At 41.3% G+C, this 144179-nt stretch overlaps 2 protein-coding genes and 2 pseudogenes across 4 annotated transcripts; 2 read left to right on the forward strand and 2 right to left on the reverse strand.

Moving 5' to 3' along the window:
- The first annotated feature begins 2059 nt into the window (after positions 1-2059).
- LOC129034563 (translationally-controlled tumor protein-like) lies at positions 2060-2649 on the forward strand (annotated as a pseudogene).
- A 13337-nt stretch (positions 2650-15986) lies between these two features.
- LOC129034564 (aminomethyltransferase, mitochondrial-like) lies at positions 15987-17023 on the forward strand (annotated as a pseudogene).
- A 15656-nt stretch (positions 17024-32679) lies between these two features.
- On the reverse strand, positions 32680-53559 carry COQ2 (coenzyme Q2, polyprenyltransferase). Of its 2 annotated transcripts, none has more exons than XM_054485444.2 (7): positions 52936-53559; positions 47366-47532; positions 42355-42476; positions 40950-41035; positions 38723-38856; positions 36460-36648; positions 32680-33223 (listed from the first exon to the last, which is right to left on the reverse strand). In XM_054485444.2, the coding sequence occupies exons 1-7, from the start codon at positions 53336-53338 to the stop codon at positions 33059-33061; spliced, it is 1266 nt and encodes a 421-aa protein (XP_054341419.1). In that variant the 5' UTR covers positions 53339-53559; the 3' UTR covers positions 32680-33058. The 2 variants fall into 2 exon arrangements, with proteins under 2 accessions (XP_054341419.1, XP_063519873.1); XM_063663803.1 differs by lacking the exon at positions 32680-33223 and adding an exon at positions 35959-36082 and having other exon boundaries at positions 52936-53238.
- A 7303-nt stretch (positions 53560-60862) lies between these two features.
- HPSE (heparanase) lies at positions 60863-102933 on the reverse strand. 2 transcript variants are annotated; one of them, XM_054486022.2, is made up of 12 exons: positions 102589-102933; positions 90266-90411; positions 87390-87515; positions 81185-81358; positions 78832-79000; positions 78144-78191; positions 77512-77605; positions 76956-77062; positions 74350-74464; positions 70311-70429; positions 69120-69266; positions 60863-63923 (listed from the first exon to the last, which is right to left on the reverse strand). In XM_054486022.2, exons 1-12 carry the CDS (start codon positions 102813-102815, stop codon positions 63764-63766), a joined length of 1632 nt encoding a protein of 543 aa, XP_054341997.1. In that variant the 5' UTR covers positions 102816-102933; the 3' UTR covers positions 60863-63763. The 2 variants fall into 2 exon arrangements, with proteins under 2 accessions (XP_054341997.1, XP_054341998.1); XM_054486023.2 differs by lacking the exon at positions 81185-81358 and having other exon boundaries at positions 102589-102906.
- Between the last annotated feature and the right edge of the window lie 41246 nt (positions 102934-144179).

Genomic DNA, 144179 nt, shown 5'->3' on the forward strand with positions numbered 1-144179 from the left:
AAGATGAATTATCTTCAGACCAAATTATATAAGTCAATCTGCAATGGAACAAGCTGGAGGAGATTTAGATTCACTATCTAGAGAAAAGTGTTTGTTTGTTTAAAAGAAATACTTTAAACTGAGGGAATTCATCACCAGTAGACCAGTCCTACAAGAAATGTTTGAGAGTCCTTCATCTAGAAGTGAAAGTGTCAGGCCTCTGAGCCCAAGCTAAGCCACCATATCCCCTGTGACCTGCACATATACATCCAGATGGCCTGAAGCAACTGAAGATCCACAAAAGAAGTGAAAATGGCCTGTTCCTGCCTTAACTGATGACATTCCACCATTGTGATTTGCTCCTGCCCCACCTTAACTGAATGATTAACCTTGTGAAATTCCTCCTCCTGGCTCAGAACCTCCTGCACTGAGCACCTTGTCACCCCCGCCCCTGCCCATAAGAGAAAAACCCCCTTTGACTGTAATTTTCCACTACCCACCCAAATCCTATAAAACAGCCCCACCCCATCTCCCTTCGCTGACTCTTTTCGGACTCAGCCCGCCTGCACTCAGGTGAAATAAACAGCCTTGTTGATCACACAAAGCCTGTTTGGTGGTCTCTTCACACGGATGCACATGACAGAAAGGATGATGTCTACCATCAAGAAAACACATAGTGTAAAACTCACTGGCATAGCAGATACACAAATGAGATAGAGAAAGGAATCAAATGTTACCACTACAGAAAACCACCAAACCGCAATGATAAATAATGAAAGAGACAAAAGATCAATGAAACAAAAAGTTGGTTCTTTGCAAAGAAAAACAAAATTGATAAACTGCTAGCTAGAATAACCAAGAAAAGGAGAGAGAAGATCCAAATAAACATAATCAGAAATGAAAAAGGAGACATGACAACAGACATCAGAAATGCAAAACGTCATCAGCGAGAATTATGAACAACTATATGCTCAAAAACTAGGAAACCTAGAGGGAATTGATTAAATACCAGGAAACATACTACCTTCTAAGATTAAACCAGGAAGAAACAGAAAACCTCAACAGACCAATAATGAGATTACATCAGTAATAAAAAGTCTCCCCACAAAGAAAGGCCCAGAACTGGATCACTTTACTGCTGAATTCTATCAAGCTTATAAAGAACTAACACTAATTCTTCTCAAATCATTCCAAAAAATTAAAGAGGAGGGAAATCTTTCTAACTCAATCTGTAAGGCCAGCATTACCTGATACTAAAACCAGACAAAGACACAACAAAAAAAGAAAACTATGAGAGAAAAATATCTCTCAGGAACATAGATGTAAAAATCCTCATCAAAATACTAGCAAACTAAATCTAACAACACATCAAAAATATAATACACCATGATCAAGTGGGATTTATCCCAGGAATGCAAAAAATGGTTCCACATATGCGAATCAATAAATGTGATACATTAACCAAAGGAAGGACAAAAACCATATGATCATCTCAATAAACACAGAAAAAGCATTTGATAAAATTTAACATCCTTCATGATAAAAACTCTCAACAAGTTAGGCATAAAAGAAACATACCTCAAAATAACAAAAGCCATATATGACAAACCCACAACTAACATCATACCACCTGGGGAAAAGCTGAAAGCCTTTCCTCTAAGAACTGGAATAAGACAATGATGCTCACCTTTACTATTCTTATTTAACATAGTGCTGGAAGTCCTAGCCTGATCGATTGGGAAAGAGGAAGAAATAAAGGCATAATCCAAGTTGGAAAAGAAGTGAAAGTGTCTCTCTTTACAGATGACATGATCTTATACCTAGAAAAACCTAAAGACTACCAAAAAACTCTTACAAATGATAAATAAATCCAGTAAAGTTGAAGGATACAAAAACCAATGTACAAAAATCAGTAGTGTTTCTATATAACAAGGATGAACTAATTAAAAAGAAATCAAGAAAGTAATCCCACATTTCCACCCACTTCCCCACCCAGTGCCACTCTGGCTATCCTGCACTCGCTCTGAGCTCCAGGCTTCTGCTAAGTTAGCACCACTATGGTCTCCCTTTAGCCGCTCTCATGATTATCTACCCTGGCGTCATCAGCCACAATAGTTCTCCAACATGTATAAGATTTGGGAGATTGCAGACAAGCTTGCCTGGAGGTGGAGGGAAAGATGGTAAGTAGGACGCAGGGTAACACCGATGACTTGTTCATTGGTGGAAATGCCTCTGCTGAAGGCCCCTAGGGCAAAGGTACCTAAAGCACAGTAATCACTGGTGTTGATATTGTCAGGAACCTCACTTACAGGGAGCCAGCTTCACAAAAGAAGCCTACAAGAAGTACATCAAAGATTACATGAAATCAATCAAAGGCAAATTTGGAGACTAGAGACCAGAAAGAGTAAAATGTTCTGTGACAGAGGCTACAGAACCAATCAAGCACACTCTTGCTAATTTCAAAAACTCCAATTCTTTATTGGTGAAAACATGAATCCAGATGGCATGGTTGCCCTGCTGAACTACCATGAGAATGGTATGACTCCATATATAATTTTCTTTAAGGATGATTTAGAAATGGAAAAAACGGTAACAAAGTTGGCAATTACTTTGGCTCTATCACCTGTCGTCATAACTGGCTGCTGCTTGTCACCCATACAACACCAGTAATTAAGACGGATGGGACTGATATAATCTGGAGCTCTTCATTTATTTTGACTATGATTTATTTGAAGTGAAGGCAGTTTTTAAGAAAACTATGTCAGGTTGTCTAAAAATAAAATGTATTTAAACTAAAAAGAAAAGCAATTCCATTTATAATAGCTAAAGAAAGAAAGAAATAACATACCTAGGAATAAATTTAACTAAGGAGGTGAAAGACTTCTATAAGGAAAACTGTAAAATACTGATGAAATTGAAGAGGACACAAAAACAGAACAACATACCATGCTCATGGATCAGAAGAATTAATATTATTAAAATGACCATACTACCAAAGCAATCTACAGATTCAATGCAATTCCTATTGAAATACCACTGACAGTCTTTTCAGAAATAGAAAAAAAAATCCCTAAGATTGGTATGGAGCCACAAAAGACTCTGAATAGCCAAAGCAATACTGAACAAAAACCAAGCTGGAGGCATCACACTACCTGACTTCAAAACACACTACAAAGCTATGGCAGCCAAAACAACATGCTATTGGTATACACATAGACATATAGAGCAATGGATCAGAATAGAGAACCCAGAAATACGTCCATGTATTTACAGCAAACTGATTTTGACAAAGGCACCAAGGACACACACTGGGAAAGGGATACCCTCTTCGATAAACAATACTGAGAAAACTGGATAGTCATATGCATATGAATGAAACTAGACTCCTGTCTCTCACTACTTATAAAAATCAACTCAAAATGCAATAAAGACTTAAGCGTAAGATCTGAAACACAAAACTACTAGAATAAAACATAGGAAGAATGCTTTGGGACATTGGCCTAGGCAAAGATTTTATGGCTAAGACTTTAAAAACACAGGAAACAAAAACAAAAAATAGACAAATGAGACTATATTAAACTAAAAAGCTTCTGCATTGCAAATGAAACAATCAACAGAGTGAAAAGACAGAGTGAAGAGACAATCTGTAGAATGGGAGAAAATATCTGTGAACTATTCATATGACAAGGGACTAATATCCAGAATATATAAGGAACTCAAACAACTCAACAGCAAAAACAAAATAAAACAAAAATACCCTCAAATAATCCTGTTGAAAAGCGGGCATAGGATCTGAATGGACTTTATCAAAAGGAGACATCCAAGCTGGGCACAGTGGCTCACACCTATAATCCCAGCACTTTGGGAGGCCAAGGCAGGAGGATTGCTTGGGCCCAGGAGTTCAAGACCAGCCTGGACAACATAGTGAGACCCTGTCTCTACCAAAAAAAAAAAAAAAAAAAAAAGGCATGGTGGCATGGCCTGTGGTCCCAGCTATTTGGGAGGATGAGGTAGGAAGATCATTTGAGGTGGTGCATGCCTATGGTCCCAGCTACTTAGGAGGCTAACCCTGGGAGATCAAGGCTGCAATGAGCAGTGATCATGCCGCTGCACTCCAGTCTGAGTGACAGAGTGAGACCCTGTCTCAAAAAAAAAGAAGACATACAAATGGCCAACAGGTATTTGAAAAAAATGTTGAACATCACTAATCATCAGGGAAATGCAAATCAAAGCCATGAGATAACATCTCACCCCAATTAGAATGGCTATTATAAAAAAGCAAAAAAAAAAAAAAAAAAAAAAATGCTGGTAAGGATGTGGAGAACCAATCAAGCACACCCTTGCTAACTTCAAAAACTCCAATTCTTTATTGGTGAAAACATGAGAGGATGAATTATCTTCTCACTGTTGGTGAGAAGATAATTTGTTACAGCCATTATGTAAAACAGTATGGCGGTTTCTCAAAAAACTAAAACTAGAACTACTATTCGATACAGCAATCAGACTACTGGGTATTTATCCAAAGGAAAGGAAATCAGTATATACAAGGGATATCTGTACCCTTGTTTTTTTCCATCATTATTCACAATAGCCAAGATATGGAATCGACCTCACTATCCATCAATGGATAAATGGATAAGGAAAATGTGATATATATATATCACATATATATCACATGTATATATATATATATACACACACAATGAAATACTATTTGGTCATTAAAAAAAAAAAGAAATCCCATCATCCACAGCAAAATGAATAGAACTGAAGGTCATTATGTTAAATAAATTATAAGCCAAACACAGAAAGATAAATATCACATGTTCTCATTCATATGTGGGAATAAAAAAGGTGATCTCATGAAGGTAGACAGTAGAATGACAGTTACTGAAGGCAGGGGAGGGTAGTGGGTAGGGAGATGAAGAGGAGTTGGTTAATGGGTACAAACATACAGCTAGACAGAAGGAATAAGTTCTAGTATTTGACAGCAGAGTAAGGTTACTACAGTTAACGATAACTTATCATATATTTCAAAATATCTAGAAGAGAATATTTGAAATATTCCCAACACAAAGAAATGATAAATGTTTGAAGTGATGGATATCCTAATACCCTGATTTGATCATTATACATTGTATGCATGTATCAAATATCACGCATTTGTATAATTATGTATCAAGGACAAAATTCCTGAAATCCTAAAAAAAAAAAGTCCTTTAAAGAGCCAGTGAGGGTAAAGGATAAGACCAAGGTCCAATTCAAGCAACAGAAGATAGTTACAGAATTATTGTGCATCATTCTGGAGAAGAAGCCAAGTTGTTCCTAAGAGGGAAAAGAGGTGGAAAACGAGGGAAGAGAAAAAGTTGGATAAGAAGAAGAGAAGCAAGAGGATAGAATGCAGGGCCAGTCCAGTGGCTATGGTCTGAATGTGTGCCCCAAAATCATATGTTGAAACTTAGTCACCAATATATAATATCAAGGGGTGTGTTCTTCAGGAAGTGACTAAGTCATGAGAGCTATTTTCTTGTAAATGGGATTCATGCCTTATAAAAAAAGTTTCACACAGTATTTGCCCCTTTTGCCCTTCTGCCTTCCACCATGTGAAGACACATATTCAAGGCTCCATCTTGGAAGCTGAGACTGAACCCTCATTAGACACAGAACCTGCTGGTGCTTTGATCTTGGACTTCCCAGTTTCCAGAGCTGTCAGTATTGAATGCATGTTGTTATAAATTACCCAGTCTCAGGTGTTTTGTTAGCAGCAGGAACAGACTAAGACACCGGCCCCTAATATTTATGAGTTTTGGCCTGTTCATACTGGCTCAGGAGAGCCAATTGGGTCAATTCTACGTTCAATGACATCATGTGGATAGTGCGAAATCACCGATGGGTATTTATATCATGTAAATTGGCAAATGCTATAAATCAGGGCTCACCAATGCCATCTTTCCTCTGGGAGCCTGTTTCCCTCAACACCTGTAGGTCTGGGGCAAGAAGCCAACATAACATTGGTCGAATATTTATTTATTTATTTATTTAGAGACAGAGTCTTGCTTTGTCACCCAGGCTGGAGTGCAGTGGCGTGATCTTGGCTCACTACAGTAACCTCTGCCTCCTGGGTTCAAGTGATTCTCCTGCCTCAGCCTCCTAAGTAGCTAAGATTACAGGTGCCCACCACCATGCCCAGCTAATTTTTTTTTTTTTTTTGTATTTTTAGTAGAGACAGGGTTTCACTATGTTGGCCAGGCTGGTCTCCTGACCTTAAGTGACTTGTCTGTCTCGGCCTCCCAAAGTGCTGGGATTACAGCTGTGAGCTACCGTGCCTGGCCAGGTCTAAATATTTATAACAAACTGTTAAATAAAATATGTTCTACCCTCACATCTTGACAAATATACTTTTATAATGACCTGGAAGGGCAGGTTCCTATTTAGAATTCTCAGACTCCTTGGGGTCTCCAGATTATGCAGACAGCTGGGCTCCCTGGCTGCCCATCCCTGGTCTGAGGGCAGTTCCTCTTTTATTTCTACCTATGCCCCATCCTACACTACAAAGGGCTTTGTGGACACATGTGTGGGCACCTGATGCTGCATAGCTAAGCTCTAACCACACCCACTTCATAAAATGTGTGTCCCCTGGGCATCCTTAGCCACTAGGGTTGTGTACTCCAGCTGTGCAGTCTGCCCTTAGGAGGACTTAATCAGGAAAGAGGATGTACTGGCCCTGTAAATAGGCTCCAAGTGGTTTGGGCAGATAATTCTGCAGTCTAAGGTACCCAGACGTAGATGAATAGCATTCCATTGTATAGATCACTTTGGGTAATATGGACATTTTAACAACTTTAATCCTTCCAGTCCATGAGCATGAGCTATCTTTCCATTTATTTGTGTCTTCTTCTATTTTTCTAATGAATTTTTTACAGTTTTCAGTGTACTGATTTTTTGTGTGTTGATTTTGGATCCTACAACTTTACTATATTTGTTTATCTTAACAGTTTTTTGGTGGAGTCTCTGGGGTTTTCTACATATAAGGACATGTTATCTGCAAACAGGTGTAATTTAACTTCTCCCTTTCCTATTTGGGGGATGTCTTTTATTTCTTTCTCTTGCCTAGTTGCTGTAGCTAGGATTTCCAATACTATGTTGAATAGAGGTGTCAAGAATGGACATCTTTGTGTGGTTCTGATCTTAGACGAAAGGCTTTCCATTTTCACTGTAGTGTATAATATTAGCTGTGAACAAAATCTGCATTTTAAAACACCTGTTAGATTCTTACTGGGAGATGTTGAAGGCCTCTAAATGTAAGAGGTAGGGTAGGGCTTTGTGTTGTTGTTTCCCCCAAACTCACTAAATGTTGACATGTTACCCTGGTATCCAGCCCTAGATGGAACTCTGCTACCTCTGTCATCATTAGCAAGCAGGCATGCTCTTCTTACAAGCTCAGCTCAGTCCCTTAGGCACTGTATCGGCTGAGATAAGGAAAAGCTGCTGTAATAATAATACAGTGGTTTAAAGCAACAGTCCGAGGTGAATGTTCCAAGGTGGCAGGTGGTCTGCTTCATGAGGCACTCAGGGGCTCAGGTTCCTTCCAACATGATTCTGCACCACTCTCTGGGCCTTTTGTTTTCTGCATAGCGAAGTTCTAGCCAACCAAACGGCAAGAAGGGAACAAGAACTCAGAATAGGCATATTTACGTTCTTAAGGTGTAGGCCCAGAAATCTAGGTATACATTCTTCTACTCACATGCCATCAGGTGAAACTTGGCCACATGACTACAACTCTCTGTTAGGTGAGCTGGATGGGTGCTGTAGCCAAGAACCTACGAAGAAGAGAAGAATGGACTATTTGGTAGAAAACCGGTTGTCTCCACCATTGGCACACTGCCAAGTATCTTGCAGGGAACAATTAATCAAGGCGGATGCAATAATATTCTAGACACAAGTTAAGCTCACTTACTATTCAGAATAGGTAGCAGAATCTTCAGGTCCAAATCAGAGCCTGAGCCACAAAAACCACCCTGAAAGATATAGATAGGTTGCTGGGCTCATAAATTTTATGCACTTCTATACATATAAGGACACAGATTCTTCTACAGTATTGCTAATTAATCCACACGTTTTATTTTATTTTTTAATTTATTTATTTTGAGACAGAGTCTCGCTCTGTCGCCCAGGCTGGAGCGCAGTGGCGTGATCTCAGCTGATTGCAACCTCCGTCTCCCGGATTCATGCCATTCTCTTGTCTCAGCCTCCCGAGTAGCTGGGACTACAGGCACCTGCCACCACGTCCAGCTAATTTTTTGTATTTTTAGTAGAGATGGGGTTTCATCATGTTAGCCAGGATGGTCTCGATCTCCTGACCTCATGATCCGCCTGCCTTGGCCTCCCAAAGTGCTGGGATTACAAGTGTGAGCCACCACACCCAGCCTCACACATTTTATTTTTTAAATTTAAGTTTATTTTATTTTTTTAGAGATGGGGTCTTGCTATGTTGCCCAGGCAGGATTCAAACTTCTGGGCTTGGCTGGGCATGGTGGTTCATTCCTATAATCCCAGTGTTTTGGGAGGCCAAGGCAGGAGGATTGCTTGAGTCCAGGAGTTTGAGACCAGCCTGGGCAACATAGCAAGACACTTCTCTACAAAACAAAAACAAAAACAAACAGACAAAAACCTCCTGTGCTCAAGGAATCCTCCCACCTCAGACTCCTGAGTAGGATCACACACACATGCCACTGTGCCTGGCTAATCCACTATTTTAAACACCACACATTTTGCCAACTGAAAACTATTTCTATCATTTTAAAAGTATATTAACAACTAGTAAATTGAGATAGCAATAGTCAAACCACTTGTAATAGGTCCTCTGGAATGTGGAGACCTGAGAAAAACATTTCAAACCTATCCTGGAGAGTATATTCCTGATTAGGGCACTTCAAATGCTAAATTCCTATTTCTAGATTAAAAGTAACAAACATGCATATATCACATTGTCCAGGCCCTTGATGCATATTGAAAACATTCACACCACACACACACACAGACACACTCACATACACATGCACACACACAAACATGTGTGTGCACACACACACACACATGCACACAGGAAATACAGAAAACTATGCACCAAAACAGAGATGATTACTATTAGGTAGGGTCTATTTTGTGCAGGTATCAACATATAAATATTCCCAGAGGAATTTCATAATTCAGGAAGATGACAAAAGAAGTAAAGAATGACTGCATCTATTCTGAACTCTACCCAATTCTGGAGTCCTGAGGTCAGTCACTACTTCTTGCTTTCTAAGGCACTGATGGTAACAATTAACTTCTGTGGCCAAGGGACTATCTCCAGGATGGCCTGGATCCTCTTTTTGCCATCCCACACTGCTCTCACACCACACTGTTTGAGTTGTCTATTTCCTGCGTCTGGGCCCTTATTATAAATGAAAGTAGTTCTTCTTTGCTTTGGTCCTGGCTCAAAATATAGCCCTCAACTACTGAGTCTTTAGTAATTCCTTTGCATCTGATTGCAGATGCAATTGAAAATTGCAATATAACTGCAATTGCCTTGCCTGTGAAAAGGCAATATAACCGATGGTTGAAAGCAAAGATTCTTTCAGTTCCCTCATCTGAGTAATGAGTTGGCAGATGTAAAGTGCTTAGGACAGCACCTGGCATGTAGTAAGTAGCACTCTATGGGTGCCGGCTGTTATCATTTCTCTATTATCTGTTTCTCCTGACAGACCTGTAGATAGTGGGACTTTGAATCTTCTTCACTTTATTTTACTGTTTTAATTAATTAATTAAATAATTTTTTTTAAAAAAGACAGAGTCTCACTCTGTTGTCCAGGTTGGAGTATAGCGAAGCAATCATAGCTCACTTTAACCTCAAACACCTGAGCTCAACTGATCTTCCTGCCTCAGCCTCCTGAGTAGCTAGGACTACAGGCATGCATCACCTCACCCAGCTAATTTTTAAATTTTTGTAGAGATGAGGTCTTGCTATGTTGTCCAGGTTGGTTTTGAACCCCTGACCGCAACGGATCATTCTGCCTTGGCCTCCCAAAGCTCTGGCATTACAGGTGTGAGCCATTGTGCCTGGCCTCCACTTTATTTTAAGAAGGAAACCACAGGTAAATACTCTTAACACTTCATCACTCTTGACACTACCCTTCCACTAGGTAACTGCACGAACAGGGTCAGATGGCTGCTGGGGTTGTTTTGAAACTTGACATGATTAAGCCTGTGATGCCAGAATAAAAAAAAATTACTTTTCTCTTGCCCTTTATCTGTTGTCTGTCTTTTAGACATTTAACTATCAGTCTTCCTACATAAAGGAATAAATGGGGTAAAAAAAAAAAAAAGAGTTTTTCCCATTCCAGGATGGCCAAATAGCAACAGCTCTGGCCTGCAGCTCACAGTGTGATTGATGCAGAAGATGGGTGATTTCTGCATTTCCCAACTGAGCCTCCGATGGTGATACCCAGGGGAACAGGGTCTGGAGTGGACTCCAGCAAACTCCAACAGACCTGTAGCTGAGGGATCTGACTGTTAGAAGGAAAACTAACAAACAGAAAGGAATAGCATCAACATCAACAAAAAGGACATCCACACCAAAACACCATCTGTAGGTCACCAACACCAAAGACCAGAGGTAGATAAAACCACAAAGATGGGGAGAAACCAGAGCAGAAAAGCTGAAAATTCTAAAAACCAGAGCGCCTCTTCTCCTCCAAAGGATTGCAGCTCCTCACCAACAACGGAACAAAGCTGGACAGAGAATGACTTTGACGAGTTGACAGAAGTAGGCTTCAGAAGGTCAGTAATAAACTTCTCCGAGCTACAGGAGGATGTTTGAACTCATTGCAAGGAAGCTAAAAACCTTGAAAAAAGATTAGATGAATGGCTAAGTAGAATAAACAGTGCAGAGAAGAACTTAAATGACCTGATGGAGCTGAAAACCACGGCGTGAGAACTACGTGATGCATGAACAAGCTTCAGTAGCCAATTCAATCAAGTGGAAGAAAGGGTATCAGTGATTAAAGTTCAAATTAATGAAATAAAGTGAGAGGAGAAGTTTAGAGAAAAAAGAGTAAAAAGAAACGAACAAAGCCTCCAAGAAACATGGGACTATGTGAAAAGACCAAATCTACGTTTGATTGATGTACCTGAAAGTGACAGGGAGAATGGAACCAACTTGGAAAACACTCTTCAGGATATTATCCGGGAGAACTTCCCCAACCTAGCAAGGCAGGCCAACATTCAAATTCAGGAAATACAGACAACACCACAAAGATACTCCTTGAGAAGAGCAACCCCAAGACACATAATTGTCAGATTCACCAAGGTTGAAATGAAGGAAAAAATGTTAAGGGCAGTCAGAGAGAAAGGTCGAGTTACCCACAAAGGGAAGCCCATCAGACTAACAGCAGATCTCTTGGCAGAAACTCTACAAGCCAGAAGAGAGTGGGGGCCAATATTCAACATTCTTAAAGAAACGACTTTTCAACCCAGAATTTCATATCCAGCCAAACTGAGCTTCATAAGTGAAGGAGAAATAAAATCCTTTACAGACAAGCAAATGCTGAGAGATTTTGTCACCACCAGGCCTGCCTTACAAGAGCCCCTGAAGGAAGCACTAAACATGGAAAGGAACAACCAGTACCAGCCACTGCAAAAACATGCCAAATTGTAAAGACCATCGAAGCTAGGAAGAAACTGCATCAACTAACGGGCAAAATAACCAGCTAACATCATAATGACAGGATCAAATTCACACATAACAATATTAACCTTAAATGTAAATGGGCTAAATGCCCCAATTAAAAGACACAGACTGGCAAATTGGATAAAGAGTTAAGACCCATCAGTGTGCTGTATTCAGGAGACCCATCTCAAGTGCAGAGACACACATAGGCTCAAAATAAAGGGATGGAGGAAGATCTACCAAGCAAATGGAAAGCAAAAAAAAGCAGGGGTTGCAATCCTAGTCTCTGATAAAAGAGACTTTAAACCAACAAATATCTAACGAGACAAAGAAGGCCATTACATAATGGTAAAGGGATCAATTCAACAAGAAGAGCTAACTATCCTAAATATACATGCACCCAATACAGGAGCACCCAGATTCATAAAGCAAGTCCTTAAAGACCTGCAAAGAGACTTAGACTCCCACACAATAATAATGGGAGACTTTAACACCCCACTGTCAATATTAGACAGATCAGAGAGACAGAAAGTTAACAAGGATATCCAGGACTTAAACTCAGCTCTGCACCAAGTGGACCTAATAGACATCTACAGAACTCTCCATCCCAAATCAACAGAATATACATTCTTCTCAGCACCACATTGCACTTATTCCAAAATTGACCACATAGTTGGAAGCAGTCCTCAGCAAATATAAAAGAACAGAAATCACAACAAACTGTCTCTCAGACCACAGTGTAATCAAATTAGAACTCAGTATTAAGAAACTCACTCAAAACCGCACAACTACATGGAAACAGAACAACTTGCTCCTGAATGACTACTGGGTAAATAACGAAATGAAGGCAGAAATAAAGATGTTCTTTGAAACCAATGAGAACAAAGACACAACATACCAGAATCTCTGGGACACATTTAAAGCAGTGTGTAGAGGGACATTTATAGCACCAAATGCCCACAAGAGAGAGCAGGAAAGATCTAAAATCAACACCCTAACATCACAATTAAAAGAACTAGAGAAGCAAGAGCAAACAAATTCAAAAGCTAGCACAAGGCAAGAAATAACTAAGATCAGAGCAGAATTGAAGGAGACAGAGACACAAAAATCCTTCAAAAAATCAATGAATCCAGAAGATGGTTTTCAGAAAAGATCAACAAAATTGATAGACCACTAGCAAGACTAATAAAGAAGAAAAGAGAGAAGAATCAAACAGATGCAATAAAAAATGATAAAGGGGATATCACCACCAATCCCACAGAAATACAAACTACCATTGGAGAATACTATAAACACCTCTATGCAAATAAACTAGAAAATCTAGACGAAATGGATAAATTCCTGGACACATACACCCTCCCAAGACTAAACTAGGAGGAAGTTGAATCTCTGAACAGACAAATAACAGGCTCTGAAATTGAGGCAATAATTAATAGCCTACCAACAAAAAAAAGTCCAGGACCAGACAGATTCACAGCCGAATTCTACCAGAGGTACAACGAGGAGGTGGTACTATTCCTTCTGAAACTATTCCAATCAATAGAAAAAGAGGGAATCCTCTCTAACTCATTTTATGAGACCAGCATCATCCTGATACCAAAGCCTGGCAGAGACACAACTAAAAAAGAGAATTTTAGACCCATATTCCTGATTAACATTGATGTGAAAATCCTCAATAAAATACTGGCAAAGTGAATCCAGCAGCACCTCAAAAAGCTTATCCACCACGATCAAGTTGGCTTCATCCCTGGGATGCAAGGCTAGTTCAACATATGCAAATCAATAAATGTAATCCATCACATAAACAAAACAAACGACAAAAACCATGTGATTTTCTCAACAGATGCAGAAAAGCCTTTGACAAAATTCAACAGCCCTTCATGCTAAAAACTCTCAATAAACTAGGTATTGATGGAAGGTATCTGAAAATAGTAAGAGCTATTTATGACAAACCCACAGCCAATATCTTACTGAATGGGCAAAAACTGGAAGCATTCCCTTTGAAAACTGGCATAAGACAAGGATGCCCTCTCTCACCACTCCTATTCAACATAGTGTTGGAAGTTCTGTCCAGGGCAATCAGGCAAGAGAAAGAAAGAAAGGGTATTCAATTAGGAAAAGAGGAAGTCAAATTGTCCCTGTTTGCAGATGACATGATTGTATAATTAGAAAACCCCATCCTCTCAGCCCAGAATCTCCTTATGCTGATAAGCAACTTCAGCAAAGTCTCAGGATACAAAATCAATGTGCAAATATCACAAGCATTCCTATACACCAATAACAAACAGCCAAATCATGAGTGAACTCCCATTCACAAATGCTACAAAGAGAATAAAATTCCTAGGAATCCAACTTACAAGAGATGTGAAGGACCTCTTCAAGGAGAACTACAAGCCACTGCTCAATGAAATATAGGAGGACACAAACAAATAGAAAAACATTCCATGCTCATGGATAGGAAGAATCAATATTGTGAAAATGGCCATACTGCCGAAGGTAATTTATGGATTCAATGCCATTTTCATCAAGCTATCAATGACTTTCTTCACAGAATTGGAAAAACCACTTTAAAATGGATGTGGAACCAAAAAAAGAGCCCTCATTGCCACGACAATCCTAAGCAAAAAGAACAAAGCTGGAGACATCACACCGCCTGACTTCAAACTATACTACAAGGCTATGGTAGCCAAAACAGCATGGTACTGGTAGCAAAACAGAGATATAGACCAATGGAACACAACACAGGCCTCAGAAATAACACCACACATCTACAACCATCTGAACTTTGACAAACCTGACAAAAACAAGAAATGGGGAAAGGGTTCTCTATTTAATAAATGGTGCTGGGAAAACTGACTAGTCATATGTAGAAAGCTGAAACTGGATCTCTTCCTTACACCTTATATAAAAAGTTATTCAAGATGGATTAAAGACTTAAATGTTAGACCTAAAACCATAAAAACCCTAGAAGAAAACCTAGGCAATACCATTCAGGACATAGACATGGGCAAGGACTTCATGACTAAAACACCAAAAGCAATGGCAACAAAAGCCAAAATAGACAAATGGGATCTAAATAAACTAAAGAGCTTCTGCACAGCAAAAGAAACTACCATCAGAGTGAACAGGCAACCTACAGAATGGGAGAAAATTTTTGCAATCTACCCATCTGACAGAGGGCTAATATCCAGAATCTACAAAGAACTTACACAAACTTACAAAAAAAAAATCCCATCAAAAAGTGGGCAAAGGATATGAACAGACATTTCTCAAAAGAAGACATTTATGCAGCCAACAGACACATGAAAAAATGCTCATCATCACCGGTCATCAGAGAAATGCAAATCAAAACCACAATGAGATACCATCTCACACCAGTTAGAATGGCGATCATTAAAAAGTCAGGAAACAACAGATGCTGGAGAGGATGTGGAGAAATAGGAACACTTTTACACTGTTGGTGGGACTGTAAACTAGTTCAACCATTGTGGAAGTCAGTGTGGCAATTCCTCGAGGATCTAGAACTAGAAATACCATTTGACCCAGCGATCCCGTTACTGGGTATATACCCAAAGGATTATAAATCATGCTACTATAAAGACACATGCACACGTATGTTTATTGTGGCACTACTCACAGTAGCAAAGACTTGGAACCAACCCAAATGTCCATCAATGATAGACTGGATTAAGAAAATGTGGCTCATATACACCATGGAATACTAAGCAGCCATAAAAAAGGATGAGTTCACGTCCTTTGCAGGGACATGGATGAAGCTGTAAACCATCATTCTGAGCAAACTATCACAAGGACAGGAAACCAAACACTGCATGTCCTCACTCATAGGTGGGAATTGAACAATGAGAACACTTGGACAGAGGGCAGGGAACGTGACACACCGGGGCCTGTTGTGGGGTGGAGGGCTGGGGGAGGGATAGCACTAGGAGAAATACCTAATGTAAATGATGAGTTAATGGGTGCAGCAAACCAACATGGCACATGTGTACCTATGTAACAAACCCGCATGTTGTACACATGTACCCTAGAACTTAAAGTATAATTAAAAAAAAAAAAGCAATATTTTTTAAAAGAAAAAAGTGCTCAGTGGGCAGCTTTTGAAAGAAAGTCTAAAAGAGAGTTCCCCACCTCCTGTGCATTAAGTTTATCTACATACTTACCTGTTCCCTTTAATAACTGTAGTTTTTGCTGGTGTTTAAATATTCTAAAAACTACATCTCCCAGCGTGTGTGGCAGAGTGGTGGCCTCTGTGCACCCTCTGCACCTGTCAGAGGTGACAATGCAGTGGGCTGTGAGCACGGTGGCCAATCGGGATTTTCTCCTGCAGGCATTCCCTCCTGCCTTGTGTCATCTGCTTAGTTGTGCACAGACCGAGATACGTGGTGGTGACCTGGTGAAGCTGATGCAGGGTCTAGTGGTTGGAGACATTGCAGAGCTAAGGCCAAACCAGAGGACACTGTTGCTGCTTACTCATGAGGCTAGAGGCACCTTAGATGACTTGATTGTGATCAGTACTTCTGAGGGGCACCTATATGTGATGTTCAACACTGGCTGCTGGGAAAAAGACTTGGCCTTCATGCAGGACAAGATCAGAGAACTTCAGAGGCAGGGCAGGGATGTGGGCCTGGAGGTGGTGAATACTGCCCTGCTAGCCCTGCAAGGGCCCCCTGTGGCCCAGGTGCTACAGGCTGGGGCAGCAGCTGACCTGAGGAAACTGCCTTCATGACTAGTGCTGTGATGGAGGTGTTTGATGTGTCTGGCCGCCACCTTACCCACTGTGGCTGCACAGGAGAGAATGGCGTGGACACCTTGGTGCCAGCAGCGGGGGCAGTTCACCCAGCATCAGCTCTTCTGGAAAACCCAGAGGCGAAGCTGGCAGTGCTGGCAGTGCTGGCAGCTTGCGCCTGGAGGCAGGCCTCTGGCTGTACAGGAGTGACACTGATGAACACACTACCCCTGTGGAGGGCAGCCTCAGTTGGACATTGGGGAAGTGCCACTGAGCTGCTCTCGACTTCCCTGGAGCCAAGGTCATTGTTCCCCAGCTGAAGGGAAAGTGCAGTGGAGGTGTGTGGGGTTGATGTGTGAGGGGGCCCTGATGCAGGCACACAGTCCCACCTGAGCATCGAGGGTCCATGATTCGTACTGTGACCAGTGGCTGTCCCTTGCCCTACCTGAAGAAGAATGTGGCAATGGGTTACATGCCCTGCCAGTAGTCAGCCAGGGGCAATGCTGCTGGTAGAGGTGCGGCGGAAGCAGCAGATGGGCGCAGTCAGCAAGATGCCCTTTGCGCCCATGAAGTGCTCTACCCTCGTGTGAGGATGGCTCAGGGCAGGACCATCCCCTCCAGAAGTCTTGCCCTAGAGGGTATTCTTCAAGGGCTTAGGCAGGAAGCTGAGGCAGAACTCACTGGGGGTGGGCAGCTAAGGGGGAGGTTGGTTTTAGTTGTCTGGTTAAGGGGGCCATACCACTTACTCTCTCCACCCAACCCATGGCCACTCCAGCTCCAGGACCCTGTTTCTGAGCGACAGACCAGCCATTCAATGTCTTCTTTCGGTCCATGATCCCACTGACCCACTCTAGCCTGATGGAGGGAAATGAGAAGCTCTCGCTCTGCTATCTCTCCCACTCTGCCAGGTGCTGGCTGTGGAACAAAGGCTCGCCTTTGTGGGGAGGATAAAACCTGCCCAACCTGCCTCACCTTGGTTATTCGCATTGCAAGGAGTCATTACCATGGGCAGTATGGGCTCAGGCCACCTCTTCCAGTTTGCTTTCCATAAATGCAAATTGTCCCTACCGTGAGTCAGGAATGAGTCCTGACTCGCAGTGGGGCTGCTGTAAACTTGGGGATGGTTGAGGGAACACAGACGCAGCCTTCCACGCTCCCCAGGTGGTCCAGCCTGCTGCCCAGAAGCAAACCATGGCAGGCTCACCACTGGTTCTATGCCACAGGGCTGTTGTAGGACAGGCTGGGCTTCCTCCTGGACTCACCTTACCCTGGGCTGACCTTTGCCCCTGGTATCCAATAATGGCCTCCACCAAATCCTGAAAAAAAAAATTAAACACACTTCCTTCTTAAAAATAAATATTCTAAAAATTCTGAGGAAATTATTATTATTATTATTTTGAGACAGGGTCTCACTGTCACCCAGGCTGGAGTGCAGCGGCACGATCATGGCTCACTGCAGCCTCCACCTCCCAGGCTCAAACGATCCTCCGGCCTCAGCCCTGAAAGTAGCTGGGACTACAGGCATGCACCACCACACCTGGCTAATTTTTGTATTTTTAATAGAGATGGGGGCTCATCATGTTGTCCAGGTTGGTCTTGAATTCCTGGGCTCAAGTGATCCTCCTGCCTCTGCTTCCCAAAGTGCTGGAACTATAGGCATGAGCCACTACACCCAGCCATAAAGTTATTTTTAACTCAGGTTTATTTACAAAGAAAATGTATGACAGACCTTACGTAGTTCTGGGCCGCGAGGCTGCCTCAATGAACTCTCCATCTATTGAGCTTATGGTAAATGTTCCACCATCTTCTAATTGGAATCCACACTAACGGCCAAATAATATGTAGACTCGAAAGTATGTATGCTTTTTTTTTTTTTTTTTTTTTGAGACAGAGTTTCACTCTTGTTGCCCAGGCTGGAGTGCAATGGCACGATCTCGGCTCACCGCAACCTCCGCCTCCCGGGTTCAAGCGATTCTCGTGCCTCAGCCTCTCAAGTAGCTAAGATTATAGGGAAGCACCACCACGCCCGGCTAATTTTGTATTTTTAGTAGAGACAGGGGTTCTCCTTGTTGGTCAGGCTGGTCTCAAACTCCCGACCTCAGGTGATCTGCCTGCCTCGGCCTCCCAAAGTGATGGGATTACAGGCGTGAGCCACCGTGCCCAGCAAAAGTATGTATGCTTTACAAAATATTACACTTACATTAACACACCTGATTCTATCCTGAAGTAGAGTCAAAAGTCTCTGTAATCTGTTTAATAGATTCAAAATAGTAGAGAGAAAATCTGAGCAAATCATCGTACTGTTTTGTTGTCCTCCCTCCCAAACAATGCAGCAGCTGAGTGGTGGCTGGATTGCGGGATTCTGGGGGTGCTGTTTGCCCAGTATTTTCATAGTTGAGTGCAGATACTCCCATGCCCTGGCAAACCAGGAGGTTTGCTCACCCTAGCTGGGGGATAAGCAGGCCTTACGTGCCCACCTAGGAAGGTCTGAGTTTATCAGTACAGTAGCATCATGAACAAACAGCCACCAGCTACAGCTTCCTAGAAGCCTCTTTTCTCAGCGAAGAAAAGACAAGATAATCATCCCCCCTAAAATGGCAGATTTGCCACTGGATCCAGTTGCCTTGTGTTTTCCTCATCACACACTGTGGTGGGCATCAGCTGGAGTTCCAGGCCCTCCACACCAGGGTTGAGGGTTTTTTCACCTTGTACCCCAAGGAGGTAAAATAGAGTAACAGTCAAGAGTGGAGGCTGCGACTCCTGACCACCTATGGTCAAATCGCTGCTCTGCGCCTTCCTTAGGAGTGGTGGCTTTATAATTGTCAACTTGGCTAGACTGAACTACATGTCCCACAATTCTCCTGCCTGCATGGCTCTGGTTAGGGTGGGCCACCAGAGACATTCTTCAATCAAGACCCTCTGCATCTGTAAATTTATTAAGTCTGAAAACTGGGTAAAAGGCTGTGACTGTCTACTATGACAATGCAAGCTACATTTTTGACTACCCATCCATTTTGTTCCTAGGAACACTATGATCAATTACCACCACAGATCTTTGTGAGCTAAGGCAACTGGTTAGCAATATGTTCCTGCTGCCCTGTATTGTAAATATGTTCACGCTTCTTGTCTTTGGTGGTTAAATGCAGTCACTTTGACTCTGCCTCTCTGGGATTCCATCATCCCCATTGAAATCAGGAAGCCTCTCTCAATGGTCGCATTCCTTACAGCCACACCTAGCCTGCAGAGGAGACACCCACAGAGCTTTTCCAGTCTGCAGGTGCCTTAGTGCAGGGAGTTGTCTCCTGACTCTTTTCCTGGAACATGCTGGGGGCTGGGCGTGCAGGTTGCACATGGTAAATCCAGTCCTATGTGCCTATCTCCCTAAACCTTTGGAGTCTCTCTTCCATATTGTGACAGAAAGCTGTCTAGTTAAAGTGCGCTCATATGAATGAATTTAGCCTGCTCTAGTGTTCTATCCCACTATTCTCGTTCGAACATCTTTAGGATGCACTTCCACACATGTTCCCCAGGTCTCTGAAGATACACATTAGAAAAGTGTGGCAATTCTTTTGGCGTATAAACTATTTCTTCCTGGGTCATGGTGGGTCCCTGTCCTACTGGAACTTGCTGAGATTTGGCAATAATCATGAGTCTAGTGGCAACAAGGGGTGGTTGTGGTAGATTTAGAGAAGAATGAGTAACTCCTTTTAAGGCATCTGTCCCCAGATGAGCTTATCACAGATATTTAAGTAGAGGAAGGCTAGTCTTCTACCAAGAGCAAGCTACTTCCACAGGAGAGGGAAGCTCAAAACTATACGTTCAACTATTGTTGTAAGTCAGCAACCCACAGTCTTAAATTTTATGTTTAATTTTTTAGCAATATCAGCCCTCTGGCTGTGAGCAATAAAGGATTCTTTTAGGGCTATCCTCAAAGCTCTGTGGTCCTCTAACAATGACTTCAGCTCAGAGTTAAAGGATTTGGGTTTGTCATTTTTCTGTTAGTACTCAAGTATGCTCAGAAAAATCTGTCTCACAGCATTCCTTACAGTCATCATGTACTGCCATAACAGTTAGTTGCAACTGCCATTTGGGCTCCTAAGACATTTGCTTCGGTTACAACTTCATTACAATTAGCCACAAATGCTAGCTTGATGTGTGATGTCCCTGCACGCCACAGGTCACTAGCTTCCCATTTCCCATTGCTAAGGATTTCAGCACTGTGCTGAACTCCAAGGACAGGGTCAGCCCTCAAATCCCATCTCCGCAGGTCTATCTCCTAGGACTACTCCCAGCACCATTTTGTGGCAGTTGGATTCTGTACTAGTCCAGAATTGGAGTATAATTTGAACATGGAAAGTTTAATAAAATAGAATTATTAACTAGAGGAGGGGAATAACTAAAAGGGGTAAGCAGAATGCTAAAGAATACTCTAGAGCTGAGAAAAATACTTGAGGAAGACGCAAACTTGGAAGGGATTCCTCTCGTCAAGCTGGAATTCAAGCTTTGCTGGAGAAGGTGTGGCTGCAGTCCACTGGAGGGTGGACAAGTTTGCTGGGTTGACCCATGCCAGAGCCAGTCTAAGTCACTGGACAGGCAGGTAATATTCTTCTAGGGAGCAGGGGGACGGAGGCTGGCCAGAAAACCACAGCTAGGACTAGCAAGTGGGAAACATGTCTCTGGGATGCACGTGAGAAGGTTGGCAAACCACTCCAAGGTGTAGGAGAGGGCTGAGGCTAGCGGATGGACCTGTGCAGGGATTGAGGGCATTAAGAACCCCTTTACTGACTGCTTGTCATGAGGCCTGGTGTTAGGAGGGCTGCAGCCAGGTGGTCACAGAGCTGGAGCTGGTGGCTTGCCAAGGGACTGTGCCCTCTCTGTGCACACTGGTATGCTAGTTTGCTAGGTCTCCCACAACAAAGTACCATAGACTGGGGGGCTTCAACAACAGAAATGTATTTCCTCACAATCTGCAGCCAGAAGTCCAAGATCAAGGTGTTGGCGGGGCTGGTTTCTTCTGGGGGCATCTTTCCTTGGCTTGTCTTCCCCCAGTGCCTTCACATGTTTCCTTTTGTGTGAGTCTGTGTCCTCATCTCCTCTTCTTGTAAGGACACCAGGCATATCAAATTAGGGCCCACACTAGTAACCTCATTTAACCTTCCTCTTTAAAGACCCTATCTCCAAAGACAGTCACATTCTGAGGTACTGCAGGTTAGGATGTCAACGTGAATTCAGGGGGACACAATTTAGCCTGTAATAGTTGGGGAGGAGCATTACTGGATGTCCCTGCCATATGTTGCTTACAGCCAGGAGCAGAAGCAAGAAGCAAAAGGAAACATGCCCGGCAAGGAAGAAGTCCCTTCCTCCTGCAGGGTCCCTCCAGCGCCCTCTACTGAAAAAGTCTGACATCCCGCTCACTGCAAAGGAGAAAAGTCTACAGGATTCAACTCCACTATTGCAGAATAGATAATGAAGGACGGATTTAGAGCTGAGAGGCAATAAATTAATAACAAGCACACTGGTTCTTCAGCTTTCCCAGCATTTCTGTGAGTTTTCTAATGTCCTCTAGAGAAAATGTGTGCCTAAACTGACCGGTTTACAACTGAGAACACTGGCAAATTTGTAGTTTCCAACTTTTTTTTTTTTGACAGTAGTTGTGCATTATGGTACCTTCAAGTTCTCATTTTGGGAGGAATAAACAAATTTTCCCTGGAATTTTACTATTATGATAAGTATAAATTAAAATTATCTCCATTTAACGTGGCATGGTAATGGGCTACGGAAGCAAGACCAGAAATCTAGCTTTCCTGTTGTTCCTTGTATCTGCCTGGTTCATCCCTGTTTCAAGGCTGATACACTTGCTTTTCCTCCTTCCTGGAACTCTCTTCCATCAGATATTCACATAGCTTCCTCCATCACATCAATTAAACTTCTGTTCAACTGTCACTCGGAAATCCTTCCTTAGTACTCTATCAAAAATAGCCTCCCTTCCCCATAACTCTCTTTCACCAGACTTTAGTTTTCTTTATAACAACTTACCACTACATTATATTATTTAAAGTAGCCTATGCACTTATTTACCTACAGAGTCACTCACCTATTATTAAAATGCAAGTTCTAGGAGGGTAGGGATATGTCTTGTTCACTGAGGTATCCCCAGAACCTAGAAGAGTGTATGGCATATAATAGGTACTTGATAAATATTGATTAAATGAAGGGCTGTAGGTTTCAGAAAAGAGTTGGTTTTTCCAGAACACAACTCCATATGCAGGCATATCTACAGCAATGAAAATTTAGCCCCTAAATTAATTAGGATGGCAACAATATAATTCTGTTTTGATTATTCTCACCCTAACTTGGTAAAAACGACTTTCGTTCAGTTTTTAAAAATTGTGGTATAGTTAGCACACAGCAAAATTCACCTTTTGTGTGTGGGTACAATCCTAAGAGTTTTGGCAAATGAGTATAACTATGTAAAACCATTGCAATCAAGATATAGAACAGTTCCATCATCCTCCAAAATCTCCTGCTTCCCTTTTGTAGTCAGATACTCCTCTGACCTCCAGTCCCTGGCAGCCACTGATCCGTTTTCTGTACTTATAGTTTTGCTTTTTGCAGATTATCACACAAATGGAATCATGTAGTATATAGTTTTTTGGGTCTGCCTTCCTTCACCTAGCATAATGCATTTGAGATTCATGCATTTTGCTACATATATCAGTTGTCTGTTCCTCTTTATTGCTGTATAGTATTTCATTATATATGTACCATAGTTTGTTTATTCTTTCACCAGCTGAAGGACATTAAAGTTATTTTTTTTTTCCAATTTGGGATTATAATGAATCAAGCTATTATTAACACTCATGGACAGGTTTTTGTGTGAACATAAGTTTTCTTTCCTCATGGGTAGATACCTAGGAGTGATTTTGCTGGGTCATATACTCAGTGCATAGTCAATGATAAGAAATTGCCAAACCAGGCTGGGCGTGGTGGCTCATGGCTGTAATCTCAGCACTTTGGGAGGCCGAGATGGTCAAATCACTTGAGGAGTTTGGGGTGGGTGGTCCCAGCTACTTGGGAGGCTGAGGCAGGAGAATTGCTTGAACCCGGGAGGCAGAGGTTACAGTGAGCCGAGATCACGCCACTACATTCAAGCCTGGGTGACAGAGTAAGACTCTGTCTTAAAAAAAAAAAAAAAAAAAAAAAGAAATTGCCAAACTGTTTTCCAAAGTGACAAAACCATTTTGCATTTCTACCAGCAATGTATAAGAGTTCCAGTTACTCTACATCTTCACTACCACTTGCTATAATGTGGGATAGCTATGGACTATGGAAACAAGACTAGAAATCTGGCCTTCTTGTTACCCGAATCTGCTTCATTCATCCCTATGTCAAGGCTTATGCACTTGCTGTTCCATCTTCTTGGAACACGTTCACATGTATTAGCGTAACTTCCATTCACATTTTATTTTAAAGGAGAGCCTATCTATGCACACATAAAGACCAGCTAAAAACAGAATGAAGAAAATCAGAAACATGAATACGTGAATGAGAAAAAATTATAAAATTGTATCCCTTTCCTTACATTCTTCCATGTTTCAGAGATCTTAACAATTTTCAATTAGTAATTAATCTGTGCTAAAAACTTTTTTATTTGTAACATGTTTTTAAGTGGATTTGTCTAAAATATTCAGTGTGTATTTTGGCCAGGCACGGCGGTTCATGCCTGTAATCCCAGCATTTTGGGAGGCCGAGGAAGGCAGGTCGCCTGAGGTCCGGAGTTCGAGACCAGCCTGGCCAACATGGTGAAACACTGCCTCTACTAAAAATAAAAAATTAGCCAGGCGTGGTTGCATGCGCCTGTAATCCCAGATACTTGGGAGGCTGAGACACGAGAATCGCTTGAACCCTGGAGGCAGAGGTTGCAGTGAGCTGAGATCATGCCACTGCACTCCAGCCTGGGTGACAGTGAGACTCTGTCTCAACAATAAAATAAAATAAATAAAATAAAATATAAAATAAAATAAAATAAAATAAAAAATAAAAAATAAAATAAAATAAAATAAAATAAAATATTTAGTGTGTATTTTTAGCAGTATTTAAAAAATACTGATCAGAGCCATAAACTTCCTCCAGATTCTAAAGTGTTAAAGTGTCTTTAACACTTTCCTCTCTTCAAGGAAATGATGTAAACTGAAAGCAATTTATGTTTATGAGGCATTCCTGCAACGGGACATAACCTCTGATCCCAAGAATTCCTTCACAGATGCTGTGTTGACATTTCTACTGCTTAAGTATAAAGCAAGTAACAGCCGTGATTATTTCAGTTTGTTACTATGCCAGTGCTGCCTACGAAAAAAATTACTAACTTGAATTTTCAAGATTGTTGAAGAGTTTTAAACGAGGTAAACAAATATAAATCTAGTTAACATTTGCATGCATTACTTTCCATTTCTTTACACTGAATTTGTACTTTATTAACGGGTAGGATATCCCTAGATATATATATATATTTTTAAATATTTTTTTTTTGAGACAGAGTCTTGCTCTGTCCCCTAGGCTGAAGTGCAGGGGCGTGACCTCGGCTCACTGCAACCTCTGCCTCCTGGGTTCAAGCGATTCTCCTGCCTCAGCCTCCCAAGTAGCTGGGATTATAGGCACCTGCCATCACACCAGGCTGTTTTGTATTTTTAGTAGAGACGGAGTTTCACCATGTTGGCCAGGCTGGTCTTGAACTCCTGACCTCAGGTGATCCACCCGCCTCGGCCTCCCAAAGTGCTGGGATTACAGGCCTGAGCCACCGTGCCTGGACTTATTTTTTTATTCTTTGACACAGGTCTGCGCCACTGTAGCCAGTGGGATATCCCTTTTAAAATTCATCTATAATTTTTACAAATTCTCCACTTTTTGTCCCCACCTTTCCCCCATCCCCCTAAACTGACACCATTTAAAAAACTCAGGCTTAGAAACTGAATGTTAAAATTGTTCTCCTGAAATAGTATCTAAAAATCAGCTTCCTCTTTTTTTTTTTTTTGAGACAGAGTCTGGCTCTGTCGCCCAGGCTGGAGTGCAGTGGCACCATCTCGGCTCACTGCAAGCTCCACCTCCCGGGTTCATGCCATTCTTCTGCCTCAGCCTCCTGAGTAGCTGGGACTACAGGACCCGCCACCACCCCCGGCTAATTTTTGTATTTTTAGTAGAGACAGGGTTTCATCATGTTAGCCAGGAATGGTCTCGATCTCCTGACCTCGTGATCCACCGGCCTCGGCCTCCCAAAGTGCTGGGATTACAGGCATGAGCCACCGCACCCAGTCTCAGCTTCCTCTTAAGTGAACAGTTCCTCATAGATGGTTTCTGGAAAGATAAATCCTTTGGAGAAGAAAAAGAGTGCTAAAAATGCCTGAAGGCAATGAATCACATACTGTGCTGTTAAAAGCTTTATATACGTGATTCATTCTACAAATATTTTTTAAGAACTTACTATGTGCTAGGCAGTATTCCAGATGCTGGAAATAAAGTATGATGATTCAAACAGAAAATATCTGTGCCCTCATGAAGTTAGGTCCTTGTTAGTGAGGATACACAACAAAGAAAATAAGTAAAACAAATTACAGTCATGTGCTACACAGCAACGTTATAGTCAATGATGGACCACATATAGGACAGTGGAGCCATAAGATTATATTGTATTTTCACTGTACTTTTTCTGTGTTTCTGTTTTTTTTTTTTTTTTAGACAAGTTCTCACTCTGTTGCCCAAACTGGAGTGCAGTGGCACGATCACTGCAGCCTCTACCTCGTGTTCAAGTAATCCTCCCAACTTCAGCCTCCCAAGTAGCTGGGACTACAGCCATGCGCGACCACAGCCGGCTAATTTTTGTATTTTTTGTAGAGATGGGGTTTAGTCATGTTGCCTGGGCTGGTCTTGAACTTCTGGGTTCAAGTGATCCTTCTGCCTTGGCCTCCCAAAGTAGTGGGATTACAGGTGTGAGCCACCACATCCAGCCCTTTTCTGTGTTCAAATATGTTTAGATTCACAAATACTTACCATTGTGTTACAATTACCTACAGCATGAAGTACAGTATGCTATGCAGGTTTGTAGCCTAGGGGCAATAGGCTATATACCACATAGCCTAGGTGTGTAGTAGGCTAGACAATCTAGGTTTGTGTACATGAACTCCATAATGTTTGTACAGGGATGAAATTGCCTAATGATGCATTTCTCAGAAAGTATCTCCATCTGTAAGTGACACATGACTGTATATCGTATGTTTTAATATGGAGAAAAATAAAGCAGTGAGAGAGAAAAAGAAGTTTGTGTAATTGTTGCGTGTTAAGTTTTAGAAAATGAAGACAATGGTTTCACTGAGTTAGTGACTTTTGGGCAAATACTGAAGGAGGTGAGGAAGTAGCCATGGCAACATCTGGGAAAGCATTCCAGGAACCCCAACGAGGCCAGAAGGCTGCAGCGGCAGAAGGCCTGCAGTGGCACTGGCGAGGGAGGGAGTGGAAGAAGAGCCAGAAAGCAGCAGGAGCCCGCTCACTGAGGGTCCTTCAGCCATGCTAAGGACTTTGGCTTTACACTGGGAGAAATGGGGAGGTATGGGGAGGTTCTGAGTGGAGGAATGACATACGCTGGCTTTGGTTGCAGCAGGATCAGCCTGGCTGCTATGGTGAGGACACATGAAAGGGGCAAGGGAGGAGGGAGACCAGTTAGGAAGCTAATGCGTTAATCCAGTGGGGAGAAGATAGAGTCTTGGGCCAGGGTGGCAGCTGTGGAGGTGGTAGGAAAAGATTAGATTCTGCATGTATTTTGAAGGTAGAACCAATAGGCTTTTCTAATGTCTTGAATATGGAATGTGGGAAAAAGGAGTCACGGTTGATTACAAGGTTCTGGTCAGAGCAAAAGGAAAAGTAGATGCCATTAATGAGATGGCAAGAAGGGTGGGAGGAGGAGGTTTGAGGCTGAGATCAGGAGTTCAGTTTTGAACATATTGAATTGGAGGTGCCTATTTGGCATTCATGTTGAAATATCAAGTAGTCAGTTCAATATTCAATTCTGCCAAGTGCAAGTTCAAAAGGGAAGTTTAGGCTGTAGGTACACATTTGGGAGTAATCAGTATACAGATGACATTTAAAGTCAGGAGTTTAGATGAGATCATTTTCTCATGCAATTCTTAAAACACCAGCATGAGGTAGATATTATTTTAATCCCCATTTTAGATATAAAGAGATAGGCTGGAGAGGTTTAAATAGTTCACTCTAAGTCATTCAGTTAGTAACTGTAGGGACTCCAATGTTCATTCTTATCTCTAAGAGATAGTTTTCAAATTGGGCTCTGTGACAATCCTAAAAGAAAGGAAGGTTCAGTTTAAGGGGACTGTCTCTGATTTCCATCTGTACGTATTTGTTGGGGTTTTATGTACGATTTTATTTGAAAAAAAAAAAAAAAGTATTTATGCTGAGTGAGGTGACTCACGTCTCTAATCCCAGCAACTTGGGAGGCTGAGACAGGAGGACTGCTTGAGCCTAGGAGTTCAAGACCAGCCTGGGCAACAAAGCAAGACCCTGTCTCTACAAAAAGAAAGAAAGAGAGAGAGGCCAGGAGCGGTGGCTCATGCCTGTAATCCCAGCACTTTGGGAGGCCAAGGTGGGCAGATCACTTGAGGTCAGGAGTTGGAGACCAGCCTGGCCAACATGGTGAAACCCCGTCTCTACTAAAAATACAAAAATTAGCCAGGCATGGTGGCACGTGCCTGTAATCCCAGCTACTGATTTTGAGCTTTTTGAAGATAGAAACTGTCTAATTCATCTCTGTGTTTGCAGCAACTAGCCTGTGCCTGCACATAGATGTTCAACAAATGTTTGATGACTGTCTGAGTAATACATATTAATTGGAACAACTATAAAAATGTTAAATGTTACCTTCTCCATGGAAGAGATAGTTCAGTATAAACCATGAAATCCAAAATCCCATCACAATGAATAACACGATAATCTTGTAAAATGAGAGCACAAGTCTAAGTATGTCAGATATCAGATCTTGGGGATATAATCAATGAACGAGGCAACGTACATCAACAACAATAACCAAATGGGCAAAGACATGAAGGCAACTCACACAGAAGAAATAAAAATGCTCTATAAACACTTTGAAAAAGATCAACTACTTTAGTAATCACAGAGTTGTGAGTGAAACCACATATTGTTCTTGCCTGTGTGTCAAAGTTTTAAAAATAGTATCTCTTCATATTGGCCAAGGTCTGAGAAAGAAGCTCTCATGCACTGCTATTAGCAATGTGTAGCTTTCTGTAGGGTAATTTGAGAAAATGAATCCAAAACCTTTAAAATGTGCATACCACCATACTCCACACTCCACACCTACACTCCAATCCCTGGAAATGTACATGCACATACACAAAGACATTCTGCTTCTAGGATTTTTCCTACAGAAATATTCACAGATATGCCCAATGATACAAATCTATTCATGGCCCTAGTGCTTGTGAGAAGGAAAAAATGCAAATATTGAAATCCTATGTGTTCCATGATAGGATTAAATTGCAGTGCATACATATGATAAAAACCTATGCAGCCAAAAAACACCAATATATTGAAAGAAGCATTAATGGCATGGGAAAATATTAAGTGAAAAAAGTAGATTTTACAAAAGAAGTATAGTATAACCTCTGCCTCCCAGGTTCAAGCAATTCTCATGCCTCACTCACCCTCCTGAGTAGCTGGGATTGATTACAGGTGCGTGCTACCAAGCCCGGCTAATTTTTTTTGTATTTTTAGTAGAGATGGGGTTTCATCATGTTGGCCAGGCTGGTCTCAAACTCCTGACCTCAAGTGATCCACCTGCCTTGGCCTCCCAAAGTGCTGGGATTACAGGCATGAGCCACCATTCCTGGCCTGATTAATTTCTAAAGTTAAAAATTAGTTACTGTATGCCAGCACCTATATTAAATGTGTTGCATAGTCTCTAAATTATACATTAACCCTAAGAAATAGGCGTCACCATTGATACCGGACAAATGAGCCCCAAAGTGGAGCTTAGTCCACGAGGGTTCTTGGCTTTGCCCAGGAAAGAAGGGCAAAGGGCAAGCCAGAGATAGAATAAAACAGCTTTATCGAAAAGACAGTGTTACGCTCCAGTGTTGTTAGCGTTGTGACTGCTCCTGCAGAGCAAGGCCACCTGGTGGGCAGAGAGTAGCATTACTTATATTCTTATATAGTTTTGATGATATGTACATGAAAATGTTTTTGTAATGTTACCTCATATAGTCAACTTTTTATGTTGTTGAACAGCATTAATAATTTCTCTGTTTTTTTTTTTTTTGAGACAGTCTTGGTCTGTCGCCCAGGCTGGAGTTCAGTGGCGCGATCTCGGCTCACTGCAAGCTCCACCTCCTGGGTTCACGCCATTCTCCTGCCTCAGCCCCCCAAGTAGCTGGGACTACAGACACCTGCCACCACGCCCGGCTAATTTTTTGTATTTTTAGTAGAGACTGGGTTTCGCAGTGTTAGCCAAGATGGTCTCGATCTCCTGACCTCATGATCCACCCGCCTCGGCCTCCCAAAGTGCTGGGATTACAGGTGTGAGCCACCGTGACCGGCCAGCATTAATAATTTCTAATGGTTGCACCTAACACCAGGTCTGACAAGTAACTCTAATGTTAGTTCACCTGATGTACAAAAATTACAAATGTTTACTGAGTGCTTACAGTGTGGTATATTGGGGACATTTCAATGAATAAGACAAACAAGATCCCACTTATTATGAAGTCTCCATTCTCGCAAGGGAAGACAGAGAATTTTTAAATCCATGAGAAAGGTATTAGGATTATACCTATTTGAGTATTTGAGCTACCGAGAGGTCAGGGAACTCTCCCAAGATCACCCAACTGGTAGGCAGGTGTTACAGCAGATTCCAACCCTGGCGAACTATCATCATGATAGTGTTCTTAGTTCCTGCTCCACTGGCAGTCAGAGGGTGGAGGGTGTACTTTGAGTTGGAGGAAACATTAGGGTGAGGCCAGATTATAAAAATCAGGTAGAGGCATTAAACAATTTAGCAAAGAAATCCGGGAAGAGGGAGAGGCAACCCTTGTGATATGGTATATCGGGGATATTTCAATGAATAAGACAAACAAGGTCCCACTTACCATGAAATCTCCATTTGCAGGGGAAGACAGAAAATTTTGAAATGCATGAGAAAGGTATTACGATAATCCCTGAGTGAGCCACAGAGAAGTCAGGGAACTTGCCCAAGATCACCCAACTGATAGGTGTTAAAGCAGATTCCAACCCTGGCAAGCTGTGGCTGTGACTGGCATTCACAGCTCCTGCTCCACTGGCACCCACCAAGTGCTCTGGGAATTCAGAGGACAGATCAGTTAGAGCTGGAATAGTTGTATTCATTTACTTTTTAGACCCTGTAGCTCCCATCCTATCTCCACCCCCATCATGAAATTGTGGTAGATAATTGTTCACAGTTTAAAAAGTTCTTTCACATGATTTCTATTGAAAAACTCAGTGACTTTGAAGCAGAAGAGTAGGGCAAGGGCCCTCCTCGCTGAATAGGCAATGCTGGTCATTTCAACTATCACAAACTCCTGGCAATGCTCCGTTCAGCTCTCCCAGGGACTGACACTCCTGATCTAGATGGATGACTGCTGTGTGTCTTTCCAACTTGAGTTGTAAGTCTGTGATTCTAGAGACTAATAATCTACTTCATCGTTTTTTCTTTTTTAAAAATCTGTTCCTTACCCATTTATACTATTTTTTCAGTGTTTTCTACTGGGAGAAGGGAGGAAAAATGAAAAAGAACTAAAATAATTCAATTATGTTTAAGCAGCTTTTTGAGAATAAGCTTTTTGAGCGTGTATGAATTAATGTTATGTTCTCTTGTCCCATGGATCACAAAAAAGTTGCAGGATTTTTAGTGATTTTAAAGTTTGTTCCATTTTTAACTTTCATAAACTAAGGAGAATGTTGTAAAATTGAAGTACATTGTACTCACCCTTCTTTAATTGGAACCAGTGCAATGGGTTAAGATGTTTTAAGCATTTTAAAATATAGGGTCGTATCTGTAAGAAAACAGAAATCAACATAGATTTAAACTCTGTCTATTCTGTTAAAATCAAAGCCAATCATATTTCCTCAAAAGTAGGGTACTATGTTCCTAATTCTTCTCCCGTTCAACTCACTGCTGCTATAGCAAAGTTACAGCTGCAACAGCTGACCCAAGTCATTTTCAGTGGCTCAGTATTTGCTGAGTAGTTAAATAATTTTTCCTATGCTTATCAGTGCCTGGCATATGTAAACACTGTTAGCTGCATCATCATCTTCATCATCATCGTCGTTGCCCTCATCACACAATTTTATATTTACTGCTGGCCACACCCGCATATACAAATGACTGTCTGCCCTATAGCCTACTGTCTATGAGAGCAATTTAAATCAAGTAAGGTATATTTTAGGTTGCTAATGTTAAGAGCTGAAGAGAGAAAAAAAAAAGCAAGGGGACAGGAAGTATGGGTGGTATTTGTATGTGAGATTTTTGAAGATGGCTAAGAAAAGCCTCTTAGAGAAGGTGACATTTAAGAAAGGTTCTGCAGTGGAGTAAGACATGATCTGGGGAGAACTTTCCAGACAAAGTGAACAGTAAATGCAAAGGCCCTGGGGTAGGAGTCTGCCCTACCTGTTTAAGGAACAGTGAGGCCAGTGGAGCTGCAGGTGTGAGTGTGAGAAGTCAGACATGAGGCCAGATCACAGAGGGCCTGGAAGGTGGTAGGACTTTTGTTTTGTACTGAGTGAGCTAGGCAGATCCTGGAGGGTTCTGGGGAGAGGAATGACATGACCTTACTCAGGTTTTAAGAGAATTACTCTGGCTACTGTGTTGAGAACATTGTGAAGGTGAGGGCAGGTAAAGGAAAAAACAGTAAACATTTAAATATCACTATCCTATAAACTATAATGGGATAAGATTAAAAAGATATAGACAGAAAATCAAGGTAGTCTCTGGTGACTGCCTACTTGTTTGTTCTGGTCACTGTGCACACAGAGACCAAATCTCCCAAATAAAAGTCAGGGTTGGTAAACAGTGGTACGTGTGACTATAATAGCTAAATACTTCTATTTGCTTATTTAAATTCTCCTAAAAAGTAAAAAAACAGAATTGGTTTCCTAAATTACAGTTTTTGGCAGTCACTAAAGGTCACAATAAAGAACAGTAAGCCCCAACTTTCCATAGCTGCTTTTATTTTTCCCTAAAAAAAGAGTCCATTTTCTTATACAGACAATCATTTATGTAAGACCCACATCAGGCTTTTTCTAAAGTGCCAAAACCCGTACAATCCCCATAACTTCAGGTGAGAATTATAATGGGCAGAAGAACGTATCAACTAAAATACTCAAGGCCATCTCAAATCCTGAAGAGTCCCTGGTTTCTGTGACAAGGGAGAATTTTGCTAGCAAATAATTGAATTAAAATCCAGGTAAATATGTTCTAAATCTCCATCTTCAGGTTCTTAATTCTTTAACATATTGTATCAGATTTTGTATTCAAATCTAATTATATTTTGTAAAAAATGTTTTAATAATTCCTAGATAAATTTCATTCATTAATTTTCTATTTTATTCCCTATACTCTTCTTTGTTTTGTCTGTCTTCTTTTCTTTCCACAAATTCCCAAGCACAATCCCTAAAAAAACTATTAGTCCCAGTGTTCGGTTGGAGATAAATTTATTCCAACAATCCTCAGGTCTGTGGATGTCTAGAGTGTAAATCTGCAAGAGAGGAATACAGAGTTGTATTAATACCTAGTCTGGACTTTGGGTCATAACAAATAAACATGTTAACACAGAGGAAACACAGAGAAAACAGCAAATACAAAAAATACAAATATAAAAAATGAAAAATTAGCTGGGCACGATGGCACATGCCTATAGTCCCAGCTACTCAAGAGGCTGAGGTGGGAGGATTGCTTGAGGCCAAGAGGTCAAGGCTGCAATAAGCCGTGATCACCCTACTGCACCCTCCTAGCCTGGGTGAGAGAGTGAGACTCTATCTCAAAAAAAAGAAAAAGAAAAAGAAAAATTTACCATATTTTTCACTTGGAATCATCCAAGCTGTTTCCTAAGAACTTTCGGTTAAGGGTTGCATGAATGTTTGTGAGGCAACCCATACTATTTTTAGTTCTAACTATTTAGAAAGTTCTTCCTTATACTGACTGATCTAAAATCTGTCTCCCTGCAACTCCTACCCTCCAGTTCTGGTTTTAGTGTCCGGAGCAAAGTTTCTCAATGGAGAACAAGTCCCATTTGGGCAGGACAACTCTCTATAATGCAGGACAATCTGGTGCAGCACAAGATATTGACTGTATCTGGCCATCATCCATATAGTCACCCCTCCTAGTTTATTATGATAACCAAAAATGTCCTCCCACATTTCTAAATCTCTCCTGTTCAGGCACCTACATTTAGGGAAGGGGAGTTAGAGACCTATATCTGTTGCTAGTAATCTAGAACAAGTGTACTCCTTTTTCCCCATGGTAGCCCTGCAAATACAGTAAGGAAGTCTCATGTATGTTCCTATCTTCCTTAGGCATGGGGGACTATTCTTTATTACGTGGTCTGCAGACTTACAATTATCATGATTTCCTTTCTCTTTAAATACTAAAAGGCTACATCCATCTTTAAACACTGTATGGAAAACTGGACAGGGAGGCTAGGCGTGGTGGCTCATGCCTGTAATCCCAGCACTTTGGGAGGCTGAGGCGGGCTGATCACTTAAGGCCAAGAGTTCGAGATCAGTCTGGCCAACATGGCGAAACCCCGTCTCTACTAAAAAAATACAAAAATGAGCTGGGCATGATGGCATGCGCCTGTGGTCCCAGCTACTAAGGAGGCTGAGGCACGAGAATCGCTTGAAACCAGGAGGCGGTGGAGGTTGTACTGAGCCAAGATCGTGCCACTTCACTCCAGCCTGGGTGACAGAGGGAAGACTCTGTTTCAGAACAAACAACAACAACAACAAAAAAACTGGACAGAGGACCATAAATGCGATTTAAAATATAAAGTGGGCTCCAAGTATTTCTTTTTCCTTCCTTTGTTTTTGAGTCACAGTTTCCTTCTGTCACCCAGGCTGGAGTGCAGTGACACCATCTTGGCTCACTGTAACCTCTACCTCCTGGGTTCAAGTGATTCTCCTGCCTCAGCCTCTCGAGTGGCTGGAATTACAGGTGCACACCACCATGCCCAGCTAATTTTTGTATTATTAGTAGAGACAGGGTTTATCCATGTTGGCCAGGCTGATCTTGAACTCCTGACCTCAAGTGATCTGCCCACCTTGGCCTTCCAAAGTGTTGGGATTACAGGCGTGAGCCACTGCGCCTGGCCGAGGATTCTTTATAATATTTGTGATTGTCTTAATAATTTTTGCCTTCCTGTACTATTTAATATTCAGGTGTTTAAATATTAACATATACCCATTATCCAGACCAGACAATCAAATGACAATGTCAGCCCTCATGGAGCTGAGCTACGACCAAAAAGGGATGCTGAGAAATTCTGAAGGGAAAAATGGTGACATCCTGGAGAGTCACCAATTCACATTTTAGTTTTCACAGTGAGGAAAACAGCGGAGGGGACACAGCATATGGTTTACTTTATAGACATCAGATTCTGATTTCCTTCATACCACGTTATGTGAGTCTTGCCTATACTGATAGTAATTGGCAATAATCTGTATAAAATCAGTCATCTAAATACAGCTTCATGAATACTTTCTTTTTTTTTTTTTTTTTGAGATGGAGTCTTGCTCTGTCGCCCAGGCTGAAGAGTGAAGTGCAGTGGCATGATCTTGGCTCACTGGAACCTCTGCCTCCTGGGTTCAAGTGATTCTCCTGCCTCGGCCTCTCGAGTAGCTGGGATTACAGGTGCCCACCACCATGCCCAGCTAACTTTTATATTTTTAGTACAGACGGGGTTTTGCCATGTTGGCCAAGTTGGTCAAACTCCTCACCTCAGGTGATCCACCATGAATACCTTTTTGATTCTGTTTAATGAAAATAACAATAACACTGACATAAAAATATAGTCAATTTATTAGCAAGTGATTTGATCAAAATTAGATTTAGTTCATTCATTTACAAGTCAACAATGTAGATTCTCAACATAAGTTTGTGACAGGTAGGGGATGTGGTGTGGGTGAATATCCTGAAATGACAGCTTCCTGTTCTCTACTGGCAGAACTTTGACATGTTCCGCATTTCATGTCTTATCTGGCCTTGGTCTTTATGCCAGCAGAAACCAAATTTATGAATAATTAGTCTACTAACCATCACTAGAAACCCAGATTTTTTTTTAAAAAGCTTTATCTGTCAGTTTGCTTTTAGAGTAATTCAACTCAAACCACAAGCTTCAGATATTACTGAAATTTTTCCAGACACGAATCAGAAGTAATTCCAGGAAAATCAGAGGGGAAAATTTGGATTTAGGCCTATATTATTTTTTAAAAATAATATACCTTGGCTGGGGTTGGTAGCTCACACTGGTAATCCCAGCACTTTTGGGAGATCAGGGCAGGAAGATTGCTTGAAGCCAGGAATTTGAGACCAGCCTGGGCAAAATCTCAAGACCCCATTTCTACAAAAAATAACAAAATTAGCCAGGCATAGTGGTGCATGACTGCAGTCCCAGCTACCCAGGATGCTGAGGTGGGAGGATTGCTTCAGCTCAGGAGTTAGAGGTTGCAGTGAGCTGTGATTGCACCACTGCACTCCAGCCTGGATGACAGGCCGGACAACCCTGTTTCAAAAAAAAGTTTAAAAATAAAATAAAATACTACAGCTAGCTTTCTTATAAGTTGAGGCTGGAGGGCAGGGGGGTCTGTTAAAGGCAGTGCAAGCCAAGTAGTTGTTTAAGAAGCTCCTTGCCAGGTAAACACAGAGGGCATACTGTTTAAATAATTTTTATAATTTATACCAAGGAAATATGAGGGACAGATAAGAAAAAGGTCAAACCTGGTGAGTCAGATGGGCTCCTACAGCACCCAGGGCAGCATAGTAGGGAGCAGTCTGTCCACTGTTCACACCCACTAGGCTCAGTGCCCCCAGCATTGCAACACTGAAGCCACTGAGCCACGGCTTGGTGTTTTCTCCGAACCGCAGAGCCGTTGACTTAAGACCAATCAAAACATCATCTCTTTTGTCCTAATATCAGAAAGAAAAATAAACTGTTTTTTGAGATTTAGTTCACACACCATAAAATTCACATTTTGAAGTATCAGATTTAGTGTTTTTTAGTATATTCACAAGGTTGCGCAACCAATTACCACTAACTACTTCCAGAAGAAATTGTCTTTAAAGAACATGCAGATATACCATAAGCGGTGAAAGATGACAGTAACTCAGAAACAGGCTGATCAGTAATGAATGTGTAGGCCAATCAAAGCTAAACACCACTGCTAAAATCACCATCCAGCTTCATTTCTATATACCATTATATTTGTTATAATCCTATAATGACTCAACTATATTTTTAGTGTTAGGATTAAATTCCAGCTAATTCTTCCCATAGCTCCTCTCTACCTCAGAGTTCTCAAATCTCAATAATCTATACATTTTAGTTTCAATCTTGCAAAAGTCACAGATGTAGAAAAATGCTTACTTACCACCTAACCACATCCACTCATTTTCCACTTCTAGCCCAACCTATCCCTTGCCTTTCCTATCAAATCCTGTTTAGGTAGAGCTAGGCCTTGATGATATAATCACATGTAGCTGCCTGGTGTCTCCCAGCAAGTTTACTTGTAAGCATCTCCATATACTGTTGTAAATAATGATGGTCACATGGTATCAGTGGCTGCATGCTGAACTCTCTGCACTGACCTATCGTCAGACAGCAACCTGACAGGTTCTCTTTTGGGGCCCAAATCCAAATAACAATGACTGTGGGTGTTTCTGTTTGTCCTTTCATACTAGAATCACCTTCAGGGTGCAAACTGTGTCTATAGTTATTATGTGAACCACAAAAATGCCAATGAGTATGTGGTGTTTTCCTGAAGTTGTTTAATCTAGTTGGAGTACTGGTATCCTAAGCACTCATTCCAGACCTTACTGCAAAAAGTACAGGCATCTCTTCTAATCTGTAAGTCAAGTTTCACTTTGGAAGTAAGACTGATTACAGATCTGCCTTTTCATGATACTACAAATGTAGCAGGGCATAGGGGGTTTAGTGGAAGAAAACAGAATGAAATCCAGACATATTCTTCAAGTAAATGATTGAGAATACATAATCATATTTCAGAAAAATGAGAAAAACATTTTTGAAAAGTTTATAAATGTATTCTCAGAACATGTACTATCAAATCATCACACTGTATACCTTGAATATGCATAATTTTATTTGTTAATTACTCCTCATTAAAGCTGGGGGAGAGTTTATAAATGTAAAAGAAAAAATGAGCTTTTAAAATGGAATTTATCAAAAAGGCAATATCAAAAGCTATAAAAATGCATATAATCCTTTAAGTCAATAATACCACTTCTAAAAATTTAACTGAAAAACTCCTATTCAAGAAGTATTAATGATTAGAACAATATTACTTATAATTGTGAAAACTCAGAAACAACTTAAGTAGCCAAAATAGAGAAACTGTTAAATTTTTTTCAATTATAGTACATCAAATTTATAGCATGTTAAATTGGGGCATGGACTATCTCATAGTCCATAGTCTTAAAGCGACAATGACAAAGAATTGGTAAAAATATGGGAAAATGTTCACTAACTATACCAAGTAAAAAAGTTGCATAATTCAGTGATTAGAGGGACAGGAGAATGTAGTGGTTAAAAGCAGTCACTGAATACTGGGTTTGAATCGCAGTTCTGCCACCCACTAACTGTGTGACATGGACAAATACTTCTTCACATATTTCCTCTTCTGTTAAATGAGGATAATGTAAGTACTTTCCTCAAAGGCTGTTGGGGGATTAAGTCTGTAAAGTACTTAAAACAGTGCCTGGCATATAGTAAATACTACTTTATTGCTTGTAAATAAAATAAATGAGTTGAATTTTGGTAAACACAAACATAAACAAAATTTTGTTGGAGCCATGGAACTGTGAATGACTTTCTTTTTAGAAAAAAAAATTCTTCCTCCTTAATTTGGTTCTTAAAGTTCTTAAAAAACAACAACAAATTTTAGAAAAAAATGCTTTCTCCTTAATTTGGTTCTTTAAAAACAGCAACAACTAAACCAAAGTTAAGAAAACATAATTTCTTTACCTGATGGGCATAAATAGTATCATATATTAGTGTCCACATAACTCCAGAAAAATAAAGAGGCAGGCAAACAGATGGATCACAGGAACCCTTGATAGCAGACCATCCAAGTAATGCTCCCCAATTAAATGTCAAGCCTACAATTAGCAAAACACAAAAAAGGGGAAAGTCTATATGTACTTTAGAATCCTAAAGGGAAGGAGTGGCATCGGAGTGCATTCAGTGCTCCTGGGTATCAGACTCTGTGTGTGCTGCTTTCTGTGGGTTCCTTCCTTATACCCTTTCAACTCTCGGTGGTAATTATTAGCTCCATTTTACGAAAAAGAAAACAGGCTCAGAGAGGTTAATTAACAACTAAAGTAACAGAGCTAATAAAAAGAATAATATCCCCGAATTAAGTAAATAGGAGGTTTAAAGAGAAGATTTATCCCACCTAGTATGGTGCACGGCACTACCAATAACAGTAGATGCTGGGATCTGAACTTACATCTATCTGACTCAAAAACCCATGTTCTTTCTGTTACCACTCTGCCTCCCCTATCAGCTACAGAAACATGAGTATACATAGGAACACTGATTTATTCCACAAGGGCATTATCTCTGAGGACTGTAAACAAACACCTACATGTTGACAGCTCTCAAATCTCCACTTGCAAGCCTGATAACTCTCCTAAGCTCCAGACTGCATACTGAACCGTCTGCTGGACTTCTCTGCCTGCAAATTGCTCATGTACCTTAAACTCAATGTGTCCCAGATATCTTTTCTCAGAAACCCCTTTTCTCCTCCTATATTACCTATTTCCACTCATGTCCCCTCCTTAACTGATTAAGTGCCTCTCCTTTGTGGTCCCATAGCACTCCTGCCTGCCACTTTGTACTGCAATGACCTGTTTATCTGTCATCTCCATCTCCAATTCCTTAAAGACAGTGTGTTTTAGTCATTTTTATTTTCCCAGTACCTGCTGCCATTCCTGGCACGAAGTAAATGTAGGGGTTCAGTAAATATTTGGAGTAAATATACCAGCTTCTTAATATTATCTTATAGATAGGAAATGCTTATATTGAGAATATAATTTCAAATTTAATAAAGAGAACATTGAATGAGAGGATCTTAGAAAAAGATAAATATTCTACCACAACTTTCCCGCAAATCAGGCTCACACCAATTTCTTGAGTTGCTTTTAGTTCTTTCATTTACTGAAAAAAATGATTCAAAGAACTAGAATCATTCTAGGAATAGAATAGAGAAGTCTAGGAATAGATATTTTTGCAACAGATTCTGATACCTGCTTACCTAACTATCTTCCTTTCTTTTCACCAACAAGTATGTATACAATACCTACACCGTGCCAAGTGCTATGCTAAATGCTGGGCCACAATTTATTAACCGGAGACCATAGGAGGCTCTCAATGTATTCTTGGTTGAATTAATGCTGCTGAAATGAGTAAGTGCCGGATTAGAATCCTATGGTAGCCCAGAAGAGACTGTCTTAACTTCTTCCTGAGAGGCTTCACAGAATACGAGCAGTCTAAGCTATCACATACACTTTAACCCTTGTTTTCCTGCCACAGAGTGCTTCCTGCCCCATTCCCCAAATTCTTCGGGGCATCTAGATCAAATATTTTTTCATGACATACCTAGGTTTTTAAAAAAGCATTTCAGAAAGCAATGGCCAGGCGTGATGGCACACATCTATAATCCCAGCACTTTGGGAAGCCAAGGCAGGCAGATCTCTTGAGATCAGGGGTTTGAGACCAGCCTGGGCAACATGGCGAAACCCTGTCTCTACAAAAAATACAAAAATTAGCCAGGCAGGGTTGTGAATGCCTGTAATCCTAGCTACTCAGGAGGCTGAGGTGGGAGGATCACTTGAGCCTGGGAGGTCAAGGCTGCAGTAAGCTGAGATGGTGCCACTGCACTCCAGTCTGGGCAACAGATCAAGACCCTGTCTCAGAGAAGAAGAGGGGAGAGGAGAGGGTAGGGGAGGGGAGGAGTGGGGGAGAGAGGAGAGGAAAAAATAATGATGATGATGATAACCCTAATAAATATGCAATATTTCTTAGCTAATAAAAATAGCTAACTGCTCTCCTTTAAAACATGAATATCTACTATTGGTTAGGAAAATTACATGACTGATTTGTCATTTCATCTCTACCTATTTACCTATCTCTCCATAAAAGTGTAGTTTGCAAGTATCAAAGGAAATACTTTTAGTTATTTTAAGCTCACCCAAGGCTAGTTGAGGCCAGTATGTAATTCTTTTCATTAGTGGGTAGGTGATGACAAGAAGTAAGGATCCTGCTCCCAGAGCTATACTGAAAAGAGGAAAAACCATTAAAGTGATTATTACCACTACCTCTTAGAAACCACGAAATACTTTAAGACGACATAAATAATACTAATTGGAAAATATATTTTATCTTAAATTATATTTTATGTAAGTTATCTTCCTAAACTTTGACTTTCCCTATTACAAAGGATGAGTAAAAAACTATTTTAAATGTTATAAAACAATCAAACAAAATAATAGCTAACACATACAATACTATTATGTATTAGGCACTATTCTAAGTGAATCACACTTGTTAATTCATTATAATCTTCAAAATGACTCCAAAAGGCAGGTATTATAAAGTTTTATTGTCTTTCTTTTTTGCAGATGGGAAAACTGAAGCACAAAGAAATTAAGTAGTTTGCTAATTGTCATATAGCTAGTCATAGAAGAGCCTAGATTCAAACCTAAGGCAGTCTGGCTCCAGAGTCCAACCTATCAAACACCAAATGTTAACTACCAAATGTTACTGCCTCTCTGAACTGTTTGCAAACATTAAGGCATCTAATAAACTGAGATGTCCTAACTAATAATTAGAGTCAAGATATCCCTCCTTATATATATGATGCAGTGTTACTTTTCTAGAAAAAAGGAAACACCTATGAAAATGTGATAAAATAAGATGTTCTTAGGACCTCAAAGTTTATCTAACACTACCCCTTCCAGAAATAACCTTCCAAAGGTATTTTCATGTAATTGATGCTATCAGGGCAAGGCATGCAATTAAGTCTAGTCTCCATAAAGTAACTCTTTTGTCTTTCTTCTCTCCCATTGAAGCATTTTGTAAACCGCAATCTGTACACAAAAATTTGGTTTTGTCTTGTTTAAGAGATACAGGAATGAGTCCTCCCACTTCTTTCTTCAGTCATTGATTAGTAACACCACCCTGGGAAAGACATAGTTCCTCTTTTTGCAAAATGAGTATAATCACTTCTGCTTTAAGTCTACTTTAGAGATACTGTCAACATAAATAAAATTATACATATATGTGTGGGTGTATACACACACATCCATGCACGCATTTAGAAAACCTATGAAATTGCCTTGTGTCCCTTAGGGAATGTAGTACAAATACTGAAGGTGGTTCAAAACAAATTAAATGTTCATTTCTTAACTCCTTTGGCTGAAAGCATTCTTGAAGCAGATTTAAAAATGTGTGGTGAGTTACTTACACTTGCTAACTTACAGATGCTTAATAAGTAGCAAATGAACAACTTTGTGATAAAGATATTTCATTTGATTCCTACTTTCTCCATTTCAAAGGAGAGATTTTATACATGATGTGGAAAACGTTTAATATACCTGTAGTAATTTAGACACAGAAGAACACCCAGTGCCAAGGTTAGCTGTCCCCCAAGAAAAACAAAGGACTGAAAAGTTGAAATGTCTCCAGCGGCTATTGGACGATTGGCTGTTCTTGTAACCTTAAAACATAAAAACAGATACCTTAGCTACATGTAATGACTCAATCATTTATTTAAACATTTAATGAAGAGACTGGCCCATGGTAGGCACCAATATGAATGAAGACAGAAATCAACATTTTAAGTACTGTCAGGAATCAAAACTTCATATTTAAAATAGCTTTGAAAAGAACTAAAAATTCCCATCACTCATTCTTTCTCCCATCCCCATCTCTAAACAAACAAAACAAAGGAACTTCTTGGCTGGGTGCAGTGGCTTAAGCCTGTAATCCCAGCACTTTGGGAGGCTGAGGCGGGAGGATTGTTTGAGGCCATGAGTTCAAGACCAGCCTAGGCAACATAGGGAGGCGCTGTCTCTACAAAAAAAAAAAAAAAAAAATTAGCCAGGTAGGGTGATGTGTGCCTGTAGCCCCAGCTATTGGGGAAGCTGAGGTAGGAGGATTGCTTGAGCCTAGGAGGTTGAAGCTGCAGTGAGTCATGATTGCATCAAGCTCTCCAGCATGGGTGATACAGCAAGACCCTGTGTCAAATGAATAAATAAATAAAAAAAAAAGCAACTTCCTTATCAGCTATTTAGATATAACACGTTCAATTTCCACAGAGAAAGCCTAAAATATTTACGAACTGGCACAATCTCAGCTCACTGCAACCTCTGCCTCCCGGGTTCAAGCGATTCTCCTGTCTCAGCCTCCCAAGTAGCTGGGATTACAGGCATCCACCAGCACGCCTGGCTAATTTTTTGTATTTTTAGTAAAGACAAGGTTTTACCATATTGACCAAGCTGGTTTCAAACTCCTGACCTCAAGTGATCCGCCTGCCTCGGCCTCCCAAAGTGGCAGGATTATAAGCGTGAGCCACGGTGCCCAGCCCTTTTAATCTTCTTAACGGGGTCCTTAACAAATAAAAATTTGTTGATGAAGTGCAAATTCAATTTTTCCTCTTATGAGTTGTGCTTTTCGTCTATTTCTGTTTTCCAGATGGTGTCATTTCTATTATTCTATCTCCAGTTCACTGATTCCTTCCTCTGTCCCCTCCATTCTGCTGTTGGGCCCATCCACTTAATTATTATTACAATTATTATATCTTTCACTTCTAAAATTTCCATTTGGTTCTCCTTTATATTTTCTATTTCTTTGCTGAGAGGTGGTATTTTTCATTTGTTTCAAGCATGTTTGTAATTGCTCACTGAAGCATATTTATGATTGCTACTTTAAAAATCTTTCTAAGAAATCCTAACATCTCTGCTATCTCAGTGTTGTTCATCTGCTGATTGTCTTTTTTTCACTCAAGTTGAGATTTTCCTAGTTCTTGGTATGACAAATGATTCTTAACTGAAATCTGGACATTTAAGTATTATGTCTTGAGACTATGAATCTTATTTAAACCTTTTATTTCGGTTGACTTTTTTTGACACTGCTCTGGCAAAAGAAGGGGGTGGGAGATGCTGCCTAATTGCTACCAGCTGAGGTTATAAGCTCACGTTCCCAGCCTGGTTTCCACTGGCCCCCGCCAAGCAGGCTTTTTATTTTTTTTTAATTATTTTTTATTTTTTTCCTGTCTGTGCCCAGTGACATTTCCAGATTTCTGGCTTCTTCAGTTCCAAGTCTGGGATATATGAAGAAAAACAAAATCTAGGAAATTCTTTGGGTCCTGAGGTCCCTAGCCAGTCTGCCACCTTTTCTCCACAGTCTTCTTATGTTTGTTTTATGTATAATGTCCAGGCGTTTTAGTCATACTTAGTGGAAAGAATAGGGAAAATACATCTATCCCATCTTCCTGGAAGCAGAAGTCAAAATCTATGTAATTAGTTTTAACTCTAGTCAAGAGTGTGGGATGTAAACATTTAGGGGAGAGTCTGTCTACCAAATAAGATAAAGCAATTCAGAATTTTGCAGTTTGCCTTCAAATATTTAATCTCAAATGTTCACTTATCTAAACAGACCCACGCTTCATAAACTGTTACTAATTTATGGCACTATTTTTCATTTTCTGGAAGGCTTATACTAAGCTAGAAATTTTTTAAAGTGATGAACTACTATTAACATGTTCAAGAATTATCTTGAAGTGATATATGCCAGAAGCTTCATTCACAGAGTGTACAGAATAAAACTGACCAGGATGTGTGAACCTCCAAATCAAGAAAGTGTGTATCTCATATGTTTGCTGGTTGCTTGTATGTCTTCTTTTGAAAAATGTCTGTTCATGTGCGTTGTCTACTTTTTAATGGGGTTATTTTTTTCTTGTTTGAGCTCCTTGTAGATTTTAGACATTAGCCCTTTGTTGGACGCATTGTTTGTAAATATTTTCTCCCATTCTGTAGGTGGTCTGTTTGCTCTGTTGATTATTTCTTTTGCTATGCAGAAGCTTTTTAGTTTAATTAAGTCTCATTTGTCTATTTTTGTTTCTGTTGTGTTTCCTTTTGGGGACTTAGATATCACTAATCATCAGAGAAATGCAAATTAAAACCACAATGAGATACCATCTTCTACGCCAGTCAGAATGGCTATTAAAAAGTCAAAAAACAGATGTTGGTGAGGAAGTGGAGAAACGGGAACACTTATACACAGTTGGTGGGGCTGTAAATTAGTACAATCTCTATGGAAAACAGCATGGAGATTTCTCAAGAACTAAAAACAGAACTACTAATTCAACAATCTCACTAGTGGGTATCTACCCACAGGAAAAGAAATCATATTGCCAAAAAGACACCTGCACTCATACATTTATCACAGCATTATTCACAATAGCAAAGTCGTGGAATCAACCAAAGTGTCCATCAATGGATGACTGGATTAAAAAATGTGGCATATATACACCATGGAATACAAGGCCATAAAAAAGAATAAAATCACGACATTTGCAGTAACATGGGTGGAACTGAAGGCTGTTATTCTTAGTGAAATTACTCAGAAACAAAGTCAAAACCACATGTTCTCACTTATAAGTGGGAGTTAAACAATGGGTACACAGAGACATTACTGGAGACTCCAAAAGGTGGGAGGGTGGGAGGGGAGTGGAGGATGAAATACTACCCATTAGGTCATACTACATATGGGTACACTAAAAGCCCAGACTTCACCACTACACACTATATCCATGTAACCTGACTGTAACTGTACCCCTAAATCCATAAAAACAAAAACATTTTTAAAGAAAAAAAAAAAAGGACAGTGTGCATCTCTTGGCAAATTAAGGCATCCCAGATGTGTCAGAGAAATGCTTTACCATACAGCTCCTGCCACTCTTCTACTACACCCCATATCCTCCAGCCACACGCAGACCATGTAGTTGCTGCTATCAAACACACACTCGTCTCACAGCCATGCCTCTGGACCTGCTGTTCCCTCTGTCTAGAGAAACCTTCACCCTCTAGCCCACTCTTTTTTTGCCATCCTATTCTTTCAGAGTTCAAAGGTCACCCCGGCCTGGAAAGTTATCTCTAACCCTCTCCCTTAGGTTGAGGTAAGTGGTCTTCAGCAAGTTCTCTGGTGAACACTATTCTCAAAAGACTTCTACTGTTTTATAATAACTAAACCCTGAATGTCAGGAATGTTGTATTTCATCGATGCAATCCTAGAACCTGCCACTGGGTCTTCCACATAGCAAGTAATTCAAAATGTTTTTGAATTAAAAATTATACTAATGGCCAGGCGCGGTGGCTTATGCCTGTAATCCCAGCACTTTGAGGGGCCAAGGCAGGTGGATCACCTGAAGTCAGGAGTTCCAGACCAGCCTGACCAACGTGGAGAAACCCCATCTCTACTAAAAATATAAAATTAGCCGGGCATCGTGGTGCATGCCTGAAACCCCAGCTACTCAGGAGGCTGAGGCAGGAGAATCACTTGAACCTGGGAGGTGGAGGTTGTGGTGAGCCGAGCTCGCACCACTGCACTCCAGGCCTGGGCAACAAAAGTGAAACTCTGTCTCAAAACACACACACACACACACACACACACACGTAATACTATTCTATTAACTAAAAATTATTATAGGTATGCCTTGCTTAAGGAAAATTCAGACTACATAAAAGGTAAACTAGGAGTGATTATTAACTTCATATAAGTTTATATAAGATTATTCACTTTTTATAATTCAGTGTGGATTTTTTTAAAAATCAAATTTCAATTGATTATTTACTCAAGCATTTAATGATCTTGTACTAATTATGGCATAGTTGCTAAGATAAAAAGGCAAATAAGATGGCCCCTTTCCTTGAGAAAATAACTGTCTGTTGAAGAACAAAGAAATAATTTACACATGCATTAGAACAGGTACAAAAAAAATCCAGAGAAAAATAATGCATCAAGTTCTTAACTGAAGTTTTCTCTAGGGGATAAGAGAAGGCGATAAGGATGACTTGCACTTTTCATTGGTTGCAATTCTATGTTACCTACATTTTTCAGAACAAGCATGTATTATTTTTCGAAGGAGAAAAAATGGGTAAAGTTACGTTTTTAAAAGAAACAATTATAGGAAACGCTAACAAGGGCTGCCTTGATTCACTTGATTTACGTAAGAATAGTTAGGGCTCTAAAATACATCTCAAAGGAAGGGATGAGAGATCTTTTGACACTTGAAGGTTCAGGATGGATTTTTCACTTTCACTCCTAACCTTTAACTCCCTCACCCTCAGTCTTCCAAATTCTCAATTCACTTTATAATAATAAATTACACACCTTGCCCCTGGGGCCACTCTTGTGTTGAGAAAGGAAGTATTGTACTCTGCACTTTGCAATACCAGCTATTCAACTGATCCTGGCACTTTCCATGCTGGACTTCTGTGGTCACTGAATGATCTTGTTGCTTTATATGGCATTCAAAAGTGATACCACTATGTTATTCCGCAGAATTGAGAAGAGCCTCTCTATTCCTTTTCAGGATGAAATTACCTTTTTATCATAGTCCTGGTCCCACATGTCATTAATAGTACAGCCTGCTCCACGCATCAGAATAGCTCCAGTGCCAAAGAGGGAGAGCATGTACCAATCTGGAAAACAACCTGGTTCAGCTGCCAAACCAATGCTCCAGGTACATGGTAAATACAGCAGCCAGGTTCCTAAGCAAAAATAAAAAGACAAAAAAGGTACAAATTTAAGTCAGTTAACTGTCTTCATTTGTTTAAACACCACATACCAAAGAAATAAAGGACACTGTAAGTCAAAAAAAAACAAATGACAAAACCGAGAAAATAAATTTGCAACTCAGATCACAAAGGACATCTTACTATGCAGAGTGCCTAGAAGAGAGAGATCAACAGTCCAATTAAAAAATAGACAAAACACACAATAAAAATTCACATAAAAAGAAATACAAATGGCTCTTATACATATGAAAAGATACTCAACTTTGAGAAACACACATGAAAACTACATTGAGATAAAAATTTTCACCTATCACTGGCAAAACCCAACGTCTGACAACACACTCTAGGGAGTTGAATACTCTTTTGTATTTCTAATGAGGTTACAAAATGGCCCTACCTTTGTGAAGGACAACTTAAAAATTGTTTATTGTGTGTTTATATGTGTATATAAATATATATAGATATGTACCTACATATAAAACATTCATGCGTGAATGTTAATATGCTCAATGACTGTGTCAGGAAGAACACACTAGAAACATATAATAATGGTTGCTTCTGGGTAGGGGAACTGCGTGGACAGGAGCCAGGGGTAACAGACTTGCCTTTCACTCTATACCCTGGCACCTTCTGAATATTGTATCATATACACACATTACCTACTCAAAAAAGTTAGCAAAAATTTCCTTTACTATTGTTAGTACAATACACTAAGATGGTCTAGTATTTTTTTTTTCTTTTTTTTTTTTTTTTTTTGAGACAGCATCTCACTCTGCCACCCAAGCTGGAGTACAATGGCATAATCGTAGCTCACTGTGGCTTCAAACTCCTGAGCTCAAGTGATCCTCCTGCCTCTGCCTCCCTAGTAGCTAGAACTACAGGTGCAAGACACCATGCCCAGGGAATTATGTTGCTCAGGCTAGTCCCAAATTCTTGGCCTCAAGTAATCGTCCCACCTTGGCCTCCCAAAGTGCTGGGATTATAAGTGTTAGTTTTTTTGTTATTTTGAACTGAGTACTTTGCAGCTACATGTACAAATGGGGTTAGTTCTTAGTACTTAACCAATAAACTAGATGAAATTAAGATAAAAGCAAATAGATTACATAAAAGACTTCAAATATGAACTTTAATATTCTACTTCAAAAAGAAAGTCTTTCAACTGATGTTTGGATATGCTGCCTATTAGATAAATTCTGAGCTTTCCTTTCCTATTGAGGTATACAAGAGAAAAGGGATTTGGGGCTAAAGAAAGTTCAGATCCTGAAGAAAAATGGTCAAATGACTAAAGTCCCTGTAATCATGTTTAAGCTTCACTAAGTTTAAGCTTTATTCATTTAGACATATTTATGAAGCATATACTTGTGTGCCAGAACTGTGCTAAGAACTGGGAATACAATGGTGGCTAAGAGAAAGGTGGCTTCTGCCTTCATGCAACTCATAAATCAAAAGAAAGAAATACAGTTAAATAAACAATAACAATAAAAGATTAATCCAACAACAGGACAAGAACAGGGTCCTACAAAGGCATAAAACAAAACTATCTAAGTTAGTTAGCTAGTTTTGGGAGGAGGGAGAGAGGAATCAGAGGGTCTTTTCCAAAGGGGATCTAAATTTACACAACAGAAAAGTCAAGGAAAAGGCTCAAGCTAAAACCTTGAGAAATGGTCAGTTCAGACCTGAATTCAGGTTGTCCTGGACAGACTCATACTTGGTGCACTCCACAGTAACAATGGCTAACATTTACAGAGTGCTCATAAAGTGTCAGGCAGTGTTCTAAATACTTTATATGTCTAAACTTATTTAATCTTCAGTGACATCTTTAAACTTATTTATTTATACATTTATATTAGAGACAGGGTCTGGCTCTCTTGCCGAGGCTGGAGTGCAGTAAAAAGGTCATAGTTCACTACAGCTTCTGACTTCCAGGCTCAAGCAATACTTCCACCTCAGCCTCCCAAGTAACATCTTTACATAGTAGGTACTGTTAATAATCCTATCTTACAGATGAGGAAACAGATAAACAGAGTGGTTTAAGTAAAACACAGTAGGTTTAACTACTTTCTTTACCCTGGAGCTATGAGTACAGTTCACAAGGGACAGAGGAATAGCTGATCCTATCCTCCTAGGCTAGAGAAGAGAGAATACCACTTCACAGCTATTATTTCCTGGTACAATTAGAACCGAAGGTTCCACTAAAAAGAAAAAATTCTAGACAGAAAGACGTGTAACCACTTACAGTGTTTTCTGTCAGGAACAAAACTTCCTTGGCCAAAAATCTGTATTAAAAGTACCGTATTCACTTACTGATAGGAATCTGTAGAGCTCCCCTACAGATGACAAGGGTTCCTACAGTGAAAGGGAAAGTAGGAAGACTTCTCAGTTCTATGTCTGCCACTTGTAAGCTGAGTGACGCTAGACAGTAAAGTATCTTCAGGCTTAAGTCTTTGTTTCATCTGTAAATGAGGGAAGAGAACAGCTACCTCACAGAGTCGTTAAGAGATGACAATATTAATGATGTTATGACAACAATAATAACAGATACATGGCACTTACTGTACCAGGTGGTTTCACAGAACACTTTTGACTCTCACAACAAGCCTATGAGATAGGCACTATTTTTATTACAACCATTTTACAAATACAGAAACTGACGCAGAGAGGGAGTAATTGTGCCCAAGACCACATAGGTAAAAAAAGGCTAAGGTGGTATTCCAACCCAGACGGTCTGGCTGCAGTCTGTGTCCTAAGTCCAATGCTGTCACTCTGTACTCCCTAAATCTCTCCATACGCTTCAGTTTCACCTGTTTTTTTGTCCCTACTGATTCCTAGCAATGCTTTTTTTTTTGTCTTCCATATGACACTTTCATTCCCCATACTTTTCTGTGAAGAAAGACGCAGAGGTAGCAAAGACAAGAGACAAGCAGATTGCAAAAAGAAATGTTTCTTGTAGAAAAGAGAAAAACTCTATGGGAGATGAAATAAAATGAGCAAGTTCTGAGGGGTGATGGACAGATCAAAGACAGATGATCTTCAAGACAACATAATCACCCATAAATGTGGTAAAACAAAAAATTACACTTCCAATTTGGTGGAAAGAGTGCCACCTGCTGAAACTTTCTGGAATAAGGTAGTTTAGCCCATTTGAAAGAAGCTGTATTGCCTTCTCAAAAACAATGAAACCTACTATTGATCAATGAAGGTAACAAGATATAACTTCAACGAAGTAAAACAATGAACATACAATTATCCCACAAAATAAGAATTTAAATAAAGAATTATCAAACCTGGAATTCTACTCCTGTCCATTATTGTTTCTGGCATATGGTAGGGGTTCAAAATACATTTGTTGAGTGAATTCTAACATAGTACTATTTAGTTTTCTGAAAAATCCTGTAATGATCACCTTATTTAGAACCAAACCATGCAGTCGGGTATCTTCCAAACATACACAATCTGTAAGTACAATTTTCTCCATTCCCCACTTCTAAGATAATAATGGCTATTTCTTCAGCACATATTATGACAGGCACTGTTCTAAGCACTTAACATATATTAATGAATTTTCATGACCTCATAAAGTCCATATTATCATTAATAGTATCTTCATTTTACAGATGAAAAACGGATGCCCAGAGAGGTGAAGTAATTTAACCAAGGTCCCTCAGATGAGCAGGGTGGCGGTTCACATCCAAGAGGTACGGCTCCAAAGTTTTGCTCATAACCCCTTTGTTGCCTTCTGTTACATGGCGGAAGGTCCAGCCACTAAGATAGAAGCCAGAGGTTTAACTGGGGAAATGGGAATAATGGATGTTCATCTATAAGGCTACACTGCCGCTCCATGCCACAGACTCCAAGAACAAAATTACAGTCAGGCTTCAGACTGGAACTGGGCTTGGAAATGTATGCCTCTCAACGTGAATCTGGCCCCAAAACGCATGGGGGTCATACACAGCCTCCCAATGATGGCAGGGCTGTACCTATCATTCAGTAGGCTTTTATGCTTTGATAGCTGATTGTTATAACTTAGTGCTCTAATCCCAAATAGGTCGTGCATAAATCTAGAATACCAAAAGCAAGGCCTAATTCGGGTCTTGTATGGGCAAAAGTGGAGTAAATGTACCTAGGCCTTTGAATACATCTCCATACACTGCAATGGCAAATGTCATCATCTAGATTGGCTGGAGTTCATCCTTCACTTCTTCCTCCACGCTATCCAGCTTCTTCAGATACGTTCTTGTCTAGTCTCGTTTCCCATTTTCCACACCCACTTGGCGTTCCAGGTCAGGCTCGTATTCTTAGTGTTCTAACACTTCACCCTTGGGTCTTTGCAAAAATACTTCCCGCACTAAGATCTCTTCCCTCCTCTGCAAAATCAACTTGTCCTTTGGAGTATAATTTCTTCTCGAAACTTTCCAGCAAGGGATCCACAGTAATTTCTTTTTCCTGTAGCACTTGCTTTTGTAGCACTCATATTTGATCCATATTTTCCTAGCTCACCAAATAGTCTTTTTCAACTAGACCAGAGTTCCTTGACAGTAAAGGGTTTCCATAGTTTTTTCTATCTCTATGGCCGGACAATGTAGTAGGAACTTATTAATTCACTTAACACTACTGGAGAAGCCAATCAATCAACAAGCGCATAAGGTTAGTTAGTAGTGAGTGCTATTAAGAAAAATTGCGGATAAAGCGATAGAAAGTGAGGTTGGTAGGTGTTAATTAAAATAGGAAGGTCAGGAAAATCTTTCTTTCGGGGGCGATTGTAAGCTGACAGGCAGTCCGTAAGCGCTGTCCCTGCTGCGTTCAAATGAATTAAATCTTTGCCTTATGGTGATGCAGGTAAGAAAGCTCCGACTCAGCATCAAAACACAGAGTTCTTCTGGTCTGGCTCTGACGAGGAGCCTTAGTTTCCTCAGCGTCTTAACTGTCTTAATTATTGTCTTTGTGGGCCTTACAAGATTGCGGGGAGGATCAAACATTCTAATAAATGAAGGAGGGCCACGAGAACGGAACCTTTCGCTTGAGTCACCACTTAAACAAGTATTTGTGGAATGAGAATTATCTTGCCCGCTTCAGGTGCTCAGGATGCAGACAGACGTGAAACTGGCGGGTCCTTTAGGAGACTGTCCCGACTGCGTGTCCCGAGGTGACTCGCCCCAGGGCGCACGGCAGCCGGCAGCCAAGCTCAAACTTTCAGGCTCTCATTTCAAAGTGTCCCGAGGTGATTCGCCCCAGGGCGCACGGCACCCGGCAGCCAAGCCCAAGCTTTCAGGCTCTCCTTTCCATCACGCCCCGGCCGGCCGCCGCGGACAGCTCCGCGGAGCCGACTCGAAGGCTGCTACTTGCAAATTCCCGGACTGCCCGCCCGCCCGCACTCACCAATGGGCTTGTCCAACCGCATGAGGCGCAAGTACGGCTGCAGGGGGCGGGGCGCAGAGTCCACCACCGCCGCCGCGGACAAGCTGAGCTGGCGCCCGCGCGGCTCGGGACAGGCGGGGGGCTGCAAGTCACCACTGTGGGGCGCGCCTGCCGCACGCGCCAGGGCGAAGGAGCGGCCCCGCCAGCCCGGCAGCCACGCCAGTGCCACAGCCTGCAGGCCCCGCGCGAACCCCGCGGCTCGCGAGCCCAGCATGGCGCTGGTGAGGCCGGGACGAGCTCGGATTGACGTCATTCCCCGGCAGGCATGCGCAGTGGTGCCCGCAGGATGCAATCCAAGTCTGCCTGGCTGGGCGGCGGTGTGGGCAGAACCTTTCCTCATCCTTACTTGTGAATTAGGGGTCATCGTGGTCGCTTACTGTAAGGGAGGAATACTTAATGAAAAAGGAATTTCTATTGGCAAAAGGCAAGAAAATTACAATAAATTTAGTTGTAATTTTTTACAACTCGATCTCGATTGACTTTGTAGTTCCATTATCGGGCAACACTCAGAACGGGGTCTCTGAGGAAACAAACAAAAAACAGAATCGGGCAACACCTTATTCCATAAAATAGAATAAGTGTTCCAAAGAGTCGAGCGGAGGAAGTTGGCTTTATAGACAGAAAAAGGGCTGAAGAAAGCAGAAGCAGAGAACAAAAAGCGGATTGGTCACTTCAAATTACTTTCATTGCGAGGCGGGGACAGGGAAACAACAATAGAGAAATAACGGATTGGTTAACATTAGGTTACTCCAGGTTGAGGACTAAAACAGGAAACTTAATTGTCATGACGATTGCATTTTGAAACGGCCTGGTTGGAAAACTGGCTGTTGTCTTTCCTGACTTCTCAGAATGTCAGATACAACTTAGTTTTAGTTTGGTGACTTGGAACTTTAGCATGGGTGACTCTTGATTCTTAGTCTCATCTGTTGGGACCTAGTGCAGGAACTTAGTTCAAAACAATAGTCCCCTATAATTTAACCCGATTATCAGCTTTCTCCATAAAATGAAAAGGATAGTGTTTATTCATATGGAACAGTTGTACCAGGAAAAAAAAAAACCAACTTTGAAAAACCTATTGAATCCAAAAGAAGAATTTGCGTACGCGTTTAGCCAGTTTTTTAAAAAAAGGGCACCAAGTGGCCACATACAAGACTGTAAATTAAAATCGCATTCAGGGTCAAGGGATGTTCATTACACAAGTGAAAATTTTAAATTTGACAACCCTTCAAAGGAGTTGTTATAGTCAGCAGACAACCAGCATGTGTGATGCTAGGAACCTGAAGCTGAAAAGTCTGGTCAGCACAGAGTCTTGCTCTGTCATCCAGGCTGGAGACCAGTGGAGGGATCATGGCTCACTGCAGCCTCCACCTCTTGGGCTCAATCGATCCTCCCATCTCAGCATTCTAAATATCTGGGATCACAGACACGAGCCACCGTGGCTGGCTAATTTTTTAATTTTTCATAGAGAGGAGGTCTCACTATATTGCCCAGGTTGGTCTTGAACACCTGGGCTAAAGAGATCCTCCTGCCTCAGATGGTCAGCACTCTTATTCATAAGCAACTCTGTATATCGCTGTGTGCCAGGCACTACATGTATCAACTCATTTAACCTCTCACTGAGTAATCCTAGGCAAGTCACTCATCTGGATTTTAATATTCTAGGAAGTTGACTTTGTCTTTAGGCTCCTTTCTGTAAAACATGTACAATGATTCTGTGACTTCTTGCATGGCTCAAGTACAGCAAGTTGGATGCCTGGCCACTTTGGTGCAATGAGGCAGGGGGTACCTAGCCTTTCTCCTGCCTGCAAAGAATAAAGGCCAACAGGCAATTTAGTAACACTCCTAGTCGTTAGATTGGAGATGATTTAGATCTGACTCAAACCTGAAAAGGGTGTAATATCTGTCATGTATTGCACCCATGACTTTCCAATTTAGGTCCAAACTCTTTGTTTAAAAAAAAAATTAAGAATTTCAAGATGGCAACAGCAGGACATTAAACCAAGTACAAGGTCCTTCTTAGTGTAGGCCCTGGGTGACTGCACAGGTACCCATGATGCTGACCCTGCCCAGAGGTGATTCAATCCTAAGATATTTGGTCCAATTAAAGTACACAGGAAACTGAGATGGGTACCCACATGTTACTCTGCTAATTTGTAGGACAAGCGAACAGTCACATAGAGTAGAGCCCTAACTTTCAGGAGTCTCCTCTAGACTAATGCCAAGGCACAGTATGCCCTTGGGAAAGCCGTTTAACTGCTGCAAACTCTTCAGAAAAGGAAGGGACTAGGCTTTCTCTAAAAGGGCCTGTAAGTCTCCGATTCCTCATTTTGTTTTTTTTTTTTGAAGTTATTTTTCTTTTTTTAAAAATTTTATTATTATTATACTTTAAGTTTTAGGGTACATGTGCACAACGCCGATTCCTCATTTTGGATTGGGCAGGAACTCGTTTTGTTTTAAACCTATTACCCACAGGAACTGAAATGGTTAATTTTACATGTCAATTTGGCTAGGCCACAGTGCCAAAATGTTTGGTCAAAAATTATTCTGGCTAGGCGTTGTGGCTCACACCTGTGATCCCAACACTTGAGAGACCCAGGTGAGAGAATTGCTTGAGCCCAGGAACTCAGGACCAGTCTAGGCAACATAGTGAGACCTCATCTCTACTAAAAATTCAAAAATTCGCTGGGAATAATGGCATACGCCTGTGGTCCCAGCTACTTGGGAGGCTGAAGTGGGAGGATTGCTTGAGCCCCCGAGGTTGAGTCTTTGTGAGCCATGATCATGCCACTGCACTCCAGCCTGGGTGACAGAGTGAGACCCTGTCTCAAAAAAACAAACAACAAACCTCTTTCATCTTTTTTTATGGTGGCCAGAAGAATGAATTACAATGACTGACAAGGCTTTGGAAACAAGACAACCCCTCCCCATATCACAAGGACTGAGAAAGGTAATCAAATAGATTTTGCAGTATTTTCGAAGGTGGTAAGTGGTATGGAGAAAAGAAGAGTAACAGGGAAAAGTAGGGACAGGTTGTATGTATACTTAAATATGGTAATTGGGGTGGTAGGGCAGCCGTGATCTCACTTTCTCAAAGACTTGAAGGAGGTAAGGGAGTAGCTATGAGAGATCTGAGGGAAGAATATCACTAGATACTCTTAGAGGGATGGCTAGTGCAAAGGCCCTAAGATGGGAGCAAGCTTGAAGTGTTTTCTTAATAAGAGCAAGGAGGCCAGTGTGGATAGAGTAGAGTGAGCAAAAGGGAGAGAGATCAGGGAGGAGAGTAGAGAGGACTAGGGACCAGGTAGTGTGGGGTCTTACATACCATGGTAAGGACTTTGGCTTTTCTCTAAGTGAAACAAGAGAGAGCCATTAGAGGATTGTGAACAGAACAGAGACATGACCCAACTTCTATTTTATTTTTCTCTCATAGTTCTTGTCTCATACTGACTTATATTTTAAATAATTACTCTCACTACTGGGTTGAGAGTAAACTGTAGGCAAGCAGTGAGATAAGTAGGGATATTAGTTAAGAGGCTTATGAAGCTCAGGTTGGTAGCTTACACCTGTCATCTCAACATTTTGGGAAGCTGAGGCAGGATTGCTTGAGCCCAGGAGTTCAAGACCAGCCTGTGCAACAAAGTGAGACCTCATCTCTACAAAAATCTTTAAAAAAATTAGCTGGGCGTGGAGGTGCACTCCTTTAGTCCCAGCTGCTCAGGAGGCTGAGGTAGGAGGATCACTTGAGCCTGAGAGGTCAAGGTTGCAGTGCATACCACTGCACTCCAGCCTAGGTGACAGAGCAAGAACGTGTCTCAAAAAAACTAGACAAGTAAACCATTATTCTGGTTGTTTCTATGAAGGTGTGATATGGTTTGGCTGTGTCCCCACCCAAATCTCATCTTGAATTGTAGCTTCCATAAATTCCCACCTGTCATGGGAGGGTCCCAGTGGGAGGTAATTGAATCATGGGGGCAGGTCCTTCCCATGCTGTTCTTAAGACAGTGAACAAGTCTCACAAGATCTGATGGTTTTATAAAGGTGAGTTCCCCTACACAAGCTCTCTTGCCTGCTGCCACGTAAGACGTGCCTCTGCTCCTCCTTCAACTTCATGATTGTGAGGCCTCCCCAGCCATGTGGAACTGTAAGTCACTTAAATATCTTTCCTTTATAAATTACTCAGTCTCAGGTATGTCTTTTTTAGCAGCATCAGAACAGACTAATACAGTAAATTGGTACTAGTATAGTGGGGTGCTGATGTAAAGATACCCGAAAATGTGAAAGTGACTTTGGATCTGGGTAACAGGCAGTTTGGAGGGCTCAGAAGGCAGGAAGATGTGGGAAAGTTTGGAACTTCCTAGAGATTTGTTGAATGGCTTTGACCAAAATGCTGATAGTGATATGGACGGTAAAGTCCAGGCTGAAGTAGTCTCAGATGGAGATGAGGAACTTGGGAACTGGAGCAAAGGTGACTCTTGCTATATTTTAGCAAAAAGACTGGTGGCATTTTGCCTCTGCCCTAGAGATTTGTGGAACTTTGAACTTGAAAGAGATGATTTAGGGCATCTGGCAGAAGAAATTTCTAAGCAACAAAGCATTCCAGAGGTAACTTGGGTACTGTTAAAAGCATTTAGTTTTGTGTATTAACAAAGATATGGTTTGGAATTGGAACTTGTGTTCAAAAGGGAAGGACAACATAAAAGTTCAGAAAATTTGCAGCCTGATGATATGATAGAAAGTAAAAACCCATTTTCTGAGGAGAAATTCAAGGGGGCTGCAGAAATTTGCATAAGTAATGAGGAGCCAAATGTGAATCACCAAGACAATGGGGAAAAATGTCTCAGGGCATGTCAGAGGTCTTCATGGCAGCCCCTCCCATCACAAGCCAGGAGGCCTAGGAAGAAAAAATGGTTTTGTGGGCCGGGCCCAGGGCCTTGCTGCTTTGTGCAGTCTTGGGACTTGGTGTCCTGCATCCCAGCTGTGGCAAAAAGAGGCCAACGTACAACTCAGCCCATTGCATCAGAGGCTGCAAGCCCCAAGCCTTGGTGGCTTACACGTGGTGTTGTGCCTGAGGGTGCACAGAAGTCAAGAACTGATGTTTGGGGACTTCTGCCTAGATTTCAGAGGATGTATGGAAATGCCTGGATGTCCAGGCAGAGGTCTGCTACAGGGGCAGAGCCCTCATAAGAGAACTTCTACCAGGGCAATGCAGAAGGGAAATGTGCGGTGTGAACCCCCACACAGAGTCCCCACTGGGGCACTGTGTAGTGGAGCTGTGAGAAGAGAGCCACCATCCCTCAGACCCCAGAATGGTAGATCCACTGACAGCTTGCACTGCACACCTGGAAAAGCTTCGATCAGTTAATGCCAGCTCATGAAAGCAGTTAGGAGAGGGGCTGCACCCTGCAAAGCCACAGTCTGGGGCTGCCCAAGACCATGGGAACCCACCTTTTGCATCAGTGTGACCTGGATGTGAGACATGGAGTCAAAGGAGATCATTTTGGAGCTTTAAGATTTGGCTTCCCTGCTGGATTTCAGATTTGCATGGGGCCTGTAGCCCCTTCGTTTTGGCCAATTTCTTTCATTTGGAACACGTGTGTTTATCCAATGCCTGTACCTCCATTGTATCTAGGAAGTAACTAATTTGCTTTTGATTTTATATGCTCATGGGAGAAGGGACTTACCTTTTCTCAGATGAGATTTTGGACTGTGGACTTTTGAGTTAATGCTGAAATGAGTTAACACTTTGGAGGACTGTGGGAAGGTATGATTGATTTTGAAATGTGAGGACATGAGATTTGGGAGGGACCAAGGGTGGAATGATACTGTTTGGCTGTGTCCCCACCCAAATCTCATCTTGAACTGTAGCTCCCATAATTCCCATGTGTTGTGGGAGGGACCCTGTGGGAGGTAATTGAATAATGGGGTGGGTGTTTCCTGTGTTCTCGTGATAGTGAATACATCTCATGAGAACTGATGGTTTTATAAAGGGGAGTTCCCCAGCACAAGCTCTCTTGCCCGCCACCATGTAAGATGTGCCTTTGCTCCTCCTTCAACTTCTGCCATGATTGTGAGGCCTCCCAAGCCATGTGGAATTGTGAGTTAATTAAAGCTCTTTCGTTTATAAATTACCCAGTCTGCAGTATGTCTTTATTAGCAGCATGAGAACAGACTAATATAGGGTATTTTAGGATGAAATTAACATTTAAATTGGTGGATTTTGAGTAAAGCAGATTGCCCTCCATAATGTGGTCGGGCTTCATCCAATCTGTTGAAGGCCTGAATAGAACAAAAGACTGACCTACCTCAGGCAAGAAGGAATTCTCCCAGCAAATGGCCTTTGGACTTGGACTTCAACTGCAACATCGGCCCTTTCCTGGGTCTCCAGCCTGCCAGCTAGCCTACCCTGCAGATTTTGGATTCAGCAGCCTCCATAATTGCTTGAACTAATTCCTTAAAATAAATCAGCTGGGTGCAGTGACTCACACCTGTAATCCCAGCACTTTGGGAGGCCGAGGCAGGCGGACCATGAGGTCAGGAGATTGAGACCATACTGGCTAACATGGTGAAACCCCATCTCTACTAAAAATACAAAAAATTAGCCGGGCTTGGTGGCGGGTGCCTGTAGTCCCAGCTACTGGGAAGGCTGAGGCAGGAGAATGGTGTGAACCCGGGAGGCAGAGCTTGCAGTAAGCCAGGATCGCCCCACTGCACTCCAGCCTGGGTGACAGAGCAAGACTCTGTCTCAAAAAAAAAAAAAAATCTCTTTATATCTTTATATATATCCTATTGGTACTGTTTCTCTTCTCTAGAGAACCCTAATGCAGAAATGTTGCACCTAGTGGATGGAGAATAAATTCATTCATCCCACAAATATTTGTTTAAATGGTGCGTCAACCAGAACATTCATTCCACTTTACATGTACCCTTCATTTTAGCAGATTTACATGTTTGAACCACTTCTACATTCATATTTTTCATCTCTACTATGTTTCATCTGATTTTTGTGGTTGATTTTTGTGGTGTTTTAGGTTTAAAAAATATTTATTGGTCAGGTGTGGTGGCTTATGCCTGTAATCCCAATACTATGGGAGGCTGAGGCAGGCAGATTGCTTGAGCCATGGAGTTCAAGACCAGCCTGAGCAACATATCAAAACATTGTCTTTACAAAAAATACAAAAATGCATGGTGGCATGCACTTGTAGTCCCAGCTACTAGGGAGGCTGAGGTGGGTTGAGCCCAGGAGGCCTAGGCTGCAGTGAGCCATGAGCATGCCATACCACTGCACTCCAGACTGGGTGACAGAGTGAGACCCTTTCTCAAAAAAAGAGAAAAAAGAAAAGAAAATATTTATTATTTGACTCCCAAGATGTTAAAATGACTTTCAAGCTTAACAAATACGATCATTAACTATAATTGCTTCCAGCCTTAAAATAATTTTATGTGAAACTGGTGTTCTTTATAGAAATTGTAATTGACAATAATGTAACTGTAAAATGATAGCTGATGAGAAATAAGAGAATAATAAGAGACAAATTTTGGGAGGCATCCCCTACAATTCTCGGTAGTGCTGGTGGAACTGAACGCTCATTGCCCACAGCAGCGAACTCAACAGCAAAAATTAATATTGGTTTTTTCTTCTCTTCCCTCTCACATTCCCTGATCTCTCATTCCTTATTCCAAATAACCCACCTGACCCCAAGTCCTTGTCTCAGACTGTGCATTGGAAAACCCCCACTTCTGATACCTGATAGTATAACAAGGGGTGAAACAACACACTAGCGGTTCTAGATCCTGTTTCCAGGTATAAACAAAGCAGTGAAGGAAAACAAGGCTTCCAAATGTAGGATTCTGTAGGCTTTAGCGTTACTAAAAGAATAGTCATACAATATCAAAGTTATAAAAATTACTTTATTTCAAATGTGAAAATATAAAAACCACTTACATATAAAATTTAAGAGTATTGAAAGATCTAAAATTTAATTTTCAGCTTTAGCTCCTTACAAATCTACTTAAATTGAATGAAATTGAATGCAATTAACCTAAGTGTCCATCAACTGATGAGTGGATAAAGAAAATGTGGAATATATATACCATGGACTATTACTCAGCCATAAAGAAGAATAAAGTAATGTATTTTGCAGCAACTTGGATGGAACTGGGGGCCATTATCCTAAGGGAAGTAACTCAGGAATGGAAAACCAAATACTGCATGTTCTCACTTATAAGTGGAAGCTTAGCTGTAGGTACACAAGAACATACGCAGTGGTATAAGGGACGTTGGAGATTCAAAAGGGAGGAGGGCGGAAGGAGGGTAATGGATGAAAAATTACCTATTGGGTACAACGTACATCACTCAGGTGACAAGTACACTAAAAGCCGAATCTTCACCACTACACAATTCACCCCTGTAAGCAAAAAGTGTGTATCCCTAAAGCTATTAAAATAAAAAATTTTAAAGATACTATATTCATAACAGGCATACATTTAAAGAATATTAATCCTTAAGAGGGGAAAATAATTACATTTTTTCACTGGTAAAAAGCGCAGAACTGCAGTGTTCAGTTTGTAGACTGACCAACACCCTTTCCATTCCAAAGGGTTACTCAGAGACAATTATAGGAACCTCGTTGTTGTTGGCAGTGACTGGTGAAATGGCCACATTACCCATTTCTGAACAATAAGACATGAGGAGACATGAGGAAAGGTTTGCTGTGAGAAGCTCTGAAAAAGAGTTATTCAAGTCTATGAAGGAGACTCAAAAAATGGCTCATTTTCTTCCTCTGGTTGCTGTGAGGTTTGAAGGGGTCCATGAAACAGCTACAGCTATCATGCTACCAGAGTCTGAGAATGAAGCCAGCGCTAAAGATGGCAGAGCAGAGAGCTGGAAAGAACCCAGATCCCTGGTGATGTACTGAAGTGCTGGAGCCTGGCCTGTTTGAACGTCTAGTTATGTGGGGATATACATTTCCTTATTGTTTAAGCCATTTGAATTAGGAGTTTCTGTTACTTGCAGCCAAAAGCTTCCCAACTGAAACAAGGATGAAAGGTAGAGAAAAAGCAAACATTAACAGACGGTTATAAGGTATTGGGTGTTTTCTAAAATGTATCCTCTTGATAAATCAATTTCATTTATAGTAATTTTAAGTTTACAGAATCTCTTCACCTCTGAATTGTCATTAACCATTTTTTATACTATCATATCTGACAGTCTGTCCTCTCACATATTATTGCTGACAAAGAAAACCAAAAGAAGAAAATCAGCAAAATCTAGCTCTCTTTTAAGGTGCAAATAGATAGTTTCTCTTTTACAACTAATTTCATGGTAATGGCAGTACACTTTTTCTGATGGGAGCTTATATAGATGGCACACAAAGGAAAGAATTCTAAAGTCTTCTAATACATTTTGAAAGATAAATATACAGCTAAGCACCTTCTTAAAACTCATAATGTATCCTTCACTTCCTTGCTTCCTGTCCATATTAGGAGCATTCACATACATTTTTAATAACTTTTGTTTTTTTGAGATAGAATCTCACTCTGTCACCCAGGCTGGAGGGCAGTGGCACAATCTCGGCTCACTGCAACCTCTGCCTCCTGGGTTCAAGTAATTCTCTTGCCCCAGCCTCCCAAGTAGCTGGGACTACAGATGTGCACCACCACACCCGGCTAATTTTTGTATTTTTTAGTAGAGATGGGATTTCACCATGTTGGCCAGGCTGGTCTCAAATATCTGACGTCAGGTGATCCATCCGCCTTGGCCTCTCAAAGTGCTAGGATTACAGGTGTGAGCCACTGCGCCCAGCCATTTTTAATAACTTTAAATAAAGACTGGGTGTGGTGGCTAATCGCTGTCCCCACAGGTATTAAAGTCTTTTGCTGACTAGCAACACTGCACAGAGGTAACATCAAATGATCTCCTGCTGTACCATGCTGTACTCCCAAAGAAATCCCAGCACCTGTTCCAGGCCAAGATGGGAGGATCATTTGAGTCCAGGAGTTCAGGACCAGTTTGGGTAACATAGCGAGACCCCATCTCTACCAAAAAATTTTTTAAAACTAGCCAAGTGTGATGGCATGTGTCTGTGGTCCTAGCTACTTGGGTGCCTAAATGGGAGGATGACTTGAGCCCAGGAGTTAAAAGGCTTCAGTGAACTATGACTGCACCACTGCACTCCAGCCTGGGCAACAGAGTGAGACCCTGTCTCAAAAATAAAACACTGCCGGGTGTGGTGGCTCACGCCTGTAATCCCAGCACTTTGAGAGGCTGAGGCGGGTGGATCACTTGAGGACAGGAGTTCGAGGACAGGAGTTTGAGACCAGCTTGGCCAATATGGCGAAACTCCATCTCTACAAAAAATATAGAAAGTAGGTGGGTGTGGTGGCACATGCTTATAATCTCAGCTACTCAGGAGGCTGAGGCAGGAGAATTGCTTGAAGTTGCAGTGAGCCAAGATCGCACCACGGCACTCCAGCCTGGGTGACAGAGAGAGACTGTGTCTCAAAATAAATAAATAAATAAATAATAAAACAAAACAAAACTTTAGATAAAAGTAAAACATGCAAAATGCTAAACAGTATTTGGGACAAGGTATTATTAGCTATTATTATTAGCAGTGTTCTACCTAGCGAGATCGAAATACTGTGCTAAATCTAGCACTGAGAGTGTCCCAGTGTCTCTCAAGCACCCACTAGTTGCTTTGTAAAGTATCTGCTTCCTTTCCTATAACTTGAGTTGCTTTACTCTTAGTCTACTTGAAAAATTCAGTGTCAGGACTAGTATATTTTATTTTCAGATGCAAGCAGCAACTTTGGCATTTCTTATCACAAAAAAACTATATGAGAAAGCTGGCAAGCCCAGTGAACTTCCTGGCCGGAGAGGTTTTTCCATTAAAGGTGGCAAGGTTTGATCATCCACCATCTTTAGAGTTTGACCATTGAGTTGGACAGATCTGTAAAGGAGAAAGATACACCGAGTTAACCAAGTGGTGCATGCCCCACCCATGCTGCTACAAAAGTCATGAAATCTTTTTTAGACCAAATAAACTTTTTTTTGTGTGTGTGGCAGCCTATATTATATAACTTGTATTTCAACACTTTATCAGTTAGGCATTTGACCTAGATAATCTTTAAGCTACAATGGCAGAGTTGAGTAGTTATAATAGAGACCATATGGACTCCAAAGCCAGAAATACTTACTGTCTGGCCCATTACAGAAAATGGAACACACACGATCTATACTAGGCAATATGATGGCGGTATAAAAAGGATAAACATGACACAACTTCTGGAATGGTGGCTATTTTATTTAATGGCCAATAATTGAAACCTTTTTTATGTAAAGCAAATAGATATATAGAATTGAATGCAGTTTTTATGAATTTAGCATAAATGGTAGCCAATGAAATTTCTCACTTGTAACTATGCCCATAAACTAACTCCCCTCTCCCTGCAGGAGGTATGCATTTATTTTCTTACTGTTATTAAGAAATTTTGGTAGAATGCTGTGGTGAAACAAAAACAATTTGGCTGAACTACAGAAAATTTTATATTTTCTATATATTTCACTATTGGAATTCAGATTAAAAACTGTTGAACGTTTTTAAAAATTAAGGAAAAGCGTTATTTCTTATACATACTTATTATTTAAATCAACTTAATGCATATTCACAGGAGCAAATCAATATAGGCAAGAGCTTATGAAGAAAAGCTTTAGTCGGCTGTAGGTCTATTGATATTTTCATAATTCTAAATAAGATGCTTATATCTCTTTTTCTCAAATATGTTTTATATTGTGAACAAAGTTAGCACTCTTTAAATATTGAAAACTTGTAAGATTAGGCTGAGCACAGTGGTTCACACCTGTAATCCCAGCACTTTGGGAGGCTGAGGCAGGCAGATCACTTGAGGCCAGGAGTTCAAGATCAGCCTGGCCAACATGGCAAAACTCTATCTCTACCCAAAAATACAAAAATTAGCCGGGCATGGTGGTGTGTGCCTGTAGTCCCAGCTACTCAGGAGGCTGAGACATAAGAATCGTTTGAACCTGGGAGGCGGAGGTTGCAGTGAGCCGAGATTGCACCACTGCACTCCAGCCTGCTAGAGCAAGATTCTGTCTAAAAAAAAAAAAAAAAGAAAAGAGAACGTATAAGATTAGTTACTGTCAGAGTTATATTTATATCATTTATGTAATACATGTAATGTATGTAGAACACTTATAACAGTATCTTTTATATAGTAAACACTATAAAAGTATTATCTATCATCATTATTATTACTCGGATAAATATAAGAAAAGTAACCTGTCATTATAACCATTTAAAATATTTTGATGTATATTCATTCCTTCATCTATTTTTTATGTACATGTATACAGTCATATGCCACATAAGGATGTTTTGGTCCACCATGGACCGCATATATGAGTGTGGTTCCATAAAATGATAAAATTATAATTCCTAGTGCCTAGCAATGTCATAGTCATTGTAACATTGTAGCACAACACATTAGTTTTCTATGTTTAGGTATGTTTAGATACACAACTACTTAACACAATGGTAACCTGCCATTGTGTTAAGTATTTGTATATTCACTACAGTAACATGCTTTACAGGTTTGTAGCCTAGGAGCAACAGGCTAGTCATGTAGCCTAGATGTATAGTAGGCTAGACTGTCTAGGTTCGTGTAAGTTCACTCTATGATGTTCACACAAGGATGAACTCACCTATCGACACATTTCTCAGAACGTATCCCCATCATTAAGCAACACATGAGTGTGCACATTTTTTTTTTTACTTAAGTATGGGTATATTGTATTTTCTTAAAACTTGATTCTTTCCCCCACCCCAGCACATCGTAACTTTTTCTCACACCATTAAACATTCATCCACTACATAATTTTAATGTCTACACAGGATTCCATGGTGTGAGTATATTAGTTTATTTACTTAATTCTCTAATGTTAGATATTTTTCCATGTAGCATTATTGCATATATTTTTTCCTTAAAAAAATCTCTCACACCCTGTCCTCATTAAGCATCAGTGAGCAGAAAAACTGGTTTCCATTTTGACCTAATGAGACGCTCAGCCCTGGGTTCTGTAACTTAAGACATATCAATAGCACGACCATGATTGTAGCAGAGGCTAGCATGCCTGCATTGCAGTTGTACTCAGTCTATATGAGTTGGTTTTGTTTAAAAGCCTATATCACCTCAATTTTTAGATGGGGTGAAGGGGGAAATGCCATGACCATCATCAGGAAACCACAAACAAAAATAGGTCTTGAAAATATCTCCAGCTAACAGTGGTAAGAGCCTGTTCTGCATGAAATTAAGAACCTTGCAAGAGTCACACAAAATTTTAGATATGCTTTTGGAGAGGATATTTTGCTGCAAAGTTTAAAGGTAAATCTGATCACTGTGAATTAATCCTGCTGGGGATCAGATGAGGTACATGGGCAAGATATTATACCATCAGGCCATATTGCTTAATCAGCTGTACCTTTATCTGAAAGATGCTACACATATATCAAGGGTAAGCTTAATGTATGCTGATTATTTTCACATCAGGTTGGGCAATGAGGGTGGGGTTGAATTTGGGTGTAGTGTCTTATTTTTATATTTTGAAGTCAATAACGTGATGACAAAGAAATAGAAGATGTTTGTCAAATTTCAGATGAAATGAAGCTGGAAGGAATTAGAAAGCAACGGATTCGGTGGAAATGGGGATGCTGGGCAAAATGTATGAGATAGATATAAAATACTGCCTTTATGTTAAAAATATGTTCATTCAGCCCAGATGAGGTGGGTCATGCCTGTAATCCTAGCACTTTGGGCAGCTAAGGCAACAGGATTGCATGAGTCCAGGAGTTCGAGACCAGCTTGGGCAATATAGTGAGACCTTGTCTCTATTTTTTTTTTTAAAACCATATGTTCATTTAAATATTTATTAAAGTCTTACTATGCAGGACCCTAATAATTTTTAGGGCTGGGTGCAGTTTTTCATGCCTATAATCCCAGCACTTTGGGAGGCTGAGGAAGATCACTTGAGCTTAAGAGTTTGAGACCAGCCTGGGCAACATAATGAGACCTCGTCTCTACAAAAAATTAAAAAATTAGCCAGGTGTGGTAGCATAAGCCTGTGGTCTCAGCTACTCAGAAGGCTGAGGAGGAAGGATCACTTGAGCCCAGGCAGCGGTGGCTGCAGTGAGCTGTGACTGCACCACTACTCTCCAGCCTGGGAGACAGAATGAGACTCCCACCTCAAAAATAATAATAATGACAGTAATAATTTTTAAAGGTGACTGTTGTTTAACTCTCCGAGGTCATTAATATGAGTAAGCGTACAGACTGTGCACTCATAAACTTATCTAGGATACTTTTTTGCAAAATTTTAAAGACAGAAGAGTGTAAGTAATATATACTCATCAAAGAGAATTTAGGGGAATAAAACATTGTCTATAATTTCACCAGTTTTCCAATTATAAAACATGAAATGTGTGATCAGAATGTAATGGGGCAGGGCACGGTGGCTCACTCATGTAATCCCAGCACTTTGGGAGGCTAAGGCAGGTGGATCACTTGAGGTCAGGAGTTCAAGACCAGCCTGGCCCACATGGTGAAACCTCATCTCTACTAAAAATACAAAAATTAGCCAGGCGTGGTGATGCATGCCTCTAATCCCAGTTACTAGGGAGGCTGAGCTGGGAGAATCGCTTGAACCCGGGAGGCGGAGGTTGCAGTGAGCCTAGATCACGCCACTGCACTCTAGCCTGGGCAACAAAGTGAGACTCTGTCTCAAAAAGAAAGAAAGAAAAAAATGTCTACAGAGGCTATGTTGGAAAGGCTCTTGGGAAGTCCTCTGGATCTCTCCCCCGACCCTGCCTTTTTCCTATTACATATTATATGATTATAGTTACAGTAAAATAAAGCATAGAGGGGAAAAAATAAAAGAGCAGTACCCAGTGTTAATAATGTTTGTCTGTGGGGGACAGGACTTTGGAGAAAGCATGCTTACTGTGCTGCCTCAGGTTCTGAGGCTGATAGTCCTGGAACACATCACTTATGTGGCATTTGCAAAGACGGGAGGAGATGGTGAGAATTTTGTAAACTCTTAATTTTTATTTATTTATTTTATTTTATTTATTTAATTATTTTTTAAATATAAATAAATAATATTTATTTATTTATTTATTTTTTATTTATTTATTTTTTTGAGACCCAGGCTGGGTGACAGAGGCACCATCACAGCTCACTGCAGCCATGACCCCCTGGGCTCAAGCAATCCTCCCACCTCAGCTTCCCAAGTAGCTGGGACTACAGGCACGTGCCACCACGCCTGGCTAATTTTGGTATATTTTGTAGAGAGAGTTTTGCCATATTGCCCAGGCTGGTCTCAAACTCCTGGGCTGAAGTGATCTGCCTGCTTCAGCTTCCCAAAGTGTTGGGATTACAGGCGTGAGCCACTGCGCCAAGCCTGTAAACTCTTTTTATGCTCCAATATGAGAATAGTCATGAGAAAGGAACTCCTTCCAACATACATTGAACAGAAACCTTAAAATATTTATATGCCTAGCTCTTCAAGACTCATAGTCATTTTTTGGCACTCCATTGAATACAGGCTTCTATAAGATGTAGTCAATAATTGGTTTTTGAAACCAAAGTGTATGAGAATCTACTTAAGAAGTATACTCTAGCTATTCTTTTTCTTACTCTAACCAATAAAAATTAATGCTGTAAAAGAATCACACTGATCTCACATGGTATGATATTTTATACCAACCCACATACCTTTGATAGCAATTATATAAAGGTATATTTTGCTTTAGTGAATGTGTTACCAAGAATTATGTCTTTTTAGAGTAAATAATTTAAATGCGTTGAGTGGATCTTGATATGTCAAGTTATTTTGAAATGCAAACTTATTCTCTAAGATAACTGCTAGTTTGTGTTCACATCTTTTTGCTTTAGACTCTTAGGGTGAGTTATACTCATATTAGTAAGTATTCATACATAAATTTCCTGAATATTAAGAATTATTAGAACTTGAAATAGTTGACTTTGTCTTTTGCTCCCCGTCCAAACTCTCTATTCTGATAAACACCAATAAATTTAATGAAAGTTTGGAATGAACAAGGAAAATTACTTACTTGGAAAGTAATCCATGAGGTCCCAAAGGTCTTAGAAGGTATTTATCCACTTGTTTGTTAAAAAAAGGATAGGGTAACCGCAAGTACTTGGTGACATTATGGAGGTTTATGGCATACAGAGTTAAATCTCCTTCTTTATACCTTGGACTAAAAGCAAAGAGGTTAACTCAATAAAAATATTTATCTAATTTAAGCAATTAAAAACTCAATTACAAATGTGATCCTAAGTATTAGTATCCATAATGACAATCCGTAATGCATCCTAAGTATTAGGATCCATAACGACAGTGGGCCCTCTTAGTCTCCTTCTTTTATGATCATTTTAGACCACTAGTGTGCTCCTATTTTGAAAGCACAATTAAAAACATTGCCGTTCACGCTACCAGTGTGTGGGCTAGAGCACACTGAGATCCTCACAGCTCTGACAGCTGGGTTGTTAAGAGGCCAGCCAGACTATCCATTTTCAGACATAGGAAGGTAAACGGCAAATTTTGTGGGTTCATGTGAATTCAAATTATAAACCATAAAAACAGGGGCTTTTCCTAGCCTTATAAAAAGACTGAAACTTATAAGAAAATTAAATCTACTGACATTTTTTATGAATTTATCCATTCAAACCATTCCCCTCGCTACTTCCCACTGGGGTCCTCACTATCCAGAGTTCCCAGTCACCAACAATCGGAAATGGTAGGTGGTCTTTTTTGGCTAGAATTAGTATTTCAGCATCATCTTATCAGGAATGATAGATTGAAACCTATCTAGAGAATATTCCTGAGATTTAGGAACATTTTTTGCTACCTAAAGCAAGAGTATGAGGCCACAAAAATCTCGATGCCTTCTCAACTCCAGAAACTGCGGTCGCAACTTTTGAAAATAATATTGTTGTTATTATTGTTCTCCTCTTCAAGAATCACTTGAACCCGGGAGGTGGAGGTTGCAGTGAGCTGAGATTGCACCACTGCACTCCAGCCTGGGTGACAGAGTGAGGCCCTGTCTCAAAAAACAACAACAACAAAAGTATCATTTTTGCTCTAAAAATAAAATAAAATAAAATCGTTGTATAAAACTTTACTAAACTGCAACTGTCTATACTTATGCAATGTATAGATACATGCAACAGGGTGTTTAAGTAAAGTTACAGGCTTACGCACTAAAACTTGATGAATGGTAAAGGGTGTGTTTCATACTTACTTGTCCATGTTTGTGCAATGAAGGTATACTCGAAGCTTCCTTCTCTTTGAACCTTTCACACTTGCCATTAACACCTTGGTGCCCACCAATTTCTTGAACAGAAGAGATAGCCAATAATCCTAGTTTTGGTGGTTGGGGAGAAAGAGACAAAAATAGATCTTTACTTATGTCCTTATTTAACGAAACCAGTGGCAAGCAAATAGTTATCCTACAAAGAGTATCACTGTTATCCTGGGGGCATTTAAATAGGATTCATCTTTTTTTTTTTTCTCCTTCACATGTGACCACCATGAATCTGAGAGCAGTATCTTGCTTGCTGCTTTTTATCACTGGAGGACACAATTCAAAAGGCCATACATAGCCTGTAGGGGATATCTGTCAAGAATGATCAGAGTTTAAGTATTCTTGGTTATCGTTCATCCAAGAATTCAAAGCAAAGCTCAAAGCCAAACTTTTAGACACACACACATACATAAACACATGTACACACTCACAAAGACAAATTTTTAAAGTAAAACTTCTGTCTGTTTAGAGACAAATAATTTCATTTAGGCCAGGCACGGTGGCCAAAGTGTAATCCCAGGATTTTGGGAGGCTGAAGTGGGTAGATCACTTGAACCCAGGAGTTCAAGACCAGCCTGAGAAATATGATGAAACCCCTTCTGTACACAAAATACAAAAAATTAGCCAGGTGTGGTGGTGTGTACCTGTAGTTCCAGGTACCCAGGAGGCTGAGGTGAGAAGATCACCTGATCCCAGGAGGTCAAGGCTGCAGTGAGCCGTGATTGTGCCACTGCACTCCAGCCTGGGAAACGAAATGAGACACTGTCTCAAAATAACAGTTAAAAAATCTTAAAAAAAATTTTCTTTTAAAACCTTATCCCCCCCACCCCAATAAAGTAACGGATTAGGCAATGGTCATCAACCAGACATTATGTGCTTCCAGAAGCAGATGATAAAGAATTCTTGCAAAAAAAAAATACAATAAAAAGCCTGAATAAACCCAAGCTTCTAGGTATAACTACCAGTTTACAGGAAACACAGGGGACAGAGGATCATGCTAAATGATATCATAGGAATAAATTTAGCAAACTCTATAATGTAGGAAATGAAATACTATAGAGCAAATTACCTGTTTTTTCACATTAATAAATTACAAGAGATGAAAGAGAGGGAGGAAGAACTTAAAGATGAAAAAACTTAAGAGACTTATCAACCAAATGTAATATATGGACCTTGTTTGGATTCTGATTTGAATAACTATCAACAATATTTTAGACAATAAGGAAAATGTGAGACACTGACAAAATATTTGGTGATACTAAGGAATTATTGTTATTATTTAAAGTATGATAAAAGTATTGTTTTTACAAAAAGGATACATACTAAAATATATATATATTTTTGAGACATGGTCTCACTCTGTCGCCCAGGCTGGAGTGCAGTGGTGTGAATGCAGCTTACTGCAGCCTCAACCTCCTGGGCTCAAGCGATCCTCCTGCCTCAGCCTCTCATGTAGCTGGGACCACAGGCATGTGCCATCATGCCCAGATAAGTTTTTGATTTTTTGCTGCCATAGCTGGTTTTGAACTCCTGGGCTCAAGTGAGCCTCCTGCCTCAGTTTCCCAAAGTGTTGGGATTACAGGTGTGAGCCACCACACCTATCACATACTGAAATATTTATAGATAAAGTAATATATCTGAAATTTGCTTCAAAGTAATCTAATAGGTAGGAGGTGAAAAGTGGGAAGGATTACGGATTAAACAAGATCAAAGTATGCAGGAGGAAATTATATTTTCCTCCTACTCTTTAGTTCTTAGTTGGGATGGACCTCCGTAACAAGACAGAAAACAGGAGAAAAACAAACATAAGTTTATTAACATGTATATTAATACATGTATATTAACAGAAAATACCAGGGAACAAGTAATTCTCAAAGAGGTGGCTTAGAACTCCAGCTTATAGAGCAAATTTTTGGACAAGAGACATGACAAAGGAAAAGGATTTTTAATCTCTGGGGTGGCAAGTTGTGGGAAGAAAAATAAATGAGTATGTAATATAGATTCTTCTAGTGCCATCTCTACACTGATAAGGGTCTGAAGTTATCTTCAGTGATTAACTTGTTTTTCCTGGTAGAAAGGGAAGGAGGGAGACTTTTAAGATTCATGTCCTGTTTTTAGGCAAATGGAGGAGGACAGAGAACTTTTCTTCTATGTGTTTCTTCCCAGTTGCCTTTAGCTCGAAATAATCCTTATGCCAAAGTGGCATATTTTGGGGTGGCATATTCTAGTCTTCTAAAGTGGGTTCATATACTTTCCTCTGTATTTTGTACATGATTAAAATTTTCTATAGTAAAAGTTTTTCTTAAAAAACCATGGACCGGTGGCGGGCATAATGGTTCATGCCTGTAATCCCAACACTGGGAGGCTGAGGTGGGATGATCACTTGAGCCCAGGAGCTTGAGACCAGCCTGTGCAATACAGTAAGACCTTGTCTCAATTTTTAAAATAATAAATAAATAAATAAATAAATCACCATTCAATACATACCCCAACTTTCCTTCTTGAAAGTACAGGGAAAGTAGACTTAACAAGACAAATAGCTTTTGTTTCTCTGCTTAAATTCCACTTTTTCACTGGAGACAAGAGTGGAATCAATGTTTTCAAAGGAGACATAAGCATGGGTCAATGACTGGTAGGGTAGAAGTACGTGGGCCTCAGAGGCAGGATTTGAATGGGATTTTTAAGAGTAACATAGGACTACAGTGTGGCTTCCTGTAAATCATGCAACCTCTTCTCAATTTGAACTTCCTTATCTAAAAAATGGATCCAAGATACCTGCCTTGCCACCTCACAGGACTGTCATGCAAATAAAGTCACAGACATGTAGAGTGAGTTTAAGTCTAATTCTCTTGGATCTACAAGTGTCAAGGGTACCATTTACTCTTGCACGTTTTTCTAGCTGACTGAGAACCTTGAAGGAGAAGCATGTTTACTGCATATACAAAGAGTTTGTAAGGCAAAGGTTTATGTCTGGGCCCTGGGAAAATTTGGATGAGATAAAAAGGTCAGGAGTAGATTTTGAATGTTTGTCTAGTGAAATTACTATGCTTAGTTTAACTCTATATATGACAGAATATACTTGGGGAAAGATAAATTCCATTTTTGCAAGGTCACTTTTCTAAGAATTTTCTAAAAAAAGATGAGTAATATGTTCCACAAGCTTGGACCACTATAGATAAAAAGCAATTTTGTTGGGAAGTCTATCCACAAACCACAAAAGCCTAGCTTATATTTTCACATACGCTCTTTGCAAAATTTCTTAGCTTTCCTACAACATTCAAATAATTCTTTTAGGAATTATTCTTAGAAAACAGATATCTGCAAATGACATTTTAGACTATAAAAATCAAGGTCATGCTTCTCAGGGCTACATCTGTATTATCCCTGACATATATTTAGACATACAGATCTTCCACGAGGCTTTTTGGGAAGAAACATTTCCTGATTTAGCACCAGATACAGTTGGAGGAAGGATTAGAAATGAGACTTTATTCATAAATATCTTGAAGATTATTAACAAAATAGTAAATTCTTAGCATGAGATTTTTAAGCAAATACATGGTACTGGCTCATTTTAAGGTTAAATAAGTTACAATTTCATAACATAAAAAATGTTTTGAAGCTTTGCATACTGTAGGCAATTATAACTTTGATTTACTTTGTAAAACATTTAAAAATCCAACTTATTTTGTCTTGTATAATAAGTCATAAAATTTCAAATTATCCCCTTTTAAACAAAATCCACACTATACTGCAAATGGCTTACATTTAAAAAGTTATTTCTAGCTCTTGATTTCTTCTCTTCAAACACACAAAAAAATATTAGATTGGATGATATCTAAGCCTCCTTCTAATTCATCATCTCATGATTTGGCTAGTTACTGAGAGGATTGACTATTCATAGGAGGTTAACACCAGAGGTCCTGAGTTGACTTTAATCTACTCTACTAGAATTAGGAAAATAACGGTCACTTACGGGTAAAGGATCGAAGTTTTCATCCACTAAATGGTAGTTTCCTGCTCCAAAGAATACTTGCCTCATCACCACTTCTATTCCCATTCGGGCTGACAGGCCCAATTTATCCAGCCACCTGGGACAGAGCGAGACCAGGCTTTCTTGAGGTTTGGAAACAAAATCACTCAATTCTAATTGCACACCATCTTGATTTTATTTATTTATTTATTTAGAGACAGGGTCTCACTCTGTCACCCAGGCTGGAGTGCAGTGGCGTGATCATAGCTCTCTGCAACCTCAAACTCCTGGGCTCCGTTAATCCTCCTGTCTCAGCCTCCCAAGTAGCTGGGACTGAAACCACCTTTGCAAAAATTATAACTGAGGAAATTATGACAGTGAAAGAGATCAGACCTAATTGACTCCATCTTGCTTCTAACTTGTAAGCTGTCCTTCTTCATTCCTGGGTGTAGGCTGAACTAACTTTGGGAAGAAATTCAGTTCATGGTTTGACTCTGAAACAAAAATGATAATAGCCCTTTTCCGAAAAGACCCCCTTCTTGCCTGGGGACAAGTCTACCTTTGCAGGACTAACAAATTAGCTACAACATTAGAGATTACGGTTTAGGGATAATGCAGCCTCTGGCTCCAAGAGTCTGAACCTCCCCAAATTGTTCCTGGGGATAACATCACTGTTGTAAAACCTAAGATCGGTGCTTGAGATATCTTGCAGACCCTGAACTGGATGGATCAGTTGAGACCATCCAGACTGGTAATCTGGCCCAACCAGTTCTGCCATCCCATCCAGGAACAGAAGACAGCAAGGAAACCTCACTTCCACTCCCTGTGATTCCATCTCCAACCTGACCAATCAGCACTCTCCACTTCCTAAGCCCCTACCGGCCAAATTATCCTTAAAAACTCTGATCCTCGAACGTTCGGGGAGACTGATTTGAGTAATAATAAAACTCTGGTCTCCTGCACAGCTGGCTCTGCATAAATTACTCTTTCTCTATTGCAATTCCCCTGTCTTGATAATTGGCTCTTGATACAGGACCACAGGTGCATGCCACCATGCCTGGTTCTGGTTTATTGATCTTTGAGGGAGGAATTAACAGGAAGCCAGAAAAGTGTCATCAATTATAAATAAGTCATTTAAATGAAATGGCAACTGCATGCAGCAGCAGCAGCAGCAGAATCCCTCCCTTTACATCTTTCCATATGATAACAAATCCTAGAAGACTATTACCATGCTAGAGGTACCCCTTGCAGGGTGAGACAACTTCCACAAAGCAGAGTAGACAAATTCCCACCTCTGTAGACAATTCCTGGTCCTATGAGGTCCCTGCACAAACAATGTGTGAGGGCTGAAGAAAAAGTCGCAGTCAGCAGGGGTAAAATGTATAATAAGCAGAATTGCACCTAAGCTATTATGGACACCTCTTCTCCTTTATCCCCCTTCTCCCCGACACCCCAGATCTTTAGTTAATGGCAAAACAAACATCTCCATTCTTTATTCCTCATGCTTCCATGGGCATAAAGGATTTGTGATGTATTCTAGGCTTATAAGAATGAGGATGAGAGAAAAAAGAATGAAGATGGAAGAGAAAAGAAAAAAAATCTCAATGTGAGGATATAGCACTATAGATTAAAAGCATTAATAGAGTTACTAAATGTAACTAAACCAGTATTTTAAAGCAATCAATTTGTGGTGTTGGACAATGAGATGATTTAACAAATCTTTAAATTTAATGATAGCCCCTCTGGTGGGACCTCATACTTTAGGCTCTAAACTTCTTGGGAATCTATGAATTATAGCTACATACACTAAGTATCCTCCTGAGAGACAAAGCGGTAATATGCTCTAAATTGCATTTTTTTTTTTTTTTTTTTTAAGAGACAGGGTGTGGCCGGGTGTGGTGGCTCATGTCTGTAATCCCAGCACTTTGGAAGGTTGAGGTGGGCAGATCACTTGAGCTCACAGGTTTCAGACCAGCCTGGGCAACATGTCAAAACCCCATCTCTACTAAAAATACAAAAATTAGCCCAGTGCGGTGATACTCCTGTAGTCCCAGCTACTCAGGACGCTGAGGCAGGAGAATCGCTTGAACCCGGGAGGCAGAGGTTGCAGTGAGGTGAGATCGTGCCACTGCCCTTCAGTCTGGGTGACAGAGGGGAAAAAGAAAAGACAGAGTCTCACTCGGTTGCCCAGGCTAGAGTGCAGTGGCACCATCGTAACTGACTGCAGCCTCAAACTCCTGGGCTCAAGCAGTCCTCTCACCTTGGCCTCCCAAAGTGTTGAGATTACAGGGAACTACCATATCCGACCATATACATTCTTTTACAATGTACTTCTTTAGAGTAAGGACTACTTGACGTATTTATGGGCCATAATTAAAGGACAAAATTTCTAAAACGATTCATCCTTATAGTGATTAATTTGGGACACTTGTTAAAGATGTCCCTCAAGCTTTAGTAAATCATTTTCTTGCAAAATCTGTCATGAATTTTGGGGCTCAGCCACTGAAACTGTCTTTGACCTGCTTTTTGGCTGGGGAGCTATTTCAGCAGAATAGAGGGATGGAGAAGAGCTGCACTCTGACCCCTAAGGCCAGCGCTGCTTCACTCACATAAAGCCAGCTGCAAAGGTGTCGGATAGCAAGGGCGCTCCGCCTCCATATGCAGAGCTTGTTTCTCCTAACCAGACCTTCTTGCCAGGCCTGGTGCTCTCTACCACCTATAGAACAGAAAAGTATCCATGTAATTGCAAAAAAGCTGACCTGTAGTTTCAGCTGTGGTGTTGAAGACTAACAGCATTCAAAACTTTGTATTCCTAGACCCACCCCTTCTATATAGTTATAAAATATGTTCATAGTCATTTAGGTCTTGGGAAACTTTCTTTTATTGAAATAGTAGGCTGTGGAAGGAATATGAAGTGAACCAACCCATTCTTATCATCTATGTGAGTTAATTCTACTAAAGGCTATTGGAAATATTTCAAATTTCTAATCACATACATGGGGTAAGACCCAATGCTAAGGGGAAGACTAACAGTGGATAAGTCATAGTGCTTATTCTCTAAAATTAGAAAAACATGTAAATATACATACCTATAGAATTTAGAACTAGCTAGACTATAAAATAAGGATTCTGGTTTTACATTAAAAAGTTTAAAAAGACTATTACCTGGAAAACTTTTTGCACAGATGAAATAAAAATGTCCAATACATCAGGGTTTAGAAAATCTTCCTTGGTAGCAGTCCGTCCATTCAAATAGTAGCTAAATTATACAGAAAATATTCAGGAAAAAAATAACAAACTTTACTTTCTGCTTTTAGGTTAATTGCTGACCTTATTCTTCTTCTTACATCTCCCACTCACCTGTTACTAAAAAAAGGTAGAAGCTCTACTAGGGAAAGGCCAAGATGGAAGGGAGTTATGAGGAGGAGTCCATTCTATGCAAGTAACTAGAAATCAGTTACTCTGTCTTGAAAAAACACAGTGGCAAGTACATGTACTCCTGGGTTACTGGTTCTTTGGCAAGCAATTGGTTTTAGCCACTTATACGTTCCATGGGTTAATTGGCACTGTTCTTCTGTATAAAGTGATCTTTATAGAAACCACCACATTATTTAAAATAACTTTAAATTTTTGTTCTATTAATATTAAAATTGGAGTACAGTGCTACTTGAGACACTATTTGTTTCTTATTTGAACTGCAGTCAGTTGGCAGTTAAGTGGAACTAACTTTTTGAATACTAGGTCATAAATAAAGCTAGCCTTACTTTCCTAGTATTAAGAATAGAAGACGTACTTACTGATGCCACGTAACTGAATCAATCACTTCTCCACCAGCCTTCAGGAAGCTAGAAAAAAAATTTTATTATCACTCAGTCATATAATACATATATGTGCACAATATACGCATGAGAGTTTTATTCCCTAGAAATGGGCTGGTTACTGCTTTAGGATCAGGTAAACACAAACTTCCTAATTTTGATAGCAAATTTTATCATAGGTGACATTTGCCTCAGATCCCTTGATATTCTGAACCCGTCAAAATTTCCTTTTTTGGTAAATCATGTATTCAGGCAGCAGATTGTTTAATAACATGTGGACTATTGAGGATTGTCTACCAGAGAGAATTTTTTTTTTTTTTTTTTTTTAAGAAAAGGGTGTGGTGGCTCATGCCTGTAATGTTGGCACTCTGGGAGGCTGAGGTGGGAGGATGGCTTGAGCACAGGAATTCAAGAGACCAGCCTGGGCAACACAGGGAGACCTCATCTCTACAAAAAAATTTTTTTAAAGTAGCCAGGTGTGGTGGTGTGCACCTGTAGTCCCAGCTATTTGTGGGACTGAGATGGGAGGATTGCTTGAGCCTGGGAGGTCGAAGTTGCAGTGTGCCATGATTGTACCACTGCACTCCAGTTTGCGTGACAGAGCGAGACTCTGTCTCAAAAGGAAAAAGAAGAAAAGTAAAGTGATTCTGCATCTTCTAGTTCCTACCTCTTCAGCATCTTAGCTGTCTTTCTTCGAGGCTGACCAACATCAGGACCATAGAGTTTTGCATTTTTGAAGGTGGACTTTCTTAGAAGTTTATGCAATTGAATAAAATCTTCTCCTAACTGTGACCCATTGATGAAAATATCAGCCTTCTTAAGGAAACTGTTAGGTTCTGAAAGACAGCAATTCTCAAAATATATATAGAGAAATGTTGTATTTAAAAGCAAACATACAGCAGTATATAAAAGCAACAAAACATTTTCCAAATTACAAAAACTTGTCATTCAAAGTCAAGAAAAGTAAAACCAGGTCTGGTGCTATGGCTCATGCCTGTAATCCCAGCATTTTGGTAGGCTGAGGCAGGAGGATCCCCTGAGGCCAGGAGTTTGAGACCACTCTGGGTAACATAGTAAAGCCCTGTTCCATGGGGAAAAAAAAAATTAGCTAGATGTGGTGGTGCATGCCTGTAGTCTCAGCTTGAGAGGCTGAGGGAGAGGATCACTTGAGCCCAGAAGGTCGAGGCCATAGTGAGCCATGATCACGCAACTGCATTCCAGCCTGAGTGACAGAGCAAGCATCTGTCTCAAAAAATAAAATAAATAAGTAAAGTAAAACTCATAGTTATAAATAAGATACTCCAGAAAAACAAAACAAAAATTTTAACTCTATAACTGAGATATGAGGGTCTATTAAACAATTTGAAGTTAATAATGAGGGTAATAAACCAATGGATATGGATATCTGGGAACTAGACTATATTCCATATCTAATAGCTTCATTTACTTTGCAAAAAAAGGTTTGAGACCAGGCACAGCGGCTCATGCCTATAATCCCAGCACTTTAGGAGGCCGAGGCAGGAGGATTACTTGAGGCCAGGAGATCGAGACCAGCCTTGGCAACACAACCAGACAAAAGAAAATAAAATTGGCTAGGCATAGTGTAGTCCTAGCTAATCGGGGGCTGAGGTGTGAGAGACTGCATGAGCCCAGGAGTTGGAGATTACAGTGAGCTATGAACACGCCACTGCACTCCAGCCTGGGTAACAGAGCAAGATCTTGTCTGGAAAAAAAAAAAAAAAAAAAAAAGGTTTGAGCAGGAAGAAGACTTGTGCTCATCCTATTACTACATTTCATTTCCCATTTAATCCTCATTTCCATTGGTTGATATGTGGAAAAAGCACTCTATGTTTTGAATAAATGTGGTGAATCATGAATACTTATAGTTAAAATTTACAAGTTGTTTGCAAAAAAAGAGTGAAGAAGGAGACAGTCAGGAGCTTGACCCACGTAGGATTCTATACTGGCAAGTTCTAGACCGCTTGGGCAGGTAATGAAGGTTGCAATGGGGTTACTGAGATTAACTGACACATTTGAGAAACTGAGAAAGGAAGGGATGAATAAAACAAACTGCTGACTTCCCAGTTTTGCTGAGTCCAGCTTGCCAAGCATAATAGGGTTAAGTGATTCTGAAAATCTCAAGGGAACTTTGGAGCTGGGAAAGTTGCTGGCTACAACTGGTTCTCACTTCAGATGTAACATAAACTGGGATTAGCAATAATAGGTTCTGGAATAAATACAGTAGGAGTTTCTGCCACATGCACTTCCAAAAGTTGCATTGTTGAGCACTTGCAAGAATGTGCCCAGGCAGAAGTATATTTGCTAATACTAAAAAGAGTGTTGGCTTGGCGCAATGGCTCACGCCTGTAATCCCACCACTTTGGGACGCCGAGGCGGGCGGATCATGGGGTCAGGAGATCGAGACCATCCTGGCTAACACGGAGAAACCCCGTCTCTACTAAAAATACAAAAAAATTAGCCAGGCGTGGTGGCGGGTGCCTGTAGTCCCAGCTACTCAGGAGGCTGAGGCAGGAGAATGGTGTGAACCCGGGAGGTGGAGCTTGCAGTGAGCCGAGATGGCGCCACTGCACTCCAGCCTGGACGACAGAGCGAGACTCTGTCTCAAAAAAAAAAAAGTGTCATAAGAAATAATGCTAGCCGGGCCTGGTGGCTCACGCCTGTAATCCCAGCACTTTGGGAGGCAGAAGCGGGCAGATCACGAGGTCAGGAGATCAAGACCATCCTGGCTAACACGGTGAAACCCCGTCTCTACTAAAAATACAAAAAATTAGCCGGGCGTGGTGGCGGGTGCCTGTAGTCCCAGCTACTCCGGAGGCTGAGGCAGGAGAATGGCGTGAATTTGGGAGGCGGAGCTTGAAGTGAGCCGAGGTGGCGCCACTGCACTCCAGCCTGGGCGGCAGTGCGAGACTCTGTCTCAAAAAAAAAAAAAAAAAGAAAAGAAAAGAAATAATGCTAGTGGGGAATCTCCTTATTAACGAATTGTTCCCTGGGGTACTCACCATTGCCTAGTTCCCAAGAAATGTTATACCTCTTGGAAGAGCAGTAGTCCAGGAGCAACTGAGCATTAGAACTGTTCCACATCAAATCTGCTGTTCTTAATAACGCATTTAGGCCAAAGATCAAGTCCAGTCCTGAACAATTTGCAAAAGTGTATAGCACATCTACAGAGCTTCCTAAAACAAAAACGTCACAATTTAATGGTTAGATTAGCACCACAATGAAGGCCTCCAGATTCGCTTTTCATAATGAATAACTATTTCTGCTGTTAAACTGAAGAAATTCTAGTTCTAATAAATAATTATAATTATGTTTACGAGACAACAAAATTGGACAAATTAAAAAAAATCAATCTGATTTCATTTGCTCCAGCTGTTGAATGAAGTCCCATGGAAGATACCAGAAGCTCTGGTCTGACACTTAGGTTTTGTTCAAGTGACATCAGGAGAATTGGGGAAGCCACAATTTATAGCTCAGTGCTCCACATGCATAGCCGGACTGTCATTAGTTAGCATAAACCCCACTCTTCATAATCTAAATATCTCTAGTCACAAGTTCAGTTAAAAATATTTTGATAATTTTAATTATATTTAAAACAATTTTTTTAAAAATCCCTGTATATGATTTATTAATTTAAAATGAATCAAATTTTACATTAAACAATTGGCCTAGAGTTATAGGACTGTGGTTTCCAAACTTTGTGCAGGGCAAGCTGGGGAGCACCAGTGAGTGCATGGGTACAGCTGCAGGATTTAGCAACTAAAAGTGCAGGGCACCTAGTTAAACTTGAACTTCAGATAAACAATAAATAATGTTTAGTGTATGTCCTATGTAACCATTAAGAAATACTTAGCACAGGGGCCAGGTGCAGTGGCTCATGCCTGTCATCCTAGCACTTTGGGAGGCCGAGGCGGGCGGATCACTTGAGCCCAGGAGTTCAAGACCAGCCTGGGCAACATGGCAAAACCACATCTCTACGAAAAACACAGAAATTAGCCGGGCATGATGGTAAGCACCTGTAGTTCCAGCTAGCTACTTGGGAGGCTGAGGTGGGAGGATCACCTGAGCCCAGGGAGGTCAAGGCTGCAGTGAGCCATGATCATGCCATTGCACTCCAGCCTAGGCAACAGAATGAGACCCTGTCTCCAAAAAAAAAAGTAAAGAAAAATAATTAACATGAAAAAAATTATTTATCTGAAATTCAACTCTAACCAGGCAGTGCTATTTACAGAGGCACTGTAGGATCTTTTAAGCTTGCAAGGAAAAAACATCAACATCTACTGGACAGCATTACTATTGGACCTATTACTATTAGGTTGTGTAGACCTTACAATTTAATAATCAAAATACAGGTATTTTTTGTGGCCTAGGCATGCTGTAAAAAAATTTTCTGCGATATTAAGGTGCCATAAGTTTGGGAACTTCTGTACTCTGCGCTTTTTAAACCATTAGCTGTTCTATTACCACTTTTCGAGAGTGGCAACAATATAATTTTAAGTGTTGTCTTTAGATTGATTATCATATGCATAATAAGTCCTTCCAATTTTCATGTATATCTACAGTCGTTTGTTAAAGAGTAATTCATTCCTGAACTCTTGTAGTTAAAAAAGAAAGATCTCTATCTATCCGGCAAACTTACACCCTTTCTCCTTAAAAGTGGCTTTTTGTTTTGTTTCTAAGTCTTTGGCCTGAATTACCTGAATAACTGTAGAATAATATTAAATATTAACTATTTAAGCCAGGCGTGGTGGCTCATGCCTGTAATCCCAGCACTTTGGGAGGCTGAGGCAGGTGGATCACCTGAGGTCAAGAGTTCGAGACCAGCCTGCCCAATATGGTGAACCCCCGTCTCTACTAAAAATACAAAAATTAGCTGGGTGTGGTGGCATGCACCTGTAGTCCCAGCTACTTGGGAGGCTGAGACAGAATTGCTCGAACCTGGGAGGTGGAGGTTGCAGTGAGCCGAGATTGTGCCACTGCACTGCAGCCTGGGTGACAGAGCAAGACTCTGTCTCAAAAAAAAAAAAAAAAAAATTAACTATTTAATATTAACTATAAAGACCACTAGGCAGAAACAACTCTTGCAAGTTGCTTTAGGTGTTTTGATATTTGCTGTGTCACCCACTTCCATAAACTGCTGCCTACCATCAAGGAATGACAGACATTTTGGTTTGAAAAGCTCCCTAGAGTCCTGTGACCCAGCATTCTACCAGATCTTAGAGCCACAGTTTAGGGCAGTATGGAGGCTTTGGGATCATCACCCTATGCTTAACCTCCACCCTCATTTTTCTAGGAGGAAACTGAGATTCAAACAAGGTAAGTCTTTGCCCAATATCACGCAGCTGTTTGGTGGCAGTGCCATTACTAGAGTCTGTTACAAGGGGTGAGTGACCTGCTTTAGTCACACATTCTAGGCTTTTATATTGCAAAATCATGTTGTAGGAAGTGCCCTGGATCAGAAATCATAAGACTTGAGCTCCAGGCACAACTCTCCCACTTATAGACTATAATATGATCGGGGGTAATATCTTTGCCCGACAGGAACCTCAGATATGGATCTACAGTCCTGGGGCAAGCACCATCACATGTCTTCGCCATAAAACCAAGGTTGAAATGACACATGTGAAAACTGTCGGTAAATCACAAAAATCCCTTACAGCTAAACAGCACTTTGTACTAGCTCTGACCAAAGATTATAGCATTTTCAAAAAACCTGGAATGCTTGCACTCATACTTTACCCTTCCTCCATTTCTTCATTCTTCCAAATGCACTTGGAATTTACATAGGTCGAAATTCTATTATACACCCCCATAACATAATCAACTGTAACATCTCCTGGAATAGAGGCTATTGACGACTGAGTTCAAATCCATTCTTTTTTTCTTTTCTTTTCTCTTTTTTTTTTTTTTTGAGACAGAGTATTGTTCTGTCGCCCAGGCTGGAGTGCAATGGCATGATCTTGGCTCACTGCAACCTCCGCCTCCCGGGTTCAAGCGATTCTCCTGCCTCCGCCTCTGGAGTAGCTGGGACTACAGGTGGACACCACCAAGCCCGGCTAGTTTTTGTATTTTTAGTAAAGACGGAGTTTCACTGTGTTGGCCAGGCTGGTCTTGAACTCCTGACCTCAAGTGATCAACCTGCCTCAGCCTCTCAAAGTGCTGGGATTACAGGCGTGAGCCACCACATCTGGCCACATCTACTTAAAAAAAAAAAAAAAAACAAAAAACAGAAGGGCCACCTAGCCTACTCCTTCCCCAAAATACGAAGAACAATTTAAAAACTTACAATTTATTATCTTATTCCCAATCCTTTCCAGACTCTCATCTCTTACTGTATAAAGAGTGGAGAGATCCTTGGAATGAAGATAACTAAGATGACACATTGAAAAAAATGGCAGACTCTTTCCCTTGGACTGTACCATGTAAGTCTATGTCAGCATCCAGTGTGGGCCTGGGTGTAGGCAACAGAAGAATGGGGTGATGGGAACAGGAGGAGAAGAGGAAGTAAAAAGAGTTAGCTTACTCAGGATGATTACTTTAATAAGGGAGTCATCCTTTCTGCAGTCACACCCAAAATTACATTTGTAACATTGCTTCCTTTTCCTGCTCAAACAGGTTTAAAATGTGAGTCTATATTCTCATAACAAATGTTTTTGTCAACTTCTACTTAAGTGGAACACACCATTCAAGAGGACCTGTGTTAGAAAACTTACCTCTATCTTCTGGGACACCTGTTTTTGTTTTGTTTTTTGTTTGTTTGTTTTTTGTTTTTGTTTTTTTGAGACACAGTCTCACTTTGTCGCTCAGGCTAGAGTGCAGTGGCGCAATCTCGGCTCACCACAACCTCTGCCTCCCAGATTCAAGTAATTCTCCTGCCTCAGCCTCCTGAGTAGCTGGGACTACAGGCGCCCGCCACCATGCCTGGCAAATTTTTGTATTTTTAGTAGAGATGAGGTTTCACCATGTTGGCCAGGCTGGTCTTGAACTCCTGACCTCAGGTAATCCACCTGCCTCAGCCTCCCAAAGTGCTGGGATTACAGGCGTGAGCCACAGCACCCAGCCTGGGACACGTGTTTTAAGGGTGCAGGCCACTAGCTAAGCAATGAACATGTCCTTATCTCAGCAGCCTTTTGCTACCTCTTCCTTTGTGGTACGTCCCCATGTCACTCAGCCATTACCAATCTCAGCCATTACCAACCTCAGCCACAGGTTCAGAACAATGTGTGGAATCCCCTACTGGCTTCTGAAATATTTGTCACTACAATGAGTAGGTGCCCAAACTAAACACAGAAGATTTCTGTTTCCATGATGTGCCCATGAAAACTGAAAATTTCGAGCCAGAAATCAAATGCTTACAAATGCAAATAAAATTCTGTGTTTGTTGTACATTTTAGCGTTGCCAACAGGGTGGTTGGACTTACACTAACTAATCCAGTTGCATAGTTAGCAAAGGAAGGCATTTCCCCTGGTGTAGGAACTATGAAAGCCAAGTCCTGGAGTTGGAAACCTACCATTTTGGTAACAGAAAGATCCTGTGAAGTAGCAAAACTTTCTTAGAAATTTAAGATACATTGGTATAATGTTTAATACGACCCCCCAAGACTTACCTATATCTTCTGGGACATGTGTTTTAAGAGCAAATCTATTAATTACCTAATACAACTGGGTCTTCTCCTAGCAGAGCTATAATGATTTATTACAAATGTGGCCTTACTTCTGTGGTTCTCTGGTACGTGTCATTCCTTTAATGGGATCTGAAATGGCCCTCCCTTATGCCAAATTCCAGTCAATAATTAATTACACTTATTAAAGTGTCAGAGTAGATCCCCCTCTTAAAAATGCAAAAAAAATTTTTTAGAGAACATTAGCTATTAGCATATGCGCTATTTTCTGATTTCTTATGGATCACATTTTTTTCTGTACCATATACTTAAAAAATGTATATAAATTTGAAATCCATCTGATACACTGAACTCCAGGTAGTATACACTAAAATCTTAGAAAGATAATTTATTAATTAAAATAATATACTTTAAATAATGTTAACTAACCCAAACAAAGTATGGTAACTTCAAGATAATTTATTTTCAAAAGTCAAAAGAAGAGCTTAAAGTATCTGAGCAGTTTATTTATTTAACTGAGATATGGGAACATCATCCCTCAGTTGGGTATAAACATCAAACTTCAGATAAAAATATATTTCATAGTTAAAAAAGGATTGTGGCCAGGAGTGGTGGCTCAAGCCTGTAATCCCAGAACTTTGGGAGGCTGAGGTGGGTGGATCAACTGAGGTCAGGAGTTCGAGACCAGCCTGGAGCCTGGCCAACATGGTGAAACCCTGTCTGTACTAAGAAATACAAAAAATTAGCCGGTCATGGTGGCAGGCACCTGTAATCTCAGCTACTCAATAATCAATAATATGATCGGGGGTAATATCTTTACCCTACAAGAACTGAATAATCAAATATTCCTCATAATGAATAGGAGGCTAAGGCAGGAGAATCTCTTGAACCTGGGAGACAGAGGTTGCAGTGAGCCAAGATTGCGCCATTGCACTCCAGGCTGGACGACAAGAGTGAGATTCCGTCTCAAAAAAAATAAAGGTTTCCTTGTTTCACTTGCTTTAAAGCCCCATGTGACAATGTCATCCTAATTTGAAGACTGGAAGACTGTTTTAGTGACTGAAAATACAATAATGGGTAGCTGAGCTAGCCCTGTGTTTGCAAAAGCCACAGAGGAAACAAAAAGAGAATGCTGCTTGGTGGCCAAGACTGTCTGGAGTGACTCAGGGCCCTCCTGCCTAATGCTTAAACCAATGCATACTGGGAGTTATTTCTGGGAGGGGGATGGACCTCAAGGTACGAATGATGTTCACGTTTTGCCCTTTATATGTCTGTATTTTAATTTTACATGAGGAATATATTCATGTTTTCCTTGACTCCCTAGTTTTTTAGAGCACTGAAGGTTGTTGTTAGATTATGAATGATTGATTTATCTTTCACTCTGTGGCTACTAAGCAATGTCAGATGAAGAAAAAACAAAAAAAACAAAAAACAAGTTTTGAGTTCAAGATTTCCCGTTTGGGAAATGCTTCAGTATTTTCAGCTTTATACAACTTCTGTAGGACTTGCTAGATTGGTGTCCGAGTCCAGCCTATTCAAATATCTTTGGGGCTGGAACATCTCTAGGGTGCCTTTCGTTTCTTACTTGAGTAGGTGCTGTTCTTGAACTTTTTCTGGTAGTGTTCTCGGAGTAGCAATTGCTCCTGGTAGGGCCATTCCAACCGTAACTTCTCCTCCACATCAGGAGGGATGGATCCATATTTGCAAATATCTGCAAGTGGAAGAGATCATTTAGAGGGTCTATTTTCACAGTGAGCAGGCTGAAATCCCATATATTTATTTAGTTAGCTATTTATGTGACTAAAGCAGGATAATTAAGTTCTGGTTATGAGGTAGGAGAGCAGAGAAAAGATATATTCTGTAACACATGTCAAATTTGCCGGCTCATGAATCACCACAAAGAAAACAACCAAGGGCAGGTTTCCTAAGAAATATTGAACATACACTGAAGATGGATATGTTGGACATAGCTCCAAGTTATTTAACAATTCAGAGGGCTCCTCAGAAGCTTGAAATTACTGGCCGGGTGCGGTGGCTCACACCTGTAATCCCAGCTCTTTGGGAGGATGAGATGGGTGAATCACTTGAGGTCAGGAGTTCGAGACCAGTCTGGCCAAATGGTGAAACCTCGTCTCTACTAAAATACAGCTACTCGGGAGGCTGAGGCAGGAGAATCACTTGAACCCAGGAGGCGAAGGTTGCAGTGAGCCGAGATCGTGTCACTGCACTCCAGCCTGGGTGACACCGGGCAACAAAGCGAGACGCTGTCTAAAAAAAAAAAAAAAAGCTTGAAATTACCAGAGAACTCTAATGAAGAAAACACAGTGCAGTTCTCTTAAGGTTCACTTCCAAAATCCATAGCAATTTGTTTTACATGGACTGTATCTGCAGTGTGGTGATTTCCTCCTGCCATCATGGGGGGTAGGATGGGTGGGAACCGTTGACTTCTTTTCCCTTTGAATTTGGTACTATCAGAGCTTCTGGGACCACAACATGTGCACTTGAAAAAATCCACCCTGGCCAGGCACAGTGGCTCTTGCCTGTAATTCCAGCACTTTGGGAGGCTGAGGCGGATGGATAGCTGGAGCTCAGGAGTTTGAGACTAGCCTGGACAAAATAGTAAAACCCTGTCTCTACTAAAAATACGAAAACTTAGCTGGGCGTGGTGGTGTATGCCTGTGGTCCCAGCTACTCGGGAGACCGAGGTGGGAGGATGGCTTGAGCCTGGGAGGCAGAGGCTGCAGTGAGCCAAGATCCTGCCATTGCACTCCAGCCTGGGTGACAGAGCCAGACCCTGTCTCAAAAAAAAAAAAAAAAAAGAAAAAAGAAAAAAGGAAAAAGAAAAATCCACCCCATCCTGTCAGGCAGACCATTTCTTTATCACAAGACAGCAGAGTCTCCCGGTGCTGGCTGCCAGGGCCGGCTGACTGGCTGATGACTTCCTTTCTGGAAAGCTGCACACTGACTCGCTGGTGGCTGGTGCCTCATCCATCCCTGGGCTCACAGAGGATGTTTCAGAGGAACTTGGATAACCCCAGTTTCCCCCACCGACCATCCCCCTAGACACAGGATGAAGAAAACTGATGAGCAAAGGACAGTTTCCTGTCTACACTTATGATATCTTTTGCACACAAATGACTGGTGGGAAAGGGCCAAGTCTAAACAGAAACTAGGTTGGGTGTGGTGGCTATGCCTATAATCCCAACACTTTGGGACTGCCAAGCAGGAGGATCACTTGAGTGCAGGAGCTTGAGACCAGCCTGGATAACATAGAAAGACTGTCTCTACAAAAAATAAAAAAATTAGCCGGGTGTGGTGACATGCACCTATGGTCCCAGCTACTCAGGAGGCTGAGGTGGGAAGATTGCTTGAGCCCAAGAGGTCAAGGCTGCAGTGGGCCATGATTGTGCCACTGCACTCCAGCCTGGGCAACAGAGTGGGACTCTGTCTAAAAAAACGCCCCCAAAACAAAAAACAATCCCATAAACAACTCCAACCTGGTATTCAAAGATAACCCATCTGTCTTTTTCTATTTTCTCTGATTACTATTCTGTCAGTTTAGCCCCAGTTACTGATGAATTGTTCTAAATACTTCATAACTGGAGAAAATAAACAGAAGGAAAAGATATAATATATGAAGTAATCAAATAGTCCTCATAATGAATATATACATTATATACAAATTATTATAATTCAGTGGTGCATACAATATTTTCAGTATTTTCTTTTTTAAAATTATTAAAAAATAGAGACAAGGTCTCTCTATGTTGCCCAGGCTGGTCCCGAACTCCTGGGCTCAAGTGATCCTCCTGCCTCAGCCTCCCAAAGTGTTGTGATTACAGGTGTGAGTCACTGCGCCCATCCTAGCAATTGTTAAGATATGATTTAATTTCCATTTGATGTCTGATAGCACTTCTGAAAGACAGGACAAATTTTCATGGCTCCCTAGGGCAGGTTTCTCAGGTGAAGGCTACAGACTTTCAATATCAGGATCCCCTGACAAGCTTGCTAAAATCAGAATCTAACGTTGGAGCCCAGAAGTCCACAGATCTCTTTCACCCATATTCTATTTTTAGAATAAATATCCTTCAATCTATCATTGTGTCTTCGGCTACAAATACTCTCTTTAGTTTGATGCGATTCTACCCACTTGCTCCCTCCAAGCAGGTCTATCCTTCAGCTACGATCACTGTTTTAATATTTACTGTACAATGAGCTCTCAGTTATATGAAGGACATCTTTTTTTTTTTGTGAGGCCTCACACTGAACATGACAAACATCACGATGAGGAAATCTGCCCACTGCCTCCTCCTTTTGTTCAGGTTCCTTCACAGGTCAGATGAGGGGAGAGGAAGTTAATCTCATTAATTGTTAGGTGTGAGAAATAACAGTTTTCTCAAAGCATTCTCATGACGGACTGACGTTAATTAAAATATAGAGTTAATCTTTAAAAATTTTCACCCTGGTTGACTTGAGATTTCCAGTAACTTCTCTCTTCAAAGGTTGATTCCTTCTTGGGATCGAAAATTAGGAAGTCTGTCTTGGTGCCACCAAATCTCAGGTACGCAGGAGACAAGCCTCTGGCCAAGGTACGAAGCTTTGGAGAACTGTTAGGAAGACAAGCAAGAAAGTATAACTATTTTGTCCAAGATGATCTAGTCAAACATTCTTACTTCCTTCTTTCCTGGTGAACCTATTTCTTAACATTTCCCTGTGCAGGACTTAGAGGAGGAAATCACACTGTTTTGTTTTTGAGACAGAATCTTGCTGTTTGCCAGGCTGGAGTGCAGTGGCGCGATCTCGCTTCACTGCAACCTCTGCTTGCCGGGTTCAAGCAGTTCTTGTGCTTCTGCCTCCTGGGTAGCTGAGATTACAGGCAGCATTGTTTAATTTTTATTTGTTTTCTTATTGGGCATGATAGAAAGGGAATCATTGTTTAAAAGAGGAAGCATCTCAATCTGAATCTAATTGAAGGACTGATCTTCTAGGCACCTGAGGGCAATTTGCAGCTCTAATTCTGGCAAGAGCTTGTGTGTGTGTGTGTGTGTGTGTGTGTGTGTTTGTGGAGGGATGGGGTCTTGCTATGTTGCCCAGGCTGGTCTCAAACTCCTGGCTTCAAGTGACGCTTCTGCCACAGCCTCCCAAAATGCTGAGATTACAGGCATGAGCCACTGTACCCAGCCAGGAGCTTATGCTTTAACTTGACAAGTAGGATAGTGTTCAACACTTAAAAAAAACTCATAGCCTTTTATGATTGATGGGGAGAAAGAAGTGACAGAATGGAAACTAAGGGAAAGACAGCTCTGTGTCTGTCTGAAAAATAGATCATCCGAAACTATAGGACAGTAAAAAGATCAGCGGTTACCAGGGGCTGGGGGTGGAAATGCAGAGAGGGAGGGATGAATAGGTGGAGAACAGGGGATTTGTAGGGCACTGAAAATACTCTGTATGTTACTATAATGGTGGATACACGTCATTATACATTTGCTCAAACCCATAGAATGTACACCAACAGTGAACCCTGCTGTGAACTATGAACTTTGGGTGATAATGATGTGTCAGTGTAGGTTCATCAACTAGAACAAACACCTCTCTGGTGGGGATGTTGATAATGAGGGAGGCTATGCGTGTGTGTGGGCAGGGGGTTTATGGGAAATCTCTGTCCTTCCATTCAATTTTGCTGTGAACCTAAAACTGCTCTAAAAAATAAAGTCTATTTAAAACACACACACACACACAATTTGGTGAATGACTTTTTAAAAAGTCTTCACACACCTGTGTTTCCAGAGAATTTTATAAATGACTTAGGATCTCTTCTCCTCTTCTTAACTCCTGCCTCCCTTCACCATTCCCCACCAAGGAAAATCATTCTTTTGTATTTAAGTCAAATGACTTAGAATTATATAGTATTCTAATTTCCATCATTGACACCTCTAATTTGAACAATTCTAAATGCATATTCTGTCAAGCCAAAAATGCTCCGAATGGGTGCCTATTATGTGCTTAGAATGGTACCAAATGCTAGAAAATGGAATTAGAATGATCTATAATCCCCTCCCTCATAAAGATGAGGATGTTCATAAATATTTACATAAGCAAAACTAAGAAAACAGAAGACCTGGGTAAGAGAAACACCTGTCATACATTTCTGAAGTATCAAACATGCAATGCTGGCCACACTGCTTCCTGGAATGCTCTGAAAACATATTAAACCAATGCTAGTAACTCTTGGAATGGCCTAATTAGTTTGTCTACATGTAGGTTTATTTCAAGTCAGGAAATTATTCCTGGAGCACTAATTGCCAATACTTCTTCATCTTCTTCTTCTTTTTTTTTTTTTTGAGACAAGATTTCACTCTCATCACCCAGGCTGGAGTACGATGGCGTGATCTCAGGCCATTGCAGCCTCCACCTCCTGGGCTCTAGCAATTCGCCCTTCACCCTCCCAAAGTGTTGGGCTTATAGGCATGAGCCACCACAGCTGGCCAAATTGCCAGTACATCTTAATATCCTAGGAATTAAAGATCTGATCTAAAATTTAAAATTTTAAGATGTGCTCATGCTTAATTAAATATGTATAATGCTACATAAAATTTTCAAAGTATTTCTTTATGCTTAGGAAATAAACTAAAAGATAGAAATTGAACAAAATGTAAGTCTCTTGTGTTAAAACTTCAGTGATTCCTCCTCACCATATTTTTGTTTGTAACTTGGGAGTCTCTAAAAATATGGTGGGCTCTGACACTAGGAACCTCAGAATAAAGTGAGATTTTAAAATGTTATCAACCCGAAATCACCCTGACTGAAATACCTGACAGCCCCAAAGAGCTCTAGGAAGGATGGCATCTGCCATGGCATCCTCAAAACCACGGCTAAATAAATGGAAATGCTGATCTGAACTAAGTAAGGAAGAAGCAGCTATTTTCAGTTTGGTACAAACCCAAATAAAAATAAATTGTAGGGAGGGGAAAACAGAGGATGCACTATTGTTTAATGGCTACAGAGTTTCAGTTTGGGAAGATGAAAAAGTTCTGAGATAGACAGTGGTGATATTTGCACAACAATGTGAGTGTGGTGAATGCACCAAACTGCACACCTTAAAATGGCAAGATTTTATGTTTTGCGTATTTTGCCACAATAAAATAAATAAATAGTACTCATAGTGTAATTTTAACAATAAAAGAATATATATTTATATACAGGAAAGAATTATGCCAGGATGATAGCAATGGTCATTATGTGGTGAGCTAGATGGTAGACTTTTTCATTATGTTCCTGTATTTTACAAGTGTTCCATAACAAGCACGTTATATTTTAAATTATACAAGTTGGTGTGCGTGTGTGTGTGTGTGTTTTTTTTTTTTTTTTTTTTTTTTTTTTTGAGACAGGGTCTCTGTCGTCCAGGCTGGAGTGCAGTGGCATGATCTTGGCTCACTGCCACCTCTGCCTCCTGGGTTCAAGTGATTCTCTTGCCTCAGCCTCCCTAGTAGCTGGGACTATAGGCACCCACCACCATGCCCAGCTAATTTTTGTATTTTTAGTAGAGATGGGGTTTCACCATGTTGGCCAGGCTGGTGTTGAACTCCTGACCTCAGGTGATCCGCCCACCTCGGCCTCCCAAAGTGCTGGGATTACAGGCATGGGCCACCACACCTGGCCTGTGCATCTGTTTTAATAGGTGAAAAAAACAAGATTTACTTAAGGAGATAAAGCCATCTGTTAATTTATTCAACAAATATTTGTTGCAGGCTGACTCTGCCAGGCATTATGCTAGTTGTTGGAGATGAATGGTGAACCAGGCAGAGATAGTGATTGTTCTCATACAATTTGTAGTTTAGTGATAGATACGAACAAGTAAATAGGCAATTCTTTAAAAATGCTATGGAAACATTCAGAGGGACTCCTAATCTAGACCTTGGGCTGAGGGTAGGGGGTTGGTTAGAAAAAGTTTTTCAGGGGAAATGGTTTCACTGCTAGACATTCAAAAAGAATAAACCTTATCTAGATTAAAGAGAGTGGGGTAGGATTGAAGAAAGCATTCCAGGTGAAGGGAAAAGTCTGTGCAAAGACCAGGGATAGAAGAGAAGCTGGCACCACTGATGAGCAGAAGGGTGTGGTTGGTGCCTAGAGATAGGGGCAGAGAGGCTGGGAGAGAACAGAATGGAGAGGCAAATAGGGCCACATCACGGAGGGCCCCGTAAGCCACATGTCCAGGAGTGCCAACTTTATATGAGGGCAACGGCGAGCCATGGAAGGATCTGAAGCAGCTGGAGTGACCTCACCAGACTTATTTTAGAAAAGAATCACAGGCTGCCATACAAATAACTGAAGAGAAGGAACAAGACTCTGGTCATGTTAACGTAGACAAAACGTGATGGACTGAGGTAAGGTAACAGCTCAGAGATGGAGACAGATGGATAAATTCAAGACACACTTAGAGGTAGAAATAATAGATTTGAGTTTTTAAAATAACTTTTTTAAAATGAGACAGGTTTCACCTTGTTGGCCAGGCTGGTCTTGAACTCCTGGCCTCAAATGATCCACCTGCCTCAGCCTCCCAAAGTGCTGGGATTATAGGCGTGAGCTACTGTACCTGGCCTAGATTTGATTATTAATTGGATGTAGAGGAGGAGTCAAGGATTACTCCTGGGAAGCTCCTTGGAAGATGGTAGTATCATTTGCTGGATGAGGAACAGGTGATAGACTGAAGATGGGGAGGAACAAGGAGGAGAAGGGGCGCTAAGTTTTGTAGAATTTGAGATACCAATGGAACACCAAAAAACGTACTTCCATCCGTCAGGCGCTTGGCCCTGTGTGTCTGGAACTCAGGAGACACATACAGGCTGGGAATATAGACAGGCGAGTCCTCAGTAGAAATGTCAGGGACTGGCAACCGCTAGCTCACAGGTCACAAGGCATGGCCCTAAAACCAAGATGAGGAACTTCCTCAGAGAGAACCACTCCAGGCTGGCCCTGTTCCACTGCCTTCAGCCAGGCACTGATTCTGTTCCTTGGCATTTTGATTGGGTTTGATGATAGAGGAACCTCATTTAGATTCCTCTAGCTGTATCTGTAAGCAGTTGCGGCTGGGCAAGAGACTGGGAAGTGGGAGGAAACGAGCACCTGGAAAAGGAGCTGTGGCATCACATGATGGGCATCTGTGCGTGACCTGGGTCACAGCCTGGTCCTTAGAGGTACAAACTGTACCACCTTGGGTCACTCTCCATCACACTGCCCTGCCTTCATTTTCTTCACAGCATTCATCACTCTCTGAAATCAACTTCCTTGTTCATTTCCTTGGCTTTCTCTCTACTACAGCCCCCATCTCTGCTGCAAGCTCCCTGAGAGCAGGGACCTGACTGACTTATCAGAATCCACCTAATACCTAGATAGGTACTTGGCACAGTGCTAGTGTTTAATAAATACTTAAGTGAATGAATGAGCAAGGCCTGCCTGATGTAAGGTTAAGTCGCGGCCAGACAAAGACTGTTTCCTGAACAAAATGAAAACCCAATGCTGTTTGGGTTTACCACTTGGACACTGCCAAGTACAAGAAATCACATTTCAAAGTTTTGGTATTAAGGACCTTTTTGTTTGTCTCTTTTGCAATGAAATATTTTCTTGTTTTGACAAAATAATATTGACGCCCTCTGACAAAAACTAGATTTCATATGGCTGCAAAACATGCCATAAAACTGAAATTGATCAAAGGTACAGTATTTCAATCATATACAAGAAAAATAAAGGAAAAATAATCCCACAACCGCAGTGACATGGAAATAACAGATGAACGCATAAAAGAAGCTTCAGCTATTCTATTTCCAGAGCAGTTTGTTAAGGAAAAAAAAGGGGGCCTGCAGGTGTTTTTATTTTACCTTTTGTACAAAAATAAGTTTCTTCTCTCTGACACGAAAGCAGAGGTGTGCTGGAGTCGGCTGTACCACGTTGTCGGCCTGTGAAAGCCAAATGTTAAATTTGGAGAAAATTTGTGAGCCAGTTGTTAAACTGTTGGCAGTTTGGAATTGGCCATGGAGGGAGTGTTTACACCACAGAAATCAGCAAAAACCATCAACCAATCTCCTCTCTTCCCAGAGAGCCAGTTGTTAAACAGTTTCCAGCATAGCATTGCATGAGCAGTAATTTAAGTAATGTCTGGAAGTGGGTGAGACCACCCAGGGGAATATGTGAAGTGAAAAGAAGGCCTAGGTCAGAAGTCTGAGGAACACCAACGTTTAAGACAAACTAGAGAGAGAGAGATGGAGAGGAATTGTTAGAGAACACCCCCCAACAAGAAAGGTGACAGACCTAAAGAGGTAAGAAAGTGCTTCCATTTGCCAAATGCCTCCAAGAGACTGTATTAGTTTGTTAGGGCTGCAGTAGCAGAGTACTGCAAACTAATTGGTTCAAACAACAGAAATGTATTGTCTTACAGTTCTGAAAAGCCGAAAAGTTGAAGTCAAGGTAGTGGCAGGGCCATACTCCCTCTCTAGGCACAGGAAAGGATTTGTTCCAGGTCTTTCTCCTAAGTTCCCAAGCTTTTTGACTCCAATTCCATAACTCCTGTCATCACATGGTATTCTCCCTATGTGCGTGTCTGTCTCCAAATTTCTCCTTGTTATAAGGACATCAGTCATATTAGATGAGGAGCCCACCATATTCCAGTATGACCTCATCCTAACTAATAACGTCTGCAATGACCCTATTCCCAAATAAAGTCACATTCTGAGGTACTGGGGGTTAGGACTTCTAATATGGATTTCGGGGTGACCTCATTCAACCCATAACAAAGACCAAATAAGATAAAGTGTTTATTAGGTTTCCCAACAAAGGAAGGCCATGATGATGTTGGAGAGATTGATTTTAGTGACACAGTGATGGTGCCATCACGAGGGCAGAACAGGAAGAAGAGGCTGCCGAGGGGAGGGAAGAAACGGGGTGGTTTCTGCAGAGGCGTGTGTTCGAGGAGGTAATTGAGATGGGAAAGGCTTGGGGAAGCTTCTATGCTGAGAGGAAGAAGCCAGTAAAAAGGGAGGAGTTGAAGATACAGGAGAGGGAAGAGGTGACTGATAGAGCGAAGTCCTTGGGGGTTGGGGAGGGGACGGGATTCAGAGCAGAACTGGAAGAAGCAGACTGAGATCAGAGAAAGGAGGAAAGCTGGACTTAGGCATGACGTGTCTGCAGATTTGATGACAGGAGGAAAAGGAAAAGGAAGTAATTGCTCATTTTCTTTGGGAAGAAGTATGGTCATGTGCTAAGAATGATAAGGTGAAAGTGGAGTCAGAGATTTTTAAAAAGTAGAGAATGTGAAAGGCAGAGAAATGGAGAGTTAAGGGTAACACTAAGGGCCAGGGAAGTCTGGAAGCTAAAAATTGTTTGGTGCAACATCAGTCTATGTGGCTGGGAGACTGTCCACTCCCTCCTCCCGCAAGAGCTCAATAGTCCAGCTATACAGGGTGGCCACTGAGACTGGAAATGAGGCATTAAAATGGCTATTAATATACATTAAAATTAATAAGTAATATATTTCCATTTCCCGGTTTTTGGGCCACCCTGTAGATTCCAAAGAGAGAAAATATGGTTGGACTAAACCAGGTTTAGGATTTCAGCAGGAAGAACAACGGAACAGGGATTTGGGGTTATTATCACAAGAGTGGTTTACGTGATAAGAAGCTCAAATCAGATATGGAAGAAGTAGAGAGAGGAAGAAGCTGTTCAGTGGAGGTATTTAAAAATTGTTATGATGGGTGCTGTGGAGTAGAAGAGCTGTGGTCTGGCTCTCAGAAAAAAAGGTGCCCTGCTTTTTAGTATTTGCCAGTTTCCATGGTAAATATTCTCACCATGGCTGATTTCCAGATACCCACAGGATGTCACTGAATACAGAGTTGAGACAAAACGCATACATTTTATGAGCTGGACAAGCTGGTTCTGTTACAACTTGAGTGTAACATTATCTGTTATAAAAAAATGTGAGAGTGAAGGAACTGAGACAGTTTATCTAGGTGACTTGAAGTCATCTAGGATGATGGTGAGACTTGGAAGTGGAAAGGAAACTGTGAGATCAGTGCCAGTCTTCAGTTAATAAGGCGGAGTAAGTAAGAGGGGGACAGAGTGCCGTGAGCAGGGGCACTGGATAAGAGCCAGATGTGGAGATGAGGAGCCACACACTGAGTCATGGCATCACCCATAATGCACGTCAGGCTAGTCCAAACTGAGTGTGTAGGGAAGCTACCCGCCTTCTTTCACTTAGTTTCAAAATAACCCAATGAAGCAAATGGCATTATTATCGTCATTTTACAAACAAGGAACCTGAACAAAAGGAGGTAATTTGCACAAGGTAACAAGTCAAAAGGGATTTGAACTACAGCAGTATGGAGTTCAAACTAGCGGGCTGTTGTCCTGGAGAACAGGAAAAGAACTGGACTGTGGGAGAATATGCAGCCGTTACTCAAAAGGGCTACAGGGAAGACAGTGTCTTCAGAGAAGAGCCAAGTTGTAGCTTGGACAAGGAGGTAGAGGAGATATTCTGTGAGGAGGACAGAGCAGGGTTACCCTGCAAAGGGCTCCAGGGCACAGTGGATAGGGTTAGTGGGGAAGGGAGTAATAAGAGCTCAATCAGAGGGACAGCACTTCCCAGGAGTTAGGAGACACGAGGTGTGTGATTGTCCCCAGCCCTTTGTTTCCCTTTGGCCGTGGATATTTCTGCCATCAATAGGCACATGGGGAGTCTGTGCCTCTTTCCAATACTGGTTATCAAAACGTGTGTTTAACATTGATAAGTAATTTTCTAAATGTGAAAAGCAACTCTGTCTATGAAGATGCAAGAATCTAATATTGAAAGTTTTTATCAGTAAATATTTATTGAATTGGCAAAAATGGATAAACTTTGCTGAAGGAAAATAAGCAAATTGCAATGAAAAGCAAGCATGGTTGCATTATCACTGAGATTGCTGTTTGTACCACTTTTGCTCTGCAGTAGTTAGGATTTCTACCACCGACTCAGCACTATACTTTTTTTTACCGTGCATTAGTGAACTATGCTTGTATATGTGTCTTAACTGAAATGCAGATCTGTACTGTCCACTACCATAGCACTAGCTACATGTGGCTACAGAGCGCTTGAAATATAGTTAATCTGAGGCCAGGTGCAGTGGCTCACACTTGTAATCCCAACACTTTGGGAGAACGAGGTGGACATATCACCTGAGGTCAGGAGTTTGAGACTAGCCTGGCCGACATGGTGAAACCCTGTCTCTACTAAAAATACACAATTAGCCAGGTGTGGTGGCGCATGCCTCTAGTCCTAGCTACTTGGGAGACTGAGGCAGGAGTATAACTTGAACCTGGGAGGCAAAGGTTGCAGTGAGCCAAGGTAACGCCATTGTACTCTAGCTTGGGTGACAAGAGCAAAATTGTCTCGGAAAAAAAAAAGAAAGAAAGAAATATAGTCTGAGAAGTGCTGTAAGTAATACATGCCAGATTATAGAAGAGACTTGGTTTGAGAAAAGGAATAATAAATACCTCATTAATATTTTTATATTGATTACATGCTGAGAAAACATTTTGGATATATTGAACTAAATAAAATCATTAAAATTAATTTCACTTGTTTCTTTTTATCTTTTTAATATGGCTACTAGAAAATTTAAAATTACATATGACCTTGCATATGAGGCCCACATTATATTATATTTCCATTGGACAGTGTTGATTTAGGGCCGGGCTCTCTTTGGAGTTCTGCACACAGTTAGGCTTAGGAAGTATTTTGATTGGTTTCTTGATTAAGTCCCTCTGGGAAGACAACAAATTGAAAGATTTTTTTTTTTTCAAATTTTAGATTGCTCTATCATTGGTATTTAATTTTTGTGGGCAGTTGGGCTGTACACAATGTATTTGCCATTATGGAGACTAGAACCACACCAGTGACCAAGTTTGCTTAGGCCTCTTTGAAGTACCTTAGATGAAGGTTTGGGCCCTGATACTGTTACTCTCATGTGAATGCTTCTTTTCATTATATCAATCTCTCAATTCCTTTCCAAACAATCTTTTTCTACCATACCCTACTCTCTTTCCTTTAAAAAATATAATCTGCTTTCCTTTTATGGGCACTATTATCTCATGTGATCAGAGTCTAGTTTCAAACTGTGGCCAAGTTACTTAATCTCCCTGAGCCTCAATTTCTTCATTTTAAAAATGGGGGTGACAAAAGTAGTCACTCATAGTGTTGTAGCCAAGACTGAATGGATTAATACCTAGAAGGTGCTTAGAACAGGGCCAGGCAAATGACAAGAACTGAGGAAGTGTCAGCTGTTTGTGTCCTCCTCTCTTTCCTTATTCCTTCAGCTTTCGTCTGCTCAGCTCTTGCCATCCCACCCACACATCTTCACTTTTGAGGAACTGTAATAAATTAAACAACAGGCATCTTCCTCTCCTCTACTGTGGACCCATACAAAGCTTAGTGTTGTCCTCTGAGATGGCTGGGCTGCTTGGGCCCTGTGCCCCTCCTGGGGAGATGGACCCTCACACTCTAATTTAGAAGCTAGGTCTTAGATGAGGAGAGGGGGGTTCCTCCCTCTTTTAGGTCTTAGCAGATAACACTCTGGGTGTGCTTGTTGATGCTTCTGGGGAGCAGGTATGGCAGATGGCCTCTCCAAGGGAAGGGGGCTGGAACAGACAGCAGCCAGCCTTGGAGAGAAGCACGTGTGGACAAGAAGAATAAACTGTTTTGTAAACCAGTTTATTTATACATAAAAAAGTTTTATGTATCCCATGTTATGCTCTCTTGGTATTTCATTATTCTCCAGTCTTCAACAAAAAGGCGCAGAGGAGGAGGGAAAAAGGGTGCTCTGGGCAATGAAGAGATGTATTTAAGAAGAATAAAGATATCATCCTCACTAAATTGCAGATTGGAAGTTCTACGTGTTAGGGGGGTGTTAGTGAATTGCGGGGAGCTTGACTGCTGGGTGATCAGGCCCAGATCCTGGAAGTCATACTGTATGTTTTTTCTTTTGGACCTGTTATTCCAGGGGGGAACCCCCATCTGTCCTTTCTTGGGGAGAGGTTGGGGAATATGCTGGCTACAGCAATAGAAGAGGCCTCGGGTCCTCACATTTCAGTAAATGGACATCTACTTCATACCCATGTTCAGTAAACACCCCCCCACACCCCGCCCCACACCCCAGCAAGCTAAGACTCGGGTCCTGAGATCTGGAGCCCTGTGGTTCAGCATTTCTCTGGAGCAATCTTCCTATCCCCCAACTAGTTGCTGCCTAGTATCAGCTTCCTATCCTTAAGGGGAAGGGCAAAAAGTGAGGATTCTTCCCCACCAGAAAATTCTAGTGCCACAAGGAAAAGGAGAGGTTAACTATGATCCAAAGAAACAGAAAACCCGTGAATGGCCACCAAATGCTCACCATATCCTAGAAAGAAACAATTCGTTTGAAACGTCAAACACTTACTACGGGTCAAACACTGTGAAGCTCTTACCATATCATCAAATCCTCAGGCAATAATCCTTGAGGCAAGCTTGAGAAATTCCATTCTACAGCTGAAGAAATCAAGGTTGGTGTGGCCAAGAGACATGGAAAAACCAAGTCACTCATCTTTGCCACAGCTGAGAGTGGAGCCAGGGTGGTCTGTCCATCTCTTAACCAGTACACTACCCATTAAATTAGCGGTGACAACTACAGTGTGGGCTCAGGGAGGACAGCATCTAGGTATTAGACTCAGAGGTGAGATAATGGTGATCTTTCCCTCTATCTGGGCTGGTCAAGATGTGGCCATCTCTGGAGGCTCCCAGGGCCTAAATAAGAGGCCTAGAAGACCTGGGAGTTTCCCTGTAGCTCCCCATCTTGGAGTCAGCCTGTATTCATGGGGCAGGAGCCCTGAACCTGCATCAGGTTCCTTCTTTCTCAGGTAAGAAAAAAACTTAGAGCTGATAAGGCAGCACCACATTTTGCAGCCCCATTTTGGAGAGACATCTTTTTATTAGGACTTTGTAAGTCACTGCAGTAGTCTCCTCGGTCTCATTTATTGAATATTTAGATTTTTATTCCTGTTCTATGAAGCCCTTTTCATCTGCCTAAAAAAAAAAAAAAGAAAGAAAGAAAAAAGAAAAGAAAAAGAAATCTTTCTAACATAGTTTAAAATACAGAAGCCTATGCACAATCTTACTTGTCCTACACAGCACAGCAAATTAAGCACTCACAGGCCTTCAGGTGCACCTGCCCGGTTTCCCTCCTCCTGGCGAGGGAAGTACTGGGGCAAGTGGGCAGTTTCTTTTTCAAATTTCCACTTATACCTGACCTTAGGTGGTGCTTACTCAACACTTACAGAATGAACGAAACAAAAAGGCTCATTTAGAGTGGGCGCTAAACAATGTGTACACATGGATTTAGTGGAATAGTAGGCACTGGAGACTCCAAAAGGTGGGAGGGTGGGAGAAGGATGAGGGATGAGAAATTACCTATTAGATACAATGTACGCCATTCGGGTGACAGTTACACTAAGAGTCCAGATGTCACTACAATGCAATATACCCATGGAACAGAACTGCACTTGTAACCCCGAAATCTATTTTTTAAATGATACCCCCCAAAAAGCGGTTTCGGGTCAGAGAGTAAGGGAGGGAGAGGGGGAATGAGAGGCGGGAAGTGGAGTGGGGAGAGACAGGGCGGGAGGTTCCGGTGTGAAGTTGTTTCCGCGCAAAAGGAGGAGAGTGGCTGGCGGGGCAGACATAGGTGTCAGGAGGACAGGAAAGGGGACAGGACCAGGAGGCTGGCGCTTACCCCAGGAAGATGAGGAACCGCGGGTCCGTGGCCAGGTTGGCGTCGATGGTGACGGACAGGAACGAGGGGCTCACCAGGTGCAGCGGCTGCTGGGTGAAGAAATCCAGGTCCACAACGTCCTGTGCTTGCGCAGGTCGGGGCAGGGCGCCAGGGGAGAGGGGACCCAGCGGCCCCAGGAGCAGCAGCAGCAGCGGCGGCGGCAGCGCAGGCTTTGAGCGCAGCAGCATCTTGGGCTCACCTGGCTGCTCCCCCCGCCAGCTGCCGCGCAGCAGAGAGTCGAGAGCTCGAGCACTTCCTCCCGCGGGGCCCCAGCGCCCTTTTCTCCTTTTCTCCGCCCCGTTACGCTTCCTCACCCCTCCCACTGCGCCCTCCATCCCTCCCACTCCTCTTCTGCATCCCTCCCACTGCTCCCAACCCAACCCCGCCCTGCCTGCCCGGCTCTCTCCTACTTCCTTGCTCGCTTTCCCGTCGGTGGCGGCCACGTTCACTTACGAAATCACCTACACCCACTTGAAGGGTGCGGAGATGGCCGGGATCCAAGCGCCCGGGAGGCCTGGGGAGGAGCGCCAGGGGAGAAGCGCCCGGGGAGCAGCGCTGGGCATCCCGGACCAGGCTTCCTGACGCACGAGTTCTGCGCGTTCTCGTGGGAACCCAGCGTTTCCCACTTCCAGGTCCCATTCTGGTGGCGCCGGGTCTCCCTCTGACCCTCGAGTAAAACCTCCAATGGAGTATTCATCCTTTCCTCTCCCATCTAGCTTATAAACACTTGCTTGTCACTTGAGCCAGCCAAAATCTGATTGTCTTCTGGCCAGGCAATTTCTCAGGTATTTTACTTTTGCTTGAAAAAATCTGGCCTTAGCACACGCTAAACTGCAGCTAGAAAGAGATCAACCACCCAAAATTCTTTATCAACTTCTCGTGAAGACAATATTTAGCAATCTTAAAGTGTTAGTCGCTCCAATGTCTGGAACTCAGGACCTGAAGCCCCCATACAAAGTGTGGAGTACGGACTGCCCCTGAATTTGGAGCCTTTGCCAAATTTCTCCTCTGCGCATTTATCTTTCGCTGTTGGTCAGACTTTTCTTCAGCTTTTCCTTGATGCTTACATTGATGTATAATCATAGCAAGCATCGCACACTTAGTGCCTACTGTATGCCTGATACAGGTGCTTTATTTGTGTTCTCTCTCCTTCTCACAACCCTGCCAAGTGCATACTGTCCTTGTTTTACATATGCGGACCCAACCTCTGAGACAGTAACTGGGTGAAGTGTCAGAATCTGGATGTGAAGGCAGTTACAAAACCTCGAGCAGATGGCAGTGTGTTTCAGCTGAAATGTAACTTCCCTCAAGGAAGCTTTCTCTCAATCTCCAGGCAGCTGAAGTCTCCATGGCACACTCTCATGGCATCCTCAATTTGTTAGTATTGTGTTGTTGCTCAACATTGGCTTCATCTACTAGGTTATACCCTCCACGAAAACAGAGATTAAGTTTGTCTTTTACGCTGTGCTAGCCATTGCTCAGGCATGTGACCATGCTTGGTGCTTAGTCAGAGTCTAATAAATATTGGTTGAGTAAGCAAATAACACCAAAACCCTTAGATTTTCCCACTTGAGATTGTACCACCAATAAGGCAACAAATAAAAATTGATTATTTTGAAATGCATATCTAATTTACATAAATCAGGCCAGGCATGGTATGTGATGCCAGTGATGCCATCATGCCTGTGATGCCAGCATTTTGGAAGGCTAAGGTGGGAGGATTGCTTGAGCCCAGAAATTCAAGACCAGCCTGGGCAACATGATGAAACCCCATCTCTACAAAAAATACAAAAAATTAGCCAGGCCTGGTGGCCCGTGCCTGTGGTTCCAGCTACTGGGGAGGCTGAGGTCGGAGGTTTATTTGAGCCTGGGAGGTGGAGGTTGCAGTGACCCTTAATCACACCACTGCACTCCAGCCTGGGTGACAAAGTGAGACCCTCTCTTAAAATAATAATAATTATTATCATTATTTGCATAGGTCTACCTATTCTTAAGCAACTTAAAAGCTAAGCTCATAGTGAGTTTTGCAACTGGAATCAGGTTCATATCCTACAATTACTGTATATATAAGAAAAAAAATTCACACATAAACACCACACTACCAGAAGAGTGTAGTAATATGGTAGCAGACGTGGAGTTGGAAAAACAGGAGAAGAAGTTTCTTTTCCACATTTGTCATGACATTAGTCTTACACCCCACCCCATGCCCCTGCCTCCTGTTATGAGTCAACAGTCATACCGGTTTCTTTCTTTTTTATTTTTTTTGAGATGGAGTCTCACTCTGTCGCCCAGGCTGGAGTGCAGTGGCGCCATCTCGGCTCACTGCAAGCTCTGCCTCCCGGGTTCACGCCATTCTCCTGCCTCAGCCTCCCGAGTAGCTGGGACTACAGGGGCCTGCCACCACGCCCGGCTAATTTTTTTGTATTTTTAGTAGAGATGGGATTTCACCATGTCTGTCAGGATGGTCTCAATCTCCTGACCTCTTGATCTGGCCACCTCAGCCTCCCAAAATGCTAGGATTGCAGGCGTGAGCCACTGCGCCATGCCCAGTCATACCAATTTCTTTAACATATTTGGGTGATTTGAAAAGTGAACCATTGCAAGTTTTCTAAATAGTGCATCCTTGTGGTCTACATGTGAGTTACTAACATGGAAACTGGGGGCCAGGTGTGATGGCTCACACCTGTAATCCCAGCACTTTGGGAGGCCAAGGCGGGTGGATCACTAGAGCCCAAGAGTTCAAGACCAGCCTGGGCAACATGGCGTAGCCAGGAGTGGTGGCGCAGACCTATAATCCAAGCTACTCAGGAGGCTGATGCATAAGAATCGCATGGGAGGCAGAGACTGCAGTGAGCCAAGATCACACCGTTGCACACTGGGAGACAGAGCAAGATCCCATCCAAAAAAAAGAAAAAAAAAGAAAAAGAAAAGAAACTGGGAAAAAAAAAACGAGGGGGCAGAGAAGCAATTTGCACACATGATGATCTGTTGGCTGAAATCTTGCTCCTGCTTCTAATTTGGTTTGATTTACAATGTCTGATAAGGATGTCTGATATGGATACACAGGAAGGAGGAACATATAGGAATATTAATAAGAACGATCATTTCAGAGATATTTTATAATAAGACACCTTAATTTTTATAGCAAGTTACAGCTACATACATCCTAGCTAGAGCCCTTTTTCATGCATCTTAGCCCTGCACCTTGATGGGATGTACAATCTTGGGCCAGATGGTCAATTTCCAAGAGCCTCAATTTCTTCATCTATATAGTAGGGGTAATAATACATATTTCATAGGATTTTTTTTTTTTTTTTTGAGACAGGGTCTCACTCTGTCACCCAGGTTGGAATACAGTGGTGTGATCTTGGCTCACTGAAACCTCCACCTCCACACTCAAGCAATCCTCCCACCTCAGCCTCCCAAGTAGCTGGGACCACAGGTGTGCCCCACCATGCCCTGTTAATTTTTTGCATTTTTGGTAGAGACGGGGTTCCTCCATGTTGCCCAAGCTGGTCTCAAATTCCTGAGCTCAGAGATCCACCCACTTCGGCCTCCCAAAGTGCTGAGATTACAGGCATGAGCCACCGTGCCTGGCTCATAGTCTTTTTTTAAAGAATTAATTGACAATAATGTAACACAGCTAGCTCCATCTGCAATGTGAGGTATGTGTTTAACAGATGAGAGATTATTTTTTAAAAAATTATTACCCCCACTTAATCTTTGCAATAACCTTGTAAAGTAGATTTACAGCTTTCTGATTCCAAGCCCAGAGTTTTTCCACTATCTCACACAGATTTAGGGACTCACAAATTATGTGATGATAATGATTTAGAAATAAAAAACTTTAAATGAACTAGAAAGTTTATGTGAACGCTTTATTAATTATAGGGCCGGGTGCAGTGGCTCACACCTGTAATCCCAGTGCTTTGGGAGGCTGAGGAGGGAGAATCGCTTGGGCCCAGGAGTTTGAAACCAGCCAGGGCAACACAGCAAGATCCCATCTCTAAAAAAAAAATGTTTTTTAATTAGCTGGATGTGGTGGCATGCACTTGTAGTACCAGCTACTTCACAGGCTAAGGTGGGAAGCTTGCTTGAGCCCAGGAGATAGAGACTGCAGTGAGCCATGATCATGCCGCTGCACTCCAGCCTGGGCAACAAAGTGAGACTCTGTCTCAAAAAATATTAATAAATAAAAAATAAATGCATAAAAATACAAAAAATAATTATAATGTGATCTCATTTCCATGTGGTCTGTGGATTGATTTTCAGTACTGGCATTGGGTTTTTAGGGATTCACACAAGGTTTACCTGGTCAACAGTTACAAACACTTGTAAAACAACAGACTGATTTCAGGATATTTTCAGAAAATGATAATCTTATCACTTGTCTGTTTAGAAAATTAAGACTTTTCTAATGTAGAAATCTCCGAATGGGGGCAAATTTTTAGGCATTTGTAGTTATCTCTAGGCAAATAAATAGTTACAAATGTGTTGTTTTGAGTTATTGGGTTATGATTTTCTAAAGTTGTTTTGCTTTTAATTATTTGCCAATCAAACTATATTTCAAAGCAAGGAGAAATTAAGAGAAAAGTTTTGCTGAATGGTGAAAGGAAGTTAACATCTATTGCATGCATGGTGTTCTACAAGGTGCTTTCACATATTCGTTTATTCATCTATTCATTCAAGTAGTTATTGGGCGCCTACTATGTACCAAGCACTGAGCTAGGCAACTGTAAGCAGCAAGCAGGGATTGTTCCTGTGCTCTGAAGTCTTACTGGGGAAGTAGAAGGTATTTTAAAAATCACAGGGTGGTGGTGGCTTATGCCTGTAATCTCACTGCTGAGGCAAGTGGATCACTTGACTCCAAGAGTTCAAGACCAGCATTAGCAACATAGTGAAACCCCATATCTGCCCAAAATACAAAAAATTAGCTGGCATGGTGGCATGTGCCTGTGGTCCCAGCTACTCAGGAGGCTGAGTCAGGAGTATTGCTTGAGCCCAAGAGGCAGAGGTTGCAGTGACCCAAGATTGCTCCATTGCACTCCAGCCTAGGCAACAGAGACAGACTCTGTTTCAAAATAATAATAATAATAATATAATAATAATAATAATCATAATAATAATGAATTTAAAAATATCATGCAAAAGTGAAATTGCAAGTGTGGTAGGTGCTCCAAAGGTGATCATGGTGCTTTATGTGTGTATGAGGGAGAATTTTTTTTGGGGAGAGGGGCCATTGAGGATGTGACACTTAAGATCTGAAAGATGAGTAGACAACTAGGTAGAGGGAAATCATTCAAGGCTAGGGGAATGGCCTGTGGAAAGGTCCTGTGGTGTGTGAGAGCATGGATAGTGAGGGGACTGAGAGAAGGCTGGGGTGTCTGGATTAGAGAGAGCAAGGGGGCAGCTGAGGTTGTAGGAATAAACATGGCTAAGCCTTGCAGTATTTTTAGAGCAATGAGAAGCCATTGAAAGGGCTTCAAGCCTGGGGTGGGTGCTGTGATAGGATCAGATTAATGTTAAATTAAATTAAATTAAATTATTTATTTATTTGAGACAGGCTCTTACTTTGTCATCCAGGCTGGAATACAGTATCATGATCTCAGCTCACTGCAACCTCCACCTCTCGAGATGAAATGATCCTCCTACCACAGCCTCCAGAGTAGCTGCGACCACAGGCATATGCCACCATACCTGGCTAATTTTTGTGTTTTTTGTAGAGACATGGTCTTGCCATGTTGCCTAGGCTGGTCTTGGACTCCTGGACTCAAGCAATCCGCCCACCTTGGCTTCCCAAAGTACTGGGATTACAGGTGTGAGCCATCATACTCTGCCTCAGATTCATATTTTAAAAGGGTAAACTATAAATGTTCTGTTTCCTCTGCTGTATAGATGCCTGTTCATAGAACATGGATGTGCATTTCTCTATAGATATAGAGTCTCTATTTTTTAAATTATGCTTTTATGTATATATATATATATGTACCTACATACACATGTATACACATAAGCTTGTACACACACAATTAATATATATTTCTCTCTGTGCCTGTGGGCAATAGGGTACTGGGTATCAGCAAGTGAACTAGAGGATGCCAGAGAAAGCAAGAAGCATCCCTAGAGCAAGAACTAATAAATTCAGTGACCACACACTCTAACCAGATAGATTATTATCCTGTAGGCTGAGGGGTTATTCAAAAGTCCCTAAAGAGCTGACTGCCCGAGTTTGGTCACCTGTCTCTGGCATATGAAGGCCCTGCAAGATGTTAATTATACTCATTCCAAAAAAAGCATAATCAAGTAAATTGAGGGGGACATTGTTTGTGTTGCCCTCAGGCTCTGTAAATGGTATATACACAGTATAAACACAGGGCATATGTGTGTATGGAAAACTCTCTCTCTCTAACCGTGCGTTTTCCTCTACTCTACTCTCAAACCACAACAATCATCAACATAAGACCACTTCTGTGACCACAGGTGTGTGTGGTTTTTCCCCCACACACCAAGCAGCAGACACCAGCTGGGTGTTCTTCAATTCAGTTCTGACACTATCTACCCCAAGATAGTGTCAGATTCCACAAGTTGAGAGCTCAGTCCCCAAGACTACCTCACCCTTCCACACTAGTCACAGGTCTGGGCCTCTGAAACTTCTTACCAACTTGCTTCAAGTTGGTGCTTCCATGGCCCCCTTTTTGGGTTTGACTAATTTGCTGAAGTGGCTCACAGGACTCAGGAAAACACTTACTTATATTTATTGGTTTATTCATCCCTTCCTCTCCCATCTAGCTTATAAACACTTGCTTGTCACTTGAGCCAGCCAAAATCTGATTGTCCTCTGGCCAGGCAGTTTCTCAGGTATCTTACTTTTGCTTGAAAAAATCTGGCCTCAGCATACGCTAAACTGCAGCTAGAAAGAGATCAACCACCAAAATTCTTTATCAACTTCTCATGAAGACAATATTTAGCAATCTTAAAGTGTTATTGGTTTATTATAAAGGATATTACAAAGGATACAGGTGAAGAGACGTGAAGGGGTCAGAGCTTCCACGCCCTACCTGGGTGCCACCCTCCAGGAACCCTCACACATTTAGCTATCTGAAAGCTCCCTGAATGCAGTCCTCTTGGGTTTTTATGGAAACTTTATGATGTCAGCATTCCCTCCCCCAAGGTATACCGCAGGAGTCTCTCTGGAGAGGGTCTTAACACCCACAATCAGAAAGGCAGAATGTGTTAGTCCATTCTCACTCTGCTATAAAGAAATACCTAAGAATGAAAAAGAAAATAAAAGGAAAAAGAAATATCTGAGACTCAGTAATTTATAAAGAAATGAGATTTAATTGTCTCATGGTTCTGTAGGCTGTGCAGGAAGCATAGCAACATCAGCTTCTGGGGAGGACTCAGGGAACTTACCATCATGGCAGAAGGCAAAGTGGGAGCGAGGCACTTCACATGGCCAGAGTAGGAAGAAGAGAGAGAGTGGTGAAGAGATACAGACTTTTAAATAACAAGATCTCAGGAGAACTCACTCACTATCATGAGAACAGCACTGAGGGGATCATGATAACCCACTCATAAGAAACTGCCCCCATGATCCAATCACCTCCCACCAGCCACCACCTCCAACACTGGGGATTACAATCCAACTGGAGATTTGGGTGGGGACATAGATCCAAACCATATAACGAAACATTAGAGTCCTTCCTTGGGGCAGGTGAAAGGAGGGCAGGAGAAGGTCAGAGGACTGCCCCTGAGGCCTAACGCACACAACATTATAACAAAAGACTCTAAGACGGGCTATCAGAGTTATGAGCCAGGAACCATGAATGAAAACCAATATATATCATAACATCACAGCATAGAAGGAAGAATTCTACCAAGTGCGTTGAACATAAAGAAGTGGTTGGGGTGGGTAGATTGGGAGAAAGTGTCCTATCCTGATATTATATGTAGACTAGACTTCTGCTATCTGCTTGGCTTTTGGCCAGATGTCCGTTTTTTGGCTCTCTCAAGAAATATGTGCTTCGAAGTAGGGCCAAAATACTTTCTGTTTTGTGGACTCCAAATAAGGAGTCAATAAGGGAAGTGGACTGTGTAGGAAACACTCCTTGTGAAAGATCTCCTTTATCACTGGTGACTAAGGTCTTGTAATGGCTACCCTTTGCATCCAGATTCAGCCAAGGTGCATGTTGGAGTGGCCAAAGAACTGGATAGGCAATTGCTTTTACAACTTTAATTGAATAGTTGATTCAGGCATTGTTATGGTTTGAATGTGTCCTCCAAAAAGCACATGTTGAAATTTAATAGCCATTGTAACTATTAGGAGGTGGGACCTTTAAGAGATGATTAGACTATTAATTGATTAATGCTGTTATTGTAGGAGTGGACTTGTTATAAAAGAACAAGTATAGCTCCCTTTAATCATTCTCTCGCCTTCTCCTTCTACCTCCCACCACAGGACGATGCAGCAAAAAATGCCCTCGCCAGATGTGTGCTTCTCAATCTTGGATTACTCAACCCTCAGAATTGTGAGAAATCAATTTCTATTCATTATAAATTACCCAATCTCAGGTATGCTGTCATAGCAGCATAAAACAGACTAAGATAGGCGTGATTGTCCAATTGTTTGAATATTGTATTAGACTTTGTCATTATTTTATAAAATGAATAGAAAATGGAAAATGCTATTGATAAGAAACATGAGTCTCACTAACTTATTTCATTTGCAACCAGGTGGAAAAGCATTAAGTATGCTAGTAGAGACAAATCTTTATCCTCGGTCTGATACTCAAGATTTAAAACAGAAGTGAAATGTGTTTTCACTTCTGAAGAAAAACTCATACTAAAGAACCTATTCAAGAATGCTAGAAATAACCTTATTTCAGTACCAACTCAAACAAATAAACCTTATTAAAAACCATTTATGAGGCAATCAAGGAAACATGGACTGGATATTGAATGATATTAAACAAGTTATTGTTAATTTTTTAAGGATAGAAAATTGGCATTGTGGTTATTCAAGTATGCTTGTCTCTCAGAGATATCTGCTGAAGTATTTATAGGTAAACTGATATGATGTTTAGGATTGGCTTCAACATAATTTCCGAGGGAGAAAGGGAGTAGGTACAGATATGGATAAAACAAGATTGACTCTGAGTGAACAATTATTGATGCTGGGTGATGAGTACATGATGGTTGTGGCAGATTTTATTTTTTAAATGTAGCAACAATATTTTCCATCCATGTTGTCTGTAATTTGACTTTTCCATCATCCCATAGAAAGGCAAGGATCTATGCCCTTTCCCCGTGAATATTAGGCAGACTTTAATCAATAAAGTAAAACAAATAACACAATGTGACATCTGAGGCCAGTCTACGAAAGGCCACACAGCTCCCACCTTGATTCTCTTGGCATGTTTATTCTCCAGACACTTCTTTTTAGGATGCTCTGTCTGGGAACCCAGCTGCCATATTATGAGAAGCTCAAGTCATGCTGAGCGTGGTGGCTCATGCCTATAATCCCAACACTTTGAGAGGCCAAGGCAGGAGGATCACTTGAGCCCAGGAATTCAGGAGCAGTGGGCAACATAGCAAGACCACATCTCTTGAAAAAAAAAAAAAGAAAAGAAAAGAAAAGAAAAAAAGGGGAAAAGGAAAAAAGTTATTTTAAAGAAACTTTTAAAAAGTTATTTTAAAGAAAAACATTATTTAAGGAAGAGAGAAGCTCAAGTCAAATGGACAAACCATGCGTAGATGTTCCAGCCCATAGTCCCAACCAAGCCCAGCCTTCAAGTTATCCCACCCAGGAACCAGACGTAAGACTGAAGAAACTTCCAGATGATTCTGGTCCTAGTGATTCAAGTTACACTAGCCTTTCTAGTCTTTCCAGTGGAAGCCCAGACATCATGGAGCAGAAAGAAGCCATCTCTACCATGCATTGTTCAAATCCTGATCTTCAGAATCTATGAGGATAATGGCTCTTGATTTATATCATGGATTTGGAGTAACTTGTTACATAGCAAAATATAAATGAAATTGGGATGTGTTATGCCATTCTGTTTATTACTTTTGTATATATTTGAAATTGTCTGTAATAAAACATTTTTTAAAAACTTGTATGGCCATTAAAAAAGAATGCTAGAAATACACCATCAGACTCTTCTAAAAGGTGAGATACGATTGGGAATTTTACAATGATTTTAGCTCTTTGGAGACAGAGTCCTCCTTACAGTATGGAAAACTTTCACAGACTCCTCAGTCATACACACTGCAGCATGTGTGAAAGTCAGTGACTGTCTGGATGGGTTTATTTGTATTAAATGGGAGAGAAGAGACTATGGTGAATAGCCAGCAGGGCGAATACAATATTCAAAGTGAAAGGGTCAAATTAGAATAAATTTCAGCTTCCAGGTGGTTTGCTAGATTTTATATTCAGAAAACCAGCCCAAACCCATATTTCTTCATGGATTTTGGGATTCAGGACAGTCTTTCCTCCCCACCCCACCATGGTTGATTAACTTCCCAGGAGTCCTGCAGAAAGGGCTGATCAACTAAGTTGAAGACCTATGTACTTCTGGTTTTTTTCCCTTTGTTACCTGTGCTTTGTGAGGGAGTATGTTTTATCTTTTTCCAAAATGGAAATAGCTTTATTTTATTTCTGTTTATAAAGTGAATACATGTTCTTTTTAAAAAGTTAGTTTATTTAGGCCAGGTGTGGTGGCTCACACCTGTAATCCCAGCACTTTGGGAGGCTGAGGTGGGCGGATCATGAGGTCGAGAGATCAAGACCATCCTGGCTAACATGGTGAAACCCTGTCTCTACTAAAAATACAAAAAATTAGCCAGGCGTGATGGTGGGTGCCTGTAATCCCAGCTACTTGGGAGGCTGAGGCAGGAGAATCACTTGAACCCAGAAGGTGGAGGTTGCAGTGAGCCGAGATTGCACCATTGCACTCCAACCTGGGTGACAGAGCAAGACTCCATCTCAAAAAAAAAAAAAAAACAGTTAGTATATTTAGAAACCACCAAATTGTCAATAGATGGATGAATGAATAAAGAAAATGTGGTATATATAAAAGGTCTTCAAAACATTCATGGAAAATACGTATGCATAGATTTTGAATTTTTTGTACCAAAATAAACTCCTACTAACTTGTTATAACATGTCTGGACAGAATCTAGTATGATGCACTAAGAAGGATAAGACATCAGTTTGAAAAGAGCCCTGTATTAGTCCAATCTCATGCTGCTATAAGGACATACCTGAGACTGGGTAATTTATAAAAAAAAAAAAAGTGGTTTAATTGATTCACAGTTCTGCATGACTAGGGAGGCCTCAGGAAACTTACAATCATAGTGGAAGGGGAAGCAAACACGTCCTTCTTCACATGGTGGCAGGAGGGAGAAGTGCAGAATGAAGTTGGGAAAAGTGCTTTATAAAACCATCAGATCTTGTAAGAACTCACTCCCTGTCATGAGAATGGCATGCGGGACCATCCCCATGATCTAATCACCTCCCATGAGGTACCTCCCCCAACACGTGGGGATTACAATTCAAGATAAGATTTAGGTGGAGACACAGAGCCAGACTATATCATTCCACCCCTGATCTCCCAAATCTCATCTTTTTCACATTTCAAAACACAACTATGTCTTCCCAGCAGTTCTCCAAAGTCTTAACTCATTTCAGCATTAACCGAAAAGTCAAAATCCAGAGTCTGATCTGAGACAAGGCAAGTCCCTTCCACCTCTGAGCTTGTAAAATCAAAAGCAAGTAAGTTACTTCCTAGATACAATAGAGGTACAGGAACTGGATAAAAACATCCATCCCAAATGGGAGAAATTGGCCAAAACAGAGGGGCTATGGGCCCTATGCAAGTCTGAAATTTAATAAGGAAGTCATTGAACCTTAAAGTTCCAAAATGATCTCCTTTGACTCCATGTCTGAAATCCAGATCATGCTGATGCAAGAGGTGGGCTCCCACAGCCTTGAACAGCTCCTCCCCTGTGGCTTTGCAGTGTGCAGCCCTGCTCCTGGCTGTTTTCATGGGTCAGTGTTGAGTGCCTGCAGCTTTTCCAGGTGCATAGTGCAAGCTGTTGGTGGATCTACCATTCTGGGGTCTGGAGGACAGTGACACTCTTCTTACAGCTCCATTAGGCAGTGCCCCAGTGGTGACTCTGTAGGGGCTCCAACCCCATATTTCCCTTCTGCACTGCCCTAGAAGAGGCTCTCCATGAGGGCTCTGCCACTGCTGCAAACTTCTGCCTGTACATCTAGGCATTTCCACACAGCCTCTAAAATCTAAGCAGAGGTCCCCAAGCCTCAATTCTTGACTTCTGTGCACCTGCAGGCTCAACACCATGTGGAAGCTGCCAAGGCTTGGGACTTGCACCCTCTGAAGCCACAGCTCGAGCTGTACCTTGAGCACTTTTAGCCACAGCTGGAACTGCTGGGATGCAGGACACCAAGTCCCTAGGCTGCACACAGCAAGGGGGCCCTGGGCCCAGCCCATTAAATCATTTTTCCCTCCTAGTCCTCCAGGCCTGTGATGGGAGGAGCTGCCTTGAAGGTCTCTGACATGCCCTAGAGACATTTTCCCCATTGTCCCGGTGATTAACATTCGACTCCTTGTTACTTATGCAAATTCCTGCAGCAGGCTTAAATTTCTTTCCAGAAAATGGGTGTTTCTTTTCTATTGCATTGTCAAGCTGCAAATTTTCCAAACTTTTATGCTCTGCTTCCTCTTGAATGCTTTGCCACTTAGAAATTTCTTCCTCCAGATACCCTAAATCATCTCTTTCAAGTTCAAAGTTTCACAGATCTCTAGGGCAGGGGCAAAATGCTGCCAGTCTCTTTGCTAAAGTATAGCAAGACCTTTATTCCAGTTCCCAACAAGTTCCTTATCTCTATCTAAGACCACCTCAGCCTGGACTTCATTGTCTATATTAGTATCAGCATTTTGGTCAAAGCCATTCAACTAGTCTCTAGGAAGTTCCAAACTTTCCCACATCTTCCTGTCTTCTGGGCCCTCCAAGTCTCTGGGAAGTTCCAAACTTTCCCACATTTTCCTGTCTTCTTCTGAGTCCTCCAAACTGTTCCAACCTCTGTCTGTTACCCAGTTCCAAAGTAGCTGCCACTTTTTTGAGTATCTTTACAGCAGGACCACACTACCTTGGTATCAATTTACTGTATTAGTCCATTCTCATGCTGCTATAAGGACACACCCAAGACTGGGTAATTCATAAAGAAAAGTAGTTTAATTGACTCACAGTTCTGCATGACCAGGGAGGCCTCAAGAAACTTACAATCATGGCAGAAGGGGAAACAAACATCCTTCTTCCTATGGTGACAAGAGAAAGAAGTGCAGAGCAAAGAGGGGAAAAGCCCCATATAAAACCATTGGGATCCCATGAGAAATCACTCACTATCACAAGAGCTGCATGAGGGGACCACCCCATGATCAAATCACCTCCAATGAGGTCTCTCCTGTAACACATGAGGATTACAATTCAGATTGCAATTCAAGATAAGATTTGGGTGGGGACACAGAGTCAGATCATATCAAGCCCTATCAGAGCAACATGAATTCTGCAAAAATTGAAACAAGAACAAACACAAAATGTATGATTCAGGTGCAGTGGCTCACGCCTGTAATCCCAGCACTTTGGAAGGCTGAGGCTGGTGGATCACTTCAGGTCAGGCATGTGAGACCAGCCTGGCCAACATGGAAAAACCCATCTCTACTAAAAATACAAAGAGTAGCCGAGCACGGTGGCACATGCCTATAGTCCCAAGGGAGGCTGAAGCAGGAGAATTGCTTGAACCCAGGAGGTGGGGGTTGCAGTGACCTGAGATTGTACCACTGCATTCCAGCCTGGGTGACAGAGCAAGACTCTGTCTCAAAAAAAAAAAAAAAAAAATTATGATGAAGCTTGGATAAAAGAATGGTGAAATCATTGATGCTTTACAAAATATTTATGAGGACAATGCCCCAAAGAAATCAACAGTTTACAAGTGGACTACGTGTTGTAAGAAGGGTTGAGACAGTGTCGAATATTAAGTCCACAGTGGCAGACCATCCACATCAATTTGCAAAAAAAGAAAATTAACCTTGTTCATGTCTTAATTGAAGAGGACTTAATTGAAGAGGACCAACACCATTAGACATCTCAATTGGTTCAGCTTACACAATTCTGACTGAAAAATTAAAGTTGAGCAAACTTTCCACTCGATGTGTACATAAACCAGCTGCAGGCAAGAGCAGAGCTTTCAATGGAAATTTTAAACAAGTGGGATCAAGATCCTGAGGCATTTCTTCGAAAAATTGTAACAGGACATGGAACATGGCTGAAGACAAAGCACAATCAAAGCAATGGCTACCAAGAGATGAAGTGGTCCAGTCAATGCACAGTGAACTGGGCCAGAGCAAAGGTCATGGTGACATTTTTCTGCGGATGCTCAAGGCATTTTGCTTATTGACTTTCTGGAGGCCCGAAGAACAATAACATCTACATAGTATAAGAGTGTTTCGAGAACATTAGCCAAAGCTTTAGCAGAAAAATGCCTGGGATAGCTTCAGCACAGAGTCCTTCTCCACCATGACCATGCTCCTACTCATTTTTCTCATCAGACAAGGGTAATTTTGTGAGAGCTTCTATGGGAAATCATTAGGTATCCATCTTAAAGTCCTGTTTGGCATCTTTTAACTTCTTTTTGTTTCCTAATCTTAAAAAATCTTTAAGCGGCACCCATTTTTCTTCAGTCAATAATTTTAAAAAGACTGCATTGACGTGGTTACATTCCCAGGACCCTCCATTCTTTAGCGATAAACTAAATGACGGGTATCTTTGTTGGAGCTTATGTTGAGAAATAAAGTTTATATATATATATATATATATATATATTTTTTTTTTTTGAGACATGGTCTCACTTTGTCGCCTAGGCTGGAGTGCAGTGGCATAATCTCGGCTCATGACAACCTCCGCCTCCTGGGTTCAAGAAATTCTCCTGCCTCAGCCTCCTGAGTAGCTGGGATTATAGGTGTGTGCCACCATGCTTGGCTAATTTTTGTATTTTTAGTAGAGACGGGGTTTCACCATGTTGGCCAGGCTGGTCTCGAACTCCTGACCTCAAGCGATCTGCCCACCTTGGCCTCCCAGAGTGCTGGGGTTACAGGCGTGAGCCACCATGCCTGGTCAAAGTTTACATTTTTTATTTTTGTATTTTAATCCAATAATCTCAGCTCACTGCAACCTCCTCCTCCCAGATTCAAGCCACTCTCCTGCCTCAGCCTCCCAAGTAGCTGGAAGTACAGGTGCACGCCACCACACCCAGCTAATTTTTGTATTTTTAGTAGAGACGGGGTTTCACCATGTTGGCCAGGCTGGTCTCGAACTCCTGACCTCAAGTGCCTGCCTCGGCCTCCCAAAGTGCTGGGATTACAGGCGTGAGCCACCACACATGGTCCCAAGAACTTTTTGAAGTCCTCTTGTACACACAACCAAATATTATTCAGTCTTAAAAAGGAAGGAAATTCTGACACATGCTACTACCCTGAGGATATTATGCTAAATGAAATAAACCAGTCACAAAAAGACAAGTATTGTAAGTTCATTTATATGAGATATCTAAAGTAGTCAAATACATAGAAACAGAAGGTAAAATGGTGATTTCCAGGCATGAGGGGGAGGGCAAAAAGGGGAGCTGTTTTTCAATGGTTATAGAGTTTCAGTTTTATGAGATTAAAAAAGTTTTGTAGATCTGTTTCACAATAATGTGAATATACTTAGCACTACTAGATTGTTCACTTGGAATGGTTAAGATGGTGACTTTTATGTGTTTTTTACCACGATTTTTAAAAGCTTTAAAATTTAGTACACATAGCAAAGGAATAGAGAATAAATATTGTCATAATCTTACAGGCTAAAAATAATTCGCATTATTGGTATGTGTTCTTCCATACTTTTTTCCCTATGAATAGACACCTACATACACAAACACACACATTTATTTCATTTAAATATGGGATCACACTATACCCACTTAACAATAGAAAAGGATATCTTTTCATTGTAATAAACGTGTTTTCATGCTCCATTTTAATAGCTGCAGAGTTTTTCACATATTAGATGTGTGGCAGAGTAAAACTTTGGCAGCAGTTCTCAAAATTTCTGATCCCAGGAACCATTTACACTATTACAAATTATTGGGGATTCCAAAGAGTTTTTTTCACATGGGTTACATCTGCAATATTTGATGCACTAAAAATTAAAACTGAGGCATTTAAAAAATATTTGTTAAATAATTTAAAGTAACTATAACAAATACTCTTTTTTTTTCTTTTAGAGACAGGATCTTGTTCTGTTACCCAGGCTGAAGTTCAGTGGCGTGATCATAGCTCACTGTAACCTCAAACTCTTGGGCTCAAGCAATCCTCTCACCTCAGCCTTCCAAGTAGCTAGGACTACTGCAAAGTACCATCACACCTGGCTTATTTATGTATTTATTATTTTACTTTAAAGTTCTGGGATACGTGTGCAGAACATGCAGATTTGTTACATAGATATACATGTGCCATGGTGGTTTGCTGCATCTATCAACCCGTCATCTAGGTTTTAAGCTCCGCATACATTAGGTATTTGTCCTAATGCTCTCCCTCCCCTAGCCCCCCACCCCCCGACAGGTACCGGTGTGTGATGTCTCCCTGCGTCCATGTATCCTCATTGTTCACCTCCCACTTATGAGTGAGAACATGCCATGTTTGGCTTTCTGTTCCTCCTGGCTAATTTTTAAGAAACATCTTTTGTAGAAATGGGGGTCTTGCTATGTTGCCAAGGCTGGTCTCGAACTCCTGGTCTCAAGTGATTCTCCTGCTTTGTCCTTCCAAAGTGGTGGGATTACAAGCATGAGCCACTGCACCTGGCCATAAACACATTTCATATTAATATAAATAGCGTATTTTCATTAAAAATAACTATGTTTAAAACAAGAAAATCAGCGAGAAAGGTGGCATTGTTTTATCTGCAAATCTCTTTAGTGTCTCACTTAACAAAAGGCGACTGGATTCTCACTTAACAAAAGGCGACTGGATTCTCACTTAACAAAAGGTGGCTGGATTCACACATGAATGTCAACAGTAAATTTATTACATCATAATACATCATAATCCATCATAATCCATCATAATACATCATGTAGTGTCTGGAAAATTGCACTGTCCTCTCAGGAGAGAATGAGGGTGAAAGGAGCAAATGACATTTTAATATTATTGTGAAAAGAGTTTTGACTTCACAGACCTCTTGCAGGGGTCTCCAGACTCTTAGGAGTTCTGTGGACCACATCTTAGGAATTGTTTTAGAGATGTTACTCTATGTCCCTTTTTCCTTTCTAGTCTTCTTTTTTGAACAAGTAGCAAGCTTGGCTCATTGTTTCAAAGGTAGGATGTGACATAGCGGGGGAAAAAAAAAGCAGAGAACAAGCTTTTATTTTCAAAAGCCTAAACCTAAATCCATTAAGATTCTGTGAGGTGCATCAGAGTTAACACCTCACCATGGTGCAGTTTCCTAACCTTCTGCACACCTTGACACACACAGAAAATGACAGCATTTGTAGAGCACTCTGGAAAAGCTGATGCTTTCGAGGGAATCTGCACACCCTTGGTGTAAAATACATTACATTTTGTATGTTACATAATTATGATAAGAAACATAAAATACAGACCACATGTTTGCTAAATATTTTATTTGTAAACAACCTCCAAATGCTGTTTCTTACATTTTCTTAATAAAAGCTTGAGTTCATAGAGATAACTTATTTTTTTTGAGACAAGGTCTCACAGTGTCACCCAAGCTGGAGTGCAGTGATGCAATCATGGCTCACTGCAGCCTCAATCTCCCAGGCTCAATCAATCCTTCTGCCTCAGCCTCCCAAGTAACTGGGGCTACAGGTGCATATCATCATGCCCTGCGAAGTTTAAAATTTTTTTGTAGAGACAGGGTCTTGCTATGTTGCCCAAGCTGGTCTCCAACTCCTGGGCTGAAGCAATCCTCCTGTCTTGGCCTCTCAAAGTATTGAGATTACAAGTGTGCGCCACCATGTCTGGCTAGAACATAACTTTTTAATATTCAGTGTATTTGAAATGTCCGTCCACCATCTTAATTAATGATTTTCAATAATCTCTTCAAATTCCTAATAAAAACTTTGCTCATGCAAATAGATAATAAACAATTTAAAAAATTTTAACAGTTGTATTTATTAAAAGAATCTCACAGCAATTCCTTTCTTTCATGAGAAAGATAATGTTGACCCAGAGTCAAATCATAAAAAAGACAAGGTTAAAATTTTCTGTGATAAAGTAAATGAATTTTAGATACAATCGAACATTTTCACATTACATATTGTAAAATAGTGATGAAGCTGCAATTGACAGAAAGGGCTTGCAGATGACCCAGGGGCAGGTGGACCAATAGATGTTCCAGGTGATACCTGGGTGGACAGATGAGTGGAAGATCACTTCCTCCTGTCATCTGCCTGCTCCTGGCCTCACTCCTGACATGCATCACACCTTAGCACTGTGCAAGTGCCCCAGAACTCAGACACAACCCTGTGGAACGGGGAAACATTTTAATTTTTCTATCATTTCTATCCTCTTATTATAATAAAAATTGCAAATATACATAAAAGTTTGTAACCACCACCTAGATTCTACAATTAACTATGTATCCGTCCATTCGATCATCTCTCTCTCTATTCATCAATCCATCTTATTTTTTTAATTGAGGTACAATTCTCATAGCATAAATTCACCCTTTTAAAGTGTACAATTCAGGGGTTTTAGTATATTCACAAGTTGTGCAACCATCAATACTATCTAATTCCATAACACTCCTATCACTCCAAAGAGAAACTCCATATCCGTTAGCAGTAATTCTTACTTGCTATCTACCTTCTGTCTTTATGGATTTGCCTATTCTGGACATTTCATACAATATGTATCATTTTGTGTCTGGCTTCTTTCACTTTGCACAATGTTTTCAAGGTTATGCTATGTTATAGCATAAATCAGTACTTTATTCCTTTTTGTGGCTGAATAATATTCCATTTATATGGATAGACCACTTGTATTTGTCAATTTATCAGTTGATGGACATTTGTGCTGCTTCTGCTCTTTGGCTATTATGTGTAATACTCCTATGAACATTCATGTACAAGATTTTCAATTCTTTTGGATATAGGAGTGGAATTGCCAAGTCATATAACTCTACGTTTAACATTTTGGAGAAATATCAACCTGTTTTCTACAGTGACTATATCATGTTATAATCCCATCAGCAATATGAGGGTTCTATTTCCTCCACATCCTCACCAACACTTATTATCATGTGTCTTTTTAAATTATAGCCATTGTAGGGAAGGAAAAATTTTCTTCTACCTACTTAGGTTCTGTGACTGGGCCTAATACTTAAACTGACATAAGATGGATCAATAGGAGAAAAGCATATAAGTTCTTTTAATATGTTTACATGTACATAGGAGTCTTCACAAGGGTAATGAAGACCCAAAGAAGCCATTGGGCCCTAAAGCTTATATGCCTTTGTCCACAAAGAATACTAAATTAGTAGAGATGTAACAAGACAAAGGGGCTCGGGCTAGAGCAGTAAATTGTGGTATAGAGATTAGGAAATATGAGTAAACTAGTGGAAGATAAAAGCTATTTTAGTATGTTCAGAATTGTACAGATCCTTTTCAGGGTAACTCTTAGTTTCTGGTGATAAGAATGTTCTTTTCTTCCTGCTACAAGGAGGACAACTTTCTCATAGGAAACTTTATGATCTGCTATTTGGTGAAAAAAAAAAGCAGGAGGAGATCAGAGAATTCCTACATCTGCTGTTACTCAAGTGCTTTTAGTTCAAAATAATCAATATGCAAAAGTGGTATATTTTGGTGCGTTATGTTCTGAACTCTTTTACCAAGTTGATATCTTATTGTGGTTTTGATGTACATTTCCCTAGAGAAAAATGATGCTGATCTTTTCATGTGCTTATTGGCCATTCTTCTTTGGGGGAAATATCTATTTAAATTATTTGTCGACTATCTTATTTTTTGAAATATTTGAATATCTATAAGCTGTAGACCTTAGTATACTTTACCCTTAAAGACCGCAACATTCAGGCCAGGTGCAGTGGCTCATGCCTGTTGTCATAGAACTGAACTTGGGGCAGGTGTGGTGGCTCACACCTGTAACCACAACACTTTGGTTGTGGCCAAGGCAGCAGGATCATTTGAGCCCAGGAGTTTGAGACAAGCCTGGGCAACATAGCAAGACCCTGTCTCTACTGAAAAAAAAATAGCTGGTTGTGATGGCATGTGATTGTAGTCCCAGCTACTTGTGAGGCTGAGGTGGGAGGATCACTTGAGCCCAGGGGGTTGAGGCTGCAGTGAGCCACTGCACTCCAGCTTGGGTGACAGAATGGGACCCTATCTCAAAAAAGGGTGAAAAAAAGAGAACCAAAGGGGGGTTCACTTGCCTGGAGCAGTGAAACCAGATATCCACATTGAGGTTTTACAGCAGTAGAAAGGAAGATGTGGGCCAGGTGTGGTAGCTCATGCCTGTAATCCTAGCACTTTGGGAGGCTGAGATGGGAGGATTGCTTGAGGCCAGGAATTTGAGACCACCCTGGACAACATAGCAAGACCTCTATCTCTATATTAAAAAAAATAAATTGAAAAAAAGTAAGGAAGACATTTATTTTCAGGGAGGATCAGGCAGCTAATGCTTAAATCCTGACCTCCTGGATGGCTTGAAAGTAAGGGTTTTTAAAGGCAGGGGTAAATTTCAGGAAAGCAGAAGTTATAGGCAAAATTGTAAGTCAATACATGAAGGTTATACACTGGTTTTGCCTTAAAAGCGTGGGATATCTTGAAGGGTGGATGGGGCTTAGAGGTCAGAGGTAGTTTCAAAGATTTTCTGATTTCCAATTGCTTAAGGAAGGGAAGTTTTTCGGGGGGCGGGGTGGGAGTGGTGGACGGAGTCACTGTGTCGCCCAGGCTGGAGTGCAGTGGCACGATCTGGGCTCACTGCAGCCTCCACCTCCTGGGTTGAAGCAATTATCCTGCCTCAGCCTCCTGAGTAGCTGAGATTACAGGTGTGTGCCACCACACCCGGCTAATTTTTGTATTTTTTGGTAGAGATGGGGTTTTGCCATGTTGCCCAGGCTGGTCTCTAACTACTGAGCTCAGGCAATCCGCCCTCCTCGACCTCTCAAAGTGCTGGAATTACAGGTGTGAGCCACTGTGCCTGGCCGGAAGGGAAGCTTTATTTAAAAATTTGGGATCAGCAGAAAAGAATGTTAGCTCTGGCTTATGGGTGCAACTCCCTCCAGACCCTTCAGGAAGAAATTTAGAACAAAGAACGGTGCTCAGAGTTCAGTCTTCAGTTCCTGCTTATCTGAGGTCGATGTGTCAGTGGATCCAATTGGTGGAGATCCAGGTTTCTGAAAAACAACTCAGGGATATATATTGAGATGTTATATTTAGGGCCAGGCCCAGCACTTTGGGAGGCAGAGGCAGGTGGATTGCCTGAGCTCAGGAGTTCAAGACCAGCCTGGGCAACATGGCAAAACCCCATCTCTACTAAAAATGCAAAAACTAGTCAGGCCAGGTGGTGCACACGTGTAATCCCAGCTACTTGGGAGGCTGAGGCAGGAGAATCGCTTGAACCCGGGGAAGCGGAGATTGCAGTGAGCTGAGATCGTGCCACTACACTCCAGGCTGGGCAACAGCGTGAGACCCTGTCTCAAAAAAAAAAAAAAAAAAAAAGAAAAAGAAACAAAAAAGAAAGTTGTTATCTTTAGTTTCTATAGAGGAACCAAGCATCTGACTCTAACTTCCTTGTCTATTGTTTTAGGCTGCTGTTACCTACTGCTTGTCAAGTTGCTTATTTACTTCTCAGGGCTAGCTAAGTGCCTGGAATTTCATTTGAAGGAACTCAGAATTTTCCTTTATCTCCATGTTTGGAGGCTCACAGGCTCCTAAGAGAGGGTTCTTGCTCCATCTGACCGTAATCATAATCCCAGCGCTTTGGGAGGTTGAGGTGGGAGGATTGCTTGAGCCTAGGAGTTCAAGGTTAGAGTGAGCTATGATTGCACCACTGCACTCCAGCCTGGGTGATAGAGTGAGACCCTATCTCTAAGCAAAGAAAAAAAAAAAAGATTTCAACATTCATATTATTAACTAGAGTTCAACATTTGTTTATGGTTCTTTTTGCTTTTAGGTAAAATTTACCTACAATAAAATATACAAATCTTGAGTGTAACATTGGATGAGTTTTGACAAATTCATAAATCCAAATGTCTATCACTCCAGAAAGTCCCTTTAAGCCCTTTCCCAGTAAATCCCCGCCCCCATACCCAGAGGCAAGCACTGTTGTGACTTTGTCCATCATAAATTAGTTTAGCTTGCTCTAGAACTTGAAGAGGAAGAAGAATTACAGGTTGCACACTCTTTGTGTTAAGTTCTTTTTACTCAGCACAACGTTTTTTGAAATTAGTTCAGGCTATTGCATGTATCTGAGTTTATTCATTTTTTTCTAAGTAGTTTCCATTGCATGAATATATCGTAGCTTGTTTATCTATTTTCCTATTGATGGGCATGTGAGGTTGTTGCCAAGTTTTGGTATTATGAATAAAGCTGCTAAGAATATTCTTATCTCACTCTTTTTGTAGAGCTATGTTTTCACTTCTCAAGGGTAAATAACCAGGAGTGGAACTTCTGGGTCATATGATTGGTATGAAACTGCCAAAAGTTTTTCCAAAGTGGTTGTATCATTGTACACTCCCACGAACAATGTATGAGAGCTCTCGTGGTTCCATTAGACCAACACTTCATGTTGCCAGTTTTTAAAATTTTAGCCCTTCTGGTGGGGGTATAATCCACCTCATTGTGGTTTTCATTTTCATTTCTATGATGACTAATAATATTCTTTATGTGCTTATTTGCCATTTGAATAGGTTCCTTTATGAAATGACTGTTGAATTTTTTGCTAATTGGATAGCATTTTAACATATATAAGGGTTGTATACTCTTCAAGATAGCAAAAATTTAAAAAGAATTCAGAATTCTGTGAATTCAGATACATAAATATCTACAGAACCAAAGAAATGCAAAGTGCATTGGCATGATGGGCCAGTCTAAGTGGGGGGTCAGAGTTCTGTAAGTTGCTTTAAGAAATCCCAGCACTTTGGGAGGCCGAGGCGGGTGGATCGCGAGGTCAGGAGGTCGAGACCATCCTAGTTAACACGATGAAACCCCGTCTCTACTAAAAATACAAAAAAATAGCTGGGCATGGTGGCAGGCGCCTGTAGTCCCAGCTACTTGGGAGGCTGAGGCAGAAGAATGGCGTGAACCTGGGAGGTGGAGCTTGCAGTGAGCCAAGATTGCACCACTACACTCCAGCCTGGGCGACAGAGCTAGACTCCGTCTCAAATAATAATAATAATAATAATAATAATAATAATTAGGTCGTGATAGGATTCACACTCAGGGATGTGGGCTAAGTAACCAGGGCCACATTATGACTCTCATGGGCTCTGGGCACTTTTGCCTTTGTGGGAAAATGAATTAGAAATTATATTTTAGCACTGCATTGGTATACAGATAAACATAATCCAAATGGATTCAATGTTATATGTGCATTAGTATTTTATTAATTTTTGTCCTGATTTAAAAAGAAATAAAAATTAGAACACATTTGTGGGCATCTGTAAGTATCGTAGGCTCTAGACACTATTCTGCCTAATTCTGAGTAAGTCAGCCCTGTAAGTGACCATGTCCTTTTTAAGGTATGGCATGAAAACCTATAGAAATTATAAAAGGGACTTCAACCTAGGTCAGGCTTGTGAGGAAAGCCATCCTGGAGGTCTGCAGTCCAGGCCTAATGTCCTAGGTAAAACCTCTGGTTGTTCTGCAAGAATGTGGAATGATATAATCTTTTCCTTGGCGAGTAAGCATCTTTCAACCTCAGAGAGCATTAAGTATAGGAATGTTTACGAGAAATTACACCTATACATGAATATTTTGGGGTTAAAGAAACTGTACATATTTGATATAGAAACGTTTAAGAGAATTTGGCCTATTAGAGTAACACTTTAGCTTTGTAATTCTCAATAAAGTGTGTAATTGAGCAATTGATTTAGCTCATGATTTTAAGTTGAAATATTTTTGGTTTAATTTATTAGATATTAACTTACCTAAGAAAACAGGAAAGTTTTGTTTGTTTAAGCAGTACTTGAAAGGAAAATCAAATATGTTAAATGTATAAATATAGTTGGAAATATTTAAGGAAATTTACTCAATTAAATTAACATTTGTTCTTTAAAGTAAGTGTTGAAATTGTCTAGATTTATAAGGAGTATTATATGTTTTTAAAACTGTGACTTCTGACTGAATGCAGTGGCTCATGCCTGTAATCTTAGCACTTTGGGAGCCGAGGTGGGAGGACTGCTTGAGCCCAGGGGTTCAAGACCAGCCTGGGCAACATGGGAAAACTCTATATTTACAAAAAAAAAGAAAAAATAAGTAATTAGTTGGGCATGGTGGTGCACGCCTGTGGTCCCAGCTACTTGGGAAGCTGAGGTGGGAGAATCACTCGGGTCCCTTAGGTCAAGACTGAAGTAATCTATGATCATGCCACCGCACTCCAGCCTGGGTGGCAGAGACCCCCATCTAAAAACAGAAGACAAAAAACAACTGTGACTTCTTGAAAGCTAAAGAACTAATTAGATTTTGAACAATATGAATGTTAATTTTTAAATAAAAATAACTTTCTGTGCACAAAAATCACCCATGTGGACACAGGAAAAAAAAAAAAAACCCTTGCACTAACAATATATGTGCCACAGTGGATCTGCTTTAGATAAGCAGTGAGGAGGGCAGGTTGCAGAAAGCATCGATACCAGGAACTGTGTGAGAATAGGAGCCTGCTCCTCTTGCCCAAAGCTCATATTGCCATTTTTTGGTTTCAGTCCCAAACTCAAACTTAGCTTGAGTTGAGAATTTATCTATGAATTCGTAAGGTACATGCCCTAAATACTGACACCCAAATGTCAAAGCACTGTGTCAATCAATTTGCTATTATCATCTTTCTGTAAAAGACACTTTAAAACTTACCGTCAGTACCTGATGTTTCAAATAGGGTTCCACCTTGGCCCAGACTCTGCTTTTGCATTATTTATCCAGCTATTTATTCCACCCAGATTCTCCTTTGTACTCCCTGGGTACAAATTAGTGCTTTTGGAAATAACCTCAAATTTTTCGGTCACTAGGGTCCTATTTACCCTCATTTACCGGAATAATAATTTCTTAAATGGTGCCCTAGTGGCCTGAATAAATGGATGCCCCTTTCAAATGGCCTAATTTGCATGCTGAGCACGATTTAGCCACCAAGCAACATCTAGAGTTCTGTTTTTATTTATCTCATTAATTAACTTTCTACTCACTTTGTTAACTATTCTCAGAGTAGCCATATCATCTTGCTTGCATAAGGGAAACACCAAAGCCACTGAGCTAATGTGGGCTATTTTAAGTTGCTATATGAGAATACAGTCGTTCCCTCAGTATCTGTGATGGTTAATACTGAGTGTCAACTTGATTGGAATGAAGGATGCAAACTATTGATCCTGGGTGTGTCTGTGAGGGTGTTGCCAAAGAAGATTTGAGTTAGTGAGCTGGGAAAGGCAGACCCACCTTTAATCTGGGTGGGCACCATCTAATCAGTTGCCAGCGTGCCTAGAACATAAAGCAGGCAGAAAAATGTGAAAAAATGAGACTGGCCTAGCCTCCCAGCCTACATCTTTCTCCCATGCTGGATGCTTCCTGCCCTCGAACGTCAGACTCCAAGTTCTTCAGTTTGGGGATTCGGACTGGCTCTTCTTGCTCCTCAGCGTGCAGATGGCCTATTGTGGGACATTGTGATCATGTGAGTTAATACTTAATAAATTCCCATATGTATATATATATATATCCTATTATATATATATATCCAATTATATATATATATCCTAATATATATATATATCTCCTATTAGTTCTGTCCCTCTAGAGAACCCTAATGCAGTATCCATGGGGGACTGGTTCCAGGACCCCAATGGATACCAAAATCCCTGATGCTTAAGTCCCTAATATAAAATAGTGTAGTATTTGCCTATAACCTATCTACATCCTCCCGCATGCTTTAAATTGCTGTAAATTACTTATAATTCCTAGCACAGGCCAGGCACCATGGCTCATGCCTGTAATCCCAGCACTTTGGGAGGCCGAGGCAGGAGGATCACTTCAGACAAGGAGTTCAAGACCAACCTGGGCAATAAAACCAGATCCTGTGTCTACAAAAACATTTAAAAATTAGCTGTGTGTGTTGACTTGCACCTGTAGTCCTAGCTTCTCAGGAGGCTGAGGTTGGAGGATCCCTTGAGCCCAGGAGTTCGAGGCTGCCATGAGCCATGATTGTACCACTGTACTCCAGACTGGGTGATTGAGAGAGACCCTGTCTCAAAAATAATAAAATTTTAAAAAAAGAAAGAAAGGAAAAAGATAATACCTAATACAGTCTGAATGCTATGTAAATAGTTGTTATACTATATTTGTATTTGCATTTTTTTTTTTTTTACTGATATATTGTTATTTTGAATTTTTTTTTTAAACAGAGTCTTGCTCTGTTGCCCAGGCTGGAGTGGCATGATCTCGGCTCACTGTAAGCTCTGTCTCCTGGGTTCAAGTGATTCTTGTGCCTCAGCTTTTCCAGTAGCTAGGATCACAGATGCGTGCCACCACTCCCAGCTAATTTTTGTATTTTTAGTGGAGATGAGGTTTCATCATGTTGACCAGGCTGGTCTTGAACTCCTGACCTCAAGTGATCCACTTGCCTTGGCCTCCCAAAGTGCTGGAATTACAGGCATGAGCCACCACGCCTAACCTTTTTCTTAATATTTTTGATCTGCAGTTGGTTGAATTAGATCAGCTGGTTGGTTGATGTGGAGAGCCAAGTGTACATATTCATATGCAAAGAGCACCACTTTGTAAATGTGAAGATCATGGTCTTCCTATATGTGGTTTAACAGTTACATTAATTTCACATTAAACTTACAAAGTCTTTGTTCTCTGGGATATTGTCACCCAAATGCTCTGGTATGTTTGCCTCTACTTCCTGCCTCCAAGAACTGCTCCTCCCACCTGTCCACAGAGTTCATTTCTGTGCGGTTGATTCTGTGCATTTGTTCTACGTGATAGCCACTGTTTCCTGGACACAGCTGATGGAGCAAGAATGGGAATCTAATTTAAGCTCAGTCGCTGTTTTCTGGGAAATTGAGACAGACCCAAGAGAGTACCTATTGATATGCAAATGCCAGGCTTTGTAAATGGGTTTCTGAGGCTACTATTTTGGTGCTGTCATCATCCCTCACATGACATATCTGTAGAGGCCAAGGAGCCCATTTGCAGAGAGAGAAAGGGAAGCAGCTAGGCCTAGAAAATCAAAGGTAGATAACGGCCTAGTAGCCTGAGGGAGACAAAGCAGCTGGTTTCTGGTAGATTTCTGGTTCCTGGTGCCAGTCCCTTGTGAACCTGAGTGTATATTCTGCCTTGGGATCTATGAAATACCCCCGCATTTTACAATAAAGCCTCCGTTTCATCCTAGGTTACTTCACTTGGATTTCTCTTACTTGTAATCCAAAGAACTCTGACTAGGAAGTAAAGGCAATTTACTAAATATTAGTCACAGAATCTGAATCTTTAAAAAAATTAACTTATTTAGAAGAAAAATAGTGCAATAAGAATTATGGACCAAACAGTTTCATTAAGTTTTACCAGATTAGGGTTTCCTTTCCCAGCTCAAAGCAAATAATGTGTTCAACCAAAAAAAAAAAAAACAAACTGAACCTGTATAGAAATAACCACATTGCAATTTTCCCTTCATAAACTCAGAAACTTTTACTTTCCCGTGGAGATCCATGAATTCTATAACATAATAGACCCTGCTTAACAGCTCAGTTTGGCATTTAATGAGCATGTAATAGATTGTGCCAATAGTGGGGATATGAAATGACTAAGAATGGTCTCTGGCCTTAGAGGGAGTGTCCAACACATAAATAGAGAATGTCAGTGCCATAGACTGAATGTTTGTGTCCCCCTAAAAATCATATGCTGAAACCCAATGCCCAAGGGGATGATATTAGGAGGTGGGGAAATTGGAAAATGATTAGGTCGTGGGGCAGAGCCCTCATGAATGGGATGAGTGCCCTTAGAAAAGGGACCCAGAGAGCTCTCTTCCTCCTTCCACCACGTGAGGACATAGTGAGAAGGTGTCATCTATCCATCTATTCACCAGACATTGACTCTGCCGGCACCTAGATCTTAGACTTCCAACCTCCAGAGCTGTGAGCAGAAACTACTATTTATAAGCCTCCCAGTCAATGGTACTTTGTACTTGTTACAGCAGCCTGAACTAAGTCAATAAATTAAATGTAAATTACTTTCCTCCCGTTCTCTGTGGTTGGGCTCCATGGGAAGATGGGAGTGATCACAGGATCAGCTAGCAGATCTGGACAGGCCGCCTTCTTTGGAGTCTGAGCTAACAAAAAAGAAGAATGGAGACCTGTGTTCCAGGCTGGGCTTTGCCAACACTGACACAGCTCTGTGGTTCCTGTATCTAGCACGCAGAATCCTTTTCCTGAACTAATCTTCCTGTGTGTCTTCACAACTAGAAATGGGGCAAAGAGAAACTGAGAAAGAGGCTCACATGGGTAGATCACTCAAGATTCAGTTATAGGAAATAGACACCACTCCGTGTGTTTTAAGCAGAAAAGAATTTTTTTGAAAGGTAATTAAGCACTTATAAAATTATTGAAGGGGCTAGGAGAAAGGGCTCTAGGCTGGGCCTCTGAGATGATTCTCAGGAACACACTGCAGAATTGGCCCAACAGGGAATTAGAGGCAGAAGAGGGTGTGTTGACTTCAAGGACACACCTCCACAACCTTGATCCAGGGCAGCTGCTGCTGGACACCCGTGAAGCTAATGGTGGAAACTGGAACCCTGCTATAGAAAGCCCCTGGGGATTGAGAGCAGTGCTTGCCAGAGGAAGACAGCACAACAGGAAAGATGGCCTCTGCCTCACTCCCACCCTCAAAACAACGACAATAACAATTATAATAGAGCTAACATTTATTGATTTTAACTATGTACCCGGGTAATCAATTTGTATGCTTAACTCGCTCAGTTCTCATAAAAACCCAATGAAGACCGGGTGTGGTGGCTCATGCCTGTAATCTCAGCACTTTAGGAGGCCAAGGCGGGCTGGCCATTTGAGGTCAGAAGTTCGAGACCAGCCTGACCAATGTGGTGGAACCCCATCTCTACTAAAAATATTAAAAAATTAGCTGGGAGTGATGGCACGTGCCTGTAGTCCCAGCTACTTGGGTGGCTGAGGCAGGAGAATTGCTTGAACCCAGGAGGCGGGGTTGCAGTGAGCCGAGATCACGCCACTGCACTCCAGCCTAGATGACAAAGTGAGACTCTGTCTAAAAAAAAAAAAAAAAAAAAATATGAGGTAGATACTGTTATTATCCCCGTTTTATAGACATGGAAGCTGAGGTAAGGCAAAATCAAGCATCTCCAGGTGATCTGGGTGGTCAGAGCAGTGGAGTGCTGCATGTGGCTCATTGCTTAATCTGTTTCATGTCTAGAACCTGGCTGCAAGGAAGTCTGGGAAGCAAAGTGTGGGTTTTGATTTTCCCAACTCTGCAGCTCATGAAGGCACACTAGAAGGGAGTTAGGATGGCAGCTGTGTGGCTGTCCACCACATCCACCCCCATGGGGCAGCTGCGGACCCAGCGCTGACTACGGCAAAAATGCCACAGCAACGGTGAATGGTCATTCAAAGCATCCAATCTATTTGTCATCTGTTGCTCTAAGATTAGCTCACCACAAAACCCTATCAAAGCAATGCAGATGACTTTTAGATTGTATCTGGCACACATTCCTGTTTGAACAAGGCTGAAATGAGTTTCTTGCCTGTGCTTATTTTGTATGTACAAAATTACATAATTAAGTTTGGTGTTTCAAATGTACTTGTCTTTGGCAAAATGTGATGTGTTTTTTTATTTTTATTTATTTTATTTTATTTTATTTTTGACACGGAGTCTCGCCCTGGAGTGCAATGGCATGATCTCGGCTCAATGCAACCTCCGCCTCCCGGGTTCAAATGATTCTGCTGCCTCAGCCTCCCGAGTAGCTGGGATTACAGGCACCCGCCACCATGCCCAGCTAATTTTTGTATTTTTAGTAGAGACGGTGCTTCACCATGTTGGCCAGGCTGGTCTCAAACTAGTGACCTCAGGTGATCCGCCCACCTTGGCCTCCTAAAGTGCTGGGATTACAGGCACGAACCACCGCGCCCGGCCATGTTTTCTTTAAAAACAAGCAAATCAACACAGAATAATAATTACAGGAGGATTGGATGTCAACAGTTCTTTATTTTTCAGGATCAAGCTCAAATGTCACCATGTTTGTGAAGGTTTCCCTTCTGGCTTGTTGAATACATACTTTTATTTATTAACTGTATTCTTGTCTGTGAACTATCATTTGTCTGTATTACTTTGCTAGGGCTGCCATAACAAAGTGCCAAAGACTGAGTAGCTTAACCAACAGAAAATTTTCACAATTCTGGAGGCTAGAAATCCCAGATCAAGGTGTCGGGCAGGTGTGATTTCTTCCCCTTGGCTTGTAAATGGCCATCTTCTCCCTGCACTTTCACAAAGTCTTCCCTGTGTGTGTGTCTGTGTCCTAATCTCTTCTTAGAGGGACATCAGTCATGTTGGATTAGTCAACATGACTGGTGTTGAAGTCAACTCTCATGACTTCTTTTAACCTCAGTTACCTCTTTAAAGACTGTATCTCAAAATACAGTCACCTTCTGAGGTACTGGGTGTTAGGATTTCAACAAATGAATTTGTGGGGAGACCTAATTCAGCCTGCAACAATGTCCTTTGCCAACGAAACAATTTTGCTCTCAGCATTTTTCATACCATACTTACATGGCAATTTTGGTAAAAATACACTAACTGGCCGGGCGTGGTGGCTCACGTCTGTAATCCCAGCACTTTGGGAGGCCGAGACGGGCAGATCAGGAGAATCGCCTCAGCCTCCCTAGTAGCTGGGATTACAGGCATGTGCCACTACAACCTCCTCAGGAGGCAGAGGTTGCAGTGAGCCTTGCTATGTTTCCCAGGCTGGCCTTGAACTCTGGGCTCAAGCAATCCTCCCCGCTCAGCCTTCCAAGTAGCTGGGATTACAGGCACACGCCACTGTGCCCAGTTCTAGTTATATTTTTACACATAATAGTTAAAATTTTTTTAATGTAGTTAAGTATGCCCTAAAGTTTGTCAACTTCGCTTCAACTTATAGTTTCTCATTTTTTGAATTATAGTTTAGCTTATTAATTTTTGTTCTTGTAATTTATGTATCTTTAAAGTGTCTTGAGCTTATTTTGGTATTATTGAAGTAAGAACCTAAACAGTTTTTATTTATCTGAATTTTAAACTAATTATTCTAACACCACCTTCTGAATGTGCCCTCCTTTCTTCATCTGACATGTGATGATACATCCTTTATAGAAACCATATTCTTATGTAACTCTGTAGCTTTACCCCCCAAGACCTAGATATAGGTTCAGACCATTACCAGAAAGAACTGCAAAACATTTCTTTACATTCTCAGCTGGGTCATGTCTCAGCCCATCTGGAAGCAGCTTAGGAGGGTCTTAGGCAAATCTACTTCCTTCCTTGCTCTTGTCTCTTCTACTGTGCCCCAGAGTCCACACTTTGCTTCCACTCCTAGTTGAGGCTGTGAAGTCATTTACCATTCACTTCTGAGAGAGGGAAGATAGGTTTTCCCCTCCATCCTGGAGGGCAACAGAACTCACATCCTTCAGGGATCTGACGGGTATGGAGATGTGAAGCTGTTGTTCTGGTGAGTAGAAGAGGGAGGTGATGTGAGAAACGCATGTGATTTCTGGGCAGGGCTGAGGCCCATTTGAGGTTGGGGATTATGAATTTATGGTGGAACCCAGCAGCTTCATTGTGTGAATCTCACTGGTAGCTGTTGGAGAGACTTAAACTCCTTTGTTCATGGATTGAAGACAAGTAGAGTAGAGAGGTTAAAATCAGGGAAAGATGAAGAAAGAGGGAAGATATCTGCTTCAAAAAGAGATAAAAAAGATTAGCTTTCAACAAGAGAGAAAACACTTCATCTTCTGAGGAGGTAGGAAAGAAAAGGTGTCTGTGAGTGTGTGGGGGTGTATGTGGGGGGCAGGGGGATGTGTTCAGAAACTAGAAGGGGCCCTGCCTGGCTTGTCACAGTGCCCTCCTTCTTATTGTCGAAGAGGAATTGGAAGGACACCTCTCTCGCTTCCCTTTGTGGCCAGGGTCAGGTTATATGTTCCAAGTTCTACCAATCTGATGCTCACTTGGCACTTTGAATCTGGACCATGTGACACCGAGAATTTGTTCATGACCACTGCAGTGACACTGTTGAGATGACAGCAGTGTCTGGTGTCACAGTGTCCCTCTCGACTGTTATGGTGAAAAGAAGACTATACACTTCCTCCTCCCTTGTTCTCTGGAGTTGCCTTTGTTCCAGCTAGTTTTCCAAGTCTGGTCCTCAGGCCTCTGGCCAATATTGTAAACCTCCACTTTTCTCCTATTAGAATTGTCAGAGTCAGTTTCTGTCACCTGCAGCCAAGAATCTTGAATGATGCTTTGCGGGGAGTTTTGGAATTAAAACACAGAAGGTTCTAATCTCAGCTCTCATACTAGCTTTGTGGCCTTGACAAGATACTCAAGCATTCTAAGCTCCAATCTCTCTCATTTTGTAAAATAATAATAATAATATATCCCTTACAGGATTGTTGTTAGAATCAAATGAAATAGTAAGTATAAGATTGCCTCAGTCATGCCTGCATTTTTGTAAGGTCTTGCTGAAGGAATTATTCCTTGCAAAGCACTTTCGTGTCTAGCTTCCCATGTGACGTTCACAGCAAGGTAGTGCAGAGATCTCCATTTTACAGATATGGAATCTGAGGTTCACGGAGGCAAAGTGGCACCCTCAGGTTCACACAAGGAGTGAATAAATATGGGGTTTAAATCCAGATTTTCTGATTCATGATTCTGTTCTTCTAGAGCCCTAGCTGTGCACATGCAGATGGATATCAGAGTTTCATGGTTTGTTCATGGAAACCTTTAAAGACAGGTAATTTGGGGGAAAGAATTTGGAATGTATGACCAGCAAGATGTCTTTTAATTCTATAATTATAGTGAAGAGGAGGAGAATAAGGACTGTCTGATGTACCCCCCGGTTAGAGGGAAAGAAGAGCAAACAGCGGTATGGAGTAGTGGACAGAGAAGAGGAGACTCAGTGCCTTTTAGGCCCCATAGAATAAAGAATGGTGTGGGCTTGATGGACAGGATTCACCATTTCAAAGAGGTCAGAGAGAATGAGGTCTGAGAATAGGCCACTGAATGCAGCTACAGAGATGTCCCCAGTATTAAAAGACACCACAGTGTTCCCTAGTCTACTTGCCTATACTTATCCGATCATCAAATTAACAAGTATTTTAAAGCATTTCTTTCATTCACAAAAGTTGACATAAATAGAATAACATTAATGGTATCTTTCATTAAATATACTGTATTATGCTTTTCACTAATTACCATTAATCCTCTAAATGGTAATGTTCCCAGAAATGGAAGAACATAATAATAATTTCTAAAATCACCCCATAAAGCTGAAGGCAACTGATGATTTTTAGAACATTTTTCTATTGATCACTAGAAAAATGAATAGCTTTTCTAATACGTGTAAGTGCACAATTAAAACACCAAAGAAAAAAATCCTGCAATACAAGTAATGTAAAGCTATTTCCTAATATATGGGAGCAGGAAGCATATAATATAGCGAGTGGTTCAGACTCTTTTTTTTTTTTTTTTAATTTTTGCAAGGTTCAGGAGTTAAATAAACTCTGTGCCTGATGGGTTCTCTCAGCTCTAAAGTCACATGTAAATGCTGAGCACATTATTTGAAATTAACTTTGGAGGTCAATCAACACAGACAAGAGAACATTAAAAAACTTTTTATGGTGTTTTGCATGGTCTCCTCTCTATCTCTTCTCAGTATAATAATGACAATGTGTTCTACAATGGAAAAATATGAAAGATACAATGTGATTCTATTTACTTTGGCTATTTTTTTTGAAAAAAAAAAATATATATATATATATATATATTGGAGACAAAGTCTGTTGCCCAGGCTGGAGTGCAGTGCACAATCATGGCTCACTGCAGCCTCAACCTCCTGGGCTCAAATGATCCTCCCACCTTAACCTCTCAAGTAGCTGGGACCGCAGGTGTGTGCCACCACGCCAGGCTAATTTTTAAAAATTTTTGCTAGAGATGAGGTCTCGTTATATTGCCCAGGCTTATCTTAAAATATATTTTAATATAAAAATATGTAAAATATAAATATGATAAGTACATTTTATGAAAATGTATTACTGCCATGTTAACATCATCAAAACTTATGATCTTGGCCTTTTCTTGTCTCTCAAAAGAGAAGCACTGGCTCCTTTGGCAAAGGCTGACTCCAGGAAAGTCATAAACAGCATGATCTTTGTGATCAAATCCAGCCACCAGAGGTAAGGTGTAGGTAAGTAAATTGGGTAACATTGTGGTGTCTTTGAATACTGGGGACTTCTCTGTAGCCACATCCAACAGTCGTCATCATTTTCCTTGTTAAAGTTTGAGCAGCCATCACTGCTTGAACAGATGCATGGCCGAATTGGGCTGCTTCGCTTTAATCCCTACTTTACCAGCACAATTCCTTTTGCATGGGAAGTGCCTCCAAAGGGGTTGGCTTTAAGGGCTGTGCCCAGATATGTCTCCTTGTATGTTTATCGTGATATTTCTCCTCCCATTAGTAGCTATAGCACTCAGTCCTGGCAGTTCAAAGACCCTGACGCTTGCCCATCCTGCAGGCCTGAGCAAAGGGACAAGACAGGAGAGGCTCTTTTGCTAATTTTTGTATCGCTATTATAAAAACACAAAAAGATTTTTAAAAGGAAGAAAGAGAAGAAATACAAAAGAAGGTTTAGTGTCTAAATGTCACGGAAATACCAGGGGTTCAGTCTAGGTTTTGCTGCTTGCCGCACAGAAAGCCAATCACTGAGACAATGAGTATTGCCAAGGAGCAAGGCTTTATTCAGGTGCTTCAGCTGAATAGATGAGAGATCAGTCTCAAATCCATCTGCCTGGCCAACTAAAATTAAGGGTTTATATAGCAGAGAAGAAATGTAACTTCATGCACAAAAACAGGAATTAGGGAGGGGTAAGGAAGAGTTCATCCATAGGAAGTAAGTGGTCACTCATGATAGATGAGGGGTCTGGTGTCTCATTGTCCAGATGTGGCGATCTGGTAAGTTTCACTTCCTGGATAGCATGTGGGAGACCTGATGGTTGGTTTTCTGAGAAAGGAGCTCACATAAGAGAAATGTAACTTTCTTAAGTTTCAAGACTGGGAGGGTCAATTTCTAGGTTTATTCAAAAGAAACTATTAAACATCAGTTCTAGGGGACAATTAGATGGGTTTCATAAACGCGATCTTAGTGAGTGTGCCAATTATCAGTGTATTACTGCTCAGCTCAAAAGCTACTCTACTATTTGCTCTATGTTAACCAGCTGGACCCTGTAAGCAGTTCTCCTTTGCAGAAAGCACTTTGTTAGGTTTTGTCAATAGAGGGTGCAAGAAGGACACTGCAAGAAGAAGGGACTTCTGGCTCTGATTCTTCCATTAATGGGACCTCCAGGCAGGAGAAGCACTGGACAGTATAACTGGACAGTATAACAGCTGCTCGTACCTGTGGACAGTATAACAGCTGCTCGTACTGGACAGTATAACAGCTGCTCGTACCTGTGGTGGAGGTACGAGGTGCCTGCAGGCCCAGATCCCTTTGCCGTCAGGTGCTCCCATCACCCTTGCCTCCCAGCTGCTGTGACTCTGGGCTGATGGACTCCACAGCTGCCCTGTTGCTGGAGAGCTGCCCTCAGCCACACAGGAGCTGCCTTGGACCTGACCTGCCCAGGTGGCTCTGCCACATTCTCATCCATCTGCCCCTGGTCTGATGACTGACTCACAGGGAAGGAAAAAAAGCCCAGCCCCCTCTCCTCAAAGAAACTGACTCTGTGTGGCCATTTGTGCTCCAGAGCACCTTCATGGGATTAGACTGAAGACAGGCTGCAGCTGAGACCACTTCCTCACTTAGCTTTATCCTCCATGCCATCCTGCATTCCTCACTTGGCTTCTCCTGAGAGCATCCACTAGTGAAGCACTGAAACAAGAACTTTCATCTCAGGCTCTAGTTCTTGGGAACCCAGTTACATTTAGAGCTCTAACTCAGAGCATGGCAGAACTGAGCAGAAAGAAGGGAGACCCTCAGGGCAGGAGCAAAGAGGACAATGGGATAAGACAGAACTAGAGCAAAGAGGACATGGGATAAGACAGAACTAGGACATGAGCCCTATTCCTGTATCCCAAACTCAGCAATCACAATTTACTTCTCCCCTGCTGGGGAAGAGTGGGTGCAGGGAGAGAGAGAGGCAGGGGTATTATGATTGTGGAGCTCACCTCAGCTGCACAAAAGAGAACATCAGGAAGGGGGACGAGGCATCACAGTGTCTAACAATGTGACACTGTTGTATTCATTTCCTAGGGCTGCCGTAATGAAGTGTCACCAACTGGATGGCTTAAAACAACGGAAATGTATTCTCTCACAGTTCTGGAGGCTAGAATTCCAAAATTGAAGTGTCAGTGGGGACATCCTTGACTCTCAGACACATCACTCCAGTCTCTGCCTCTGTGATCACGTGATGTTCTCCCGCTGTGTCTTCACATCATCTTGTCAACCTAAAAATCATCCAAAGGGTCAAAATCTAGTTTAAAGAGTTTGCGCAGGCCGGGCACGGTGGTTCATACCTGTAAGCCCGGCACTTTGGGAGGCCGTAGCGGGAGGATCACTTGAGCTCAGGAATTTGAGACCAGCCTGGGCAACATGGTGAAACCCTGTCTCCACCAAAAATACAAAAATTAGCTGAGCATGGTGGTGCACACCTGTAGTCCCAGCTACTTGGGAGGCTGAGGTGGGAAGATCATCTGAGCCCAGGGAATTCCAGGCTGCAGTGAGCCATGATCATGCCACTGTACTCCAGCCTGGGTGACAGGAGAAGACCCTGTATCAAAAAACAGAAAACAAACAAACAAGAAAGAGTTTGTTCAAATGTAAAGTTTGAGGACAGCTACTGAGAAAACACAGATTCCAAAGAATGAAAGTCAGTGTTCTGAAGTGTAGAAGTTTAGGATCATTTATTTAGACAAAACATAGAGAAGCATAACAGAATTTCAGTATCTTTCTACTTGAGGCTTAGTGCATAGTTACAATGATTGGATTAGTTGAGGTGGTCTTTTTTCTCAGGAAAGGTATATTTAACATTCCACACTGAAGAGGTAACAGTCACGGGGTCTTCTGTATCATTTGGTCTGTTTTAGATATGGGACAACGAAGGAAGAAGTTAATCTATAACAAAAACCACTGATTGGAAGGGGAGGGGCCTGGTTTCTGGTCTTTTCTAGTCACTAATGGAACATTTATGGAAAAGAGTTAATCTATAATCTAAGAAACAGAAGTTGTAAACATGTTCTGTGTCTCAGTCTCCAGGGCTTAACTTTCCCCTGGGCATAATAAATTTAGAGGATCCTGAAATTTTATTTTCTTTTTTTTTTTTGGGCTAGAGTCTCACTCTGTTACCCAGGCTGGAGTGTCATGACAGTCTCGGCTCACTGCAACCACTGCCTCCCAGGTCAAGTGATTCTCCTGCCTCAGTCTCCTGAGCAGCTGAGATTACAGGCATGCACCACTCGCCCAGCTAATTTTTTTGTATTTTTAGTAGAGACAGGGTTTCACCATGTTGGCCAGGCTGGTGTCAAATTCCTGACCTCAAATGATCTGCCTGCCTCAGCCTCCTAAAGTGCTGGGATTATAGTTGTGAGCCACTGCCCCTGGCCTACAGTCTTTTTATTTTTATTTTTAAAAATTATTTATTTATTTATTTATTTTTGGGACGGAGTCTCGCTCTGTTGCCAGACTAGAATGCAATGGCACGATCTGGGCTCACTGCAACCTTCACCTCCCTGGTTCAAGCAATTATCCTGCCTCAGACTCCCAAGTACCTGGGACTACAGGCGCTCGCCACCACGCCCAGCTAGTTTTTGTACTTTTTAGTAGAGATGGGGTTTCACCATGTTGGCCAGGATGGTCTCGATCTCTTGACCTCATGATCTGCCTGTCTTGGCCTCCCAAAGTCTTGGGATTACAGGTGTGAGCCACCACGCCCGGCCTACAATCTTTTTATAAGGACATCAGTCATATTGGAGTAGGGGCCAACTCTACTCCAGCATGAATCTTTACTAATTTCATCTGCAACTACCTATTTCCAAATAAGATCGTATTCTGAGGTACAGGGGGTTAAGTCTCCATCATATCTTTTTGGGGACACAATTCAACCCATAACAATTGCGTGGGTCAAATAAGATACCTCTCAGGTTCAGATTCAGCCAGAGGGCTGTCAGCCAGCAGATGCAGGTGTTCCTCCTCTGTGTTTCTGTGGCACCTGTTTGTGTGCAGAATACCCATCTCTATCACAGCACCAGCCACGGTGCACAGTAATCATCAACCTACTTTGATTTCCCTTAGACTGCAATGCCTTCAAGATAGTAGCAATTTATGATTTGGTTTTGCATCCTCAGTGCCTGGTTGTAAAAATCTTCCACTTAGGGTTCACTCACTAAATGCTTGTGGAATAACAGTAGAATGCTTCCACTTTTGTTAGAGACGTGTGAACCAGAGCAACTCCATCTTAAATAGGAGCTAGGTAAAATGAGGCTGGGACCTACTGGGCTGCATTCCGAGATGGCTAAGGCATTCTAACTTACAGGATGAGATAGGAGGTCGGCACAAGATACAGGTCATAAACACCTTGCTGATAAAACAGGTTGCAGTAAACAGGCTGGCTAAAACCTACCAAAACCAATATGGCCACAAGAGTGGCCTCTGGTTATCCTCACTGCTACACTCCCACCAGCATCATGACAGTTTACAAATGCCATGGCAAAGTCAGGAAGTTACCCTATATGGTCTAAAAGGGGAAGCATAAATATTCCACCCCTTGTTTAGCATTTCATCAAGAAATAACCATAAAAATGGGCAACCAGCAGCCTTCAGGGGCTGCTCTGTCTGTGGAGTAGCCATTGTTTTGTTCCTTTACTTTCTTAATAAACTGGCTTTCACTTTACGGACTCACCCTGTTCTTTCTTGTGCAAGATCAAAGAACCCTCTCTTGGGGTCTGGATTGGGGCCCATTTCCTGTAACACTTTCATGGAACCGTTGTGAGTCCAGAGCCCAGCCCAGTGGCATGATTCAAAAAGCACTAGCTTCCATGCCTTTGTGGCTTTTCCCCTTTGAAGGTGTGAAGACCAATTTGGAACCCCAGATTTGATACAAAGATTATTTTGAGCTGAAGGCATTTGAGATTCAACAGATGCAGAAAGAAACCTACTTGGAGCTTCTTTTGTCTAACTTAAAGCAGAAACCTCTGAGAAATGAGGACTGCCATAAACTCCCTCATGAGGTGGCTTCTGCTCCCAGGAGAGAGAGAAAGAGTAAATCTACTATAAAGTGCCTCTTCAGGGGAGTTTTACATCCCCAAAGAAGCTGGAAAGACCACTTGCCTGTATAGACAACATTATCACAAATTTTCTTATCTCCTATTTGTTCTCCTAAAACTTCATTTGTCTTTCCTAAAGAAACCTAATTGTTTTTCCCATAGAAGCCTTTTCTCCTCCCTCCTTTTCCCCTGCTAATTTAGGTATAAGCCTTTAACTTTAACCATTTGACAAGTCAGCTACTCCTTTTGTTGGCTTCTGGGTGCATACGAATAAACCTTTTTCTCCTGTTTTTTTTTTTTTTTTTTTTGAGACAGAGTCTTGCTCTGTCAACCAGGCTGGAGTGCAGTGGCACAATCTCAGCTAACTGCAACCTCCACCTCCCGGGTTCAAGCAATTCTCCTGCCTCAGCCTACTGAGTAGCGGGGATTACAGGTGCCCACCACCACACCCAGCTAATTTTTGTATTTTTAGTAGAGACAGGGTTTCACCATGTTGGCCTGGCTGGTCTCGAACTCCTGACCTCAAGTCATCCTTCCGCCTCGGCCTCCCAAAGTGCTGGGATTACAGGTGTGAGCCACTGTACCTGGCCACTTTTTCTTCTGCTAATCTGTCTTTTGTTGGTTTAATTCACAGGCCTCAACTACAGAACATAAGTGGGTAGAGGAAAAAGATTCTTCCTCCCCTACAAAGTCTTTGGAAAAGAGCCTATTTTTTTCATTCGTGGCTGTGACTTGACTATGTACAAATACAAACATCTTAGAGTATTTTCTTAACAAGGATGGATGATTCTGCCAAGAATGGTATGATCATTATTACTCTCATCAGCTTCTAGCAACTTCTGTACTATGTCTGAACCACAGGTGTCCACAGTGACCCTGTCTCCTTTACACAGGACTAACAACAGCACATTCAAGTGCATTAATATTACAAGAAGAACCTGGAATTGTATAGAAAAATGTTCCCACAAAGTGAGAGGGCGCCAAGAGACCAAAGAATTATTCAGAAAAGTCCAGCTTGGCAAGTAGATGTGTTTATTAAGATTTACATACAGGGCACTCCTGGACAGCAGCAGGACTGCTCTAGAGATCTGTGCCACCTCCCATCTCTGAACTATCTTTAAGCTGATTTTCTGGTTCTTTGCCTACTGTGTTTGAGTGATGAGACTGTTTTTCTTGGTAGGTTCTCAGATACTCCTCAGGATGCTTAGGTTCTCAGGGATAGCTGTTCCTCAGCTGCACAGCATGGCCTTGGCTCACTACCTGGCCTTCAAGGTTCCAGCAGCAGTCATGCACCCTTCAGTAACCTGGGGCAGGACCCATCACACTACAATTAAAATATATATGTGGGAAGAATCATCCCATAGGGTTAGCATGAGTTATTTCCTGATGAGGAAATGTTTTAATGAGCCTTTTTTTGGCTTTTCTTTATTTTCTACATTTTCAGCAGGGAATATTAGTTTTATGATAAGAAAGATCTTTCCTCTTAATAAATATTAATTTAAAAACAAAAAAATTAAAAGTTACAAGACAGGCAATATCCTCTAGATCACTCTTTTGCTAGTATTTTTGTCTTTTTTTAACCTTCAGTTCAGATTTGACATTGCTGTTGAAGCACTTACACGTGTTCAGCATTCCTTGCTCTTTGGATGGCTATGTAGGTAGCAGAAGGGAAGGTCTTTCTTTGGGATTTTGCAGTCTCTGCAGGGGTTCAACATTTGCCTCCCAATCTGAATCAGA

Source organism: Pongo pygmaeus, chromosome 3 (genome assembly GCF_028885625.2).
Source record: "Pongo pygmaeus isolate AG05252 chromosome 3, NHGRI_mPonPyg2-v2.0_pri, whole genome shotgun sequence".
Taxonomy (NCBI): Eukaryota; Metazoa; Chordata; class Mammalia; order Primates; family Hominidae; genus Pongo; species Pongo pygmaeus.

Excerpts from the sequence above, each read along its gene's own strand:
- COQ2 (XM_054485444.2), bottom strand. The coding sequence starts at position 53,338 with ATGACCCCTAATTCACAAGTAAGGATGAGGAAAGGTTCTGCCCACACC. Across the intron at positions 42,477-47,365 it reads ACCAGGACTATGATAAAAAG|GTTACAAGAACAGCCAATCG; the intron begins GTAATTTCATCC and ends TTATGTTTTAAG. Across the intron at positions 36,649-38,722 it reads ATACTATTTATGCCCATCAG|GACAAAAGAGATGATGTTTT; the intron begins GTAAAGAAATTA and ends TTCTGATATTAG.
- HPSE (XM_054486022.2), bottom strand. The coding sequence starts at position 102,815 with ATGCTGCTGCGCTCAAAGCCTGCGCTGCCGCCGCCGCTGCTGCTGCTG. Across the intron at positions 77,063-77,511 it reads CTGTGCAAAAAGTTTTCCAG|GTGGTAGAGAGCACCAGGCC; the intron begins GTAATAGTCTTT and ends TCTGTTCTATAG. Across the intron at positions 69,267-70,310 it reads CATTGCACAAACATGGACAA|TCCAAGGTATAAAGAAGGAG; the intron begins GTAAGTATGAAA and ends CTTTGCTTTTAG.